The sequence below is a fragment of the Podarcis melisellensis genome (genome assembly GCF_964234715.1).
Source record: "Podarcis melisellensis genome assembly, chromosome: 7".
Taxonomy (NCBI): Eukaryota; Metazoa; Chordata; class Lepidosauria; order Squamata; family Lacertidae; genus Podarcis; species Podarcis melisellensis.
This window is the reverse complement of record NC_138539.1, coordinates 55,077,882-55,222,060: the sequence shown is the minus strand read 5'-3', so window position 1 is coordinate 55,222,060 and position 144,179 is coordinate 55,077,882. Positions and strand designations below refer to the sequence as shown.

At 41.7% G+C, this 144,179-nt stretch overlaps 1 protein-coding gene and 1 long non-coding RNA gene across 4 annotated transcripts; one reads left to right on the top strand and one right to left on the bottom strand.

Annotated features, from left to right (window-relative positions):
- Positions 1–42,723: 42,723 nt before the first annotated feature.
- MBP (myelin basic protein) lies at positions 42,724–141,197 on the top strand. Of its 3 annotated transcripts, XM_081919484.1 has the most exons (9): positions 42,752–42,795; positions 66,840–66,912; positions 82,858–82,951; positions 114,394–114,821; positions 128,810–128,917; positions 131,955–131,990; positions 133,832–133,861; positions 136,186–136,308; positions 139,438–141,197. In XM_081919484.1, exons 2-9 carry the CDS (start codon positions 66,865–66,867, stop codon positions 139,492–139,494), a joined length of 924 nt encoding a protein of 307 aa, XP_081775610.1. In that variant the 5' UTR covers positions 42,752–42,795; positions 66,840–66,864; the 3' UTR covers positions 139,495–141,197. The 3 variants fall into 3 exon arrangements, with proteins under 3 accessions (XP_081775609.1, XP_081775611.1, XP_081775610.1); XM_081919483.1 differs by lacking the exon at positions 66,840–66,912 and having other exon boundaries at positions 42,724–42,795; XM_081919485.1 differs by lacking the exons at positions 66,840–66,912; positions 133,832–133,861 and having other exon boundaries at positions 42,724–42,795.
- LOC309374528 lies at positions 61,546–64,564 on the bottom strand. The gene is made up of 2 exons (XR_014170616.1): positions 64,344–64,564; positions 61,546–61,698 (listed from the first exon to the last, which is right to left on the bottom strand). It is a non-coding gene; the product is annotated as an uncharacterized lncRNA (long non-coding RNA).
- Positions 141,198–144,179: the final 2,982 nt, after the last annotated feature.

The following is a 144,179-nucleotide window of genomic DNA, read 5'->3' as shown; positions in this document are numbered from 1 at the left end:
TGAGCTCCCGTTGCTCGGTCCCTGCTCCTGCCAACCTAGCAGTTCAAAAGCATCTAAGTGCAAGGAGATAAATAGGTACCACTGCAGCGGGAAGGTAAACGGTGTATCCGTGCGCTGCTCTGGTTCACCAGAAGCGGCTTAGTCATGCTGGCCACATGACCCAGAAGCTGTACGCCGGCTCCCTCGGCCAATAAAGCGAGATGAGCGCCGCAACCCCAGAGTCGTCCACAACTGGACCTAATGGTCAGGGGTCCCTTTACCTTTACTTACATCCTGTGTTTCTTCTTGTGAGTGTAAGATGGTCCCCCTTTCATGTTCACAACAGTCCTATGGGGCTGGTTAGGATGTGTTATTGTAACTGGCCACAGTCACCCCACTGAGCTTCTGTACTTTTAAGAGCTTTTGTTTCCCTCCAAGTATAATCCATCATACAACAAATAATTATTACATTTATACTCCTTCACTTCAAGGAGCTCTAGGCAACATACACATTCATCTTCCCATTTTAACTCTACAACTCTGTGAGGCAAGTTAGGCTAAGAGGTTCCGGCATCCCTCAGGTGTGTGCCATTGAGAGCCAGTGCTTTCCCCACCTGCTTCTTTCCTTTACGTACTTCTGAGAGGCCCAAAACAAACATTTCAAGTCAAAGAGGAAGCTGGCCAGCATGTGAGAATCTACACTTTTTTTTAGATCTATGACTCTACTTAGCTACAGTGCGGGGCCCACATTATATTTCCTTTTCTCCAGTCCATCTCCCATGTAACAGCGTGGCTTTAAGCTTTCCAACCAGGCTTCTACAATTGCATGTGTGTGCGTTTGCACAAGGGCTCATCAGAGCTGGCCTAGCCATCCATCTGGATCTAAGAGAACAAGTGAGAACACATTAATTTGAGCTGTGCCAGTACTAGGAGTGACCCCCCCCCAGCCAGCTAGGGAGACAGCTTACCATAGTTTTAGCACCTCCATGGGCGGTGAATGTGGCTGTTGTCAAACCGGCATCTGTTCAGGGCTGCCCCAGGTCACCCAGCAGCTTACTGTAACAACCTCATGGTGAGTTCCAGCACCTATTTTTCTTGGAAAAAAAGCACCAGGGGCAGCTGTTCCCTCTGTGTGTGTGTGTGTGTGTGTGTGTATCCCTAGAAAAGGAAACAAGAGAATGACATAATATGCCCTCATTTCCTCATTTCTCTGGGGCATTTGAAGATTCAGTGAATGGGCCACATCAGAAAAGAAAGACTACCAAAAGAAAGACTACCATTACCTGTCTTGCCTTGTGTTAAGAATCCCTCTCACATGAAAATTGGGTTGTGAAATTTGGTATAGTCATTTTGTATTTTCTATATATTCTCAGACCATTAAATCTATGATATATTCTTTTCTATTATGGCATTTTTAACACTTGCATGGAGAATTTTAATGATTGTTAGCTGCCTTGAGTATCTTTTGAGGAAGGAGCACTCTATTCAGATAGAATTTAATTCAGGAGGAGATCATGATGATTGATCAATAGAGGCAATTAACTGAACGGAAATTTATTCCTGTGCAAGATCTTGGTGGGAAACAAATTTGGAATAGCTGAATTGAGGAGGAAGTACTATTGATTTGGGGTACTTTAAATCAGGGCTGCTAACATATGAGTAAAGGGTACATATGCAGGGCTTTTTTCAAGGGGAACCCACAGGAACTCAGTTCCGGCACCTCTCAGGTGAGTTCCAGTGAATTCTGGCACCTCTTTTTCTAGAAAAATAGCACTGGATCAAGCCCAAAAAACACATAGCACATCTACAGCAGGATCTTAGCAGGCATGCACATTAAACAATTTCAATGACAAGGCTACTGAAACTATGAATGCAGCTTGTAATTATATATATTGCAAATATACATATCATGTATTATTTCATTTGCTGCATTTATCTTACCTTTTCTCCAAGCAGCTCGAGGGGCATACCTTCTTCCTGCCTCCCCATTTTATCCTCACAACATCTCTGTGAGATAGGTTAGGCTGGACAGGGATTTGAACCAAAACTCTAACCACTACGCAATACTGTCTTCTTTCCCTGGCCCACAAAGTCCCCCTGTTATGCAAAGCATCTGCACGTGGACATAATGTTTGAATTAGGTTAATAACATGAACAGGCTTGAACAGTGGAACTGAACATCCAGGTAAAATCTTGGAACTGATTGTACTGCCTTTGTTAATCTCCATGGTAGTTATATTATTTAGTTCAGAGTTTATATAGTACTTAATATGTTTTTTGAAAAAAATTCTTTAGTGTAGGGTCTATTTTTTTAAAATCATTAAAATGTTTAAACAAAAGCACAACCTAAAAGCAGTAAAACAGCAGCATAAAAACAAATATAACAAGCAGAGGATACAAATGCATAAACCAGGGCTCAATTTTATGGGTCAGGTAAAGCCCATACATGTGAAAGAAAGATATTGAAATGTTACTTCTATCAATAGAAGTGGCCTTGAAAACAGGACTGGCTTGTCAGATGAGGACTGGAGAAGCACTCTTGGTTCTTCACCACACAAATAGGGCATGGAACATAGTCTGAACAGAATTCATTTCTTATCATTGTTGTGTACAGTTGCCTTAAAGCAATGAAAGTCTTCAGGTTATCTTTGTGTGCTTTCTCTAGTATCACCATTAAGAGACTCGAAATTTAACAGGTAAACAATGAAAACAGGTCACGAAAGATACTGTATTTCCTGTTGCCTTCCCTTTAAACGAGCTTATTTCTCCTTTCTCCCTCATGTTGTCATGGTTGCCAGCAGAATTGAAAAGTTGCCCTAAGCAGCCTGCAGAGCAAAAAGGAAGCATTTACCAGAGTCCTCAACTGCTTGACAGTGATGATGATCAATAGTAACTTACCTGGATTGTGAAGAAAGGTTTTGGTTGAGGCTGATCTGCACCTCTAATCTATTCCTTCTGATGATTCTTTGATGAGCTGATGGGAAATGGACAAAAGTTACATTTTTGCCAGCTTATTTGAAAACAATATATACTTTGATCAGTTGAAATAATATATGCTACGTACTCTACAAAGAGTGAATTCCCTTTTAACTCAGTGGGGCTTACTTTTGAGTAGATACATAAGAACAGACAGAAAAAAACCAGTGCCTTGCATTACAATCTACCTCCTACCCTTCTAATCTGAAATGGAAAAGGTGCACAAGATTTATTTTATGAATGCATTGTTTTCCTCAAAGGAGTGTAAATCCCAAAGCTCTGCATTTTCTGACTGTTTAAATGTGTAAAAGTATATACAGGATGGGGGAAAACACAAAATTCCCACAACTGCTTTTTAAAACTATACGCTTCCGGTGATGCTTGCAGTTACCTAACCTTTTCCATCTATTCTCTATCTGTCCCTCCCTGCAGAATTCTCTTGCAGAATAAGCACTTTTAGTAAACAACATTGTTTTATTTTTTATGTTTGATGCTTCCTGCCCCAGGAATCTCTGGGAATTGTAGCTGGGAGTGGGAGAATAGGTCTAAGAATTTCTTTTGCAACAGTATTCTGCAAAGGAAAAAGTTGGCATAAAGCTGGTGTAACTCCACAAAATGAACGACCCCTCTCTTCCCAGCTTCCTATTAATTCAATGTCTAAATCAACTACATCATACTCCTCATTATGGATAGACTCTCCTAGCCTTTGTCATTCGCTCTTAGTTTATCTAGGCCAATAGCTCGTATTCTGAGTGCATCAGAAGAAGAGCAGGACAGAAATAATAAATAGCTGTTATACATGTGGCAAAATTCAAGCTTAAACTGAAGAAAGTAGGGAAAACCACTGGGCCAGTAAGATACAATCTAAATCAAATCCCTTATGAATACACAATGGAAGTGAGGAATAGGTTTAAGGGTTTATATTTGGTGGACAGAGTGCCTGAAGAACTATGGACGAAGGCTCGTAACATAAGATTGCCGGAAGAAATATCAACAACCGCAGATATGCAGATGACACAACTTTGATGGCAGAAAGTGAGGAGGAATTAAAGAACCTCTTAATGAGGGTGAAAGAGGAGAGTGCAATATATGGTCTGAAGCTCAACATAAAAAACAAACAAAAAAAAACCCTAAGATCATGGCCACTGGTCCATCACCTACTGGCAAATAGAAAGGGAAGAAATGGGAGGCAGTGAGAGATTTTACTTTCTTGGGTTCCATGATCACTGCAGATGGTGACAGCAGTCATGAAATTAAAAGACGCCTGCTTCTTGGGAGAAAGGCAATGACAAACCTAGACAGCATCTTAAAAAGCAGAGACATCACCTTGCCGACAAAGTTCCATATAGTTAAAGCCATGGTTTTCCCAGTAGTGATGTATGGAAGTGAGAGCTGGACCATAAAGAAGGCTGATCGCCGAAGAATTGATGCTTTTGAATTATGGTGCTGGAGGAGACTCCTGAGAGTCCCATGGACTGCAAGAAGATCAAACCTCTCCATTCTGAAGGAAATCAGCCCTGAGTGCTCATTGGAAGGACAGATCATGAAGCTGAGGCGCCAATAATTTGGCCACCTCATGAGAAGAGAAGACTCCCTGGAAAAGACTCTGATGTTGGGAAAGATTGAGGGCACAAGGAGAAGGGGATGACAGAGGACGAGATGGTTGGACAGTGTTCTCGAAGCTATGAACATGAGTTTGGCCAAACTGTGGGAGGCAGTGGAAGACAGGAGTGCCTGGAGTGCTCTGGTTCATGGGGTCACGAAGAGTCAGATACGACTAAATGTGGCAAGTGGGGAAATGTGATTAAAAACCCCCTGCTTATATGCTGAAAGAGAAGCACTTGGTTTCTTCATGCTGATGCACCCCAATTTGGTAATGGCCCAAAGCAGGTCTGCCCTATTCTTTTTTTCTCCCCTGCCCTGTTCTCATTATTCATTGAGCTTTCACATTACTACGGGCTAACACATTTTGGCTAGCTGACCAAAACATTATGGCTGTCATAACCAAGTTCCTAAGGAATATGGTATTATTGATCCTTAATCTTGCAGTATGCAAAATGCAGCAAGATTTCAAGGACAGCCTCATTTCCCCTTTCCAGCCCCAAGCCAGGGAGGAGCATGGCTAATACAATACAAAAACAAATACCCAGTAAACTCCACCTTGGCACTGACCAAGAGTTTGGCAAACAGACGGTAAATGGGAGCCTAGTTTGGCTGGAGTGCAAAGGGTAGAACCGAAACAAAGGTTTTCTTCCAACTTTGCATCATCAGGGTGTGAGCCACCAATCCAGATTTGGGAGGAAGCCTAGGACTCATACCTGGTGAAATTGCCAGAGCACTGCCCATGGGCAGTGTTGTGGATCCCACCCAAGACCTCCTCCTTCCTTTTCCACTCGCTCACTAGCCTTTTCCATCCATCTTCTACTGAAGTCCTGTGAAGAACACTCCGTTAGCAAGGATTTTTTGTTCTGTCCCTGTTTTCTAACAGCAAATCCCCAGGGCTAGGGAAGTACAATGAATCATTACAGCAAAATTAAATCCATTCTAGGCTACAAACTGTGACATGCAAAATTTGCAAGGCCTCCACAAATCAATCCAGGGAAAAGCAATTATGCAAAAGACTAATGTGATCTCTGATCTTTCTGTGCTACTGGCTTTTATTCACCTAGTGTACAATTTTCTTGTTTAAGGGAATCTTCAAGATAATGGATAGGCAGGAAAATCTCTGCTCCCTGTCGAACCATAATAACGATCACCTCTGTGTAGGTGGCAATGCTTAGAGGCCTCAGTAGGTATAGTTCATTCATTAGTGACTCTCAATTAGGCAAGCAACCTCTGGTTATTTCCTAGGCCTGTCCTAAAAGTGCAGGACTGATTGCAACTGATGGGTAAGGCAGGAAAACCGCCAATTACCAATCTCCCAAGGGATGCTCACACGTTATATTCAACGATTGTACAATCTGTGTAGCTATGTAGATAAGCAGATCAGCTGCACAGTTGTATTTATTCACATTCAATATTTGCTGAATATATAGTATGTGCATCTGTGTACACAAGAGTAGACTTGTACAACTCAACAACTGTGCACTCTTTTATACAAACACCCATGCATGTGTAGAGTAGTCTTGTACCTGTGTTCAGTGGAACATGTGAACAAACCTCCAGGGATTATTGGTTGGGAAGAACCAATATGATCACCCCATCCATTTTACTGTGAGGTGACACAGCTAGGAACACAAGAGAAAAGAGATCTCTTATAAGGAGTGATTGAGTGACCATTCCTGATTCCTTTCTAAGGGAGATTGCTTGAAAATGATCTAGGGTGGTTGGCTGAACTTTCTTCAGGGGGAGCTAATTGTTAGCAAGGTGATATCTTGATGCCTGCAGAACTTTCTTGAGTATTATCAACCAGAGATGGAAGATGATAATCTCCCTCTCACCGCCCCCAGCTACCCAAGGGGTGCTTGTATGAAGAAGTGACAGGTTGCCAGTTTGGGAAACAGAAACAAAACTAAGAATTGGCTCAACTTTACCCCCTTCCTGATTCCAGCAAAGAGCAACATTATAAAAGCCAGGAGGGCATTGCAGTGTCAGTGCCCCATCTCAAGCATCTCTTACTGGAGTTCTCATGTGAAGAAGCAGGTGGCCTGGTAGGAGTTCCCATGCTGTTTGACTCTGCTTGTATGTTTGTGAACAGAGCAAATATTACAGACATGCCATAAGTGCATTCTCCTGCAAATGAAACCAAGTTCAGATTGTGCTGCGATTTTTCACAGCTCAGGGGAAGTGGGAAGTTGCAACAAATACTTTTGCTATGAGTTATATTCATTGTTCCATTTTCCTCTGTGCTAGGCTCTGCCAATACACAGGATAAGATCGCAGTGACTATTTGCTGAAGAAATGGTCAGCTTGACTTGAATGCAGTCATACGATTTGTACATCCTACAGAATCTAAAGGAATTAAGACCTATGACCATTCTGAAAGTACATTTCACTTCTTTTCTTTGACTATCTATTCTGAGATACCATCAGGAATTATCTCTCTCCCCTCCCCCTCGAAGTTCAGAATGAAATGTGCTCATGAAAATCCAAGAAACAAAATGATAGAATGCAGTAAATTATAGGGAAACGCTAGTGTTGTACGTGGGTGTATTCTTTGTCTTTGGAATAGTAGCAATTTCTTCAGAGCTATGAGAACTAAAACCATTTGGGGGAATATCACTGATGGTTCACTCTGTGAATTTTGGGGTATTTATCATTGATTTAAATTGACATCGTTTTAGGTTTTCAAATGCCAGTAATGATTAAAGCATACCAGATAGGATGAGTGTGGTGCTCAATTAAAGGATGGGGTGGGGGTGGGACAGCACTTACGGAGAAGCAACTGGTGTTTCAATAACATACTGTATTTGTCAGTAAAAAAAAGGCTTTCTCCCTGCCCTGCCCTGCCTTTCCTTTTGATTTTGCATTTGATAAAGTCACTGGCTTGTTGTCTAGCTGTGTCTTTCTCAAGCACAGGGGTAAGCTTGAAAAGATCCATCACTGCAATTATCACTATCTTTTGTGCACAATGTTCTCCTCCCCTGCAGTGTGATTTGCTTTAAATCCATTTGGGGGGATGAGATGAATTGCCATTGCTATCTGTGACAAATAATGACCTTAAAAAAAGAAAAATCCAGCATGAGCCAATGTGCAGCACAAAGCTCTAAGATAGAAATTGAATATTTTTGTGTGTGTGAAGTTTTACTGCAAAACCTAATACTTTGGATTTGCTTATGCTGCAAAGGCTCAATGAATGGCTTGCACTGAATCACTGGAAAAGACGCGTGGCATTGTTCCTAATTAGGAAAGCACAGGTGTCTGAAAACCTCCACTCTCCTCTGTTACTATTCACTACTTCTAATGTGTATTTGTGTTTGCCTGCTGGTATTCAATAGGTCAGAAAGGCCTACAACATGCTGCTCAGTGGGCCAAGAGGCCACCTGTCTTCTCTCAGCAGACCTTAATTACAACAGGACTAAGGTGCTGTTGTGAACTGTGGTCCCAATGCTCCATCCTCAGCGGAAGAGATCCCAGAGACAACTTTTCAGACTAGGAAGGGAGCTTTGCTTCAGAATCAATCCTTGATGCACCTGCATCCTCTGAATCCCCTTCACCCGAAAGGACCCCGAAACCAGACCCTCTTCAGTCTGAGGATGTAGCACTATCATCAGTGAGCTTCAGCTAAGAAGCTGCCACCACACTCACACTTCTGTAGTGGTGGAAACCTCACGTAGGTGGCAGGTCAAAACTTAAGGCTTTGTTGGAGTTTGCTTGTTGGCGACACATTCAAGTTCTGCTTCTCTGGCTTCTAGCTCCAGTGCTACTTGGAGCTCTCCATGGTGCTAACCTTTTCTCAGTTTCTGATTTTCTGAGACCTGACCTCCACTTTGCCTGATCACATTTCTGGAACTTTCTGATACGCGCAGCCCAGACTGGTGGAGTAGACTCTTGTGTGTTCTTGTGGGGTCTTGTGTGTTTCAATCATTTGTACATGCAAGTCTCCATCCCCAGACATTTCGGAGTCTGGGTCCCTAAGTGAACTGTAAATAGATAGTTGATGATAGGTAGATAAGTAGAAGATAGCTAGATGGAGAGATAGCTAGATAGATATAAAATGAACAAACACCTGTCTTATATCAGTATGTTATAATAAATACTTTACAGAAGGTTCTGTCTTGATTGTTTAAGATTTGGGAGACCTCCAGAGGACCTGTTTTGTGAGCATTCATTCTGCTTTGCTTGCACAAAGATTATGTGGAGGTGAGATTATGTCCAGTCTTTATTGCACATTTGCTCTGATTTCTTTACAGTGGGGTTATATGACAAAGCACATTTATCCTGATTGCCTGGTCTGTTGTTTATATAGCTTCCCATTAATCATTCATTCATTCATTTATTCATCCCACACTTTTCAGTGCATTTTCTCATCACTTTTCTAACCACAAAAAGTCTGAGTTGAAGCAGGTTTGTTGTGACAGAGCACTTTAATCCACTTTAATTATGCAAACGTCAGTTTCCAGTTTGCACCTGTATCTCTCCTGCAAAATACTGACAGCACGGAGGCAACCTTTGAATGGCTCTGCAGTGCTAACTGCTTCTGAGAAACTTTCTGTTTAATGGATTTTGACAAACTGAGACGTTTCTCTGCAAACATTTTGCCTTTTTGTCTGAAAATAAATTGACATTTTGATTACATTTTAGAAGATGGGTGACTAAACTATTATTTAAAAGCCTTTGTCATCTGTGCTGATTGTTTAATCTTTCAAATGGAAAGCAAATTAATTATCCCACCTAGTCATTAGCATTAATGGAAACAAAATCTTAATTTTTTTCAAGACATTATATTCAAGTGGATTTGGCCAAGAGTTTATTGTGCATGTGTACATGAATACACACAGAGAGACACACACACACACACACATTCTGAAGACAAATGCATTTACCTTTTTATGGAGCCTAAGGCTGGCTAAGAAAAATATGTAAGATTGTCTCCAGAAATGGAAAGTAATGAAGCCATACAAGTAGATTAATCTTCTCTCCCGCCCAAACAGGATAATAAGCGCTGGAGGGGTCTTAACGTTGGACCACAGCAGTTGTAGAAGGTTTAAGCAACGTCTTCCGGCAGTGGCACTTCCCTGTGCAGATTAGCCAGCTTCCCATGACTGCTTTGAAGTAATGAAACAGAAATTAGGAGATCAATTTAGGATCATCTTATGCAAAATGCATTTATAGATGGTTGATTACTACAAACCTTTCCTCTACTACATACTATATACTTCTTTGACACATTGTACATATATGTTTGACAATCACCTATGCTAGATTGTTTGCTTGATTTTCTAAGGTTAGAAACTCCAGAGCATATTCTGGTACAACAAAAATGAGAAGCCCTGTAGCTTGAGGAAAACACATCTGTCTTTCTCATTATTAAAATTCAGGAGGGGGCGAAAAACATTCCTGTTCACCCAGGCATTTGATGGCTGAAAGAGCCCGTTCCTGGCAAGATTCAAATTATTAGCTGTGAGGATACATGACTGAGTGTTTGTAGATGTTCTTAATGTTCTGTTTGTTTTACTTTTTGAAATTGTGCTGCTTTGCGCAGTTTGCTGCTCTGGGCTCCTTGAGGGTAGAAAGTTAATAAATAAAAATCAAATAAATAATGAAGACTAACATGTCTTCAGGTGCCAGAAGGATAATCTTCTATTGGTAGGTTTATATAGAGACATAGATATAGAGCAGGCATAGGGAACATTTTTTTCTGTTGGGGGCCATATCCAAGCATTGGGCAAAGTCATAAGTGAGTAGGGACAGAGTCAAAAGGGGGTACGGCACACCCCCTCTCTCTTTGCTACCTCCTTCTCTCCCAAAACAGCAATTTAACCTCCTTGACACTGATATGAAATTAGACCAAGGGCCACATAGAATTGAGCTGAGGGTCAAAGGCTGGCCACCTATGGTCACTGGCAGAGGAAGGGGGGCGGTGGGGACGGTCCGCCCTGTGTGTCATCCATGAAGGGGGTGACAATGCCGCAGGTGGCACCCCCGGACGCTCACCACAGGTGGCACCCCCCTGGGACGCTCACCCCGCCCCCAAATGTACAGGATGTGTGTCGCTCCAGGTGCCGGAGCAGCTAGCTCCACCTCTGCCTGTGACGTAGAGGAAAGTGAGTCAAATGGCTATGAAACATATAAAGTACAGTTCAAGATAATTCAGCTGAAGAATGTAGGCAGAACATAGGGAAATAAAGGTATAGATTTGTGGTAAAAAATGAAAATTGGTTTGCAGGTTGGAGTTAAAGGAGGAACTGGCCTGAAATGGTTAAAGATTATTGCTCTAAATAACAATATCTGAAATGAGAGAAATCAATGTAATACAACTGAGAATGATTTCAGTATACCGAGCACATATACAGGTATGCAATTTCCTCCCCACACTAATTTTCACCACTGAGGCTCCAGTTTTATTAATCTGACTTGTGAGGAATTTCTGCAGCTGTATTTTTCCACTTCCTGAAGATCAGCCATATGAAAATAGAACAATCTCATCTTACAACTTCTTAAAACCTTCTTGTTTCCCTAAAGCACATCCCTCCACGAGTTTCTTGTGAAGATCATAACACACTCAACTCTGAAAGGTAATAAGCTTGGCCCTGAGGTACTGTTCGGTTTATTCTTCTGTGTGATTACATGAGAGGGCTGAAATGAGCATCATGAGTCTAAATTAGTACAAACCTTTCTTAGAGATCCAAATGTCTCCCAGGGTCTGTTCAGCCTCATTCAGTTCTCAGACACTGAACCACAGGTTCAAGGATCAAATGACCACTCAATCAGTCCACAAAAATCAGCAGTTAATGTCTCAATATTTGAATGTCACCGTTAGTTTTTATCTTCATCAGACTTCTCTTCAGTAATTCCTTGCCGCCAACCTGTTTGCCATCTGATGACTCCTTCATTGCTTTCTATTTAGCCTTTGACATCTGAGGTGTAACCCCTTTTGTGATTGAATTCCTTGTAATTTTTAATCGTTTTTAATGTTGTAATTTCAATTGCAAATAATAATACAATGCTTGTAAGGCTTATAGCTTAAGAAAATCCTTTTGCAGAAACTCAAGCATGTTGCAATGCCTACCAGCCCATAAATGAGTCTTCCTGCAGAGTTTTCTGCATGGAATCTTACCTGATCCCATTATGCTTTGAGTTATAGGCCAAAGGATCTCTTGTTTCACTGTCTGAAGAGAGGCAGCTGGAAAGCAGTTTAATAAGGTGTGAGGGGATGGACTGTTCACCATCGATGTTTCAAAGAAACATTGTAAGATCATTTGAGCTAGTCTCAACTTTACAGGGGAAAAAGAGGGACCCGAATTTGCAAAAAAGAAAAGAAGCTATCCCCACAGAGTTAAATGTGAGTGGAGGCATCTCTCCATTATAATGCACACTGTAATGTCTACACCTGACAGCTGAAAGGCATGTATCTTTTATTTTAGTCCTGTTGGGAAAGGAAGGACATGCTGAGAGAATCAAGCTTATTCCTGGACATGCTGTTGAGCAGATGCTGGAAAGCCAGAATAGTTCGTACAAAGGAATTAATCAAGGAGGAGCAATCAGACAAGGGAACAGTTATTGAAAGATAGCAGGAAGTCACAATTAACCTGTTGTGCAGACAGCAGCTGAAAGAGCCGCTTTTACGTGGTTGGTGGAGACCTGACTTCTAATCCTTGCTCAGCCATTATACAGACTGGATACAGAGACAGGCAGGTATCGCAACACTGGTATATAGGCATGTTTTGTAGTGTAACATGATGAAAAAGACAGGTCCCTGCCAAGTAAGCATATACATTTAGCTATGGTTTAGACAAAAAAAAATAGAAGGGGACAAGGGAAACAAGAGGGTAAGAAGGGATTAATACAAACACATTCTGACTTTATTTTCATTGGGGACTGATCAATGGAGGCTGTCCCATTAAACTGGGCACTGACTCACCAACTGCAGTGTTCCTCAGCCAGTCCACACTTGCTTACTTACATCCAATCCAGGGTGGGCTTCCTCCTCCTTAGCTTCAGTGTTGCCCTTTTAGGACTTAGAAGGGAAGAAGACGGGAACAAAACTAGAATTAGTTGGCTCTGCTGGTCACTGTTGGTCTCTTAGCCTTCCTGACTACTACAGTAATCCCAATGGTTAACTGCCATAATTAGGACAGGTGAGTACTAAGGGTTGAATCACTGAGGTAGGGAACACACTTTATCATGGCATAGCGTCAGTTGTTGTTTATCAGGGTGAGCTACGTCACAGAATTGTGAGGATAAAGTGGTATTACCCTGTGTGCTCTTCTAACTCATTCCCTTTGGAGATAGAATTAGCAATAAACTATTCAGTCATCCTAGGAAGTATTCAGGAGGAATTGGAAAAAGATCTAAACGAGGGTGAGGAGATATGGGACAATCCCAACTCAATACATTATGGTGCCCACAGGAGAGACCAAATGGTGCCCTCTCTACCGGGGGCAAACTAGATGTTGCTGGGCATCGTTTCTGACCCACATGCTGCTGCTTCACCCTGCTTCATTGGGGAAGGGGGGTCACCCTGGCCAGGGATGCAATAAACCTCTTCTCCTGGTGTGAGAAGTGATTGCAAAATGACTGCAAATCAGGTCCAGCAAATCCTAACTGTTCCTGAGTTACCTTTCTTTTGACCAGTACAACTCATATTATCGATTTTTAGGCATCCGGCTGTGAAACTTTGACAGCGTTCACTGCTCCTGCATTTGGCTCTGTCATCTACATGGATAGGAAGGGGTCAAGCACAGTATTGGGACTGTAGTGAACTGAATATAATGCATGAGCTCGTTCATTTTATGCATAATTAAAGTGATAATGAACTTCATGGTGGTGGTGGCAATTACTATCCAGTCTCTGAAAAAAATGCTAAGCAGATGTGTCCCGAGAGACAGAATCTAAGGTGACATTTCAAGCAATTTACTGAATTATGCTAGACATTACAGAATAGGCAATTACAGGAAACTTGTATAATGGAGAATAAGAGTTTGTTGCTTCTTCTCAGGAGCCTCCTCCTATCTGTGCTCACACACTTGTACCCTGAGGGCCAGTGTAAGAACATTTTACTTTCTTGCATTCTTCTGGTTCATGAAATGAAATGATGTTAGGAACAGTTTGAACCTCAGGAAATGGCTGGCCTTTGTGGCCCTTCTTCACAACACACGACGCTGCTAGGAATATGACAATTCCCTTTGTCTTTTCGGTTGGAAAATATTTCTGGCTATTAAAATGTGAACTGTTCAAGGGGCTTCTTTATGTCAGTAGAAATATTGGACTGAAGTTCTTTCTTTTCCTTTCCTTTTGACAAATTAAACGTGTACTCTTAAATAATTCCTCGTGTGATGCTCACAATTTGCAAAGCGAAGTGGACTACTTGATTTAAAGCACAACCATTTGGCAAGCCTTTGTCATAGCTATTTTCTATCATTTAAATAAACGTTTGAAGCCAGTATCAAACGATAATAGTTGGTAGCTATACATTTGATAGTTGATATTTATTTCCTTTAACACAGATCTGCAGAGGCCTTATAATGAAAGGACTTTGAACATTCTGGATATTTAGTACAAAAATCACTGGAAAAAAAATTCTGTAAATCTATCATTACCTGTCTTAGATCAGATGTTTTGTGAAGCATTACCCCTAAGCCAGTTAAAAGAAAATCTTTTTGTTGGCATCCATCTATCTCAAGAGACAATGGAAAAGCCTACCATCGGGAGGGCAAAGTCAAACTTTTCAAGAGTTACAGCGAAAAATGCAAACTGAAATATTACAACAGCAAATGCCATCAGCTGCCAAAAATCACACACCTGGGAGAAAAGACACATCTTGGCCTCATGTCAGAAACATTATAACACTGCAACCTGGCAGATTTATCTACAGAAAGTATTCAATAGATGGGAAGTCACTACTGTAGAGGTCCTCTCTCTTGTGTCTGCTTGCTTTACTTCTACTGGAGGGGAGGCGTCTGCTGATAAGCTTAAGGTTCAGGTAGGCTCATATCAGAAAAGGAATTCCATGTGTGTCTGAAACCATGTAAGACTTTATAATTCAAAAGCAGCAATTTGAATTTTGCCAGACTGGGCTCCTGTAGCTAGTATACTGATCTGTATTTACACATCACAAAATATTAAATCCAAAGAAAAGTGCAACTCCACCCCACTGTAAAATTCTACCATGAACGCCGATTCCCTTGGCATCTGATTCCCCTGGATTCTAGCTTCCAGTCATTGCTAGCAAAGCAATTTCAAAGCCTCCAGACAAGGAATGGAACAAAACAAGCAGTAGCTACCTGACCTGGCTGCATTATTAGCTTCTAAGTAAGTCTGAGATGTGGCTGCCTGCATAAGTATGGGACAGGTTTGCATCGTAGTGGTGGAATGTGCATAGATATAAATAGACAGAGATATAGATGCTATGTCTTCTGTCTTGAAATGTCAGTTAAATGTAGTTCAGGGCATTATGTTTTGTCTCGTGTTCATTCATAGGTATACATTGGCAACAGATTGCACTGTCATCTAATGACAAGTTGAAATTTATCTGATAAGTATGTTCCGCTCTGAAAATGAGGAATGGGTGAAAAAGGGGTGGAAGTGGCATTGGCAAGATGCTTAGAAAGTTTAGGTAATTTTGATCAGTTTTAGTATTTTAACTTCTGTATGTTTTAAAGTATGGTTGTGAATTTTAGTTCATTTTCCTGTTTTATCTTTTTGAAAACTACTTTGAGGGATTTTTTACAATCAAGGGTTGCATCAATTTTATGAAATAAATAAATGCTTTTATCCTTTTTCTCTCCTTTCAAAAATGTATTTCCATATTAAATATATTGCATGGTATAATCATATATACAGTACTAGGGATGTGCTTTGGCTCTGTGTGATCTGGGGGTCTTCTCCCTACACACACACACACACACACACACACACACACACAACCACCCACCCACCCACACACACACACACACCAAAGAGTGAAGTCAATAAACATGCAGAGAGGTCTCATATACAATGCTATAGATACAAAGACAATACCAAGGCATGCCATGTTAAAACAAAGGACAATAGTCCCAACTTCATGGAACACAGTACAGTGGTACCTCGGGTTAAGTACTCAATTTGTTCCAGAGGTCCGTACTTAACCTGAAACTGTTCTTAACCTGAAGCACCACTTTAGCTAACGGGGCCTCCTGCTGCTGCCACGCCGCCAGAGCACGATTTCTGTTCTCATCCTGAAGCAAAGTTCTTAACCCGAGGTAATATTTCTGGGTTAGCAGACCTGAAGTGTATGTAACCTGAAGCGTATGTAACCCGAGGTACTACTGTAACACAAACATCCTGTTTTTGTCACTTCCTATTCTGTGGAGTCGAAACACATACTGTCATGTGTTAGACAAAAATCCCATGACTGCAGTCATGGAACAGGAATTCTAACAGTTAATGCGGGGGGGGGGATCAGCTGTTTCATCCATACTCGTTGTTACTAGCATGAATTAACATCTCCAATTTACTCAGAAGCACACATTTAAAAGAATGGGAGATGTCTCCTTTGATCATAAGAACACAAGAGATTTTGCTGGATCAGACCAAAGGTCCATCTAGTCCAGCATCCCGTTCTCACAGTGGTCACCCATGGGAAGCCCCCAAACAGGACCCAAGCACAACAGCACTCTCCCTGCTTGTGATTTCCAGAAACTGGCTTTCAGAGCCATACTGCTTCGGACAGTGAAGGTAGATCATGTTTTTAAAATCTTGCTTGCGGATACCACTGTATCATTAAAGGATATTTCAAGGGAAATCGACTTGTGCATAGTATTGTTGAGAAGGTGTACTCAAGTAAGATCCTGGTGCCGCTGGGTAGGAACAGAATGTATAGTAACTGGCCTTGCTCTGTGACTAATACAGTGTTGTGTAATTAAATTGAGCAAATTTTAAGAAACAAAGGGCAAAGCAACTATTGTTCATTTATTAGCAGTAACAGAATAAAGAAAAACGATGAGCAAGCAACCATTTTTGCTTCAAGATCTTTTGTTAACTGAAGAATATGTCATTTTTAAATTGCCAACAATGCATTTAATTTTTTTGAAAAAAGAAAAACCTTTCCATTAGATAAGTATTCTAGAATATGAATTAGCATTCTTTGAAACTTATAATTGAATTTTGCGCTCGGCAACCTTTAGAAAATTGCCTTCTGGAAATTATTAATATGGACAGATCACGGACAAAGCTTGCATTTTGACTTTGGTGCTCAATTTTTTCTATGGATGAAATGGAAACCATGCCCCCTTTTGCTTAATATTTGCTTCATATTGCAGGGGACAAGCCTGCAAGAGTGCCAGTTGCACAAGTCACAGTAAGTGGACATCTGAATGACCTCATGGTCTCTAGCTGAGCATGCTTTAGGTTCCTGAATAGGAATACTTTCCTGAATGCAGTCTGATCCTCTTGCAAGAAATGGGTCGTATCAGTAAAAGGACAAATTTGCATGTAGAATTGCAGCATTAGGAATTATCACACAGACAGGCAGAAAATAGGATTGCTTTTGGAAATCAGAACTATTCTAGACAAGGCCCCCCCACCCAGCGGTGGAGGAAGTCTCTCAAGCACCTGGGGTGGTGTGCCCAAGGGAAGGGCAAACTGCCCATAGGGCCACAGTGCCCATAGGGGCAGGGCATGAGGCACACATAGGGTCGGGGCGCATGGCACCCATATGGACATGGTGCGCAGTGGGGCCTCAGCCACCCTAGAGCTGGGGGGGGGGGAGGCAGTGGGTGGACAGCACAGAGCCTGCAGGCACCAAGATGCTGCAGGTCCCGCAGTGATGAGTGCCGCCCACCATTTTGTCACCTCCCATCAGGGCGACACTCGGGGCGGACCACACACCCTGCACCCCCCTTCGTACACCCCTGCCCCCCAATGCACCTGCAACAGTCATTTACACTTTGCAAGAGCTAACAGAGTACAATCCTCTCTTGTGACTGACCCATGTTGGAAAGCACATGGGAATTTATTCCTGGAGTGTGCATCCTCACCATCATCTTCCTCCACATGCAAAGCTTAGCAGATGTCTAAATATTACACTTATCATATCAAGAGTGCATGAAGATAACTATTAGTAGCAGTAAGAGGAGCAGCAGCAGTAGTATACTGCCCTTCATCCATGGATCACAGAATAGTTCACAACATAAACATACAAAACGACATGACAAGAATACATAACAAAGCAAAAGCAAGAATAAAAACGAATCAAGAACACCTCTCCCACACATTTAAAAGGCCATAGTGTTAATCAGCCCAATGCCTTGTTGAAGAGCTCTGTTTTCACCTGACCCCTAAAGAAGAAGGCACCAGGTGAGTCTTTCTTGGGAGAGCATTCCACAAATGGGAAGCCACCACAGAAAAGAGCCATTCCTGTGTTGCCACCCTCCAGACCTCTCATGAAGCAGACAAGAAGTGCCTAAGATGATGGCTGCAGGATCCAGGTTGGTTCATATGGGGAGAGGTGGTCCTTGAGGCATTGCGATCCTGAGCCATTTAAGGCTTTATAGGTCAAAACCAGCACTTTGAATTAGGCCTGGAAACTAATTGGCAGCCAAGTGCACTTGGACCAGGATTGGTGTCATATGATCAAACCGACTTGCCCCAGTGAGCAACCTGGCTCCTGAATTCTGCACCAGCAGAATTTTTTTATCTGACAGGCTACTGATCCAAACCATGGCTGTATTATGGTTGGGCCAATTATGAGGGATCTTCTCGGTTCCTTGAGGAATTTCATACCGGTGCCTATTGCCATGGAGAAGGGGCAGGCAATGTTGGGGAGGCTGTTAGAGGCCATTGTGGTCAAAAGTGTTACAGTCATGGTCAAGATCGATAACCACAGGTGGCCAGGTTTTCCATCTCTGGCTGGTTTTTCTGATGCCAGGAAAACATTGAAATGTATTCCTCTCCCTCTAGGACACACACACATGCCTGACTGAGCTCAACTGTCATTTGACTCATCCTCTCCCTGAATGTGCTCTGCTTGGGGCTATTCTACCTGGCTGACCGAGACTGGGAGATTAAATAGCAAGGAGCAACTGCTATTGAACTCCTTTCCCAGCACTGCTTCCTTCAGCAGCTATTCCAGATGGTCATTATAATGACTATTTTACATTGTGTAAAAACAGGGACCCAGATTGTTGTGTATTTTCCTCTTCACCCCTCATCTCTTCTCTCTTGTATCATCTCTATGAGGGTGTGTGCCCAGTGCCAGCCCAAGACATTTTGCTGCCTGAGGCAAAGGAGAAGATGGCATCTCCCTCCAATTCCACATACCAACTCTAACCAGTCTGACAGCTGAATAGTATTTCAAAAACATCCTGTACTGTCCCTGAGGAATAGTGGACTAGCTCAGGAGGGGCACAGCAGCCTAGCTTAGGGTGCTTAGGCAGAATTGTGGGGAAAAAGCCTTACTCTGCCTAATGGTAGAGTTGGCCCTGTGTACACCATTCATTCAAATTGTAAACCACCTCAAGGGCATTGGCAGAAAGGTAGTTTGTTAAGTATAGTTGGTAAATTGATAAATATTCTGAAGCAGCACAAGCACATCCGAGTCTGTCCTCATAGGTACTCCATTCTGTACAATTTGCTCCGGTCTTAAATTACATTATTTGTACATGCTGTGGGATCTTGAAAAAATCATGTTGTAATTATGCACCATTGTGATTTATTAATCAAGAAATAGTATGGCCGCCTGCTATGGACTCACAAATTAGAGTCTCTAATACACTCTAATTTCTACATTAATCGCATGGACAAAGTTCAGAACATCTTGTTTTCATGACTGCTCACCCAGTTGGTAAGCCATCCTCTGGCATCATGTTGCAAACGCATTTTCTTCTCATTATTTTGAGACTATTCTATGTGTCAGGTCAGCCAAAAACAGCCAGTGAAGAAAAGGTTTCCAGAATAATGACCCTTCAGATCAGTGAAGAAAAAGCTTCCAGAATAATGACCCTTCAGGTTCCTGTTATAGCTTATATACTTTTGGAAAATTCAGACGCAGTACTGAACAAAGCAATTAAGCAAGGAAAGGGGAAGAAATAGCCTTAAGTCGCATAATAAATAGATTTATTATAGTCAAGGGAGAAAATAATAGATAAACTTGAGTGTGTAGACAAATTGTAGACGAAAATAAATCTGACCATTTATCATGGAGAACAAAGCTCAGTAATAAAGAGAAGGCTAAAGAAAGAATGGGCATGGCTGGTCCATTCTGAAAGGCATTGTAGCTAACATACGAACACAAGAAGAGGCTGCTGGATCAAGCCAATGGTCCATTTAGTCCAGCATCTTATTCTCACAACGGTCGACCAGATGCTCATGGGAAACCAAGGAGCAGAACATGAGAACAAGAGCATTCCAGCAACTGGCATTCAGAAGCACTGCTACCTCCAACTGTGAAGGAAAGCATAGCTACCATGGCTAGTAGCAACCGACGGCCCTCCATAGCTGCCAGCTCTAGGGGGTCCAGGGTGCCAGGGGCTCTGACACAACTTCCGGTAGAAACTGAGGTCTTGTGAGGCCTCAGACCTGACCTCTGAGACCCCGCGAGGTCTCAGAAGCAACATCTGAAGCCTCGTGAGACCTCTGACAAGACTTCCGGCTTCTAACAGAAGTTGCATTCAGAGGCCTGGCAGGCCCCTGAACGTGACTTCTGGTAGAAACTGGAAATGATGGTGGAGGTCTTGTGAGGCCTCAGACGTGACCTCCGAAACCCCGTGAGGTCTCAGAAGTGACGTCGGGGGCCCTGCCAGGCCTCCGAATGTGACTTCCATAAGCAGAAACTGGAAGTTGCATTGAAGGTCCCATGAGGCCTCAGAAGTGCTGTCATGTCACCTACACAACATGGCATCATGACGTCACATTACGTCATGGGTTTGGTGGCCATCACTGGAGAAGCGAGTTCCAAAGTCTATGTGTTGTGTAAAGAAGTACTTTCTCTTCTTGGTCCTTAAGCTTTGATTCCGAGGGACACAAAATCAGAGTCATTGCCATCTAAATAGCCCATTTATGAAGACATGTGAGTGTGCCACAGAAAGATATGTTTCCCTCGGTGTGTTGTCTCCCCATTCGTGTGATATTGAAAAAAAGTGATGTGGCACAATTGCATTAGCATTTCTGCCTCCCCACTCTCCTTCATTGCCTGCCTCTTGTGAGAGCAGAGAGAGGAGCCAATACAATGCCATCATGCCATATTCTTTTTTAACTATACATTACTGGAGGAGGAATGAGCTTGCAATGCTCATGCATTTTTCAAGCATGTGACCCCCGTGGGAACAGAGCTAATTGCAAAAGCTTTTTGTTTCCTCCTGGATAAGGCTAGCTCGTGACATTTTGCCGCCTGTGGCAAAGGACAAGTTAATGTTCCCTCCTTGTTCCATGTGGAGAAGCCAACTAGAAGGGCAGTTGAACCTTACTTTGGCACTGGGATGGCATCTCCACTGCACCTGAGGCAGCAAGTCAGATTAGCAAGAAGAGGACAAGTGCCAATGTAGGAGAATAGCTAGGAAGCACAAAAGAACCAACCAAGGGCTGTTATTGCTGCACCCCACCCCAGTATCTCCTGCCTGTGATAATGAGTTGAAACTGCTTCTGTAGCTGGTGCTGTCAGGTTTGATAGACATAGCCTGTGCCTTCTAATCAAGGAACTCTACAAATAACAGAATATGAGCTCAGTTCCCATACTGGCAGTGGGGTATTTTTTCATTCTCCTTTGGCAAGTCTATTAGGTGGATAGAGTAGCTGCAGTCACAATATTCCTGAATTAAAATTGAAGGCAGCCCAGTCGTTTGGTAAACAGCTCCCTTTTTCTTCTCTGTTGAATTATTGCAACATTGGCCTTTTAAATAATCATTACCAAACTAGATGTGATTGGAGCAGCTCCTGATTGTTGTTCATATTTCTGTTCCATCCATACTAATATAAACACACTTCCTGCCTCTTTCAAAAACATTTTTGCAAACATTTCTGTTGAACAGTCATTTTGTCACCAATCATCGTGGGCGGCTGCTTTTCCTCTCTCAACAGTTTGACAGAAATGTTTGCACAACCCCAGATTGTTTCATGCACCCACCTCTTCTTTCTTTGCTTGAGAAAAAAAGTGAGGACCCAAATGCTTTGCCTTTGCAAAGCAGGGGGTGCTAATAGGTAGCTGAAAGAGCTTGAGGGCAGACCTGGCCTCCTTTCGCAAAGTTTCTCATTTTTAGGAATGGCAGTAGCTCAGTAGCAGAGCATCTGACTTGAATGCATGGAGGCCAAGGTTCAGTTGGTGCTGCCTCCAGGTAGAGCTGTGGAAAGCTCCTGGCTGAAACCTGGAGAGTCAGAATAGAGAGCATTGAACTAGGTGGAGCAATCGTCTGTCTTGGTATAAGGCACCTACCTACACTCCACTGCATTCCACTTGCAAGGGGAAAAGAGGGAGAACTATTCAGTGGTGTAGCGTGGGGGTGCAGGGGGGCCGGCCGCACCGGGCGCAACATCTGGGGGTTAGGGTTAGGGGGTGCAAATCCACGGGTTAGGGGGCACAAATTACTTGCCTTGCCCCGGGTGCTGACAACCCACGCTACGCCACTGGAGCTATTGGCTGGGGAAGTGAGCCAGCTTCAATGAATCAGTGTCCAGCTCAAAAGGAGGTTCCACTTTTCCAAGTGGGGAGAGTTTGTATTTTTGACATCCCCACCACTGGATTTCGTTGACAACTCTTGTTCACGACCTTCGCCCAGTATACCTGAAGGAGTGTCTCCACCCTCATCATTTAGCCTGGACACTGAGGTCCACTTCTGAGGACCTTCTAGTGGTTCCCTCACTGCAAGAAGTGAAGTTACAGGAAGAAAGGCAGAGGGCCTTCTTGGTGGTGGTCCCCATCCTGTGGAGACCCTCCTATAAGATTCCAAGGAAATAAACAACTATCTGACTTTTAGAAGACATCTGAAGGCAACTGTATATTGGGAAATTTTTAATGTCTAATGTTTTACAATTTTTAATGTGCTGTAAGCCACCCAGAGCCAGATGGGCAGGGAACAACAACAACAACAACATATTTAATAAAATGTATGGTACTTCTTGGTTCTATTTTTTAAAACCTCAACAACCTCAAAGTGGGTTACAAAAAGAATAAAACAAATTATGAGAAACAAATAAAACTGCATGTTATGGATTTTTTCTTCATTGCTGTTTTTTTTTATTTTAATGGCTGTATATTTATTGTGTGAACTGCTTTGAGACTGGTAAGTTATAAATGAAAACTGCCATATACTTTGTAAATGAATGGATGTGTGTCTAATTTTTAAGTCAAAGGGGATGGGGGCATAATTCCCCTGTCCTTTCTCAACATGCCTTCTGGGCTTTGTCCCCTCAGGCGTTTTTCTCCCAATCTAGCTCTAATATTGGAAGTGAGAGGAAATTGGGGGGGGGGGTAACTGCCTGAAACAAAGGATAGGGGAAATAATGTGTGGATAAGGAGAGCTCATCTCTCCTTGCCCATCTCCCCCCCTCTCTCTCTCTCTCTCTCTCTCTCTCTCTCTCTCGCAATCAAACCCTTGCCTTCTTCCTTATGGGAACTTTCAGACTGCCGCTAGCTTTGGTTGGGAATCAGTTGCATAGTTGCAAATTCAGGTTGTGCAATTATAGTTGATGGACAGGTCTTCTGTGACAAACTTGCTTCGCCAAAAGATCTGTGTGTGATAAGGAAAGTAATGGAGAAACTCAATGGAAAATGTGGAGTAACACTTGCTTTGCTGCAACATCATTTAAGGGCTTTCCCACATTTTGCATTTGAGATGAGGACCCATTTTAGGCTTTTGCATAGACCATTAGAAAACAGTCCGTATGACTTGCCTTTGTCAAACGGCAGGCATCTTACACCACTCTGAAATCTTTCATTCTCTGAGGCATTTTTTAATTTATTATTTCCTGCCGATCGGAGGAGAGCACAGCTATCGATTTTGCTATTGTGGCTGTTTAAAAAAACAAAATATATAGAGGTAAATGGTTTAGCTTCTATTTAAATTCAACGCTGGCTAGTTTTATGAGAATCAGAATGACAGTGCCTTCAAACGCTGTGCAAAGCTTCACGCATACCGGAAATTAATTTGCTATCAGATTAATGGCCTTGGCCAAAAGGTTAAGCCTTTCTACAGCTTAGCAAAAGCAATTTTGAAGTGAGTTGTGGCAACTTCCAGATGAATTCCAGATGGACAAGACAACAAAACCTTAACAGTTTAGCAGTCAGCAACCCCTGTACAAAGCCTGAATACAGAAGCAAGAGAGAAGAAGAGGTGAGAATAAAGACAGGGCCCTATCGTGAGACAGAATGAAGTCACTCCCTGAAACAGCTGATTTGGGGGTGTCATGAAAGGACAGCATATTTCTCTGCTAGTCAATTGTTGCTGTCGTATTTTTGTCATCAGAGGGTGTAAGAGGCATGTAATATATGGTACCCAGTACTGTAGTTGTAAATGGGACGCAGGTGGCGCTGTGGGTTAAACCACAGAGCCTAAGACTTGCTGATCAGAAGGTCGGCGGTTTGAATCCCTGCGACAGAGTGAGCTCCCGTTGCTCGGTCCCAGCTCCTGCCAACCTAGCAGTTCAAAAGCATGTCAAAGTGCAAGTAGATGAATAGGTACTGCTCTGGCGGGAAAGTAAACGGCATTTCTGTGCGCTGCTCTGGTTCGCCAGAAGCTGCTTAGTCATGCTGGCCACATGACCTGGAATCTGTACGCCGGCTCCCTTGGCCAATAAAACGAGATGAGCACCGCAACCCCCGAGTCGGTCACGATTGGACCTAATGGTCAGGGGTCCCTTTACCTTTACCTTACTGTAGTTGTAAAGCAGGGGTTGTCAAGGTTTAACTCACCTCGGCCTGTTCACTTCCATGGCAATTACTCCATGGGCCAGATTGCGTGTGCGCAGACGCGATTTTTTCTGTCTGCATAGATGTGATTTTCGGCGTCTGTGCATGTGCAGATGTGGTCTCCGGCGCCACAGAAGCGAATCCTTCACTCCAGTTTAGCACAGTGCACGGGGACTCGCTGAGCAGGCAGCTCAGTTTGGGAGCGGCTCGTGGGCCATTTAAACAACCGCAGGTAGCCGACCCCTGTTGCAAAGTAAGTGCAGTTACAGTTAATGTCACTAGTTGGAGCTAGTGATAACAGAGCTACATATGGTGTACCAAACCAAGTCACTGGGCCTTTGACACCCAGAAATCTCCCAGTGTCCTCCCCCTTACACAGCACTCACAACACAGCATTACAAGGCACTTGTGGGGATTTTTTTTTGGCTCATAGTCAGAATAATTTGGCTGGTCATGGGTACTTTGTCAATTGATGGGGGAGGCACCCTTTGCTGCTCTGCCATGGATGAAGATATTGGGACAGCCGAGAGTTGTTTTATGTCTGGGCAAACCTACTCACATATTGGGGAAATAGTATTGCATGAGCAGGCCAGCTTTCATGTGGCTTAACCCCTTCATCTGAGGCATTTTCCCAATGAAATTTACCCCCACCCCACCCCCGCAAGCTGCTATTTTATCCTGCAAAAGAAAGTTTAGGAGCTTCACAGTGCCACACAGTCTCTCTCTCTCTCTCGCCAGTTTTTACAAACTTTAGAAATGCTTCTCTCCCTCATCTAATTTATTTGTTAGGGGCACTGCTGAGGATAATAATCGACCTTGCAAAACAGTTACTTCAGGGAGTAATGAGGAGGGGGGAAATGCCCAATGATTAATAAAAGCAATTTTTTAAAGTTCACATTAGAACATCCTTGTGATGTATTTCAACTTTTTTTAAAATGAAATCTGCACTAACGGTTCCCTATTCTATAATAATGCAGAGCTTCTTTAGTTGGAACAAGTACATTATCCCACAGAGTCACCAGAGGGCATCAATTATTTGTGCAAACTGCATTATTGAGTCAGAAGTGCTTATTGTGCCTGTGTTTATATACTAAAACAATCTTCTACTGGATGAAGTTCCAGTAAGTCAGAAAGTAATTTGAAAGTGCACCCAGCATAATTATAAATCACATTCATAATAATAGCATTTAATTAATTAATAAACAGGTACTTGAGAGTTAATTCCAAAGGCTTCTGAAGAACCTTCTTCACATATACATATACTGTAGTTTCAAAAAATACTTCACTGCATTGTTTTCTAAATCAGCTTGGAGCCACACAGAAGTTCTGGACAACAACTACCCTCACCCTCAACCAGCATGGGAAAAGGACCTAAAATTGTGAAAGTTGTAGTCTGATAATATCTGGAGATCACTAGGGTGATCTAATGTCACCCACATGTTGTGAGTAAATAGAAATAAGAGCGACCCAGTGACATTTCTTGACAACTCTTGATTTTACAGCTTGGAAGGGCAGCAAAGTGATGGATAGGCAAGTAACCCCTCATTACATCTCTTCTCAAAGACCAACTTCTCTGCCCCTGGAAAACAACAGCAACTATGTTGCCTTTAAGAAACGGCATCAGGGTTTTCTGTGTTTTCAGAGGATGTTCATTATTAGTAGACAAATCGTCAAGGATGATTGTACACGATTGCTAGTTTTCTAATTAAGAAACCAACCCATCCACCGCCCCAGTAAGTTTCTAATAAACCGTGTTTCCCTATAACTCAGTTTGAAATCCATTACACAGAGACCTTCTTGCCTTGTTGGATGCCTCTTGTTGTCTTGTTTATTTTATATGGGGCTAATTTTATTCACTGATTGCTTGGCCTGTTTGCTGCCAAAGAGATAATGCAGAACAGGGGGGAGGTTGGGGGTTATGTGCCGGCAATATTTTGCTCTTGAATTATTGAAGTGCCCTTAAATAATTTAATAAACCTCAGCAGGTTATTATTCTGTTGATTGACAGGGCTCACTTTGACTCTAAGGATCTCTGTAGCCCTGGAGGGCCAGAACCACTCAAGGCAAGGCTGAAGAGATGTAGCATGCAGGAGGAGAAAGGGATACATTGATATGGTGATCTCTGCTACAGAAATGCAGCCTGGTGGGAACTTTCTAGTTGCATGGCCATTTATAGGAAATAATAATAATACTTTGCCCATCTGGCCCCAGCCACTCTGGGCAGCTTCCAACACATATAAACACATAATAATCCCACAAGTTTACCCCTAAGATCTAAGTGGTGTGATTCTGAGTGTGCTTTTGGAAGATGCAAAGTAGAGGATCAGCCCTGCTGACCTCTTCCAGTTCCAGCCATGCTAAAAGTTTGGACACGCACAAAAACAATGGTGGAAACAGAGGCCTTGTAAGATTGGGATGGAGAGTTGAGCACCTGGGACTGGCCTTCTTACGTACTGCAGGGAACAGGTCACTAGTCAGCCAGGGGCTAAGGAGATACTTCAAAGGGAAAGTAATAGGTTGACCTGGACCTAAATGTCAACATCATCAAAATGTCAATATGGTTAAATCCTGCTGCCTGTGCTAATTCCCGAGGGAGCAGGATTTTACCCACTGTTCATCAGCTGATAAGTGCAGGGGGAGGGGATCCTGCTACTTTAGAGTTAGCAGATAAACAGTGTGCCTGTGTTAAATCCCTGTGGGGAACTGGCAGGCCCAGTCAACACAGAATTCAACCTTGCTTTCCACCCATCAGCTGACATCACCTGCCCATCTGAGTGATGCCAGCTGATTGACAGGTGGGCATGGTTTTGAGAAAATGGTCCTATGGCTCCAATGGACCCTTTGGCAGGCCAAGGGTGATTGAGGGACAGAGGTTCCCCACCCCTGCTTTAAAACATAGAAATTTTATTGATTGCAAGTATTAATAATCGATCCATGTGCAGGGCACTCAAGGTTCCTATATTATACTAATTTCTGCTTTCTGGCCAAATGAGGATTCACAAATAGGCAACATAAATTGTGAGATGGAATTTCAAACCAATAATCTGCACTGTCCTCTGAGAACTTTTCTTAAAATTGCATCTTGATGCAAATGCAACTGAAGAATATATACAAAAATTAATCATCCACCAGCTTTGAGGCATAAAAAACCACAATGTGCTAACTTTTGGATAGATAGCCTTATCATGCTGTCCTATAAATTTATTACAGAATAAACTGAAGATGGTATATTCATGATTAACTACACATCACCTCTGTATAGGCTCTTTGCAAAACATACCCATACAGATGATGAAATGCTAGCAGTAAAACTAAGATAGCTTATCAAGGATGTAGGGGTTCATCAGCTGAAGGCACCAGCAAAATATAAAATATGGTCTGTTGTTACCATAATCCTAAATAAAAACACATCTTTATTCATGCATTCATTCAGTTGCTATCTCACCTTTCATTGGCATAAAACCTATTCAACCCATTAAAATGAAACAGAAGTATTTTACAATGTAAAATAGAAACACAACTAAAATTCTTAAAAATAATAATATAGTTCTAACATTGTTTTATCCATTTGCTGTTGACCTCACAACAGCAGGGCTCTCTTCCCACCTACCCAGCTGCATTCTCAAAGGCCTGTGCACAGATGTGAGGCTTTAGATGGCGTTGGAAAGTAAGCAATGTAAGTAAGCAAAGTAAGCCAGGCATTCCTTGAAATGGGGAACCTCCTTGGCACAGTTTTGGTCCAATCCTGTTCAGCAACAGTAGCAGTAACAAGTAAATGCCTCTTCCCTACAGTGTGCAGGCTGCTCAGATGTACAGGGGTACCTCGGCTTACATACGTTTCAGGTTACATACGCTTCAGGTTACAGACTCCGCTAACCCAGAAATAGTACCTCGGGTTAAGAATTTTGCTTCAGGATGAGAACAGAAATCGTGCTCCGGTGGTGCGGCATCAGCAGGAAGCCCCATTAGCTAAAGTGGTGCTTCAGGTTAAGAACAGTTTCAGGTTAAGAATGGACCTCTGGAACGAATTGAGTACTTAACCCGAGGTACCACTGTACAGCCTTCATGCTGGAACATCAGAAGTGGTGGTCCTTATGTAGTACCATGCCCGGCCTCTTGGTGGCACCAATGTAATACCACAATACGAGAAACAAAACGGTCTCATATGACCAAAGCACTGTTTTATCAGAATTCTACACAGTAATATATTCATATTTGTTATACATATATGGGAGACCCAGTCTTTTACTATCTACTTATGTTTTTTAGTCAGGCATTTGGCCTGATCATTTTCAGGGAGGCTGGCACAAATCACATTGAAGATAAAAGTTTCGTGTGCATGAAATGCTATGTTTGTATGCATTGAAAACTTATGCAGAAGTTTGCATTAGAAAGGAGGTTTCTCTCTAGCTAATGCGGCAAGATGACGCACCCCAAAAACCCAAGCAAAGATTACTCTCGTGCAAGGAGAACTCAAGGTCTAAGTTAGTCTTTGGAGCCAGCAGCTGTAGAAGTTCAGCTCAGCAATCCTGAACAATCAAGATGCTCACATAGGATCTCATTCCCTGGGAACAGAGAGAGAGAAAATTATTCAGAGAATCCCAGAACTATAGATGCAGAAATATGCAGCTGCCCCATACAGGGATCAAACCTGCAACTCTGGCATTGTCAGCACCACACTCTAACCAACTGAGCTATCCAGGGTTACTGAACTGTATTAAATTCTAAAAGAAGATGGGACCACATTGCTTAATAAAGCTACATCCGTTGCTTGCTTTTTCCAAGAGCAATGTGTTACAATTAAACATTGCAAAATACAAAGTAACTGTTTTAAGACTGTTTCCAGTAAAGCTTTGAAACACTTTCTTGCAGTGTACTGCATTCATTTCTACTCTGCCTAAGGTCCAGATCAGGGATTCTGCTTGTAGCAACTCTCCCTCACTGCGAGAAGTGAGGTTACAGGGAACCAGGCAGAGGGCCTTGTCGGTAGCGGCACTCGCCCTGTGGAACGCCCTCCCACCACATGTCAAAGAGATAAATATCTGACTTTTAGAAAACATCTGAAGGCAGCCCTGTCCAGGGAAGTTTTTAATATTTTAATATTCTGTTGGGAACCGCCCAGAGTGGCTGGGGAAACCCAGCCAGATGGGTGGGATATCAAATTCTTCTTCTTCTTCTTCTTCTTCTTCTTCTTCTTCTTCTTCTTCTTCTTCTTCTTCTTCTTCTTCTTCTTCTTCTTCTTCTTCTTCTTCTTCTTCTTCCAGGTTGAGGGGAGATGGGACATGCCTATTGAATGCAGAGGACACACAACAAGCCCCTTATATACATTTAGCTCTTCTGTGAACAGGGTGAATGCCTGAATTGCGAATTCTGTGTTCTGTTGCCTGTATTTCTGAAATCTTAAGCATGTACAAATCTTTGGTGTACAAATTTGTCCAGTTTGTAATCTTCGGCTGCTGCATGATGAATTGAGCCACTTTTGCCAGGATGTCCAGCATTTAGCAGAGAAGACACCCAACCCCAGCTGATCTGCAGGCATCTATGCTGAAGATGTTTATCTGCTTACCCCTGACAAAACTCTCATTGATTCCTGTGGTGCTATGTGAAATATAAACTCAGCTGTTTTGTAGGTACAGAGGCTCTTTAACGCTAATAGCTCTTTTCTCTTGCTGTCGCTTTTCTTGACTGCTGTGTTATTTACACCATCACACCACCCTTCTGTCTAAGAAGTTTTTTTGCTATGCAGATCAAACAAAATCAGGGGCAGCCACACTTTCAAGGGCTCAGAGGAATTTTGAAAATGTGTTTTCAACACCGTCACAGAATATGCACAGCCACAAAATGCTTGCTGTGAGGGTGTGGTCAGTCACAATATGTGTTACTGCAACAAAACACTCATTTCCCTAAAGGGAAATGAATGTCATTACAAGTAACAAAGTTACACTAGAGACTGAGAACAAGGCTTCAATCCTAGGTAGGTTTGTGTGGGAGTGGGTTCCCACACCACCACCTTTCTTGGGCTCCATAATCACTGCAGATGGTGACAGCAGTCACGAAATTAAAAGACGCCTGCTCCTTGGGAGAAAGGCGATAGCAAACCTAGACAGCATCTTAAAAAGCAGAGACATCACCTTACCAACAAAGGTCCGTATAGTTAGAGCCATGGTTTTCCCAGTAGTGATGTATGGAAGTGAGAGCTGGACCATAAAGAAGGCTGATCGCCGAAGAATTGATGCTTTTGAATTATGGTCTGGAGGAGACTCTTGAGAGTCCCTTGGACTGCAAGAAGATCAAATGCATCCATTCTGAAGGAAATCAGCCCTGAGTGCTCACTGGAAGGACAGATCATGAAGCTGAGGCTCCAATACTTTGACCACCTCATGAGAAGAGAAGACTCCCTGGAAAAGACCCTGATGTTGGGAAAGATTGAGGGCACAAGAAGAAGGGGATGAAAGAGGATGAGATGGTTGGACAGTGTTCTCAAAGCTACAAACATGAGTCTGACCAAACTGTGGAAGGCAGTGGAAGACTGGAGTGCCTGGCGTGCTCTGGTCCATGGCGTCACGAAGAGGCGGACATGACTAAACAACAACAACAAAGTTCCACTGAACTCAGTGGGATTTACTTCTGAGTTTACTTCTGATTTACTTCATAGGCTTGCTCTGAATATCCTAACCAACTCTTCCCCCAGCCCCATGCACATATCCAGACTTCATATTTTAAAAAACCCACCTTGACCACCCTGGTTTCTCCATTTCTCATCTTCCCACCATTCCCTTCCTTCCCCCCACCCCCTGCCTGGTCACTTCTCTCTGCAGTGTAGGGAAATCCATTTTGGAAATTCTGAAATGGTTGCCCTCTGCCAAGGATGGAAATAAAGAACACAGAAACATCTACCTGAAGGAGTCTCAAAGCGGCTAACATTCTCCTTTCCCTTCCTCCCCAACAAACACTGTGAGGTGAGTGAGGCTGAGAGACTTCAGAGAAGTGTGACTAGCCCAAGGTCACCCAGCAGCTGCATGTGGAGGAGCGGGGAAGTGAACCCGGTTCACCAGATTACAAGTCCACCGCTCTTAACCACTACACCACACTAACCTGTCCCTTTTTGAGATCTCTTCTAGCTTGGAGCCTGGCCTGGGACTGCTCTGACTTTCCCCTAAGCCTTTGCAGTGGACTCTTAACTACAATCTGGCTCATGTTCTGGTTGCTACCCCATTGATGTTACTGCAGGCAACTCTCCTGTTTACTGAAGAGCCCAGTGAATACAGGACACTTAGCCATTGAACCCAGAACCTTCTGCATCCAAAGCAGATGTTCTACCACTGAGCTAAATCGCTTCCCCAAGGACAAAGAGAGTTTGTTTCTTTGTGTTTTTTTCTTGATACCATGCTTTGGAAACTTCTGTGTGATGGTTTATAGATCTGCAAAATAAACTAATGGGAGGTGTGAGAATGGAGAGGAACATGTAGTTCTCTTCTGAGTAGATGGAAGAAAGAGAAGATACACACCCCTGCAAAAAGGACATATTTCTCAATGTTTTTATATGAAAGGTGCATTTGATAACTGTTTTATGTGCTTAAAGTCTCCTGGAGCCAAGCAATTGTAATTTCCTTTCCTGCAAAGCTGCTACCATCCTGTGATTTTATTTGAAAGGAGAAAAAAAATTGAAGAGCAGAAGAAGGTGATTGGGAATACTCCTATCAAGCCCAGAAGGCAGAAGCTGTCCAGTGATGGGGGCATATTATGGTATATTAGCTATAACAGCTTTCTGTGTGGCCTCCATTGAGACAGAGCTCTCTCTCTCTCTGGGCAATCAGGTCACATCACCCATCACCTTTCTTGTCCCTTCTGCAAATGGCCAGAATGTAATACTGGCTATTGTATTTCCAATAAAAAAATAATTCTAAAGAGAAATCATCTCAAAAGTTGAGGATAATGAACCTTCTTTAAAAAGGGGGGGAAATCACAATGTGTGCAATGATGAAGCAAGAAATGGCCTGAATTTTGAACCACATTAGCCTTTCTATGGTTTTTAATGCAAACATGTGCTCACTGTAGAATATTAAATGTTAGAAAGACATTATAGTTTCTCTAGGCTTCCATTTTAAAGTTCCATCCCTGCTGCAAATACATTTATAAAGAAAAATCAGTTTTAAAATCATTGCTTCCTGGTGGTTAGTTGTTTGTATGGAGTCTGGAGTGCAGTCTATTCACAGTGTTTAAGATTTCTTTTTTCTTATTTTTTTACTATTGCTATTTAATTATTAAGACTCTGTAGATGTTTCTTGTAAAATTGACACCAAGATGGATGAATATAAACAAAGCCAGCCACATTTTTATTTGGCATGGCTCCTTTGCCTTTAGCACTAAGGATTGAGAAATGCAAAATTCAGCAGACAAAAGGCAGCATTGAATTTATTTTACCTGTCAAGCAGCAGCTGCATAAAATAACTTATTTCCCATCTAGAATATAAAAGTCACCTTTCAAGAGTTGTTGACAGTGACATATAAAATGTTATATGTTTCCCAATTTAAAGCTAACATATGTATTTTTATATCTCTTGTGCAAAAACTAAAAATTCTGCATACTGGGGGATAAAATTAAAATATTAATTTATTTGTGGTAGAGTTACAAAAAGAAAGGGATACAAATAAACTGCTAGAGAGAGAACAAAAAATGGAATATAAGAGATAAAAGGCTGGGGGTAAATTCATTGGCAGAAAATCTATTAAAAATTGAGCAGCAGCCTGAAGCAATAAAAACTCAGAAAGCACAAGAAAAAGAAAGCCAAATCACAGGAGCAACATATTCTAATTAAAGAACTGAAAACTAAGAATGGAAAAATCAAGGCTGATGTGGAGAAAAGCAAAGACACTCTGCAGAAATTAGGAAATTGATTGAAAAAGCTGACCCTTAATCACAGATGGCCTAGGTTCAAACAAATAACAAACCGTGATTAAGTAAAAATGGAAGCAAAAGCTGCACTGGAGCAGCAGCCCATGAGCTCTTTCCATGAGATTCTAAACCATAGCTTAATGCCACATCTCAAGAGAGCCATGGAGGGGTTTATGCAGGGGAAGGCATAAAAGGAAGCATCAATATGCCAAGGAAAAAAACTGCACCATACATCAAAAAAGCATATATTTAAGGCACCACATCAGTCTACCATGCAAATTGTTGTAATATAAGTGTACTAGCCACTGAGTCAGAATGGCTCCCCCCCCCTCCATTTTCCAGCTTTGAGACATTCAGACTAACTTTAGCTATATATTGTATTTCACAGTGTTTTGAGCCACTGTGTTTTGAAGTGACATACAATAATAGATGCACACAACAGCACAATAATTCCAGGTGATTTGTGCTGCTGAATGACTGGCTGTCATTCGCCTCCTTCCCTGTCTCTTCTATCTTTTCCCCACGTCAGTAGAGGATAACTATTCTACACATTCTTTACTGGCGCAGAAAGGCAGGTGTGCTCAAGTAGTTGAGAGAGTTATCAAATCTAATACCTTTATTGGCATCACAGTATAAAACATGTCAGGTCACTGGGATAATTAATAGGACAAGGGTGAAGCTGTTGAGGGTTGTAAGGTCACACTGTGATCATGTGCACTTAGATATTCTGCCTCACCCTGTCTGTTCCCCCAAGAGGATGGTTCGTTGGGAACCCTTTTGGGTAAAATTGTGGCTAAAAAGTAAGCTACTAAAGCAGTGATATCTTTGTCCTGATCTGCCAGGAGAAACCTCATTATAGGCCGGAGGTCCAACATTGTGCTCAGCATCAGTTGGTGAGGTCTACTGTGTAGAGAGCAATCTAAGAGAATGTGGTCCATTGAATTAGGTACTCCTTGGTTGCAGGCACACAAACGGGCTTGATATAGAGTATGTGAGCATCTACCCTTGGTCACTGTAGAGGGGAAGGCATTTAATCTCGCGAGCATAAAGATGGGAAGGGAGTAGTAGATCCTTTAGATATTTGGTACAGGTTCTGTAGGGTGTTGTAATACCTAAGGCCTCCGAAGAACAGGATCTCGGAGTATGAGGTAACAAGCGCTGTCTTTCGTGGTCATAGAGCTGCTGCTTGATTATTTGGAATATGTAACTTTTGTCACACGCTTCAAGGCTCTCGAAAGCAATGCCCAAACTACGGATTTTATCTTGAATTGCTTTAAGAGCGTTAAATTGGAAAGACTCGGGTTCAAGTTACCTGTTCTGTAATGAGGTTCACCAGTGACTTTGTACCAGTTTCTGTCAGTCTGGCCTACCTCCAAAGGCTGTTATGAGGAGAAAAGCCAGGGGTGGGGAACCCACAGGTCACAAGCTAGATCTGGCTCACAGGCAGATTTCTGAGTCTCTTCCCACCCATTCACTGGTTCTCCTCTGAGTACAAAGTTGTCTCCTTGTGAAACAATAAAAAACAACCATCAGTTCCTGCTTGCACTAGTTTCTCTTAGAAGATGTTTCTCTCATCCCTCACAACAGAATGTTACTGTCTAGATATTATATCTGTCTCTCTTTCACCACTATTCACAGTGATGTTGCATTCCTTCCCTGCTACCCTTACCACATGTAGAAGGGAATGTCTGAACCAGAAGACCCCACATTTATGTGAATGCAGGTGATGCCTTTACCCTGGATAATGAATGGCATCAACTACCCTGACCTGAACCATTTGGAACCAGTTCTGGGAAAAATCTGGCAACTTCACAAAACTACTAATAACTGAATAAACTTGTAGCACCACACAAAGTCTGATTGGGTGGTATAGCTACATGGGTAGACCAAGTGATACTAAGCCAACCTATAAAAGGAACAGAGAAGAAAAACAAGACAAATTTAATTAAAAATTGGTTCTCAGGAGGATGGAGTCACATAGAAAATGTTTAACAAGTTCAAGAGGATGACTTCAGAATTGAAAGAACCCTTGCTGAACCTTGGGTTAGATGAGTAACAATTTCCAGTGTGTGTGTGTTGTTATAGTAGGGTTTGAGAGTAAATTATCAACCCACATATAATGACTTGAAGCTATTTTATTTTGCCTTTTGTTTTTCTTACACTGTTTTCTCATAGGATGAAAGCAAATCGCACACTGTTCATACCTAGCTTTTACTTAAATGATATCTTATTTTAAGGAACTTGATGAGCAGGTACTAACTTTCTATGGTTTCCTCAAGTGTTTTGGTGTCTGTCAGGGCTGAACCCTGTGATCAGTGGCAGTGCCATGAATCGTTGCAGATATTCATCCTGAAGGTCAAAGCAGGGTGTTAGCAGCCCGAGATAAGCAGTTGTGCTTTAGTCTCTGCCTCTGTTTTCTAGAACTGTATTTAGACTGTATTGTGCTTTAACGGGTAAGCACAAGCTCAGACACAGTGACCCGGATCTGCAATTTTAGTGGATCCGGGAGCATTTGTGCATTGCAGTGCAGGTGTGGAAAGAGGTAGACTGAGTGAGGTGCAGGCACACTGGCCAAAACACAACTAGGGCAATCAGCTTTGGCAGTGCCAACCACTTAACATGAGTGGAATCAGAATCCTAGTCCCCTTCCCATCTTGGGATTCCTGGTCTGCTTCTCTCTACCATGGCTACATGACCCAGAAAGCTGTCTGTGGGCAAACACCGGCTCCCTCGGCTTGAAAGTGAGATGAGCACTGCAACCCCATAGTCATCTTTGACTATCCAGGTGTCCTTTACCTTCTCTCTACCAGTACAAACAAATCCATCTAGCAGTAACCTTATCCAGCCCACGTTATCAGTTTCTCCTCAAGAATATAATGGGGTACTTTGTCAAATGTCTTGCTGACACCAATATGCACTATATCCACAGCATTCCCCCTACAGGAATTTACTTAAAGGATAGCACAGTCAATGACAACTTTCGAGAATTGTGAGCACTCAGGGAGGCTGTAGAGTGCAGACCACTGGAGAGATATGAAGAATGAAAGAAAGGACATTCACAACCCTCTACATTGAAAGTAAGGTAAGCACAACAAAAACCTGTGTGAATTTCACTGGCATTTCCCCTCTACTTTGCTAATTTTTGAATCCAATTTCTTTTTCTTGTTAGTTGATGGAGAATGGTTGGAGAGGAATTGCAGGAGAAATTTTCATCACAGCATTTCCACAGGGAGCAGTAATTGCCAGATCCACTTGAGTAATGCAATTGTCTGTTTCAAATAGCTTACATCACATTCCACCTAAACATTATTTCTGAATTGTTATGTAAGTGTAATAACAGCAAGCAATTTATCTGCCATATCACAATCCTCACTGACCCAGTCCCTTTCCACTCCTTTCTTCCTGTTGAATGCTGGGAGAGATTGCTAAGGCTGTATATTGTTCTGATTATAAGTACTGCATGACATACCCTGATGCAAGAAATGAATGGACTAATAATGAAATTAGAATGGAAATGAGCAGGAGAGAGAAAAGGTGGTTGGTACTAATGATGGAGATTGCCAACAGGATATGACAGTGATCAGGTTCCATATTGTCAAAGATGTGTAAACAGTTCTCAGAACAAAGATAAACTATGTTAGGACTTTCCCCCACATATGGGGAAAAGACAGTATCTGCCATCTTGTTGATTTATAAAGTACAATTTACATATTGATTACCTCCCAGCTGCTTTCTCTCCCTGAACCAACAGCTCCACCTGGCAAACCAACCTCTCTTTTTTCAATTCTAATGAGGGGTTGCTGTTTGCTGAAGGAACTAAATTCATGCTTATTTTTATTTGTTTATTCAAAAGAGAAGAATAATCTGTGTTAGATTTTACACAGGTTTTATTTGAAGCATGTATAACTGGGCTTTCCTATATAGTTCAAGGTGGCTTACAAGAATATTAGAAACAGCCGAGTACAACAAAGACATAAGCCAATGGGTCTTACTCCTGCATAAACACATGTAGGATTGCTCTGTTAAGCCCCTATGGGGCACCCATCAGCTGCACAGATGTGACTTGGTGTAAGGCAGTTTTCTGTCATCCTATGTTCCCATCAGACCCAGCAATCCTGGCCAATGGGAGTTATAGTTCAGCAGCTCCCCACCCTGCTGTATACCTTTGATCCCTTATAGGGGCAAGAGTGTGGTTTTGGCTGGGGGGGGGGGAATATCAGACTACAGTATACAGAGCATAGGGCTGATATCAGAGTACTTTGGTATTTTGCTGTAAATAACAGGACCGTGAAATGTAGTTAAACTAAGGAGGCTGTTTTTCTGGCTTTCTTTACATGAACTTCAAATGACATTACATAAAAACATATGGAAAGCCCAGCTGAATCAGTGCAATGGTCCATCAGGTCCATCAGTCCATTCTCACAGTACCCAATCAGATGTCCAGGAGTAGCCTGCAAGCAGAAATATGGCTCTCAGGCTGAAAAAGTTCTCTCACCTTTGACTTAGACTAATCGGCTTGTAGTGCAAAAATTAAGCTTTTTCCATTCAGAATCGTTCATGTTCACCCTCAACATACCACTTTCAATCAGATTGATTCCGTATCCTGCAACCCACAGGCATATCATGACTTGATGTGCATTTGGAAACCCTCCCCCTGGTTAGCTTATTCATGCCTTTTTTGCCCTACACACAATCCAGGTACCATAAATGGAGGAGGATGTGTTGATTGTGATTATGGTATATGCCCACCATCCATCATTCGGCAGGTGTGGATTCATGCAATTGCCTACATGTATTTTCAAGTGGGCACACTGCATGGTAATGCCGGATCAATCTGCAGGGAGCTTTTGTTTTTGGAATGAAATAATATTCTCAAGAAATGCTTTTCAGGGGCAATAGATCTAAATTGTGTGTGGACTATGTGTGTGGAATATGCACTCTCTGTTGTTTCTAGAATAAAATTTGTGTACACAGCCTGTCGGATATCACCCTTAGCCTTTAAGGATTTTTTCTTATTTTAACAGTAACACATACACATCACATTTTTTGCTTGCGGTGAGCAATGTAGTGAATATCACAGGATCCAGGAATGAGGGCTTCAAACTCAAAGGCAGAGCTTACATCTATGTTTTAGATTTCAGTACTCAGTAGGAAAGCAGCAAGGAGCAAAAGGCTTTCTGAAGTGTGGGATGCTTTCATCTTCCAAATCTCAATACCTTCTTTCAAGAGTGGAAGCTTTTGGGGATTTTTTTTGCTCCTCTCCTATTTCCTGGAAATAATCAATAGGAGCATAAAAGGAATTCTGTGATCACAAACCAATCACATTCCAGTGTTTTCACCTCGGTTTACTTCCACATAATAATGTTTGTGATCCAAGTGCAATTACTACAAGTCTCTCAGGAAAAAGTGCAATACTATTTTTTTTACTCCAAGTTCTTGGTCTGAACAAATGCAATACTTCTGTCCATATATTTTGCCATTGCTGATGCAGTTACCATTCCTGGAAAACTCTTTAGCTGAGAGGTTATTCTAACAGAGAATATGCTCCAATAAATTACCATTGGAGAGATTATATTGTTCAACCTGAGCAAACACCTCTGCATTAAGAAGGAGTTGGCACTCTGGAAATAAATTGAGCCAGCAGCATTCTGAAAAGAATTCACAACCCCATCAAAAACCTACAATTCCTTGGAGAAGCCATTCAGTTAACTGTTGCTGCAATATACTAATGGAAAGCTGAACTGAAAGGAGAGTGATGAATTATGATACTTTTCTGAGTTTTCCCCCACAACAAACAAAACTTCTGTTTCTGTAGACTCTTTCTAAGCTCAGGTAATAAAATCCTTCTTTTTATTATAGCGTTGAAAGGTCCTCCCTCCAATTTTAATTATTTTTCCCTAAAGGGATAAAAAAATCCAAGATATATTAGGTACCTTAGGGTACCCCAGTTTGTAGTCATTTCTAATACTGGGTATATTTGTAGGGATCATTTGTTTGAAGGCAATTCATTGTTTGAATGAAACTAAGACTGCATTTGGATGTTGCTCTCTCCATGAGCAGGTGCTCCTGTGCTTTCTTCCGGGTTTCACTCCTGCACTGACATGCACACCTGGCTCCAACTCCAGCTTGGATTTTTGCCCCGGCCTTGTGCTTCAAGCAGCCTTAAACCCTTTAATCAGATGCTGGGATATTTGCTCATTAATCCATTTGTTCAGTGTGAGTCGTGGTGAGCCTGAAGCCTTGGTCTAGGATGGTGAAGGAAGGGATTGCTACAAGGGTTAGCCAATAAGCATTCTGCACAGACAGGCGAGGAAGGTGGGAGAGAGGTGGCTTCCTGATTATTACAATGACTCTCCAACTTTGCACAACCGGTCCAACCCCCCCCCCCCACTCCTCCCCATTGCTCAAGCCTAAGTCCTTGCACTGATTGGACAGTTACTTAGCATGCCATTGGATGCAAGCCAATATACAAAAATACAGCAGAGACTACCAGCCCTAACCCCCAGATGCAAAAGCATGCATTTACAGCTAGCAGTAGCACTCTTACTTCTGCTGCTATTGATTGATTAAGGTGGAGAGGAAGCAAACAATCTGTGCATCCCAAAGTCAAGCCGCATCACTCAACCTAGGATCATATGAACTACTAGCTGGTCATAGAGTTGGTCCCTTCCAACTCTATGATTTCTATGATCCTCGCCTGCCTAGTAGGGGCATCATCCCAACCAATGATTCATTGCCAGTTCACCCATGAACTATCATCAACTCCCTGGTTTATTCAACCTCATCCACCCCACCATTGATTTTAGACAATCATTCATGGAAATCTCCATCCCCGGATCTAGCTAAAACAAGGAATAAAGCCTGATGTCATCACCATTCACCCTCTCAAAATAGACAATATGCAGACATGAGTGGTTTATCTCCACTGTAGGTTTATTAACACCTTTAATATGCCGTTTTGCTTTGTTTTGAAAGTGCAAAAGCAAAAGGGGAAGGAAAAATATTCCTGTGTGTTCAGTCCTTTGGGTCAAGATATAGACTAGTGAAGAACAGGGCACAGATGGCATTTTTGAGTCATTAAAATAGCAACATGCAGTTTTGCAAGCAACAGGAAGGATGCAGAGGAAATGACACTGGTGTGTGTGCCAGATGCATTGAGCAGAGATAGCTTCCGAGCGCACGGGTGCCTCCTTCTTTGAAGAATTGCTAACACCAGCACAACAGACATTCTGCAATACACAGTGTTTGAGTTTTAGGAAGAAATTCTGCATTCTGTATGTGCATGGATGAAATGGGGGGAAGAAAGTGTGGGACGAGTGCCGGAATAGGGAGCTTGGGGATACTGTAGAATCCATGGGTTGTGGTCAATAAAATTATACTCTTGAGTAGACCCAATGAAATTAATAGATGTAAGTTAGTCATGCCCATCAATCTCAATAGGTCTACTTTGATTAGAATTTAGTTCGCTACAACCTAATGTGTCTTTTGGAGTAGGACTGGCCACACGTTTGGTTGGAGTCTTTTAAGTCAGGGGTGTGGAACCTGTGGCCATCCTGATGTTGGAAGACTACAGCCTCCTCCACTCCTGCCTGCTGACTGGGGCTGATGTGAACTGGATTCCATCAACCTCTGGAGGACCACAAGTTGCCCATCCATGATTTAGGCGGACTCAGACCAGGAAGGAAGCCCAAGGAGACCATGGATGGTTTGTCAGGGTCATTTTGAGTCCTGTAGACAAGGCAAAGGGAAGGCAAAATGGGTCGGCAGTAGTAGTTCTGACTCCAGTTCTGCTGTACTTCCTGGATACAACAATTTTCTGTCTGAAGATACACGTTTGTTCCTCTGGTATTTTGCCTTCCTTTTTTTGCAGACCTTAACTGAAGTGATTCACAAACTACAGGCTCAAACCCACGAGCCTGAGATTAAGAGTCTCACACTCTACCCACTGAGCAGGTCTTAGGTGAGGGCAGGTGAGCAGAGGCAACTTTCTCAGTCCTTGCTACAGAGAGAAGAGATACCCATTGCCTCCTCCATGTGGCACTATGGGAAGGGTTGGATTCCTTGGCTGAAATCTCTACCAAAATGCAATCCAGGAGAAGCAGTTCAGCAGCAGAGATGTGCTTTGCATGCTAGTCTGATCCCCAATGTCTCCAGGTAAGGCTGGGAGAAACCCTTGCCCCAAATCCTGGAGAGCCACTGTAGACAATAGGGAGAGGGAGAGGGGCCGCTCCTTCCATGACCACCCTTCTCACCTTGCAGAGAGAGAGGTGAGAGAGTGGAGAGACAGCTGCTCACAACATAGAACTATAGAATTGTTGAGTTGGAAGGTACCCCGAGGGTCATCTAGTCCGACCCCATGCAATCGCCCAAGGGTTCAATCCTCTATACCACGGTGCCCAGAAAGTAACTTGAAGAGGACCAGGCACTCCCTTGCTTCGCTCGCCAACTTTTCCGCTCCAAACCCCGGAAGCGGCAGAACTCTGAGGAGAAGGCACCATGGGGTGGGGTTGCAGGGACTTCCGGGGGGGGAGTTCTCCACCCCCACCCCCAATCCTGTCCAGCCCCTGCTGCAGCGCAGGGGGAGGATTCAGCTTTGTTCCTTCTGTTCACCCGCTGCTTTCCCTTCCAAATAAACGTGTCAGTGTAACGTGTAGCTCGACTCCAAAGGGGGCGGGGGGAGTGCCCAACCTTTCCTCTGCCCCCGGGAAGGTCCGATCCAGCGCAGAGGGTGCCTTCTCCTCCTCCTCCTCCTCCCTCCCCCGCGCCCCTCCCCGCCGTGTTGACATTCGCGCGCCTCACTCCGTCCTTCCTGGTTCGGGAGGCGGGCGCGCGAGCCCCACCCCTCGGCGCTCGCCAGCTCCGCGCGCGTCCTTGCCTGGGCGAAGGTGCTTCTTGGACGGGAGGCTGCGGCGATCAAAGACCCCGGCGGCTGCCAAGAGGAGGTGGAGAAGGAGTGGGAGGCTGACCCCGAACTCGTGGGAGGAGGCGAGAGAGAGAAGGCGCTTGGGCAGCCACCCCAAGCCGGCGCACGCGGGCGCCCCTTTGGAGCTGCCCACCTGAGCGCACGGGACAGGAGCGGCGATTTGATTCGCGCCAGGCCACGCTTGCTGCGGAGGGAGGAGGAGAGCAGCGCCTTCCAGCCTCGTCTCGCTTCGTGACAGCGCCGACCGAGCCTGGGAGGGAGCAGATCCGAGGGGGATCTCCCCCACCTACCCACCCCCTCGCCACCCGCCCTCCTCCTGTCGTGACAGCTGAGTGACGAGCCGACTCGCCCTGACCTGTGGGGTCCCCCACGCCGCCTTCGCTCTTCCCCGCCGCCACTCCAAGTCGCCTTCCTCGCGTGGGTAGAGGAAGGGGGTCTCCTCCGTGTCTCCGCGCCCGCCCGATCCCCCTCTCCGGGGGGTGGATGCTGCAGACCCCCGGGAGCCTGCGAGGCCAGAGCGCTCGACAGAGGACACCTGGGGTGCGTTATTGGGGCGCGAGCTGCGCCTTCTTTTGTACTCTTTTGTGCATTTGTGTATGTCACTGTGTGTGCGCGCGTTTGTGTGTGTGTGAGAGAGAAAAAGGGTGGCGCGGCTGCCGCTTGACGATAGCCACAATCTGTCTCACGTCTGTCTGGCGGCGCGGCGCCCAAGACGCGGCGCGGATCAGCCCGATCGTGGAGTATGTGTGTGTTTGTGTGCCTCTGTGTTGTGATCGCCAGGGGCTGTAGTGGAATTGCTGGCTGGATCGCAGGCAGGGGAGAAGGCGGACTTGTTGTCCCTATCGATGTTGTGGCCTGAGGCTGATAAATAAATTCAGGCTACCACCAGCCTTAAGGGGCGCAAGCTGGTGGCACACGCCCAGCCCTTCCCTAATCTTTCTCTCCACTAAGGTAGTCGACTAAAGCTTCCCCAGCGGTAGCTGCCAGAGTCGCGGGGGGGGGGCATTGTGCGCGCCCTTTGTGCCACATCTGGCGTTATGGCATGCATTTCCCGCTCACCTGAGAAGGAGTTACGAGGCCTCCCGCAACGGGCCTGGACTGTGGCTGATGAAATGGGAGAGTAAACCTGCATGTATTGCTCCACGCTGCCTCGCGATGTTGCATAAGTGGGCGGGTTGTAAATATTTTTATGAATAAAAATTAATAAATAGTGTAACATGCCAGGGCATGAGCTGGAGAGGAAGTGTTGCAGGAAGGCAGCAACCGGTTTGCAGCACAGAAGTGTAGTTTTTCGCATTCCGGAATCCTCAACTTGCTGCTTTCAAGCTAGATCCGTTCTAGACTTGATACACATTTGAAATCCCTCCCCTGGATTATGTTCCCTGCGCCTACACATGCTCCATGTGAATCAAGGAGGAAGTGGTGACTGTGATCTTGTGATGATCCTACCCATGATGTGGTTGGGCAGGTGTGGATACACCACCATGTTTTCAAATGACACACTGAGGGGTACTGCAGAATCAAACTGCAATGAGCTTTTATTTTTGGAAGGAAACCAGCTTATCAGAAAGCGCTTTGGGGGGGCATTTCTCCACTGTAGATCTAGATTGTTTGCAGACTACATAGAAAAAGGCAAGGACTCTGCCTTCATTGATCCTAGAACAAAATGTTGTGTGTACACAGCCTAGTATTGCAGAAGGGATATATACAAATGGTTGCAAGAGAAAGTGGGGTGAGCTGGGAGGCCCTGATCTCTTGTTGTTGCTGGTTATGCTGCTGCTGCTTTGTGAGTTTTGTATACTTAAGTGAGATGAAAATTGTCTAGCCAGCCTATGTGATACTCTTCCTGATACAATATAACAATTGTGGGAGAATAACAATTAGAAGAGACTGTGTTGCTTCAGGGACTACTCATAGGATAATGAACATGAAACTCTTGCCCTGAGGAAGTTCAGAGGAACTTAGAGTGCGCATACTCCTCAGTCAAGCTAAGTTGGTCCAATAGGAGAAGATAATCAACTGTGACATATAATCAAATGACAGAGGAGGGAGTTCACCTCATTTGGCAGTGGACCTTCTGGTTTATAAACTCGTTTGGAGTTTGTCCTGGTCACTGACTGAATGGGAGACCATCTGGGAATCCTGTTGTAGGCTGCCTGGAATTCCAGGGTGGAAGACGTCAAGCAGAGGCCTGCTGGATCAGACTAGAGGCCTGCCTACACCAGCATTGTGTTTCCCACAGTCACCTGCACAGGTGGGAAGCCCATAAGCAGGAGATAAACAATAGACATCTCCTGCTGCTGCTCCAGGACAATTTGTGGTATTCAGAGGTATGTTGCCTTAGATCCTTAAGGTAAAGGGACCCCTCACCATTAGGTCCAGTCATGGATGACTCTGGGGTTGCAGCACTCATCTCGCTTTATTGGCTGAGGGAGCCGGCATATAGCTTCCGGGTCATGTGGCCAGCATGACTAAGCCGCTTCTGGCAAACCAGAGCAGCGCACGGAAATGCCGTTTACTTTCCCGCCAGAGCAGTACCTATTTATCTACTTGCACTTTGATGTGCTTTCAAACTGCTAGGTTGGCAGGAGCAGGGACCGAGCAACAGGAGCTCACCCTGTCGCAGGGATTTGAACTGCCAACTTTCTGATCAGCAAGTCTTAGGCTCTGTGGTTTAACCCACAGCGCCACCCGCGTCCCTCTATCCTTAAGGTACTATACAGTAAATAGCCATCACGACTGGAAGCCACGGGTAGGCTAAGCCCTGCATGATTTTGTCTAATCCCTTTTAAAAACAGCCCTAATTTGTGGCCTATACCACTTCTTGAGGTACCAAACTCCATGGTTCATTTATGTGCTGTGTAATTCCCTTTTTCTGGCCTGAATCTTCTATAGCAAAGTACTTTTATCTGTCTTGAATCTTCCACACCCAAGCTTCATTGGATGACATTGAGTTCAGGTAATATGAGAGTTATTCCACTGCTCCTGATCATTTCTACAACTTTTCCAGCTATACAGTATCTTTCTTGAGATGTGGTGACCAAAACTGTACAACATATTCAGAGTGTAGTTTCATACTGATACGAAAGCTTTCTGATATTGGTAGTTTTTTTCCTGATTACTTTTCTAATGATACCTAACATAGGTAGGTGGACATTACAGTATTTCACAGTTGCCACACACTAGATCAATGTTTTAATTGAGCTTTCCACTGTGATCCTGATATCTTTTTCCTGGTTCAGACCTAATCAGTGTGCATGTAAGCTTGGAATTGTAGACCCCCCCAAGTGAATTACTTTACACTTGCTTATATTAAACCACATTTGCCATTTTAATTCCCCTTCAACCAGTCTGGAGAGATTCCTTTGGAGATCATTGCAATCAGTTTTTTGTTTTTTGGTTTCTCCCCACCCTGAATAATTAGGTGGCATCAGCTTTGCTAGCTCACAATTCACTCATAACTCTGGGTCTCATAAATACTCCAGATCTTATCAATGTAGTAAATCAACATCTGACTTCAAATCTGAAACCTTCCACCTCCAAAACACACATGCCCACTTTTAAGATAGTTGCAGTTGGAGTCCCCTGAAGGACTTGCCGTATCTTGGATACTTGTGTCATATGGTGTTGAAATATCATTGCAGGTTATTCATTTGAACTTTTCAGGATATTCTTATCTCACACTTGAACTTGGTAACAATGGTATGATTGTTGCATGTCCTTGTTGATCGTAGTTGTTAGAGAATACATCAGCCATGCAAGCTTATTTTTGACTCCGTGCTCCATACAGACTAGCTCTTGTCTATGCAAAACATTTTATAACTTATTTGCTTGGCCTTTCCCCCCCTGACAACTGTGTACTTGGAGGATATTCTTTAAAAGATCCACGAACTGTCATTTTATACTAAACATAGTACTGCAATCTATCTGATATGGTAATTATAAGTTAAGCTGAAAAGAATGAGGCAACATTAAATAAACAGTTGTTAGCCTACTCATGATTTGAAAGACTTCTACATCATTTTTACCCCTCTTGCACATACATATATAGAGAGATAATGTTAGCAATTGAAAATGACTTTATTCCAAGGCTGGAAACAGCTCCACTTTAAAACAAGTGCATTTCAGTTGTTTAATACTATGGTACCCCGGGTTACATACGCTTCAGGTTACAGACTCCGCTAACCCAGAAATAGTACCTCGGGTTAAGAACTTTGCTTCAGGATGAGAACGGAAATCGTGCTCCGGTGGCGCGACAGCAGCAGGAGGTCCCATTAGCTAAAGTGGTGCTTCAGGTTAAGAACAGTTTCAGGTTAAGAACGGACCTCCGGAACGAATTAAGTACTTAACCCGAGGTACCACTGTAGTTTCGGGAGGTGGGGGGGTGCGATTGCTTTTTATCAGCTGCTTCAAGCACAGGGAGTGGCAGGATTTTGAGAGCATCTCATATTGGTCAGTTGTTGCTACCAGTGGCGAAGCACTACTGGGAGCGGAAAGTGACGCACACCCCGGAGGGCATGGCATGCATCCCGGGGGTGTGGTACGCCATCTGTGAGGGCATGGTGCGCATTCTGGGGGCATGGCATGCTGCCTGTGGGGGCGTGGTGCCCGGCACACTGGGGAGTGCATAGCATGTGTCAGGGGGCGCCGCTATGGCACCCTACCAGAATAGTAGTGCCGGGGGCGGTCCGCTCCCTCCACCCTCCTGTTCCTCTGCCAGTGGTTGCAACAATGTAGTTTGAAAGTGTTTCAAAAACCAAAACACATATTTAAAAACATGTAAGTGCTCCAGTCACTTTGGTGTATGCTAAAGGTATGTGGTGGTGGTGTTATTGTTTGTTTTAAAAATACCATAATATGCTACCTGGAAAACACAATACAGTCCTACCTCGGGTTAAGTACTTAATTCATTCCGGAGGTCTGTTCTTAACCTGAAACTGTTCTTAACCTGAAGCACCACTTTAGCTAATAGGGCCTCCCATGCCACCGCGCCACCGCAGCACGATTTCTGTTCTTATCCTGAAGCAAAGTTCTTAACCTGAAGCACTGTCTGGGTTAGCAGAGTCTGTAACCTGAAGTGTATGTAACCCGAGGTACTACTGTACCCTTATATTTCTGAAACTGAAATGTTGGTTGAAATTGCTGGCTGGGATCAAACTGAAAATATTGCTTGCTATTTTACAACAAGATCCTTTAAAGCACCTTTACCTCTGTATGATAGATTAAAGAAGACCTCACAGACAATTATAGGTCAGACCTCAGCATACGTTTGAAATTCATTATGGCCAGGCTGTTAATTCCAGGTTATAAATAACTCTCGTTTCACCAAGGACGCCATTCAGAAGAGAAAACTTGATTGCTTTTCAAAATCATAATGTAAGCAGACCAAAAGATGTGACAGCCTTACCTAATTTGATGCCACCCAGCTGTTTTAGATTACAGCTTCCATCATCTCTGAGCATTGTCCTGGGAGGGCCAGTCTGGAAGTTGAGGAAGGCTGGGGGGTTGAATAATCACATAGCTGAATAATCTGTACAGAGAATGCTAACACTGAATAATTGTAGCCTTGAAGGGTTGAGATATGCTTTGTATGTAGAAGTTCCAACTTCAGTCCCTAGCATCTCCAGGTAAGGGTGGAAAACATCTCTCTGCCTGAAACCTTGGACATTTGCTGCCAGTCCGTTTAAACCATATGAAGGTAACCAGCATTGGAAACTCAGATATATAAGCTAATTACCAAATGCCACCTTAAACCAAGGTTACAATCACCACAATGGAATGTCTAGATGTCCTTTTCTTTGCAATGGGTTTATTATTATTATTGATATTCATTTCCATACCACTTTATATTTTAAAGAAAAACCCCTCAAAGTGGTTTGCAGCACATTAAAACATCAAATAAAACAATCCAAGATAAAACAAATGCAAGCTTAAAGGAAAATATTTCAGATCCTTCTCTACATGACATTTTGCTTTCCCCATATTTATTTACCTCCTTAATTTATATAGCTGTTCCATAGCAGAAATACTCTAAGAAGCCATTGTCGGACTAGGACCTGGGAGATCAGGGTTCAAATCCCCACTCAGTCATGAAACTCACTGGGTGGCCCTGGGCCAGTCACACCTTCTTAACCTACGTCACAGGGTTGTTGTAGGGATTAATTGAGGAGGAGGGTGAACCATGTGCTCCTTGGAGAAAAGGGTGGGATATAAATATGCTCTTCTGCTTACCTGCTTAAGAAAGCTGGAGAAGCCAGCCAGATGGCGATGTCGGTTGCCAGCCTGGCATCCAGAGATCTCAATGTCTTCGCAATTGGACCCATGACAGTGACAAAACGCTCCTGGCACCTGGCTAATTTCAAACGCTGTAGGCACCTGTGACCTATGGGCTGCAAGCGGCTCTTGTGGGGCTTCCCTGTGATCCCCTGCCAATTTATTCCACTGCCGTCCAGGCTGCTGGATTTTGCTGTACAGTTGTGATGGGCGCCATCCTGCCCACGTAATCATGTTCCTCCTCCAGCACACCACACAGCTGTTTGGTGCACTGGGGGATTGCGGTTGTAAAGGGGAGAATAGCACACAGGGAGGCAAAACCTCTAGCTGCTGCATGTGGCCTTCAGGGACCAAAAGGTAACTTCTCCCTGGATTGTAGATATAATACTCAGATACGGTCTGGCTCTATATAATGCGTCTTCCTTCCTGGTTTAAACATGCAGCATAACTCTTGGGCTAAAGCATTCTTTTGTGTGGTTTGTGGTGATGTGGCTTGACACTCGGAGCAGATTTCATGAGGATTCAATTTCAAGCACTCTCCATGCTATTTGGTGTTCATTTAAAGCAGGTCTCAGGAATAACATCCTCTAAAGTACTTCAGGCTGAAGTCTCTGGGGCCCAGCTGCACACTTTGTTCCTGCTCTCAGCTAGAGTGCAGGGAACTTTTGCTGAAATTACAATTTTGGCTGAGGTGAAGCCCATATTCTCCCCTTTGCTTCGCAATTTAAAACTCCAGATGGCGTATCTAGCAGTGGAAGAGAAATCCTTAAGTGGCTACAGGGAATAAGCTAGAAGAATAGTATGACCTGCATTCCCCCTTACAAAGTCGGAGGGGGTTCATAAGTGTGTATCATTGGCCCGCTTGATACTGTATCTGGCAGGAAGCCTTGGAGAAGTGCTGTGACTCACAGAACATAATGGACTCATAAAGCATACTTGCCTCGGCTGTAGGATGCCATACCCTCCAACATTCCTCATGAAAATAGTGACATTCCATTCTAAAAGCATGGTGACTGTCATTGCAGGGGTCACTTAGAAGGTGACTGCTCAAGTCCGAATAGAAGGCTAAAATGGCTTCAGGGTGGTGAATCATGATGACTGGCAGCAGTGCATGGTTTTGTTACTGGAGTCATAGCTTCTATGTTCTCAGTTTTAAAAAGAACATTTCTGCTGGCTGTCTCTAAAAGCACTTGGACGACACTTAGCTAAGTGGTGGAGACATCCCAGAAGAAAATGAGCCAGGTATAAGCTGCTTAATCACGGCTCTCTGTACTACTCTCCTTGAGGACTCCCTTTCCTCGCACATTACCAATGTGATATGGCTGCTCCCTTACACCCCAAATTCATGGATACTTCTTTGCACATGATTTGGAATTATTCTAAGCGTTCCAGAAAAATTCGTTTGAAAACTAGGAGCTATCTTGGCATTCTGAGAATCAGCCTGAACCAGGTCTAGAGAAGAGATGTTAAGAAACACTAAAAAGAAACACCACCCCACAAAAAGCCAAATCCCATATCATGAACCCTGTCCAAGTATAATCCCTTATCTAAAATACTTCAAGATGTTATGGGACCAAGCAGCCCCATTCTCCCCATTTCCTGTTGTTTTTCATCTGGCACTTTCAACATTCCATAGATCCTAAAAGTCACTTGTGTGCCTTTTAAACATTCTGTTTCCTTTTTGTTTACAAACCAATATACTTTAGCTATACCTAGGGAATCTCACAGATCTGAAGAAACCACTACCTTGTTTTTGGAGGTTCCATTCCCTTCCAAACTGATATACACCAGACCATCCAAATTCAACATTCGAGGAGATTATGGTGATTAGACCATGAATGGGCAAGGTATTTTACAGAGTAGCACAACCCAAAGCCACACTTCTGACCCAAATAGCATTCTGCCTATATTTAGACCAGATGTGTGGGGTAAGGGTGGAAACGGCACAGGTGGAGATGAAAAGGAGAATGGATGAGAGAAAGATGGATAAGGAGGAATAATTGTGAGCAAATGCTGTTGTACCATGGTGTGCATGTATGAGTATGGATGCTTTGTTCAGAAGAAGGGGCATGTTTGGTCAACTCAAGGATTATGACAGCAGTTAAATTTTAGACATCTTTGCAAAAAGAAAGATGTGGGTAGCATGATGTGAATGCTTGGCAAGAAAAGGCAACTTATTAATACTTTTACAGCTGTTGTTTTTCTTATGATGACTTAACTGAACTCATTGTGGCTCAGTTACCAGGAGTCAAGTCAGCTTCCCACATTTCTATCCCTTTGCTTGCTCTCTCAGGCTGGAGCTGACACCAAAATGTAGATGCGAGCAGTTGATCAGTGCCTTTCTGGGGGGGGGGAGACTGCCTTAGCAACACTGGCACATACAGCCATACCTTGGATCCCAAATGCCTTGCGACTCGAATGTTGCAATGCCTTTGGCTCCTGAACGCCTTAGGCTTCTGAACACCGCAAACCTGGAAGTGGGTGTTTTGGTTTGCAAACATTATTTGGAACCCAAACATCTTCCGCTTGAGTGCAGGAAGCTCCTGCAGCCAATCAGAAGCCGTGCCTTGGTTGTAGAACGTTTTCAGAAGTCGAACAGACTTCCGGATGGGATTCTGTGTGACAGCCAAGGTACGACTGTATTTGTTTAATAAAATGATAAGGTGACAAAAGGTAATTCCAGAGATGTGGGGACAAGATGTCCTTGAAAGGATTTAAGTGCTGGGGATAAGTGAAACCCAAAGAAATTGGGAGAGGGCTTTCGGGATGTCACATCACCTTGGTTCCTTGGTTCCAATATTGTCACCTGGCTCATTTTTCAGTTACACAGTTCTGATTGTTTCATTTAAAGTTGCAGGGACCACATTTGTGTCCCTCCCCTTGTTCTCAGTGCTGCTGAGGGTGACTGACAGCACTGCTACTTTGTCTGGTTTGGCAGTTTAAAGAGTGTCACACTTTGCTCTGGACGTGCGCATTCATATGATAACTGTATTTACAATGGAAAGGCCCTGAGATTATATTTTAAAAAGAAATATTGTTTATTTATTTCCAAACATACAAACGGTGTGTGTGTGTGTGTGTGTGGCACATGAACCTTTCAGGTTAAAAGATAAGGATGTGCCCTGCCCAACTGTTTATGCTCATAATTTGATCACCCCATTAATCATGTGGGCGCAGAATACTTGAATGCCTGAGTACACGTACATGCATATGTCACAGCTTGCAATCTAATTGCCTGGAGGGATGTTCCTGCATGCTTTATTCCTGTGATCACTTGTTGACTTGCATTGGTTCCCTGTCTTGCTTGGGACAGGGGTGAAATAGTTCACTGTGCATATAGTCATAATTTTTTGAGAAACATTTCTGACAAAGCCTGGCAAAATATATTGTTTCATATCCTGTGATATTATGGTGAACAGAGTGTGCTTTTAAGCATACCATTCCAGCACTATGCTGCCTTAATTTGTTTTCAGTCTTGTAATAAGTACAATGTTATAGATTAAGGTTTTTACAAAAATCAGTAAGGTTAAAGCTTTGGTAAAATGCTTGTGTTTGGGCATGTCCTTTCTTTGTGCTTGTTTTTATTAATTTGTTTAGAATTGAGGAGGAGTGATGAATGAGGAAATGGTATTTGGTGCACTAAAATGGTATATTTGGGGTTTGAATCCAGATGATGGTGATTGTAGGGGTTTTCAAATTATGCCCTCCATGCATACATTGGATTGCACCACTAGTCCAGAACAAGTTTGGGGGGGGGTGAGGGAGGAGGAGTGGGAAAGCGGCATATGCCACTTAGCAGTATGGTAAATTCTGCCCACTATTCCCCACAGAATATTTTCTTTCAGAGAAAATGTACCTTGACATTTATTTTGCTTTGGTTTCTTTGCTTTAGTATGCAAATGAATTTGCGAACCCTTAAGCTGCAGGGTTTCGTCAAGCCTTGCACATGAAATGGTGAAAGGGAATAAATTCTGCTATACAGGTGTTGGCTATTGAGGTGCTAATCTTCAAGTTCTTCTCAGTGGTAAGCTTCTTTCTTTGTGGGATAATATCCCGGGCCTTATTGCTTCAGAAGAAATGCCTCAAGAGGAATTTAGAACCGGCTGGAGATGGTTAGTGAATGAGATGTTACATCTTAGTTCTTAATTTTTCTTTCTTTCTGTACAAAGTAGTTGCTATTAGCTTGTCAAGAAGCCTGTTAATCCACCTTTGGGAATCCTGGCTAAGTGAATGGAGATAATGTCATGCTTTTATCCCATATTGATTTTTTGACATGAGAATGCGGTCAGGAAAATATCCTTGTGTCAGTCAGGACACGAGCCAACCTGTAACCTTGATTTCATGGTACAAAACACTTTTCTTGTGTTGTGGAAGCAATAGTTTTTCAAACTCCTGGTTGAGTTAGAATTTTAGCGTATGCCTTATATTAATAGGAACTTTTTATTTATTAAATTTCTATACCATCCTTCAGCCGAAGATCACAGGGCAATTTATAATATAAAAACACAAAAATAACAGTTTTAAAAGTCCGTAGATGGGCAGCTATGCAAACAGAATTGCCCCTTGTGTAAAATACCAGGTCGCATCACTTTGTAGGCAGTCTGTGGTGCACAGCAAGAAGGGAAAGCATTCAAGGGTTAGAAGGAATAACTAGAAAGATGCATCTGAAGATCCCAGGGTGGTTAGCAGTATAAAAATACAAAACATGTCCTTTAACTTTACAGCATACATCCACCCATCCTCTAAATCCCTTTCTAGGATACTTATTCTGAACAGCCAAATTCCCTCCCTCCTCCATTTTGTCCCTTTCAACCAACACTGCCTGTGAGCTCACGGGTGCTTGTTTGAGTTTTTAATCTATAAAAGTTTACACTCGCTTTAACCTCTAATTTTGGGGATACCCAGGAAGACATCTGATTATGTGGAAAACACGCCTTTCTTTTGTGTGGCCTTCTTTTGATTCCTGACTGGTGGACATGCCAACGTCCAAGTTTACTGTGAGAGGGAAGGATGTAGAAATGTCTTACTGTGCTTTTCTAAGAGACGCAGAGTGGCAGATTATTGCAACTTTTATTTATCCATCTAGTGGTGAGATTCACGGGGAACCATGGCAGGGGTGCTCTGAAGCTCACAGATCTTCCTCTGGGCAACGTGTGTATGTCACACATTTAAGCAGAAGTTGCAAAAGAAGACATGGAAGTCATTCACATCTTCCCCTTTTCCTTGATGATACTCCGTCTCTTGTGGATAATGCATTCTGAGGGAAATTCTGCACCATTTCAAATGCTCAAAGAGGGTTTCTTTCATCCTGTTGTGGAAAAGGTCTTTCGCTGATTGTACTTCAAGTGACAACTTCAAGATTCAAGTGACAACATAATTGACTATTCCTAGCAATATGTTTCCATGACAAATCAGTCAGTAGCTTCAAGTGACAGCAAACAAAACAAGCGTATAGAACAAAGGCAGATAAAAAAGGAAGACAGGGCATCTCCCATCCTAGAAGAAGAAAACTACTTAGGCCAACTGCTTTAGAAGATGTATTGACTGTCAGGCCTCAAACAGCTTTCTAGTTCTAAAAGGGAGAAATGACTATTGGGATAACGTTGAGGTTTATAAAAGTTTAATCTGTTACCTCTCTCTGCTTGTGCTTCCAAAGAAACGCAGTTAAAAACAAATAAGGAGCCGAGAGTTCAAAGCTGTATTTTAGTATCATAATGCAAAAGTGTAATATTACTTGTTGCAAATTGTCTTCAAGCCTTTTGTCACTTCACAGATTGTGGTGACTTATGATTATTGCAAATTTGCTCTAGAAGCACTGTATACGATGCCTAGCAACTTCCACTGTGTGTGTGTGTTTTATAACAAGGTAGAAAAGGATGTGATGCCCCAGTTTCTCAGTAAGTAGTCTGTTCTGCAGGCAATATAAATTGTGACCAAGACAAAAAAAAAAAGCAGCTGAAATGCTGCTCTTTCCTGACATTCATTACAGTTATTATTTGGGTCAGGTTCCCCCCTTCTTCGATCTCTTTGTTCTGCAGAGATGGGTTTCAGTGAAAAGGTCAGGCTATATTTAATAAAGATGACATGAAACAGTAGCAGGCGTAGTACAGATGTGAGGCTATTGGCAGAATGTGCAATAGGCTCCAGTAGTTTTGCGATGTGTTATGCTCAACATAAGGATTGTATCTACTAGCTCTGTCTTTCCACAGCACCCTGTTCTTTTTTTCTTTGTCATTTTACATTGATCCATTTTCTAAGATGCCTTGTGCTGCACCATGCATAATATTTGCAGAGCTATGAGGTTTTCCACAGCAGTAGCATCTTTCTTTCTTTCTTTCTTTCTTTCTTTCTTTCTTTCTTTCTTTCTTTCTTTCTTAGCCAACTTCTGCATTCAGGATATATTATGCTAATGCCGCAGGGTAACATGCATTTCTTTATTTCTACAATTCTGCCGTGTTGGGGTTTCAAAGGATTTGCAATGTTCCGAAAAGGCCTGGTTTGTCTTGAGCAGGGGCAGCAGCATAGCTAGCTGCTTGGGCACCCGGGGCAGCGCAAATGCCCTGCACCCGGGAGCAGGGCAAGCTGAGGCAGAGCACACTGTGCAGAACTTCCATAGTCTGCAAGCCCCATGTTGCCGTTTCGGGCAGCATGGAGCCTGCAGGCATCACTTCTCAGGCGAGACATGTGGATAAGGCACGCTTGCAGGCCAGGCCCCGCGGTCACCACCCTCAGTGATGACACCCAGGGCGGCCCGCACCCACCATACCCCCCTTCCTATGCCACGGGTCAGGGGCCACATTGCATCGAGAGCAACCTTTGGGGGCGCCGTATGTCAGGGATGGGCAGCACCAGCGGCAAAAGTACTGGAGCAGTGGTTGTGACTCCTACTTTTCTATAGTAAGCTACATTCCAGACATGCATAAGTCAAAGCTATCCACACACACATCTATCCGCTACCCAGACAAACAATGGGTGTTATCCTAGTTTGAGGACAGATCCCAGCCAAGCAAAGGCACTCAAAGCTATAGAGCAGGTCTTCCATGCATGTTGGCAGTGTGATGTAAGACGCCCCAAATCAGGTGAAAGGCTGTGGCCCCTCCCAACATCAACTCTTGGAAAACTGGAGAAATAGTGATGTGGGGAAAAGTCATAATTTGGTTCTTCCAGGATGGTTCAAGTTTCTTATGTTTCATAGCAACATGGGCAGGAAAAACTTTGCTGTGGCTCCATGGAGGATGAGACTTTCAGTGGCTGCTTTCATGATATCTCTGCTTACCTTCACTGTTGGAGGCAATATGCCTCTGAATAGCAGTTACTGGGATTTACAAGTGGGTAGATTGGCGCTGAACTTGCATAAAGATCTGGTTGGGAACAGGATGCTTGACCAGCTGGGCCCTTGGCTTGACCCAGCAGGATTGTCTTATGTTCTTGTGATCTGGTAGGGTTCTTCTTATGTTCTCATCAGCAGAAGAATGTAAGGATCTAGCCTAAGGGAATGCCATTAGAAGCAAGAATTTCAGTGAAAATTCACTGTTTGTTTCTGTCATTTGATACGGAGTCCCATTTGGATTGTTGGTGTTTGTTCTCTACTGTCTGACACAATACTTTCTAGGATGCATTTGACTTTTGCAAACGTATGTTCGTTTAGATCTCTGTCCCTCCTTCCCTTCTCAGGCTGGGAATTTTTACCATTTTGCAGCACAATCCTATATATGTATATCCATTCGATCATAAATCCAGTTCAACAGGGCTTATGCCCAGGTGAGTGGGAACAGAATTGCTGTATTTGTTGATATACTTGGGCTCAGAGCATGGGGTGAAGGCACATGGTGCAGTGGAACTTACTAAATCTAAGCTGGCCTCAATGTGGTCAGTGTCTTGAGGGAAGACGTGGAAATTCCACATATGCTACCTTGTGCCTAGAGAAGGGTAGGCAAGAAATGAAATAAATTCATGAGACTAATTTCAGTTTGTGATTGTGGTGTACTAGAGCTCCCTCCTCATAAGACTGAGTTATAGTGTAGGTGTTTAATTTTTTTTTTTTTGTAGGTGTTTAATTTAGTCTTTCCATTATAGGCTGGGTTTTGAAATCCATGAATGTGGTGAATGCAGTTTTATCATCCTATCAACACTGCGAAGAAAACATGATCTGAATCATGAGGTTTTATTTTCTCAAATATGGCACCAGTGCAAAATTCCTCTCTGAGACAGGATAAGCTGTTTGTAAATGTCTGTTGTGTTACTACAAATTGTATTCTCTCTCAGTGTGTGTGTGTGTTTTTAGAGATATATTTTTTAGTGATGAAGCTGGGAGTATTTTGTTATGTTCTTTGGCTTTGATACACACATACACAAGAATAGGGAACCTGTGGCCTTTCAGATATTGTTATATTCCTTCTGCCATCAGTTCCAACCAGCATGTCCAATAATTAGGGGAAATGGGACTTGTAGTCCAACAATATCTGAGGTGGCCAAAGTTTCCCCATCTCAGATTTATGAAATGTTAAACATGTGAGTAGATAAAGGCCATATCAAGGTACAAAGTCTGAGCAGCATTTATCTTTTAATTTGAAAACAGAGCAGAGCACGGGTGTATTTAATATACCTGCACAGTCTGAGAGGTGTTAATATAGTGACTTGTCTAAATTCCAAGCTGATAATTATGTTCTGCCTACTTAAAATGCTTCCTAAAAGAATCAGACAAATATAATGTATTCATTTCCTGCTCAAGATGAGTAGTGAATCCCAGCAGATTCAAAGGGGCTGTATGATATTAATTGCTAAAAATATCTCTCTAATTGTTCGGGATCTTCAAGTAGGTATGCACAAATTTGGAGCAGAAAATTTGTAAGGCTTTGTTTCTTAGTATCCTGACCCTGATCCGTGGCCTGGGCAGGCTACCATTCTGTGCTCACTCCCCTGAGTTCAAATCCCACAGGCTTCAGAATGTAAGATCCACAAACTGCTGGATCTGTCCAAAAACCCATCTATTCCAATATTCTTTTCCCACATAGCCAACCAGATGCCTATGGGATTTGCTTCTGTCCTGAGTAAACAAGCTGAGGACTGCCATGATGGTCAACAAAACTGAGAAAATGGTATAGTACAGTCTCTGTCCTTGAATAATGCCTTCATCGTTTAAAGTGATGGGATTGTATTGGAGGGACTTCATATCCCCCAAATGCTTGAGGCCCAGTCCTGGGATGTGCTGAATACAGACTCCTTCATGGAACAAAGAACTGGCAACTCAGGCCCTCTGACAATCCACTTTACCAGTGCCTGAGCCCTCACCTTAAGCTAGGCCGTCCCCCTGAAGAGATGACAGAAAGTTGAAGAAGCACTGGGCTTCAGGGCAAACCGCCACACCTTTAAGAAATCCTCTCCTTATCGAGGACAGCAGTCTTCAGAGTTTTTGTCCTGCTATGTCACACTCAGTATTGCCCAGGAGATCACTGGAAGATGTTTGTTTCTTAGGAGCTGTCCACAGTTCTGCAGGCCCTTTGTGTTTTTATTCCCTGTCTTTGTGATCTTTCTTTCTTTCTTTCTTTCTTTCTTTCTTTCTTTCTTTCTTTCTTTCTTTCTTTCTTTCTTTCTTTCTTTCTGAAAAGCCGCTGCTAGCTAAGGACTCTCTTGGGCTAGATAACTTTGTTCTTTAGAGGCCCCATCTGTATGATACATTTAAAGTAGTATCATACCGTTCCATACAGTCATGGCTTCCTTCTCCAAACTACTATTCCCAGAGTTCACTGGGATGAGGGATTGACTGTTAAAACACTCTGAGCAGTTCTGGGCAGGGAAATGGGAGTCTTCTAATAACTCTCATCACCATTAACGAACTACAGCTCCCAGGATTTGTTGGGGGAAGCAACAACTGTTTAAAGTGGTATGATACTGCTTTAAATGTATAGTGAAGATGGGGCCTGAGTTTCTGTGTGGCTTCAGCTGATTCTTGAAGGAATTGTCTATTTCCCCCATGGGAATTATACAGACCAAACTACACGCTGCACCATTTTATCTTGGGACAGAGACATGTAGAAATATAAGCATCTCATGCTTCAAAATAAATTACGCCCAGATCAAATTATCTGCAAACAATGGGATTTTATTTTGTTTTATTTTTTGCCTGCAACAAACTGGGCTTGGCTCACTTGCTTGAGCCATCTGCAGCTCTTTGCTCAGAAAACTCGTTTTGTGGTGTATTTGTGGCGCATTGTTGTGAGCTTTGTGTAGGATGATTGAGCAAGCGTGATAGGATTGCCTCTTGCTCATGTTTCTCTCTTACGATTCTAGGGCTTAGATTTCAGTAAGGAAAAAAGAAGATGTTTCTAGAAAAGAAGAAAGTACTTCTTCACACAGTTCACAGGTCAACTATGGAAGCTGTTCCCACAAGAGCTAGTGCTGTTGCACTCATATCCTGCTTCCATGCTTCCCACAGACACCTGGTTGGCCACTGTCAAAACAGGATGCTGGACAGATGCTCCAGCAGGCCTTGTAATTGGTCAATTGATTGCAATGTGCTTACACCTCTTTTTTCAGGATCTTATGGGCGTTCCTTTTATCCTCTCAACAGCCCTGTGAGGTGGGTTATGCTGAGGCAAAAGTGACTGAGAAACCTGTTTTTAATTAAAAAACCGTATTCACAAAACCAAGCCCAACTCACCCTGAAAAGATAAACAAATCTGCTTCTGAGCCCTTAATCCCACTCACTGTTCCTGAAATAGTCAGGAGGAAAGCTGCACCAGCCTTCGTAAATTACAGAAAGTGGCAAATGGACAGCAGGAGAGGCTGTGGCAGGAAATTGCAGGATCCAGATGGGGAACAATGTGGACTAGTTGTGCCAGCTGGCATACACGGAGTGATCCTCAAGAGCTCTGGCTTAACGTCAGCCTTGACATGTTGTGCTTAAAAAAAACAAAACCAGAATGCATAATCTTCACATGGCTGCTTTTTGTATTCTAGTTACAGATTGCATAAGGTCACACACTCCGCTGAGCACATGTTTTTGTGTCAACACATGCCGTTTGGGTCAGGTGCAGATCTGCTGTCCTCGGGTACAGCAGTATTAGGCATCTTAAAGGCATGTTCCTCAGATTCATGGGGATAATAATGACCTATTTTCTTCAGCTCAATTGCTTGCTTAATTTGTTTTACTCATTTGCAGACTCCCTGCTGCTGAGAATCAAATATTTATCATTTGGTGCCCAGGAGCTGTTTTTAAGAAAACAAGCTTGGACATAGGCCAATGGACTGTTTTGAAATCTTTTTTTTTTTAATGTCATTTTAATGTTACTTTTTCTCTCTGCTGTCGTTGGTTCAGAGTAATATCCTGGTCCTAAATGTTTATGATGCCCTATCTGCCTTTATTGTTTGAACATAAACCCTTGCAATTGGTACCACATTTTGCAATATTTCCCAGTGTAAATTAGTAAATTTGTTGGAATAAATTAATATTTCCATCCCCTCAAGTAAATTTGAAATTAAATAACAGAATTACAGTAGTCATGCTGAGAAAGGACTTCAGCTCTCTCAGAATCCCAGTAATCTTAACTATTCCCATGCATGCTTTCTTGAGAGTCAGGGTGAAACTTCATATTATTCTAAACGCAACCCCCAAAATAGTTCCCCTTCCATATTGGAAAACCCTGTTTCCTGATGCCACAGCACAGAACTATTCTGTGAAGGCAAACTGATTTTCAAAGGAAAAGCTCAAATGGAAAATGAGCCCTAATGCATGTCTGAAGGAGCTGTCTAGACTCCAACCAGCTATTTTTTAAAGCAAAAATATAAGCTTGCAAAGAAGATTGTGCAAAAGAAACATTACAACGACAATTTCTGTCTACAGCTATCGCTGATATCTGGATCCCTGCTGTTCTTGTGAAAGTATTTAATAGAGATAACGTCTTAAAATTATGTACTCTTTCCAAATTATGTGCCCTTTCTCACTTTTCTAAAAATAACTGTGTACAGAACAGTTTACCGAGCAGTTTTGTTCAAAATGGGGAAGTGGCAATAGTTTTGTGGAATGTTTCCCATTCCTGTTTCAAAATCAGTATGCATACAAATGTGCACTTGGAAGAAATGCATCCATTTTATTGTTCATTATATTCCCTGTCACTACAAACCTAACAAGAAATCAAGATCACACACACACAGAAAGGAAAGGATCTGAAGGCTATTTAATTGATTTTGGTTTCCCAGTCTTATAGCTGCTCCCTGAATCTGGAGATTCATTGATGCTTTATAACAGCAGTAACAGCAGCTGGAAAAGTGATCTTGCATAGGCCAGTTCTAGATTAAAAAATGATTCAATCTCTTACTCTTTATGTGTCCTTGCATTACAGTTCCTTGCAGGTGTAAAAGCTCTGCTGTCTACATGGATCTTCTCTGCTACGGAGAAGAGCTTTTAAAATTATGGAGGTGTAAGCTTGACTGAAGTGAATGAGGACGCTCACTTAAGAGACAGCTCCAACCATATGTGCCTAAGCTGCTGCTTCACCATAAACTTCAATATACTTAGCCCATCATCTGCATGCTTAAAGCACATATGGAGCTCTACACTGGGGCTGTAATGGTTCCTTAATAATTTGAAGACTGCATCCTTCCATGCTTCTATCAGTTCAGATGCAACCTGTGTGCCAAGCCCTGACACTTGTTCCCACTGACTGTCCTTCAAAATAGAACTCTTCCCCATTCTCCCATGTCTTTTATCAGGGATGTTATAGCAGCAGATTTCCTGCAATGGATTGGGATTCAGCTCGATAACTATTGAAGCCCCTTTCAGCTGTAGCCTTCTGTCTTTCAGCAGCATTTAAGGTCTCTTTATTTGGGCAGGCTCTCCAGAGCCAAAACTAAATCCATTAAGTGTCAGCGGGCTTTATATATTAGACACCTATTTTATCTTTGTCATTTGATCATTATAAGACTTCAGTCCTTTTGACAGCACTGGCTAAAAATTCGCAGCTACATAACAACCAAATATGTTTTCAGCTTCGCTTAATTAATACAGGAGACTCTTCACACTTTTCCTCAGAGGCTTTATATATTCGCAGGTTAAATGCACATTTGAGAAAGATCTACATTTTGTATTTCAAAGGCTTCCATCAAAACATCTTGTTCCACATGATTTTAGCATCAGGCAGATGGAATGAAGTGGTTTGTCTGAATCACACTCTGTAAAAGGAAGTGCACCAAGGAGGTGTGACTTTGCATAGACACCAGGCAATTAAATGTTTTCATGCAATGCGGCAAACAGGAACTCGTGTGGTTAGTTCTACTGACACTTCTTCTTCTTTTTTTGTAAAAGCCAATTAAAAAATACCATTCTGTGTAATTATTATTCCATGAGAAATATCATACGCTGCCATGTAATAGCAGTATGAGAAAATAACTTTAAAAAAAAACATTTTAATTGCCTACCAGCTCAGAGATGAGTAACTAGCAAAGATAGACTTGGCTAATTGATGAATGGACAGTGTTTATAACAAGTAATTAAAGACTGGATATTTTCCAAGGCAAGAATGAAAAAAATTCAATAATGAAAACGCATCTTTGCATCCCCAAATATGGGGATGGTTCTAGGCCAAATATGGTTCTAGGCTGGAATTGCATTGTACCGGGCTAATCCTATACAGTGATACCTCAGGATAAATACGCTTCAGGTTATGCCGCCTGTAGGGGTGTGGCACCCAGCCCGGGCAGGGGACAGTCATGATGGCACCCTGCTGGGATCGCACTGCCGGGGGCAGTGCACTCCCCCCCCACTCTTTCTCTGCCAGTCTTCCCAGGTAAGCAGAGTACATTACAGTCATACCTCATGTTGTGTCCACTTCAGGTTACGTGTTTTCGTGTTGTGTCCCGCAGCAACCTGGTAGTACTGGAATGGGTTACTTCTGAGTTTCGCAGCTTGTGCATGCTCAGAAGCGCTAAATTGCACCATGCGCAGACGCGGTACTTTGGCTTGCATCAGTTCCGTGTTATGGACAGGCCTCCAGAATGGATCCTGTCCGCAACATGAGGTTCCACTGTACAGTGGTACCTCGGGTTAAGTAATTAATTCATTTCGGAGGTCCATATTTAACCTGAAACTGTTCTTAACCTGAAGCACCACTTTAACTAATGGGGCCTCCTGCTGTCACCGTGCCGCCGGAGCCTGATTTCTGTTCTCATCCTGAACCAAAGTTCTTAACCTGAAGCACTATTTCTGGGTTTAGCGGAGTTTGTAACCTGAAGCGTATGTAACCTGAAGCATATGTAACCTGAGGTACCACTGTATTGGCTTCATAACAACCCTGGGTGCAGCCATCACTTTTTAACAAGCAAGTAGGGTAGCTTAGACTGAAGGACGGTGACTTTCCAGTTAGCACATGCTAAAGGAAAGAATGGTCATGCTGTAATAGGAATATATAACTTTCTCAGTTTTGCTCTGTAATTTGTTCTGTAGATATTTTCAAAACTGTCTGGGAAACATGAGAGATGCTTCTCTAAAAGTATCGTGCAATCATATGAATTATTTGTGGTTTGGAAAGTGTTAGTAAAGACATCCATTTGAAATGACAGCTGGAACATCTGCAAAGTGTGTGGAGAACAACCTGATTATATTTGTTGGATTAACAACAACAAAAAACCTTAAATGCTAATGATATATGTTTGCTAATTTAGTGCTGCATGCTCATGCTGCAATAAAACAGTAAGTACATTTCATTTTCTCGTAATGGATTTCAGCATGGGCCTGCTTTGAAGGACACACTGGAATAATTTGATTTTTAGCGCTTCATAAAACTCATTTTTGTGGTTGACAGATGTATGTTTATCACATGGTGGCTACAACACCAAGTGGTGCCTTGCATGTCCATGTGTGAGTGGGCATTCAGGATCAAAAACCATCAATCAAACTTTCATATCGACTCATGTCACCTCAAATGCAGTCCTTTTCAATGGAGTCATCTCAGTCACCGATGAGGCCTCAAAAGTGGCAAATTCATCTGATGTGAGGAGCATGCAGATGTTTGAACCAACCTTTAGAGTTGTTGTCATCTGCAACAGAGTAACTCAGCTACTCCTTAGGAATATGAAATATATTGCATACTTAAGCTAATGTTGCTTGTTATTATCTATGTGGTGGGTGCATTGTTTTTTCTCTCTCATAAATGTTATGTTAGATGACATATTGATGTATTATTTGACACATACTCCTATCCCCCTTCCCTTATGGTATTATGTACAGTGGTACTTTGGTTCTCAAACTTAATCCGTTCCAGAAGTCCTTTCCAAAACCAAAGCTTTCCAAAACCAAGGTGTGCTTTTCCATAGAAAGTAATGCAAAGCGGATTAATCCGTTCCAGGATTAAAACAACCCCTAAAACAGCAATTTAACATGAATTTCACTGTCTAACGAGACCATTGAAAATGAAAATGAAAGCAATAAACAATGTACTGCAGTCATACAGTCAATCAATCAGTAGCTGAACTGGGTTCCACACAGTCACAAAAAACAAAACAAAAAGAGCTGCAAAAACAAAAACGCAAAATAAATAGCAAAAACAGACCGAACTCAGTGTAACACTCAAAATCGATGTGTGGCACTCAAATCAGAAGCATAAGACTCAAAATGGAGCACGTTTGGCTTCCAATAAAAGTTCGCAAACCGGAACACTTACTTCCGGGTTTACAGTGTTTGGGTTCCAAGTTGTTTGAGTACCAAGGCATTTGAGAACCAAGGTACTACTATATATCACACACACACACAAACACGCAACCACATACACATATGGTGACATATTGTCAGGTGACAGGTGATTAATAAGTTTAATAAATACTTTTTGGGAAAGATGTTTCTTTCATGCTAGCTTCATGGTAGGGTCTGCCACCATTCCTGTGGCTACGGCTGTCTTGTGCAATGAACTGAGCATGTCCAGGCTGGTCAAACTGGTTTCAAACAAGCCAAGCGGGAAATTACTTCAGAAATATCTTTCTCCTCTCTTCTGTTTATACCTGTGTACAGCAACACTCATTCTTCTTCTGTAAACTGTCAGGAAAAACAGGCATATGTTGTTGTTGTTTAGTCGATTAGTCGTGTCCAACTCTTTGTGACCCCATGGACCAGAGCATGCCAGCATATGTACAGCATATGTACATATGTACAGCATGTGTACAGCAGGGCAAATGAGTGACACCACTAAAAAAATTAATTCCTTTGGCGTCGCATCTGGCCCCCTCAATTATTTGGAGAAGTGAGCAGCTCTGCAGTTAATGTCATAAAGTGGAATACAGTGGTACCTCGGGTTCCATACGCTTCAGGTTACAGACTCCGCTAACCCAGAAATATTACCTTGGGTTAAGAACTTTGCTTCAGGATGAGAACAGAAATCATGCTCTGGTGGTGCGGCGGCAGCAGGAGGCCCCATTAGCTAAAGTGGTGCTTCAGGTTAAGAACAGTTTCAGGTTAAGAACGGACCTCCAGAACGAATTAAGTACTTAACCCGAGGTACCACTGTACATTTATTAGGAATAGCCAGCCACAATGGCCAACCAATGTTCAGAAATGATGAGTGTTTGCAGTCCTACAGAATCTAAAGTGCACTGTCAGCTACCTCTGATTTACATGATCTCAGTAACCATTAATCCAGAGGCAGTATTAAGGAAGGCCAATATAATTATTCTCATATAAATTGATGTGGGTTTATATTATTTTTAATTGCATTTACATCCTACTTTTTTCTCCAAGGAGCCCAAGGTGGTGTAAACTCAAGGATCTCTCCCCTTCCTCATTTAATCCCTACAAGCAACCCTATGAGGTGGGTTAGGCTGAGAGGCAATGACTGGCCCATGGTCACCCAGTAAGATTCATGACTGAGGCGGGAATTGGACCCTGGTCTCCCAGGTCCTGGTATGACACTCTAACCACTACACTACACTGGTTCAGGTAGTTTAGCTTGTTGAAGGCCAACTGGTTACCTGAGATGTGAACCAGAATCTTCTGGGCTCACACAGTTGACTACTAAGCTGTAGCAAAACCTAAATGTTGTTGCTCAAATTGCACAAATTGGTGGTGGTGGGAATCTCTTCTAGACGTTGGCAGACAATATGAAATAAGGATCAATAAAGAGCAGTTAACTCCCACTCTTATAGCATGCAGAAGTGCTATTAAAATATTACTAATCTGAAAGAAGTTGGCAGTACAAGAATCATGGCAATTTTTCTCATGTGATTTCAATGGATTCTCCCACTGAAAGAACAAACATTGGGTTCTCCTTGCCTTGTTTTTGCAGCCTGCTTTGTTCTCCCTGTCTTTCCAAGTGGCATACCTTTCTATCCCTGCTTCCCTCTCACCCACTCGGAAAGACGTGCCAACTGACTTTTTTCTCTGGATTCTCTCTGGTTTCTGTTCCACTTCAGAGAATCAGCATTCTTTTTTGGTCACTGTGGGGAGCAGAGCCTTTAAAAATCTTCCTGGAAGTAGTTAAATGTCAGCAGAGCCTGCACGATTCATCGTGCACAGCCAACTTGCTTTCAAGGTATTGATGTTTTAATAGTGTTTCTGTATACTATAAAGAATGGGAGTTAACTGCCGTTGATTGATCTTTATTTCTTCTTGTCTGCCAACTCCCAGAAGTGGTTTGTGGCTTATTACTGGGTAAATTATATTAATCAACCACACCAGCATTTAGCAGGCAGATTCTGAGGATGACTTGAATTTGGAGAATTCACTAATGCTTCCGGGTAATTTGTAGCTTGATAGCATGCGCAGACTTAATATTTGATGTACAACAATTCACTCCTCCAGCTGTTTAGGATCAGGCTGCCTAGTGAGTCAGTGTGACAACAGCTTAAAACAATCAAGAACTTTCTATGCATTGGGCTAAGCCTGCCACACAGTGAACCCTGTAGTCCGGATATTGCCCCTACCATGCCTGATCATTTGATCATGCTGGCTGAGGCTGATGGGAGTATGATTCCAACAGCATTCTGCAGAAACACAGGTTGCATCACCAAAAAAAGGAGGACATGGATAACCACAAAACTGGCATAAACAAATTGTGAGCCCCACACAGGATTAGATACAGGGTTGCAGCCCCTCTGGTCAGTAGTGCAGAAGTAGTCAATGTGGTGCTCTGCATATGTTGTTGGACTACAACTCCCATCATCCCTGACATTTGGCCATGCTGGTTCAGACTAATGGGAATTGGAGTTCAGCAGCATCTGGAGGGCACCACATTGGGTACCCCTTCCTTAGCGTACGTAGAGTTAAAGAGACTATAGTTGACTGGCTGATTTTGGAATAACGTAACTTTTTTTACTGTTTTTGTCTGTAGTTCTGGAAGAAATTTGAGGAGCACCATGGGGAACCATGTTGGAAAACGGGAACAGAGTACCGAGAAGGCAAAGGTAAGAGAGAGTCTGATTTCAAGCATAGTGCTAACTGGATAACAAATGGAAATAATTTAGAGATAATTTCTTACATTTCCCGGAAGTTTTTATTGCTACTGAAGTTCATGGTTAGTGAAAATTTTGGTAGGTACAATTTTGTCCCCATCATTTCAGGGCTGTAACAGGATTTGGCTGTGTCTCATATAACAGCTATAAACTCAGAGTGTTCTTTGGATCAGCGTTTAGGAACATTGCTAAATATAAAGTATGTTTTTGTTTTTTTAATTTGACCTCTAAGCTGCATGATTTTATGTCTCATATATAAGAAGATCTCCCCACATGGTTCAGCCACTGAGGATTCAAAACTGAGTTTTTTTATTTTTGTTGTCTTTGCTCTTTTCCCAATAGAAGCCAACATAGACACACACACACACACCCTCAAAGCACATATATTCTTTTGGGAAACTTGGAAGAGTCTCCTATTTATCCCTGCTAAGGAAAACAGCAAAAGGCGTGGAGGGAGGAATTAATGGCATATTTGATTTGGAGCTTTACAAAAGTCCTTGGATAATTTTGCTGCTGAAGAAGGGGAGGTTCTGTGTGGTGATTAGATGCTGCTGACTGTACTATTGATATTTAGGTTTGCAAATAAAGTGATTCAGATGTGCTGGTTTCATTTTAACTGTTTCATTTCTCTCTTGCCATTTCCCTTGAAATATGAGCCAGTGACTGGTTTTGCTAGTGTTTCAACACATCCTAAAACACATCTTAAGCAGCATGTATTGGTTTTTGTGTTTTTCCAGAGTCAATTTTCAGAACCAGGTAATACTTTATTGGGATATTGGGAAGGAAATACCCAGAGTAGAGTGCTGAACATGTAGATGAGGCACAGAATTAATTCCTTCTAACATATAACGTGATTTCATTCAATTAATGTTACCGTTCTGTGAACCTTTTCCTGGCATACCTACTATGCTTTTTTACTATGTTTTCATATGTACAGTACCGTAAGCTGCCCAGAGTGGTTGGGGAAACCCAGCCAGATAGGTGGGGTGGTAATAATAATAATAACAATAATAATAATAATACTTTGACATAGGATTTCTCCTTCTTTTTAGCTGCATGTAGCAGTCAGGACAACTTTCCAGTGAGATTTTACAAACAACCCCACCTACCTTAGCTGCAGCTGCAGAAACCTGTCTGTCTGTCTGTCTGTCTGTCTGTCTTTCGCTCTGTGTTTTTAGTTACTATCTGTTGTCTTTGGTGCAATCACATTGTCACTTCACTCGAAAGGGTTCTGGCAGGTTCTTATAATAAGTGCTGAGCATCCACCTTCAGCCACCCTATGTGAGAAAGAAGTAAAATCATCCTGACCTGCAAAGCGGGGGGAGGGGGGGTTGGTTATGAAATTGTTGCAGCTGTATGATTTGAAATACTCATATTATTACTTGGAGAGGTGGTTTAGTGAAGTTAAGGTGCATTGAGGTGTCCTCAGTCCAAAGACCCTTAAAGTAACTGTGTATGGCCTGCAGCATTTTCCAGCTCTGTGGGCCCACTCCTGCTCTATGGACCACCCCTCTGGGAATTGCTTCTTGCATTTTGTGTGTGTAAGAGAGAGGGAGGGGAGGGATGGAGTGGCACAGAAAGAGAAAGAGCTATGCAATTTCACAACCATGCAGCAACTGTCAGTTGTGCACCCTCCCCTTCGACTTTACCTGTGGGTGAACAGCTCTTTGCAGGAAAATAATTCCCTTGTACTATACAGTATAGGCATTATGTAGCCAGTGTGGATGTTTTGAATAAAACCTGTGCGCTGAACACCTTCCCTTAATTAGCCAGCTCTGCCAACAAAAGAAGCAATGGACAAACTGAACTGTAGCTTCCTTTAAAATAACCCAGCTGCATTTATGATTCCCTTCTTGTGCCATCAACCTGCTTCTTTTCAGCCTTTCTTTACATGAACACTTGAAACAGGCTTAGAAAGTCTATTAAAAACATGGGTACAAGCAGGGGTACAATTACCTTAAAGAGGGGGAATATTGACAAATAAATTTTGCCCCCTTTCTCTTTGCTTTTTGCAAAGCGCTCTTCAAATTGTCTTGTTTCTGAAGTACAAATGTTTAAGATAAAGTGTGTTTTGTTGTTGGTGACTTCCCATCAGGCAGCATTCGATCACTGTACTTAAAATAATTAAGGCAGGAGCTGAAAGAGATGTTTTCGCAAGACAGGAAGTGGCAGTGTTCTTGTGGCTTTGGTCTTCAGGCTGGAAGAGGTAATGGGGAGAGCGGAAGCTTTGTTTTCCCACATTCAGCAGACTTCAGTTTGTATCCAGGCTGATTATACTGTAAATTTTAAAAATGGCATGAACTGCCCTGCAGAAACCAAAGCATGGCTTATTGATAAACTTCTTTTTCTTCAAATTATATTCCTCCCCCCCCCCCCCCGCCATTTCTGTCTGAAGGTAATTACCCCCACTATGTGCTTTTAAGCTTGTGCATAAAAGATCGAGAGTTAGGGGCGGGCCAGGAGGTGAGCAATTTTTCTGGTGATACTGAGTTGTTCAGGATCATTAAAACAAAAACAAAAAATGTGAAAATAATAATAATAATAATAATGGTGATGATGTGTACGTTTCTGGTTATCCCACATAAAAAGGGGGATATTATGGAGTTGGAAAAGGTTCAAAAAAGGCCAACCAAACTGATCGAGGGGATGGAGCAACTCCCTTCTGAGGAAAAGTTGTGTTATTTGGCACTTTTTATATTAGAGAAACAACAACAGCAACTACAACAACAACAACAATAATAATTTATTTATACCCCGCCTATCTGGCTGGGTTTTCCCAGCCACTCTGGGCTTCTTCCAACAAAATATTAAAATACAATAGTCCGTCAAACATTAAAAGCTTCCCTAAACAGTAAGAAAAGTAAGAAGTGACATTATAGAAGTTTATAAAATGATGCCTAGCATGGAGAAAGTGGATAGAGAAAAGTTTCTCTCCCCCTCTCTTAAGACTAGAACTTATGGACTTTCAATGAAGCTGAATGCTGGAGGATCTGAAAGGACTTCTTCATGCAGCACCTAGCTAAACGATGGAATGCGCTCACAAATGAGACAGTGGTGGCCGCCAACCTGGATGGCTTCAAAGGAAGATTAGACAAATTCGTAGATATAAAGGCTACCAGTGGCTACTAGCCATGATGCCTATGTTCCACTGTCAGAGGCAGTATGCCTCTGAATGCTAGTGGCTTGGAAAGGCAGCTGGTCAGGGTGCTGTTTCTCTTAGGTCCTGGCTTGAGGGGTTCCCACAGGCATCTGGTTTGCCACTGTGAGAACAGGATGTTGGAGAAGATGGGTCATTGGTGTGATCCAGCAGGATCTTCCTATGCCACCATGTTTGTAAAGAAATAAAAAATAAAATAAAATCCCCATTGATACTGTTGCTGTGCCATAGCAGGGAAGATTATGATTGGTTTATGAGCTCACATATGAAGTTATGGTTCACATATGATTCTCTTGAAGAATGAGAATTTCAGTTATGAACATATTCATGCCCTCCCCAGAGAAACAGCCACATGTTTAAGACCAAGGAAGTCTAGAAGAAGAGTTGGCATCACCAGAAGGAGAAATTTAATTGTCGTCCCCTCCCTCTACCAAGATTATCAAGCCTGAATAGGAGAGGGAGGAAAGAAGCAACATCACTGATGAAAATAGGAGAAAAGTGAGACGCAAGGGTTGCGGGAAGGGAGTGAAGATGTGTTCACTGAAGTGGCATCAGTTATGGCTTTTCACCCTTTTAAGTCTGTGGTGTATGGCCTTTTAGGCTGAAGAACTGTTGGCCATTCAGCTGGGCCTCGGTGGGTCTGCAATTTCGTATGACCCATTTCTAATGGCAATATTTCTTAGACCAGGAGAATCTGTGTCTGCTTCTAATGCAGAGACATCAGTTCAATACAAGTCAAATAGCATTTCTGCTTCTTTTATAGCAGCAAGTCATTAATCAAGGGAAGATTAAAGTACCTCTTGGGAGGAACATATCTGGAATAACCACTTCCCTGGAGAGCCTTTGTTACATGGAGGTACTCCCCGCATTATTTTGATGATAAATAGACCTGACAAAAGATCTCTTAAGAATCTGCTCACAGATTTCTGGGTTGATATAACAATTTCAACTGGAAGAAGAATTCAGCTCATTAGTTATTAAGACTGACATGCTGTGATCGTATTCCAGTAACACATGCAAAATCAGAATCTAGAAAGAACTGGAGAGAAGATCAAAGAGAAGAGCAATAGAAGCTAATGGAGTCTAAAGCAAGGAGGGGGAGTCTGGGGCCTTCCAGGTGCTGTTGAATTTCAGCAGCCTGAGCCAGCATGAACAATGGTCAGAGATGATGGGATATGATAGGGGGGCACTAGGGCTATTCCTACTTTGTAGAGTCCCCAGTATTTCCACCTGGCCTGGAGGAGAAAACAGGCCTAGCTGTGAGGTATAATTGGAAAATATTCTACTTTTAAGTTTGCTTAATTCCTGTGAAACAGATTTTCTAGAAGTTCTTCTCATTCTTATTGTGTAATAGACAAGACGCTGAGTATTAAACAGATCAGTGACACTTCTATGTGTTTTATTTGCCGTCCCATTGCCCAGAAGATCTAATGAACCAAATCTGATGGATGATATTTGAGGAGGTAGAAAAGAAGTATGTTGGGAAACTGCAAACCAGGATTCCTAAGTAATGAGGCATAATACGGCTGAGTTTTCCACTGGCTTTGAAAGAATGATCAAACTGAAACATAGACTATGTTTTATAAATGAAACCATTGATTGAAGCAAAAGGTCTTTTTTGCAGGTGGGCAAATTCCCTGTTCTGCTCTCCTCTTCCCATACGTGCACACCTATGTATATATTTTTATTTTTATTGTGGGCATGCTATACAGATAGCTTTCTCTGCTGCATCTACTTTTTTTGTTGAGCTGGAGTGACCAGAACTCCTCTGAGTCTTCCTGATCAGAAACAGAGTATGCTCATGAGCTTCCCAGATACTTTTGGGCTGTCCATAGCTGAAAGCAGAGTCACATCTTGAAAGTGAATCTTAGGCGCCTCATGGAATAGAAGGGCATAGGTAGGTGAATTAGCCGAAGACAATTGCTATTTTGATAAGCCATGTCCACATTCTCTCATTTGATAAACATTGTCTCTCACCAGTGGCAGAGATGTGATACAGATCCACTCTATCTGAAAATAAAATCATCAGGATAACTTTTAACTGGAGAGAGAACTCATAGTTCATAGCAAATTCATTAAGATAAGTCTGAAGTCTGTGTGTGTGTGTGTGTGAGAGAGAGAGAGAGAGAGAGAGAGAGAGAATCACTTTTCATATATTTTCTTTTTCATATTTTTTGTGTTTCTGCCCAACAATAAATTGTGTAGGATATCCTCAGTTATAATGTTCCAGATATTATTGCAAATTTACAACAATCCAAAAATAACACCCCTTCATTTTCAGCAAATTTCTTCCTGCATTTTCCAGTTACTTAAATCAGAGCCTTTGTTAATTGTAGCAATTTATCAATCTCTCTTCTTTTTTCCCTCTTTTTTAAAAAACAGCAACTGATGATCAAAATGCAATTTTTTGCTAGCTAATCCCAAGGAGGTTATATGCCTAGCCAGATACATTTCCACAGTTTCGAAGTTATTTCCTTTGCTCAGTTAGAGATGGTATCCTTATTTCCATAATTCGTTCCACTGTTAGGGTTTCACCTCTTTAGATTTCCCTCTTTGCCTGCCTTGCTAGAAGGAGAACTTAATCTTGATGGAGCAGTTGTGTTTACTGTGCTGCCATCCGCTATTTTACTTCAAGACAGCTTACTCCATAGGTTCTGTCACCAAATAATGCTCAGCTGAAAAAAGATTGAAATGTTTCTTATCCGTAGGGTACGTTCTGTAAATGAACTTGGGCTTCTTTCTGCTATTGCTGTTCTCGTGTCAGTACATGTACTTGTTACTGCTGTCTGGAATTCGTTGTTTTCAAATATAATTTGAGTTTACTAGAAATAGCACATTAATATCCTGGAATGCTATAACGGCCTTAAAAACGTGGCCCCCGTGATTGATGGACCATTGGTATGTCTATTACATTATGAGAGAAAGGGTAACTAGAACGACAGGCTGTTTTTGGCATGCAGTTAAAATTGATACCTTCCTTTAACCACAAGATGTCATTAAACATCCCCTTTCATTTCCCAGGATAGTTTCTGGAGTTGCATTTGACCAAATGAGACGTGTGAGATATGTTTCTTTTAAGTTTCAAACCTGTAGTCTAGCTTTACAAGAGCACTTTTTTGAAAACAACATCAACTGTATAGATATGACACACCATGTTTGGGTGAAAAATAATGGATTGTTTCTAGCAGAACAGGACTTTCTATTTGTAGATGAGTCAGCTGTCACCTGGGAGTGAAAGGCAACAAGCCGCTCCCTGCTATGGTATTTGGGTGAATCATTTCCTTGCAATTTCCACATCTTCGCTAGAAATGATAGATATTTATCTGAAGCTGCTAAGGAAATTTCATGTGATGTGAAGCTCTCTTCTTGCTCGACTTTCTGAGGTCAGCCAAATATTGTGCAAATGCCACTGTTGTTGTAAATAAACAAAACAAAACACTAAAATGCAACAGTTAATGTTTCTGATTTAGTATTTAGCTAGCCACATCTACCTGGTTTTAGTTTCTTCTTAAATGTAAGGGAAATCCTTATAAATAATTAGCATTGTTGCATATCTCTATGATTTGCACGTCATGGCTTGTATCTAAGGAAATGCTGAGTCAACATCCTGTCAGTGCAAGAATTCCTGCTTGTGCAACCCAGCTTCCTCTCTCTCCTCGCCCCGTGTCCCCCTTGGTCTGTTCTGGGGCTTCCCCCCTACCCTCCAGAGCAGATTTGTGGCAAACTTGTAGGGGCACTCACAGGAATCTTTCCAATGATGCAACACTTACTTAGTGCAGTATTGGATACAAGCCCATAAGCTTCTGTAATGTAACACACTTGCTGATCAGTTACTTTTATTTGATTATAGGATTTTAAGGAAGATATTTACATAGTAAAGCAAGAAGGAAGGAAGTGTAGCCATTCAGATGGTGCTGGATTCTCATCAGTCCTGGCCACCATGACCAATAACCAGGAATTATGCTATTTAATATCTGTTGGAAGCCATTGGGAGTAATCATTTGGAGATTTGGGGTGTGGTGTCACCCGTATGCTGATAAAATGTGGCTTTAATTCTCCGTTACACCAGCAGAGGCGCTGCCTGTACTCAACTGGGGCCTGGATGCAACGGGGGTCTGGAGAAAGGCCATTAAACTTAAATTGAATAAGACAGACTGAGCGAAAGGTGGTTCCCGGAACTTGCCTGTTCTGCATGGATTTACATTCCCTGTAAATTCCCTGAACAGGTGTATAGTTCAGAGGTGTTACTAGAGTCATCATTGTCTCTAGAGACTCAGGTAACCACTGTTGTGAGGAGCACCTGTTACAAACTCCAATTGGTACACCAACTATGCTTTTTCCTGGCCTGGAATAACTTGGCTACTGTGACTGACACATAGGTAATCTCAATTTCGGATTTCTCTTGAGATTGAGCCAGAAACCAGTGGCCGGGAAGGGGGGAGCTGGTTCTGCATATCTGGCACCTGTGTGGAGGTTCCTGCACTGGTTGAGCTGGTAGCTTCTGGCCCCGTTCAAGGTCTTGTTGTTAACATATAAAGAACTTTCCAGACCTGCTGCTAAGGTCACCAGGAAACATGCTATTAGTGGCATTACAACCTACAGATTATTGTATAGCGGTGACCTGGAAAGGGGCATTTTTGACTGCTGTGTCTATTCTTTGGGGTATCTGATAGGAGGTGGTATGGTGGGGTAGAGGCAGGTGAATTGCTGCTGCTTACTGGGAGGGAGGGGGAAAGGTGGTGGTGAGGTCAGCAAGGTGCAAACACACCAAGCAGAGCCAATCTGTTCCCCTGCTACAGCTTCTGTTTTTTTTTATAAAGATTTTTATTAAAATTTCAAAAATTATATAAAAACAAAAGAAAACAATAATACAAACAGACAAAAATAAAAACAAGTATAATTTCAATTCCTTATTTTCTTATAACTTACTTCCCCGACTTCCTCATACCTCCCCTTTCTGTATTCCAATTTCTAATTTATTAATTCAGCAAATCCTTTCCCTTAATTTTCATTTAATTTTTGGCCTTTCTTTTCTTTTTACTTATCCATTACAGCTGGAAACCACGTAATTTCTAAACCAACGTCATTCGAACATTCATTAATTTTACAATGTTTCTTAAGATAGTCCTTAAATTTCTTCCAATCTTCTTCCGCTGTCTCTCTCCCCTGGTCTCGGATTCTGCCAGTCATTTCTGCCAGTCCCATGTAGTCTATCACCTTCATCTGCCATTCTTCCAGGGTGGGTAGATCTTGTGTCTTCCAATACTTTGCGATGAGTATTCTTGCTGCTATTGTAGCATACATAAAAAATGTTCTATCCTTCTTTGGCACCAATTGGCCAACAATACCCAAGAGAAAGGCCTCTGGTTTCTTCAGAAAGGTATATTTAAATACCTTTTTCAGTTCATTATATATCATTTCCTAGAACGCCTTAATCTTTGGGCACGTCCACTAAAGGTGGAAGAAAGTACCTTCATTTTCTTTACATTTCCAACATTTATTATCAGGCAAGTGGTAAATTTTTGCAAGCTTGACTGGGGTCATGTACCACCTATAAATCATTTTCATAATATTCTCTCTTAGGGCATTACATGCCGTAAATTTCATTCCGGTGGTCCACAACTTTTCCCCTGCTAAAGCTTCTGCACTGTGCTGCCTTCCCTGCCACCTCACCTCTCTAAACCTTGGTAAGTAACAGCAACTCACCTGCTGGGAGGTCAGGAAAGCGCCTCCGCCCCACCTTGCCCACCGCTACTGCCCCCTGCTGTACAGGAAGCACCATCTGTTTACACATCATCTAAAGACTTCTATTTTTGCTTGGGCCTTCCCTGGTTATTTGTGTTGAAGCTTTGTATTTTCTGAAGCTGCTTTTAATGTTACGGGTTTTATATTGGTGGTTTTAGATTGTATATTTAATAACAATGTTATGCACTGCTTGGAGATTGTTTAAATGATCAGTGGTTTTGAAATAATGTTAAATAAGATAATGGGTAGTGTCGTTCAGCAACAGCTGGTGAGCCACAGGTTCCCCGTCCCTGCTGCAATGAGAAAAGGATAGCATCAGGAAATTATGTTCATGTTGAGCAAACATTTCACTTCAGGGTGCATGCTGCTGGTGCAATAGAAAAATCATTTTTTTAATGCTAGGAAATCTTTCATCCATTATATAGTAATTGCTGTAATTTTGAAAAAAATAAATTAGAAATTTAATTGACATGCTAACGTCTTCATACTTGGAATAAGAAAGGTAGAGAACCAATCGCTTTTTTCTTTGTTAGCATGGCAAACATGGAAGCCTTGATGCTTCCTTTTTTCCCTCTGAGATGACTGTGGAAAATAATGAGCTTATGACAGGGATGGAAGTGACCTGCAGATAAAAGTTTAGTTCAGAATTGAGGTAAAGGGTGTGCTTAAGAATTCCACCAGGCATGTGGTGGCAAGGGAGAAGGATGATGAATTGCAGCATATAAATGAGTTAACGAATTATATAGTGGTTTTAAGAAATAAATGTCCCCAGCATTGTGAAATAATTTCCTTTAGGATATAATTGTAGTTTAATTTGACAGAATTATCCCCTTTCTACCTGCCGGGTCACTCAAGGCGTGGCAATTACTAACATCCAGGCCTCAGATCTGACACTCCCTTAGGAGAGTGCCTTGAAGTTGACCCTTGTGCCAGTGAAGCACCATAGCTCACCTGCAGCAGGTGAGATAGAGCAGGTGAGCAGTCCAGTGAAGAAAGGCAAACACCTTCCTACTATGGAAGTTTTTCATCGAACCAGGAGCCATCCCCTAGAATTAGTCCAGCTTTGTCTCACACTACATTCACTGAAGACCTTTGCTGGTTCCCTCAGTCCCCCCTCCCCCTTAAAGAAACTTAGCAGTCCATATGGTATTTGTAGTTCTGTTAGTGCTGGTTGCTGAACGTTCCTCTTCAAGCAGGCTTTGGGCTGATTAACACTCAATGCCCCTTTAAATCTATTATGGGGGGGGTATTGGTTTGTTGTTAATTTTACTATGGATTTTGTGGTTTGTATATTGCACCGGTAATTTTATGTTGTGAACCTCCCTGAGATCTGCAGAGTTTGTATAATTTAATAAATAGTAGTAATAATAATAATTTCCTCTGGACAATCAAAAGCGCTTTACACCATTAGCCAACTGCTGAAAAACACGTGTGTGTGTGTGTGTGCCTCTCAGTGTCTCCAGTTGCCAGCCAACCTTCCCTGCTTCCTAATTACTATTATTATTATTTGTGTTTGTATGGTACAAATACCTCATCAGCGCTCCATTGCATTAACTGTAGTGTACTTGTAATAGATGGCTTTAGGAGATCACATTATAAATCTATCCAGCTTCTATTCCCCCCTCCCCCCAGGTACTTTTAACACAGAGTTTTTGCAGTGTCCATTGAACATCACTTTCAGGTTGTTTATATTCTGTAGGCTTTTATGAGGCTGCCTGCATTGTCCTTCAGCGAGTTCTAAAAGAACATTGTGATTGCAATATTCATATTTGTGGCCTAGACTCCTATGAGAGCCCAACAAAGACATACTCAGCCTAGTGTCAGTTGTCAGTGTCATGTTAATAGTGCATTCAGCACATTTCCAGAAAGTTTAGCTTGGCTGAAAGACTGGAGTATGGACTGAAGAAGACACCTCCTCAGCAATCTCAGTCATTTTCAGATATTTCACTGCCATACATGGCTGTGGTTAAGTGAAGGAGGGGACCTCAAGGCATCTCCACAGCCTGCCTCTCTGCCTGTTAGTCAAGTTGATGAACAGACGACTTCTAAATATTACTGGGTACATTTAAGCATCCTTTCCTGTAGTGATTTATAACAAGGGGAAATTTTTGAGACAATGCTGTGTCTTGTCAGAGAGCGTCAAAATTTTAAGTTTGTTCCTACTTTTATTCATTCTGATTTTATATCGTTTTGTTCCAATTTGTTTAATCCCATTTTATTTTAACATCTGTTAAATATACAGACACATTCCTAAAGGAGAATGTTGTGATTTCCCTGCAAAATTCAGATTTTCAGGTTTATGCAGTTGCACATAATTTAATTTTGGTCTGAGTTAATTTCTACTGATGTTACCTGGTTCTGATTTCATATGGATACAAACTTTCCATCGTTAACTTCTTGTGATTGCCAGATTACCAGATGCAAACAAATCTCAATCTACTGTATCACAATAATACAATATCTGCAATCTCACCTGAATACAGAATTTATCAGTAAAGCTAAACAAATTGAAGAAGATGGGAATGTTACATGCAGTGTCCCATTGTTCCAGGCACATTTTGCGACACAGAATTTATTAGGGCGAGCAGTTTCTGAGCTCTGGGTGCAGTACTGCACCTAAGATTTCATATTAAAATTGCAGAGTGGAAGGAAAGGAGGAGGTTTTTCTGCCTCCCCAATTCCAGCTACTCTTTGAAGACTGGTGAAGAGAATTTTAGGAATATTAAGAATATTAAGAATATTAGGGGGAGTTGGGCAGCGGAAGGACTGGACCATGTGAAAAATGAACATAATGTTTTAGCTGCAGTTATTCATTTTCAAAATGTATTCTCTTTAATAAAAAGTGTGCCTAGACATTCCCTTGTTGCACCCATAACCTAGGCTTAAGGTGCCATTTAGCCCCTGGCTTTCATATCTCAGTTTCTAACACTGGTTTACATGGCTGGTTCATTTATTAGCATTGTTTAATTTCAAAACATGTCATCCCAGAAACACTCTTCAATACCATCTGTGAACACAACACAGAGGAGGGTTGTTGTTGTTTTTTCATTTTCTGCTGCTAACTTCTTAAGATTATAGGTTTTATTGCTCTGCAATCTGCAATAAACTCAGAACAGATGTTTAGATCTTGCAGCATTTCAAACATTCTTGCTTCTGGAATGTACAGGTTTATAGCTTCAGGGCTATGATAGATAAAGGTTAGGATTAGGCATAAAAATCAGTGCTGAAATAAATTAGTCTTTCATTCAGGAAAGTGGCTTTTATTTATGACATTCCTGTATTATACATCCGCATCTTGGGATTCTCGGCTATCTCTGCCTAATTGCTTAATGGCTGTACTAATGTCAAGTCAGAAGTGTGTAAGCAGTGTAATGAATTAATTTGTCTCTTTCACTTCTCTTGGAAGCATCAGAGCAGCATACTTGTTCTTAGTCTCTCACCTAAATCATGGCCTTGACCTACTAAGTCTCAGACACCTTGCGCCTTCAACTTGCCTGAATATAATAATATTCGATCCAGACTTACTCATGCCAAAGCCTATGAGCTATGTATGACAGGCAGAATGATTGAAACATTCAATCCACTGCCAGGTGGTAGCATCCCTCCACTCAGCCCTGCTTGGATCCAGCTGGCACAGCAAAGAGGCTTTTCTTCACCACCTGCCCCAGTCAGTGTGAATGGCAGGGCTGTGTATGTGGCAGTGGCTAAGATGTCCTATTAACTCTGGAGAGTGTAGGTAATCCTGGCCTTGAGGGTCTGACTCTGTAGAAGGCAGCTTCCTGTAACCTGCTGGTGGCCAGGGGCTTCAATTGCCTCCTGAGTTTGGATCCAACCCTCAATTCTATGCTAAAGCCCGGGAGGTTGGCCGCACTGCTCTTACAGCCATTTCCTATGTTTGGGAAATGAGGTAGACCAGTTGAAAATCCTCGTGAACTCTTGTGCTACAAAATTCAGAGATAACCATGAGAAAAAGTGGGAGCCAATGTGGTGTAGTGGTTAAGAGCGGTAGTCTCGTAATCTGGCGAACCGGGTTCACGTCTCCGCTCCTCCGCATGCAGCTGCTGGGTGACCTTGGGCCAGTCACACTTCTCTGAAGTCTCTCAGCCCCACTCACCTCACAGAGTGTTTGTTGTGGACAGTGGCGTAGCGTGGGGGGTGCAGGGGGGCCGGCCGCACCGGGCACAACATCTGGGGGTTAGAGTTAGGGGGCGCAAATCCACGGGTTAGGGGGCACAAATTACTTGCCTTGCCCCAGGTGCTGACAACCCACTCTACGCCATTGGTTGTGGAAGAGGAAGGCAAAGGAGAATGTTAGCCACTTTGAGAATCCTTTGGGTAGTGATAAAGTGGGATATCAAATCCAAACTCCTCCTCCTCTTCTTCTTCTCCTTCTTCTTCGATGACTTACTTAGAGCTATATAAATGGCAAGCAAGCACATGGAGAAAGCACAGAGACTGTGATGTGGTTCTGTTTTGACAGGAGAATCATTGAATTGTAGAGTTAGAAGGAACCCCAAGGATCACGTAGTCCAACCTCCTACAATGCAGGAATATGCAACCATCCCATACAGGGATTGAACCTGCAACCTTGGCGTTATCAACACCATGCTCCAACCAGCTGAACTGTAGAAGAACAATTGAAATCTGGGCAACCCTCCCCACTGATCTTATTCACTTTCTGTAGTTTGAGGCTCCATGTTGTCTTGCAAATCCCCTTTGCCACCTTAAATTTGCATTGATCTCTCCCCTCTTCACTATTTTCCTCATTTAATTTCTTATTCATCTCTTGGCATCTTTTTGTACATTTTGTACATTTCCCTTCTCTTTGAAATAGTTATTTATTGTATATTCCCTTCCTTCTCCTCTACGCTCACATACCTTGCACTCCCCCAATTCTGCTCTGGGAGGTTTGGTGGGGTGCACAGTGTGAGGAGAGGGAATGGAGGTTCTGCTTTGTGAGCAGAAGGTGTTCTGCGCACAAAATGGCTTCCTTGAATACAACGCCTTGTAAGTGATAAGACAAATCTAGCCTTCTCAGAAGGTGTTATTATGTAATATTAGAAAGCTTTTTTATATAAAGAGAGAGGAAGAGCAATAATTTATTTATTTTTGGCATTCAAAATTAATCTCCCCCATTAATTCTGCTTTGATAACAAATCATTCAAAATGCTCCACTTCACAGGCATCTTTGTCTATTATTATTATTATTATTATTATTATTATTATTATTATTATTAAATTTGTATATCGCCCAATACCTGTAGATCTCAGGGCAGTTCACAACATAGAATGATAATATAAAAAAAAAACATAAATACATATGAAAAAATAAAAAAGACAACCCAGTAACCCCCCACCCCCACCAAACATTTAAAAGGGCATCGGATGTAAATTAGCCCAAGGCCTGAATTTAAAAAGATCAAGATCCTGCAGATCCTGAAGCAAGCACAAGGGAGCACTGGAACATTTGAGAAGCACTGTGGAAGGCGACAAGTTCTTGTCAGAGATTTCCCATAGCACAAGAATGCACAAAGCACCACTGAGACAGAAATAACTCAAGGAAGCTTTGGTTCATTTGGAGAACAATGGCTTATATTCTGGGTATATCTGGAAGAGACGACACGCCAACGTAAGTAAGGCTGCTGCAAAACAGCCACTTCCAGTAATTTTTTAAAAGTCTTTTAAAGCAAATGCGTGCCATACACAACCTAATTCCATAAAACAGACTATGTTCACACAAACGCCATCTTTAACAAATCCATAACACTTTATAACATGTGTATTGTTGTTACTGACCCACCCACAGTGACCCTTCCCCAGGGAGCAAGGCCTTACCCAAGAAAGATGACCAAACTGGACAAGGCAGCGTTCTGGGATTTAAAAAATTGGCCACAACTTTCTTTGGCCAACTGCGGTCCTGAGGTCAGGTGCAGCTGGCTTTTGTCAGCCGAGGTGGACCAGACTTTGGCCTGTTCCATTCCACCTGTTCTCTGCCTTTGAAGTAAGCAAAACCTGCTTAGTCCATGCAGCAACAAAGCAGAGATATAAGCACTGATGCTGCAATCCAATGCACATTAACCTGGGTGTAAGTTCTGTTCAACTCAATGAGCTTACTTCTGAGAAGACATTGACAGGACTACACTTTGCATCATAGTTGGTAGCCTTCAAAAAGTAGTTGATTTAAGAGAGTGTAGATATATATATGGATAGGCTCCCATTTTCATTTGTATTAGAATAAAAGCAATTAATATAAACCTCACACATATAATATTTGGGTAATTAAAACACACCCAAACAGGTCATGAATCTCTCCAGCAAGCTGAGAGACTAGAAGATGTGCTCTCTATTCTTTTCATTAAATTGTAAGCAATGGACTGCAAGACATCTTAAGACACTGGGAAAGAAAAAATAGACAGTTGGATTAGAGTTAGGTTTTTACATCCTAATCTGTAGTAGAAAATTCTCACAACATCTGGTACCCTCTAGCAAATGAGCCAACTTCAACGTTCTGGTTTTGAGGTATAAAGCCCTACAATGCTTAGGACCTAAACACTTCATGGCTCTCCTTTTCCTGTCTATACTTGCTCAGACATTATTATCTGGAAGGGGCACCCTCTGAACTGTGCTTCACCTGCCAGGCCGCTTGCCTTCGTATGGTTTGTGAAGATTCTGTATGCTGAATAAGAGCATCCAAACCTAGAGGGGGAATCGCTGTGTGGCTATGTCCCATTAATTCTGTTCATTCTGTATCCAGTACATCTAACCAGCCTAGCAGGGCCACATTCAGCTTAGTGAAGAATTGATATAAACAGGGTCTATGCACATGTACAGAGTCTATTTTGTCCCTTCTAGGATTAGAGGTCAGATTTCAAAGCAGCAGGAGCCTGGCTCCTGGTGTATTTCTCTGTAGAAATTAAGAACTGCCTATTTGCTGATGAATAATAATTTCTTGCAGCTGCTCCTTTGCTGACTCTTGTAATTTACATTTTTTTCAGAACACTGAAGGAAAAGTAGAGGAAGCTGAAAACAAAGCGAGCCCCAAAGCAGACCGGCTCACCCAGCAACCCTCTGAGGACAACGAAGTTTTTGGTATGTGACCTAAGTATTAGGGGCGTTGGTTCCCGAACCCTTTCCCCCACTTAAAACTTGCTGAGAGTTTTGGTGTACCACTTAAGGCCCCATCCTCCTCTTTTACCAACTGTAGTGTGTTGCACTAGATTGCTTCTTTTATTTATGATATTTCGTATTGTAGAAGGTAGCACTAGATGCCATTTTAAAAGAAGCAAAGTTTCTATGAAGTTGGCAGGTGTATGTATGTCATCATTTGATCACCAGCACACTGGCTAGGGATGAGGCAAGCGATGTCTTTGCAAAGGAAGAAAATAAAGGGACAGAAGGGGGAGGTAAAGGGTAAAGGGACCCCTGACCATTAGGTCCAGTCGTGGCCGACTCTGGGGTTGCGGCGCTCATCTCGCTTTATTGGCCAAGGGAGCCGGCATACAGCTTCCGGGTCATGTGGCCAGCATGACTAAGCCACTTCTGGCAAACCAAAGCAGCGCACAGAAACGCTGTTTACCTTCCTGCTGGAGCGGTACCTATTTATCTACTTGCACTTTGACGTGCTTTCGAACTGCTAGGTTGGCAGGAGCTGGGACCGAGCAAAGGGAGCTCACCCCGTCGCAGGGATTCGAACCGCCGACCTTCTGATTGGCAAGTCCTAGGCTCTGTGGTTTAACCCACAGCGCCACCTGTGTCCCTTAAGGGAGAGACATAGTTCTAAATGTTCAACATGATAATTGTGACTTACAATCCATTCTTATGCATGCTTCCACTCAGGTGGACTACAACATCCATCGCCCCAATTGTTAGCCCTACTGGAGCCTAACAGTATCTGGAAGGTCACAGCTTTCCCATCCCAGACTGAAAGGCTTGATTTTGAGTATTTACATCTTCCTAATATCTTATGTTGTGGCAGAAGAAGTTTGCGTAGATGACAAGAGCAATTAAATTAGAAGAGGTGGAGATAGCATTTGGAGCAAGGGATGTGCATTTGTTCTGGCCATGTTAGGAGCAGCGTTAGGAAACGGAACTTCAAAATAATTATCCAGTGGTATATAATAATGTTAGGGACACGGGTGGCGCTGTGGGTTAAAGCCTCAGCGCCTAGGGCTTGCTGATCGAAAGGTCGGGGGTTCGAATCCCCACGGCGGGGTGCGCTCCCGCTGCTCGGTCCCAGCGCCTGCCAACCTAGCAGTTCGAAAGCACCCTCGGGTGCAAGTAGATAAATAGGGACCGCTTTCTAGCGGGAAGGTAAACGGCGTTTCCGTGTGCAGCTCTGGCTCGCCAGAGCAGCGATGTCGCGCTGGCCACGTGACCCGGAAGTGTCTTCGGACAGCGCTGGCCCCTGGCCTCTTGAGTGAGATGGGCGCACAACCCCAGAGTCTGGCAAGACTGGCCCGTACGGGCAGGGGTACCTTTACCTTTACCTTTATATAATAATGTACAGTGAAATACAACTTCAGGACCGTTGCATAAGCACTGGAGAGAAGTGGAGGGAACAATTGCAACACATGGGAGTTATGCTCAGTGGTAAAGAAAGCTGGGAATAGGAAGTTATGATGCACTTTAACAGCATATTCTTGTATTACAACAGTGGCTACTGTTAAACATAATTCATCAGTTTAAAAGCTCTGTGGATATGTCATTAAAAAAATATGTTAGCACAATAATAAGGAAAAACAAAAGTTATACGAAACAAGTGCAATAACTACTTGGGGGGGAGAGAAAGAGATTGAGTATGTAGGAGGAGAGAGCGAAAAACTGGAATCGTTAATAGCGCTTGATAACTTACTGCGCCTTATATTTTGCTTCTTAAGAGGTAGGTTTTTGCAGGAAACAGTGGGTTGCATTGAACTAACCTTTATTCAGAGTAAAGCAATCAGAGTTAATGGCCGTGACTAACTTAGATCCATTTATTTCAGTGGGTCAGCTGAGTAAAGGTTAGTTGAATGTTAAAGTAACGACTCAGAATAAAATAAAATAAAATGCAGTAGATATGGCAATGGCAATTACAGCTTATATCTGGGCTGCTTTTTGATGCGGTTCATTTATGTAACACATTCACTGCCATTCTCCAGCAGCGGTAAACAAGATAAGGAAAGCAAGCACGAATGGAAGCAAATGGACACACAGCAACTTACCTGATTAATTCTTTCATTGGCCGACGCTGTTTAGCTGCCATGCAGTGGATGAAGGCTGTGAGGTTATTGCAGTTCACAGTGATCTGCTGGGCAGCTCCATCCATCAGCTGTAAGCACAATTGTTCCTTGAGAACAAGTCTTCGCATTAATGCCAAATGGTGACAAACCAACACAAAGCTCATTCTGGTTAAGAGAGTGCCGAGAGGTTGTTGCAAGGTGGTGTCATGATGACAGCACAATCCTCCCCTGTTTTTGTTCATTTTAAGGTGAGGATTTTACTAGTGCTGTTATGGACTGGCCAAATCCCAATGCTTAGTGACTATCATACAGAATCTAAGCAACGCTAATTTGTTGTTTAGTCGTTTAGTCGTGTCCGACTCTTCATGACCCCATGGACCAGAGCACGCCAGGCACTCATGTCTTCCACTGCCTCCCGCAGTTTGGTCAAACTCATGCTGGTAGCTTCAAGAATACTATCCAACCATCTCATCCTCTGTTGTGCCCTTCTCCTTGTGCCCTCAATCTTTCCCAACATCAGGGTCTTTTCCAGGGAGTCTTCTCTTCTCATGAGGTGGCCAAAGTATTGGAGTCTCAGCTTCAGAATCTGTCCTTCCAGTGAGCAAGCAACGCTAATTAACAGGCTCTAATTCTATAAAGAAATATTAATTTCTATAGCATTTGTACAAAATGACATTTAAGTAATTCTGCCAATCAAATGCAAGTGTGATCAAAAGTAGCATCTGTTTAGTGAACTTAATGGATTACTGTCAAATACATAAAAAGAGCATTTTTTTTCTGACCACATTGTAAGTGTTCTGAAAAGGAAGTGGAAATAATTTCTTCCAGTAGCACCTTAAAGACCAACTAAGTTAGTTCTTGCTATGAGCTTTCGTGTGAATGCACACTTCTTCAGATACACTGAAGAAGTGTATCTGAAGAAGTGTGAGTGTATCTGAAGAAGTGTGCATGCACACGAAAGCTCATACCAAGAACTAACTTAGTTGGTCTTTAAGGTGCTACTGGAAGGAATTTTTTTTGTTTTGACTATGGCAGACCAACACGGCTACTTATCTGTAACTGGAAATAATTTCTGACAGTAATGTGCTATGTAGGGAGAGAGAGATGATTGAAGTCTAATCATTTGTTAAAGGCAGCTGGGGGGACTATTATTATTATTATTATTATTATTATTATTATTATTATTCATTTCCTTTCTATACCACTTTGTATTTTTAAGATAAAAATCTCGAAGTGGTTTATAACATACATTAAAATGTCACATGAAGCAACCCAGAGTGAAACATTACAGAAGAAAGCCAAATATACATTCAAAGCAATGTAATTAACTAAATTATTAACTAAAATATTTAGTTTATATTTAGTATAAACTAAATATTATCTTAAAGACTTCAAAATAAAATCCTACTAAGGTGATCATGTACAGAATGCACATTTAACACAGCAAAGTTAATTAAAAAAAGATCTAAACATTTCTAAAGGAAGTCAAATATAAAATGCACATTTAAAGCAGCACAATTAGCAAGAAAGTAAAATACACCCAAGCCACACAATCAAGAATTTTTAATATATAATTTATGAATATTTTTCAAATAAAATACTGACCCTTTTAAGTGTTCTGAAAGGGGGGAAATGATCTTAAAAACCTGGAAAAATCAAGATGGGATGGGGAAAATGGTGCAAACTGATGAGGTTTTGGAGGCTGCATAAAATGAGATTGGGATCAGAATGCAAGTTATCCCCTTATGCTCTAAAATATGTAACAAAAACAATAGACAACCTCAGTTTTACAGGAGCCCCAACCTATCTGACCTTAAACTCCTTCCATCCTTCCTTCTCTCCACCTCTCTTGCACATGCACAACATGTCATCTTTTTTGTAAAGTTCCTTCCAAGTTTGGCCAACTCCGCCCAAGCTGTATTTTGATCAAATTAATTCCAACTTGTAAGCATCCGTTCAAGGCATTATTTCTTAACGTAAAGGCTATGAACTGTATGTACCAGCCATCACTTTATTCTTGTTAGCTGCAAGCACAAACATGATACTTCGCATAGATTCAGAGCAATGGCATCTCTCACGTCAGGCCAGAATTTAACCATCCCAGTTGGGCCTCTATTATTATTATTACTACTACTATTACTATTATTGCTGCAATATTACCTGCCCTTCAGCCTAAGGTCCCAGGGCAGGTTACAGCTATTAAAACACAACATTAATATAAAAAACCAATATTACACAATATCAAAAACAGTTGAAAGCAATATTACAAAAATAAGATGGGTTCTTAAAACACACATCCCAAGTGTCAAAAGGCAGGGTAAGGAGGTGAAGCTATGTTAGCACCACCACTTCTGTGTTTTTGAAAGCAGGTTTATAGTATTCCTTTTTTTGATCTGATGATTTAGTTCTTAAAAAATGCAAATAAAAATAATGAGTTTCTAATAAAGGAGTAGATTTGGGGTGCATGCATTCTCTCCCTCCTCCCCCCCCCAAGGTGCAGACTATACTTTTGTTTTACTTCAATGCATTATACAAGGGGCTACCTTCAAAGGCAATTTGGAAACTGTAGCTAGTGCAGAATTCAGCAGCCGGATTGTTAACTGGAAGTAGGAAATCTGAGCATATAACCCCAATGGCAGACTACATTGATTGCTGATTAGTTTCCTGGCTCGATTCAAAATGCTGGTCTTGGCCTATAAAGCCTTCTGTGACTCAGGACCCCAATACCTCAGGGAAGGGACTCCCTCTCCCCACATGAACCTACCTACACCCTGCATCAATCATCAGGGGCCCTTATTTGTGTGCCCCCTCCAAGGGAGCTTCTGTGAGTGGCAACACTAAAATGGGCTGTTTAAGTGGTGGCTCCCAATTGCGGAATGATCTCTTTGGAAATGTGTGCCTGGTTACATCTTTATCAACTTTAAGGTGCTAACCCTGTTCATCCAGGCATTTGGCTTTTAATTGGAGTCATGTGACACGATGATACCGTAGCTTGCATTGGTGTTCATCTTTTAGCAGGATGAGGCAGGATTTATCCTTTTTTCTATTGGTGCAAGAGGGGCACATTTAGTCATTCAAGTTCTTTTATCGTTCTGTTGTATTTTACATTTCTCTATTATGTATGTTTTTATCATTGTAAGCCACTTTCAGACATTTTTGTAGTAAGCAATGAATGAAAGCTATAAAAATAGTAGAAATAATAGTCAGTGCTTTTGTGTGTGTGCTGGTACTCACTGCTACAGAGCAGTATCACCTTTTTTTCTGCCCATGGCACCCATTGTGTGCTTACACCCACTTTATTAGTAACAGCTTAGGTCCTGGGTAAGACAGAGAACACTTATATCCCGCTGAAATCATCTGCCGGAGCGTCATTGGTCATTCCCTGAGTTGGTGAGGCTAATTTGACGACGACAAGAAAATGAGCCTTTGGTGTCATCAGCCCAGTTTTATGGTATAATATTCTGCTAAGAGAGACTGGGCACCTTCTGTGAGAATTTTTATGTTAGTTGCTTTCCTCACAAATGTGACACCGAATGACTTACAGAAATGTAAGTATATCTACTAAAACTGATTATAACAAACACAACCAATGAAAGCCTAAAAACACATCCTATGCAGATAGGGAAAAAACAGGCGATATCGGTCCTACCCCACTAAAAGAGGCCGTTAATGTAAAGCTTATTAAGGCTTTTTTTTAATCTAGTATAAGAGAAGCTGCTTTTGTTTTGTTTTATAGGCACGTGGAGTGTCTCTTTAAGGACTGACAAGGAGGTCCACAGCAGAAATTAGTGTCTGGCATTTGGGGGTGGTTTTTTTTTAAAAAATTGAAATTGAAAGAGGGAAAAGAGAAGTGAAAAGAACTAGTATTTTCCATCTCCATACAGTGACACTCGTGCAGAAACATCCTGGTGGTGACAAGACGGCAGTTCCTTGTGGGTATCGCAGCGGATCCTTGATAATGCTCTCCTTTATTTCAGCAGCATTCAGAGGACGATCGCACTCTAGTGCCTTCCCTATGCTCCTCTCATCGCTTTTTATGGCTCCAGTGAAACGCCTGATTTATCAGGGTATTCTGAATGCACAGCTCAGCAGGGACTTTATAAAGACCCTCTATTGTAGCAGCGCTTAAGAACCGGTCCCCTCCCAAACTGGTTCAGTCTCTGCTATTAGCACGCCGAGCCACTTGGTGCTTTTCTGTGGGCTTGAGCCTCATTCTTCCACTGCACATTACAGCAATGGCAGCCTGTGCATAAAGAAGCCATTTGAAGCACAGCTTACTTTTTAAGATTACAAATCAAGGAAAGGGCAACTCGTTCGCCAGCAAGTGTGAATTAAGAAATGTAGCATGACTTGCAGTCCCTCGTCTGCTTCGTGAATCAGGGCGATTCACGGGGTAAAATCGCAACATAAAAACACGACATACGAAATAAAAATAAAAATAACCCAATCAATCTCCCCAAGCACATTTTAAAAGGGCATCAGGTGTGAATCAGCCAAAGGCCTGGTTAAAGAGGAACATTTTTGCCTGGTTTAAAGGTGTATAATGAAGGCAGCAGGTGAACCTCCCTGGGGAGAGCATTCCACAAATGGGGAGCCACTGCAGAAAAGGCCCTTTCTTGTATAATAACTGATCTCATTTCTGAATAAGATTCAGAAATCGCTTAGAATGGGGGTGGCTTACTGAACACAGGAGGATGCAAAAGCAATGCTTGCTCCATCAGTTGAATAATTAGTCTTTATAATTAGTTCTGGAGGTTACTAATTATTAATTATAATTATTAGAATAATTATAATTAATAATTAGTAACCTCCAGAACCCTGTGACATTGTCCTTCCATGGGCAAAACATTTAGGAGAAGAGGAGCTGTAGCTTAGTGCTAGAGCAAATACTTGGCATGCAATAGTTCCCCATTATGGTCCCTGCTTTCTTTTGGCAGACCTGGGAAAGACTTCTGCTTGAAACCTTGGAAAGCCACTTCAAGTCATTGTCAGCAGTAGGTGGACCAATGGTTTGACTTGGTCTAAGGCAGCTTCCTGTGTTCCTGCACAAATGTAGAAGCTCTTGTGTGGGGAGCTGGATCTCTGCCAGCACAGGAAGCATGCCATGCCATGTAAGACTGGCCATAGTCAGTCAGGCTTACCAGTAAGGATGCACAAATCCATCTCCTTTGACTTCCCTCTCCTTTTTCTAGTCTTAAGAAGTAGCAGGTTGTGATTAAGAAAAAAAGTTTTCATGAAAATTCACCAGGCACATTTCGCCTGGTATACAAATTTCTGCATGCAGTTTTGTCTCGCACCTCCATTTTTCACAAGCAATCCCTAACATAAAGAATTGTATGTACCTTTCACATTTAGCATTCCCTTTCCTCTATGATATTTTTTTTGGGAGAACAGCATTGCAAACTTCAAAGAAGTGCAAAGTTCAAAGGGTTCTCATTTTCTGGAACAAATATGAGAGCCAAAAATCATGTGATTCATCCAGGACTCTCCCCCCCCCACCCCCCGGAATCAGCTGCATGATTTAGGCCTATGGGATGTTACAAGCAAAAATCATCTCCATGTACATGCTGAGGTAGGCTCTGGACTACCCCTGTGAACAATATCTTAACCAGCTATAAAAGTAAACTAAATACTGCTGTGTCCTAAGCTGCTAAAAGAGGCAGCTCAATAAATGGCCAGTATGGTAAAATTACACGAGACTCTCTTATTAGCAATTATAGCAATGAAAATAATTACTATTAAAAAACCATGCTGTTTCTGTACAAATGTTCCTTAAGCAATCGAAGGCCAAAGCCTAGCAGTTTTCTCTCTGTGTGTCTTTAAATCCCTTTCTGAGTAAAGGCTTTTGATTGACAGGCTCATATCCAAGCGCTCCGGGCAGTTTGAGATTCATAATATTTTTGCATTGCTTGGATGATTTTAAAGCAATTAATTTTTTATGAGAGGGCAATAGGTGGCTTGAAGTTGGAACAACAAAATAGTCTGCCTTTAGGGTAAAAGCATACTTATGAGATACTAGGGCAAAGCTAGACATGATGGGAGAATACCCATGGTTTTGTCCAGAGCTTGTAATTCCAGACCACGGCTGGAAGCATCCACTCCCTCATTGAAACGAAACCATAATTTGTCATTGGAGTTTCGCTTTTGTTCCTTCCCGCTTTCCCCTCTGTGCTGGATAACTGGTTGGTGACTGCATGTGCATAGAGTTGAATGAGGGTCATTTTTCTTCTGTTATTAATGCAGTTATATTTCTGATACTTTTTCACATGCACAATCTGCTCATGAAATTCAGAACTTTGAGAAGTGCTGGTGACCACCAGCTTAAACAGTGTTAATAGGGAGGGGGAGACATTCATGGTGGACAGGTCGGTTAATGTCCATTTGTCATGATTGCTAAATGGGTGTGCCATTTACAGAAGCTTGCCCTGGATCTTTTGGTATCCCTAGAGCAGTGTGGAAGGGTTAGTGATTCCTACACTGCGCAGTGTGAACTCTCAGTGTGCTCCATGCGCTCCCACAGTGCAGGAAGTAATGGCAGAGAGTCCCAGCAGTTACACAGAGTTCCCTTTGTATTTTGGGTGATGTGGCTGGAGAGGCGCTGCTATTGATTTGCGACAAAATCCTTTTTTCCACTTTCTTTGCCTTCTAGGCAAGCCCCATTCAATGAAGTAACCCAGCACTATCTTAATTAATTCAATTTGTATGCTGCATGGATTCTGCCATTCCTCTGGATCTGATTCAGTACCAGGCAGTCATATTTGCATGAAAAATGCTTTATTGCAAACATGACATTGGAGGCAGCGCATGATGTTAATCAAACCAACACTCCTTTCTGACAAGAAAAAAAGAAACTCTTTATTCATTTTTGGCTATATAGTTTTTGTGCCTTGTCTTGCTGCCATGCATAAAAAATGGGAGGGGGGAAACACCCTCTTAGCATAATAATAGTATATGCATTATGGGATGTGATAAGCAGCATTTTCCAATATAGGTGTCCTTTGCTTCCAAAGAATATGAGAAGTGAGGTGTTCCCAATCTTTCAGTACATTTGAAGATTATGAAATTAAATTACATTATATACAGTGATAAAATGAACAGTTCCTTTTGCCCTAGAACCCAAGCGCATATAAGAGGCATCCATAATCATTTGCCTGTATAGTGTATGTGGTCCTTTTAAATACGCATTGGCGGCAATAATGCAGAATGTGAAATTTCTCCACAGCCTTCAGCTTGTAATTTCAAATGGAGAAAGAGATCTGAAACAAACCGATCTCTCATGTCAGTTAGCTGTCTTAAGTCTTGGTCCAAATAATGAATTCTGTTTCTTGGCTTCTAGCAGATAGCTTCAAAGACCCTCACTGTTTCAGAATCCTCCACAGCAATAGCCAAAACCTTTTGCCAAGTATGCAAAAAGCCAACCATAGTGTGAGGTGCTGACACTTCAGTGCATACAACAAAATAAGTGCATTGGAAAAAGCAGGCCAGTTGCACCTTTGCAGCTCATTATAAGCTCTGCACTGTGTCATAGTCCTAATGACACAGAATATCCCTTTGACCCAGCTAACACTCTAGCAGCGAACTCAGCCCTATTTAGAAATGGGCAGCAGATCCATATTCCCAAGGGGAAACTCAATTGTCAGCTTTCTGCCAAAGAGCGGCTCACTCCTATGTGAACAACCCTTGATTGAATTCTCACTACTTAATGACTTCACAGCTGAAAATGTGCTTTGGCTCCATTGAATAGCATTATGTTTGAAGCCACGTGAAAGATCAGCTTGCAATATTTCATCTATAATTACTCATACATGCAAGTCGCCCTTCTCGCCCTTCTTTAAAGCTTCAGAAATTCAGTATCTATGTAATGTACTTTTCCGTGTATAAGATTAGGGTTTTTCATTAAAAATAATGCTTAAAAGTGGGGTCGTCTTATACATGAGTAGTGCATAGGGTGGACGTTTGATTGGTTGCTGCCGTGGCTGTCAGCGGCTATTGTGCATCAGTGGGAGTTGTTGATTGGCTGACGCTGTGGCAGTTAGGTGGACGGTTTGCAGCTTCTGCCATCGAGGGGACAGCGAGAGGCTGATTTTGTGGCGCATGCTCAACAACTCTGGGCAATCCTCCCCCCAAAAAGCTCTACAACTTTGTGCCATCTTCCCCCACTTTCTTAAATTTGAGTCCCCCAAAATAGGGGGCATCTTATACATGGGGGCGTGTCATACATAGAAAAGTACGGTATGTTCTTCGGTAACTTTCTGCTGCCAGAATCTCAGGAATATGGGATAAATCATGAGTCAGCACACTCTAAATTTACCAATCCATATACACTCATTGGGGCAAGGCATTTGTGCGTGTACCTTGCACTAAGTAGTATAGACAACCGTATATCTGATTTCTACCATCTCCCCCACTCCTTTTTTGCATGGAGAATTATTGCACAGATGGAGAGAGAGTGTGTAGAGATTAACTAATTTGTTGCAGTGTGAGCTTTAATCAACAAGAGTTCCCTTCATCTGATGCATGAAGTGTTGTCCTCAACTAACAACAAAGATACTTGTAGCACTTTGAAGATGAAAAAATATGTTGCACATAAGCTTCCATGAACTTGAGTCCATCAGATGTATTAAGTGGAACTGAGAATAACACTTCATACATCTGGAGAAGTGGGTTCCAGTCAATGAATGTTTATGCCGTGATAAATGTGTTAGTCTTTGACTAAGGTGCTACAAGGTTCTTACGACTGGACCAAGGAATTAAGAGGAGAGACCCGAGTGGTCTTATGGTGAACAGGGAGACCTTCATGCCCCATCTCCTTTCTGGGCCCCACAACTCCTGTCAAGCTAGTCTAAATAACATTCAAAACCCAGGCTAAGGCTCTCACAGCCCAGAGCAACTGCCCTTCAGAAATGTCCACGCTGTTGGGGACAAACTCCGGGCTGGGCAATCTGCTTGAAGATGATGTTTCATTTTGTTTGAAGAAAAGTGTGGTTCTTCCTTTGGGCAGCCCATTACATTGTTGTTAATAGCTCGCAGCAGTGTGCTTTGGTATCATGAGTCCAGATTAGTAATTAGATAGGAAATGGTAAATTACCCTGCTTTCCTGCTCGGTATTATATTCTCACTTCCTATATATTGGCAGCTGTGATGGCAGACAGCTCCATTTCAGGCTGGATTTGCCCAAAGGGTTGGCATAGGTTGATAGGCTTAATATAAATGCCTGATAACGGCTTGGATTGACAGTAAAACCATTAATTTCCTATTAATTCTTCCTAGCTTCTTCTAGTTAGGGCAATGCTTAGAAGCTATCATTTCTCTGTTGGAAATAAATCAGTGTCCTCTTAAGAATACGAATGATAAATCAGTGTCATGAATGCAGAATTGTTGTTATTTTTTACTATTGGCACTTCTTTGTTTTTTTAAAAAAGGAAGTGCCAATACTGATAAATGTGCCGTGGGCGCCAGCACACAATGGCTGCCATGGGCACCAAAAAAAAGAGGTTCCAGTACTTTGTATCAGTGAGTACTGTAAAAAAACAAACCATTATTATTATTATTATTATTATTATTATTATTATTATTATTATTATTTGTTGTTGTTGTTGTTGTTGTCCTCAGGTTACTGTAGTATCTGACTGTCCTTTATTTGAATGTGTGAATTATATGTGCAAAGGCAGGCTTTGGCAGGTAGAGTGGATGAGACCAATAGTGGGTGCAGTGCTCAATAATGTAGTTTCTTTAGAGGGGAGAGAAGGGCAGATGGGGCTCATCAACCTGGCAAGGGAGAAGCAGAACTCTGATCCGAAACCTCTGCTGCCCTGTGGGATATCTTAGGGAGAAGAAAAGGCTAAGGAGGAAACCCAACAGAAATATGGAGTGGAGTCCTTAAGGCAGTTGGATGGCACCTTCTGCACCTCCTCCTGGCAATTCCCGCAGCCAAGCTGTTGCCAAACATATTGCTGTGCTTTCCTTTGAACCACATCAGGAAAGCCGAGAGCTGGATCTTGCCATCTGGGGATCGCAGGACTTTCCATACACCCTGCCCAGGCTTGTGCCCTGGTGTGGTCATTTCAATGCTGCTAACGCAGCAGTTTGACATCGCCCCCAGAGGGACTTCATTGTATCTCAAGACGGATGAATGCCAACAACAGATAGCAAGGAGGAGGAACCTGCCATTGGCTTCCATCATCCTTGGCCATTGTTTCATGCCAGCAGGGGCTGATGGGAGTTGGAGTGAAAAGAACATACCTGGAGGGCTATAGGATCCCCATCTCTGTCCTATACAGAAGTACCTCAGCTGTGTGCAAACCAAGCAGTCAGTGTGGTTGGCTTTGAAAATGTTGGCCACTAATGGAAACAAGGGAATGGGCTCGTGCAATCATCAATCCCCTTTTTCTTCTATTACAAAAAAAAGACATTTGTGAAATATCTGGAAGGTTATGCAGTATTTTCGTTGTGTGGAAAGTCATTTGAGCAATTTCCTGCATTTTGTGTGGTATTCAGGGGGCAGAGCTGGTTTGAGCAACTTCTGTTTCATGCCTTTTCTGCCCTCATTGGCCTCCTTTGACAGGAGGCCATCCAGAGCTCAGACCAAAAGAGTCAGTAAGCACCTGCTGTCCAATCTCCTAATCTCCCTCGCAAACAAACTTTCAGAATGCCAGGTGTTAATGATCACCAGTACCACCCCCTAAAAGGGCTGTAAATACTCAGAACTCCAACATTTTATGGCTAGAGGACGCAGTACTACAGTCACAGAACATTGTTTTGGTGTAGATGGGGAAAAGTATAATCACTGTCGAAAAGAACAGTGACATTTGACTGGTGCTGTGGGAAATCTGCTACAATCTTACTTTTTTTAAAAAAACTAAGGAACAAACTGAAACTATAGCACTGTAAAATGTATATCTGGAAGGACTCTAAGACAACAGAAATGGTAGCTAGATAATACAGGAAATGGTTTTGATCGACTTTTTGTTGAGTACTTTGTTATGCCAGGAAATGTTGACGTTGATAACGATTTGTTAGATTTTTACCCCACATCTTCTTCCAAGGGAGTCAAAGGTGGAGATGGGAAGCCCTGGATGGTAGATATTAATTATGTATCTGTAATTGAGTTTGGAGGGTATGGAAGAGACTTTGTTGATACGTAATTCATTAAACGTTTGATGCTCCATACAGAATTAATGTCAGCTCACATCTTCGGCATTCTGTGATATATATGTTACAGCAGGGGTAGGCAACCTAAGGTCTGTGGGCCAGATGCGGCCCAATTGCCTTCTCAATCTGGCCCACGGACCGTCCGGGAATCAACGTGCTTTTACATGAGTAGAATGTGTCCTTTTATTTAAAATGCATTCTCTGGGTTATTTGTGGGGCCTGCCTGGTGTTTTTACATGAGTAGAATGTGTGTTTTTATTTAAAATGCATCTCTGGTTATTTGTTGAGCATAGGAATTCATTCATCCCCCCCCAAATATATATATATATATATATATATATATATATGTTTTCGTAGATTTTCACGGGTACAGGAATGCAGGTTTTGGTGTCCTCGGGTGTCTTCCCGTGTAAAAGTTGGGGTGTCTAGGCGAAACGTCGCCTAGACACCCCAACTTTTACACGGGAAGACACCCGAGGACACCAAAACCTGCATATATATATATATATATATATATATATATATATATATATATGCTTTCGTAGATTTTCACGGGTACAGGAATGCAGGTTTTGGTGTCCTCGGGTGTCTTCCCGTGTAAAAGTTGGGGTGTCTAGGCGACGTTTCGACGAGGTCTCACTCGTCATCTTCAGGCTGGTGCTTTCGGCTTCTTGTTACTGGAACAGAGCAGGATCTCAGTGTTTGAGTTCCTATAAATACTGTTGAGGGGGTGTGGTGTATAGCCTCCAATGTTCTGGGCAGAGAGGAAGTTCCCAGGCTAGTGTGCCTTTTCTTCTTTTGTTCCTTGATTACTTGAGGGATATCTTGAGTGATTTCTTGAGTGATATCCTGAGTACCACTTAGGAGTACCACTTGTTCCATGTACAGGTTTGCGATGACCGGTGAGAGGGGTGATCCCATAGGTGCTCCTTCTATCTGTTTGTATCTTTGTCCATTGTGGATGAAGTACGTGTTGGTTAGGCAGTGGTTGGTCATCGCAAACCTGTACATGGAACACTTTGAAACCAATGCTTTAGACAAGTCAGAACACAAACCCAAACTTTGGCTCAGATATGTTGACGACACCTTTGTAATTTGGCCACACGGGAAGGAAAAACTGGATAGCTTCCTCACACATCTCAACAGCCTACACCCCAAAATACAATTCACTATGGAAATAGAAGCCAACAACCAACTTCCCTTCCTTGACGTCCTAATCTACAAAAAACCTGATGGCTCCCTAGGACACACTATCTACCGGAAAAAAACACACACCAACCGCTACTTACATGCACAATCACACCACCACCCTGCACAAATAAACTCCGTAGCCAAGACTCTCATCTCCAGAACCAAACGCCTGGCTGACAAAGACCACTTGACAACTGAGTTACAGAATCTCTCAAATGTGTTAATTGCCAATGGATACCAGCAAAACAGGGTTACGAAGCTAATCCAAAAAGAAACACCCCCCAAAAACCAAGACACAGAAGAAAACAATGGCATGGCCCTCCTTCCTTATATCAAGGGCACTACAGATAAAATTAGCAAAATCCTCCATAAACACAATATCAAAACAGCCTTTTGCACCAACCAAAAAATAGCCAATATCCTCAGAAACCCCAAGGATAAAATCCAGTTGGAAAACCAAGGGGTCTATGAAATACCCTGCAAAGTCTGCCCAGCCACGTACATTGGACAAACAAACAGACGAATAAATGCACGTATCGCAGAACACAAGAATGCCGTCAAAAAAGAAGAAAAAACTTCCTCTCTTTTCCAACACATGAAAGAAACAGGACACGAAATTAATTTTGCAGATTCCAAATTGCTCTTTAACATGGAACATCACCACAAGAGAATAATCATGGAAGCCATCGAGATAGAGAAACACCCTCACAACATGAACAAGCGTGACGACACATCCCGCTTGCCAGACATCTGGAAATTAGCCCTCCCCACAAAAACTGACACCAGATCCAGAGGCACACAGAACGCCATCACCAATCAACCACACCAGACCCAAACCCAGACCCTCTCCACAGATAAATTACAGACACCATCCAGTAGCCAAACCATGGTGGCACCTCCGGATGCTGCACCCCCCTGCAATCCCTACACAGATCTGGCTGACACAGGCCACAAAACCACAGCTCGCCCCTATACACGAAGCCAAGCCAGAGCACAACTAAGTGCAGTACAGCCATCTTCTCAGAAAAACTCTTCACAAAGTTCAAGAGGTCAAGACACAAAGACTTTAGCAACTAATCCACACCTAATGACCCACCTAAGTGGTACTCAGGATATCACTCAAGAAATCACTCAAGATATCCCTCAAGTAATCAAGGAACAAAAGAAGAAAAGGCACACTAGCCTGGGAACTTCCTCTCTGCCCAGAACATTGGAGGCTATACACCACACCCCCTCAACAGTATTTATAGGAACTCAAACACTGAGATCCTGCTCTGTTCCAGTAACAAGAAGCCGAAAGCACCAGCCTGAAGATGACGAGTGAGACCTCGTCGAAACGTCGCCTAGACACCCCAACTTTTACACGGGAAGACACCCGAGGACACCAAAACCTGCATATATATATATATATATATATATATATATATATATATATATATCTTTTCATGTGGTGGGTCGGACTATATATATAGTCCGACCCACCACATGGATGGCGGACCAGCCCATGGCTGGAAAAGGTTGCTGACCCCTGTGTTATAGTACATGTCGGTAAAGAGGATGGAAATTGTTTTATAAATGAAGCTAACATTGTTTTTAACCAATGATGCAGAAGTTTACATTAGCCATTTCAAACCCATTTGCTACTAAAATTGAAAGTATATGCTACCACATCAAAAATGGTTGAGTCTGATGACACTTAACACCAGCAAATAATAAAGCTAATATTTTGTAACTTGCCTTTCTTCCAGGTGCCATAAGATTAGTTTCACAGCACTTTTCTATAGTTGAAATGTTGTCTTGAGTGGGGAGTGTGTTCTTTTCCAAAATTACAGGTCTATGTGAGTTTATCACCTTTAGCTAGCATACCTTTTATTATTACAAATTATGTAATATTGCCACAAGCAATATTCCAGAGACTTGCAGATCCCATAAATTAAAGTCTATGGTCCACAGACATAATGCATTGTTTTTCTTGGCTACTTTCTTTGATTTTAATTCAAAGTAGCTTTCATTTAACACAGTGAGATTTTTTAAAAAATTAAACATTTGTTTTATTGCTGTGGTAATTTATTTCATAACCGCAGGAACTCAACACCAAGCAAAACAGTGCAAAACAAACACCATTAAGGAAATCAAGGACACTGCATTAGTTGCTCCCAAAGGCCTTTCTGGAAAGCCAGGTTTTAGCCTAGCGTCTGAAGACCAAAACTGGTGAGATTTTGACAGCCTTCATAGAGAGGGCATGTCATGATGCTGGTGCCTCAGGTGAGAAGACTGTGCCAAACTTCAGATGAGCCTCAGGTATTGAGTGGAGCACGTGGGTAATTAAACAGTCATTTCGCAGGCCCATGATGGTTTAAAGAGCCTGGAAATGAATAGGCCACTAGTATAGATTATAAAAGAGTCATATGAACCAATTAGCCAGTTCTAGATGATACCCATGCCATACATCTGAAGCCCCATGATACTTCTTTAAACAGTCATGGTTCCCCCAAAAGAATTCTGGGAGCTGTAGTTCATTTAAGGGTGCTAAGAGGTGTGAGGAGACTCCCAGAGCTACCATTGCCAAAGTGGTTTAACAATCCATCTCTTTTCATGGGGAACTCTGAGAATTGTAGCAAAATGGACACCCTGTCCTCCTTTATACCTGAAGAGGACAAACCATATAACTCCCATTGCCCCATATACCTTGGCCTGGAATCTTGACCACTTGAGATATCTTACCTGGCAACTCCTGGGACTGAACCTGGAGTTTCCTGCAGGCAAAGCACACACTTGACCACTGAGCTTACAGCCCTGCAGGGTGACTGTTACAGGGGATAGAGAGGGCAACCATAGCAGTTCTCTTGGTATCTTGTATTCTTCATCATCCCTCAGAAGAACCATCAGCTACTTACCATTGCCAAGTGGTCCAGGTTGGTTCTGAGTCACTTGGAATTATATGAGTGGAAGAAAAACTCACCAGGACTCAGTAGAGTTCAGAAAGAGTTTTCTGAGCCCTGGAACATTGGGAGCTGCCTATTTATTACCATTCCTATAGCTTTGTTCTTGAAAAACCCACATATTTCTTTCTGTGTGCTTTTTTGTATGATGCTATACTGAAGAATACTATACATATTTGAAAAGCTAACTGCTTTTTTTCTTTTTTGCAAAAAGGTTTTGTGTTTTTTTTAATAGCAGTAACTCCCACTAACTGGTACAAAGCTTGGTACTGTGCAAGCAGTTTCTCACTCCAGAATGCTCTGACTGAAAAGCTGATATTGTGTTAAGCTCCATCGATCACTGCTGCTTTTCTATACCGTGAGCCACCATTGTTCTTGGTGCTGCATTGAGTCACATCTAGGGCAAAGAATGCACTTGCAGGGGGAGGGGTTGGAGAGAAAAGAAATGGAGGGGAAATAACTTTCAAACTAAAGATAATTCTATTAGTAGTACAGTGGTACCTCAGGTTAAGTACTTAATTCGTTTCGGAGGTCCATATTTAACCTGAAACTGTTCTTAACCTGAAGCACCACTTTAGCTAACGGGGCCTCCTGCTGCTGCCGCGCCGCCAGGGCACAATTTCTGTTCTCATCCTGAAGCAAAGTTCTTAACCTGAAGCACTATTTCTGGGTTAGCGGAGTCTGTAACCTGAAGCATATGTAACCTGAAGCATATGTAACCTGAGGTACCACTGTAGTAGTAGTAGCAGCAGCAGCAGTAGTATACTGCCCTTCATCCATAGATCTCAGGGCAGTTCACAGCATACAATTGCAATATACAAAACACAAAGTGCTTAATAAAAATAAGAACAAAAACAAACCAGAAATCCCACAACACATTTAAAAGGGCATCAGATGTCAATCAGCCAAAGGCCTGGTTGAAGACGAACCTTTTCACCTGACACCTAAAGGTGTATAATGAAGGTGCCAAGCAAACCACCCCACAAGTAGAGAGCCACTGCAGAAAAGGCCCGTTCTTGTGTTGCCGCCCTCCAGACCTCTCATGGAAGTGGCACATGAAGAAGGGCCTCAGAGGATGATCTCAGGGTCCAGGTAGGTTCATACCCTCCAACGTTTCTCCAATGAAAATAGGGACGTCCCATTCCATAATGATAATTTTACTCTTTATACCCCACACATCTCACCGGGTTGCCCCAGCCACTCTGGGCAGCTTCCAACATATATAGAAACATAATAAAACATTAAACATTTTTTAAAAAACCACTTCCCTATACAGGATTGCCTTCAGACAACTTGGGGGTCAGATAACTCCATACCCTCCAACATTTCTCCAGTGAAAATAAGAACATCCAATGGAAAAGCTGGACATTCTGGGATCAAATCTGAAACTGGGACAGCTTCTCTAAATCTGGGACGTCCCTGAAAAATAGGGACACTTGGAGGGTCTGTGGGCTCATGTGAAGAGAGGTGGTCATTGAGGTGTTGCAGACCTGAGTCATTTAAGACTTTATAGGCCCTTTGAATTGGGCCTGGAAGCTAATTGGCAGCCAGTGCAGTTGGGCCAGGATCAGTGTAATATACTCAATCCATCTTGCTTTGGAGAGCAACCTGACCACCAGATTCTACACCAGCTGAAGTTTCCAAATTGTCTTCAGAAGCAGCCCTACATAAAGCATGTTGCAGTAATCTAATCTAGAGGTTACCAGAGCATAGACAGCAGTAGTTAGGCTGTCCCTGTCCAGATATGGTTGCAGCTCGGCCACAAGCCAAAGCTGATGGAAGGCACTCTGCACCACTGAAGTCACCTAAGCCTCAAGTGGCAGGCAGCAAAGGATTCAGGAGTATCCTCAAGCTGCATATTGGAAAATCCTATACCAGCTAAGGTTCAACAAGCTTAAATGGTATTGTTTCTAGAGAGAACTTGAAAGACACTTTCTGATGGTGAAATCAATTGATTTCTGATGGTGAAATCAATGTGAACTAAGTTGCCCCAATTGAGTCTGACTCCAACCCACTGTGTTTGGAGCCTGGAGACCTAAGTTCACATTCCGGCTCAGTTGCTATGCTCCACAGTTGGTCATGAACCATGAACCATGAACCTAAAACCATGGGGATGTCAAATTCATAGCCTGGCCCTAAGCAATTGTCCATGAAGATAACTCTCAGAGGGAGCTTAGTGCTTATTATCAGATACACGGGAAATACAAAGAGAGATTTTGGTTAACTGAGCTTCGATTCAGCAGATGAGATTAGGTTTTTGCAAAGCACATTCGCAAAACACACAAAAAAAGCTTTTTGACTTGGGGGAGTTAATCAGTACACAATATGAGCAAAATATAGGTCAAGTGGCAGTGTGGGTGAGCCAGGATCACTGTAGCTCTGTGACAGAGAACATACAGATTCAACCCCTGGCATTTCCAGTTAAGAAAGACCCCTGTCCCAAACCTGGGACAGCTATTGTCAGTCAGTTAGTAGACAATACTGAAAAAGATGTATCAGCCATTTGGCTCTGTTTGATGTATTACAGTATTTTAATATTTTTTTTGGAAGCCGCCCAGAGTGGCTGGGGAGGCCCAGCCAGATGGGCAGGGTATAAATAATAAATTATTATTATTATTACTATCAGTTAACTTTCTATGTTCATTGGATCGGGTGCTCTGATGTTCAGAAAGGGCATGGAAAAGAAGAAACAGGTGGCTTAGGAAATGAATAGTCTTGGTCCTTACAACGTCACAAGCAAAAGAAAGCAGAGGGGCCAATGACAGAAGTGTTGGATGAGGGAGTGCTCCAGATGAACTAAGATCAGAAAAGGCCAAAGGGTGGTTTCTGTGAATGGAAGGAAAACTTGGAAAGGGGGTGAGTAGAGAGGAGAGGCTCATGCAGCCATTAGCCATCTAGATAAGGGAAGCTGAAGATCACAATACTTGACTGAAAGTTTAAATTGTGGGAAGGTTTATCATCATTGGGATCGTTGCATTTTCTAAATGGAGAGGACTGTTAGTAGTTTGATCCCTTTTTAAATGTTAACTTTTCTGGCAAAAGCAAACTGTGCCCCTCCTCCCCCTGCCTGTGTGGGCCTACTTGATTATGCAGTGTGCAAACAAAGGCATTTTGAAAAGCTCGCAGAAGCTCAGTGCAAATCTTCTTGCTCTTCCCCCTACACAATAGTCAATAGGACCCAGAAGGAACTATGCGCTCTGGTGCTGTGCTCCTTGCAGTCCTCCCTAAAGGGGTATTTGGGGACATGCTGGAGTGCATAATAGGATCTCTGCAAGGGCCTTCCAGAGCAGATTTCATCCCAGTCAGTTTGACCCTTAGCACAAACTAATTTTACTCAGGCTAGAAGACACAGTTAAGGAAATTTGCCATAAAAAGCTTGCTGTTATAAACAAAAACAAAAAAATCCCTTTCTTATGATGTGACTTAATGCAGAACACATATTTGCATGCCCTTGTTGAAGAGGAACATTTTCCTTTGAACTCTAGTTTTCTAAATTTCCCCACCACTATCAATCCTCCAGCTATAGATACTATTGGGTGTGCTTTGGAGTAAATGATGTGCTTGTGGGTTTGGCCCAACACGCTTGACCAGTTTCCCATATGAACTGAGCATGTGCCCAGAAATATACTCCAGAATATTCTTTGTTTCATAGGGGTTCCATGGAAGATTTTCAGGGTGCATTAAGCAGCCAAATGTTCCTTGAAAGCACAAAGTCTGAAAACCACTAATCTATAGAAACCGCTGGCCATAAGAAAATCACCTCTCCTTCTACTCTAGTCATCACAATAATATAGAAGATGAGGTGAAATGTGTTCCTTCAGTGTTCATGTAAAAATGTAAAATGCCTTTAAAATGAAGTTTTACAAAACTGCATTTTGAATCATGGATGATCTATGATTGGTACCTTTGATAATGTAATTTGGTTTCTAGCTTATCCTTTCCTAATAATTTGGGGCATATACAATAAGACTAGAATCATTCCACCACTGTGAAATCCTGGTTGCATGACAGGCTGAATATTTTTTAAATGCACACTTTTCCAGAAACTGTTCATTCTCAACATTGATGAACGTCTGGGGAAAGAGTGTTCCACAGTTGTGGGCAATCACTAAAAAAGCCAGCCTCTCTCTCTGTTTTGCAGAGTTCCATAAATTATGCATAATCTGCAAAAGTTCCCTTTTCCATATTTTTGGGGACCACAGAACTCAAAGCAATGGAAATGATTAACACTGTGTGGTTTACTGAATTGTGAGGTGTTTTGTTAAATGCTCCCCCATATTTAGCCTAATGGAGGCAGTCCCTCATTTGACTTTGCTGTTGCCAGTAGCTTTCATAAAAGGTATGGTCACACCCCACCCAATCTCTGAGCAGTGCAAGATTCTAGGGATACCAGCACCTGTGTTTCTTTTTGGGCACAGTGGAGTCTGTGGTGTCTTTATGATATATGGTTTATCTTCACATATATGCAACCTGAACCTAATGATGAAGGGGTTCACAGCATTACTCCCCAAGAGGTTTCTGTTCCTTTCTGGACTACGGCCCTGCAGCCTAACAGCAAAAAGCCATTTCACTCTGACCCATAACTTCCTCCTGTCAGCTTTCATCACATTGTTTCTCCCAAGTTTTCATGGACTCTGCTTTTTCTAACACCAGCCAAAGCCCCACTCCTTTGATGTACTCATGGATCATTATCCCCAGGCCATTACTTCAAAGGAAAACAGTCAGACTCCATTACTTTTTACACTTGTCTTATACTTGTTGATTCCCCAGGATTAGGGATGTGTGGCACACAGCTTAGCACACAGAGTCTGACTTAATGAGCCGTCTCACATGGTAATTTCAGAGAACTAACAGCTTCTAACACACATCTTAAGACAAATAGGTCTGATATCCCATTTTAACATACTAGTTCTAATTAAATCCCAACATATACCAAACACAGGCATTTAGCACCCTTTTAGAGTATGTTAAAGTGAATGGCTTTTAAACTTTTCATTTGTATTCCTTTAGAACCTATTTTCTGAAACACAGTGGCACAGTTCAGATGTCAAATTCTTGAGCTGATAAGTCATGGTTCATTGACCCACAGATGAACCATGTTCCTGCATCTCTACCTTTTCACTCAATTCTTTATATTTTCCCTTAACACACTTCGATTCAGTGCTTCTGTAGGGATGCAGGTGGCACTGTGATCTAAACCACTAAGCCTCTTGGGCTTGCCAATCAGAAGGTCAGCAGTTCGAATCCCCACGACTGGGTGAACTTCCATTGCTCTGTTCCAGCTCCTGCCAACCTAGCAGTTTGAAAGCACGCCAGTGAAAGTAGATTAATAGGTATCACTGCGGTGGGAAGGTAAACGGCGTTTCCGTGCACTCTGGTTTCTATCACAGTGTCCCATTGCACCAGAAGCGGTTTAGTCATGCTGGCCACATGACCCGGAAAACTCTTAGGACAAACGCCAGCTCCCTTGGCCTGAAAGTGAGATGAGCGCCACAACCCCATAGTTGCCTTTGACTGGACTTAAGTGTCCAGGGATCCTTTACCTTGACTTTACCTTTTCAGTGCTTCTGTCCAGGGTCAGATCCTGGTTTCATAACCTAGTTTGCCAGCAGTAATTAAACTGCAGTTTTCTGGTCAGGATGTCATAGGAAACGATGATTTAATCTGCTGGGACAGCAGTATCAAAGGTAGGCATATTTCCAAATCAGCCCCACTCTAAAATGTTGGATCTGTCAGTCTTTGCTCCTGCTATACTTCTGGATCAGAGGATAGTATCACTTGCTATTTCCTCACATATTTGAAGCATAGAAAGAGAGTGGGAAGAGGAACCTAACAATGTAATGGCCAAAACTTTAATGGCTGCTTTGATCTTGTTCGTAACAACTCCCGGAGTATGAAGACAAATGAATATACAGGTAAGGTTAAGAAAGAAAGAAATGTGACACTTTTGATGACAGGAATGGATTTTCTACAGGGAAATGTTTTTACATTTCAAAATTAATTAACTGCACCAAACAACTCTCTTCTCCACAACTTTTTTTGCACACAGTGGCTGTTTCAATCTAATATTGAAGAATTGGGGTTTCTTTTAGAGAGCAACAAAACACTTTGAAATAGAATGGAATCAAACAGCCCTTAATCTCGAAAACTCCATTTCCATCACCGATATGATCATGACGGCGATTGTTATTACAATTTTGCCCTTTCTGGAAACCATTCAAAGACAATACTTTTGACAATATATAATTACGTTATATAAAATGCTAAAGTTGCCACAATAAAACATCCTTGAAAGCTGCAGTCATAAAAAGTCCTAAGAAAAGGAGGTAATTAAATGTTTCAAGATCCCAGCCAATCTACAGAGAGAAAGTACTTTTGAAGGCAGTGCCAAAAAGTTCCTATCTCTTTTTTACTACAAATGCCTTGGTACTTGAATCAGAGAAAAGATGCATGAAACAATGTGTTAGCCAGGAGTAAGCATGGACCAATGGTACCAAATAGTATGGGAAACAGCCCTACTAGAAAAATTAACCAACTGAAACTGACACGGGGAGAAATAGAAGAAGACACCTTCACTCCGGTATGGCTCCCCTTTATCGCATACACAGCCCAACAAGACATTGACAAAAATCCACCAACAGCATACAAATCAATATGGCTAACCTGATCCAAAACACCCACCCACCCCACTCGCACATAAAAACAAAGATCACCACAGCCAACCACAAATGAACAATCACATCCTAGGCCAAACCCAACCTCTCTCACCACCAAAGGAACACAAGTGAACAGCAAAGAACCTGCACAAGCAATGCTGACACCAAACCCTATATATAGTAAGTAAAATAGAAACATCGCCACCCGACCCCACTCATCTTTCCGCCCTCTCCACCTCTTTCCCCCCTTTCTTCCTAATATCTCAACAAATGAAACTGATTTGTAAAAATGTTACATGGGAAAAAAATATATGAGACACACCCTTTTGTAAATCAAGAAAATCTTTAATAAAAAAACCACTCCATAGCTATGGGTTTCACAGATAAAAAACATAAAACCCATCAAATAAAGTGAATAAAGGTTTGTTTACTTACATCTAAATAATGTATTTAGGTTAGGTATCAACAACTGATCTATTGAATCACAGCTGGAATGTGCCTGCAGTAGTAAAACAGCACAGATGCTCTTGTCTATGTTGGACAAGGTGCTCAGTATTTGAATTGGTGGTGGCCAAACAAGAGGAAATAAAAGAAGTAAATCCATTGTTGTCCTCCTATAGACCAGGAATGGGGAACCTGTGTCCCACCTGATGTTTTTGGACTACAGCTCCCGTCATCCCTGATCATTGGTCAGGTTGGCTGGAAGTGATGAGAGATACATATGGGAGAACAGCATACGAAAAAATAAAGGTTAGGCCACTTAGAGCCCTGGAAGCCATGATCCTCACTTGAGATCAGCAAATGGGAAAATATTATTTTTATTTTTATTTATTATTATTATTATTATTATTATTATTATTATTATTATTATTATGCCCATCTGACTGGGTTGCCCAAACCACTCTGGGTAGCTCCCAAGAAAATATTAAAAACACAATAAAACATAAATCATTAAAAACTTCCCTGAACATGTCTTCTAAAAGCGGATCACTTTATGACTCTGACAGCTTAGCCAAACTTAAGAACCATCAATAAGTGCCAGAACTAAGACGCATATCCCCCAAAATCTGAGGGATTTGAACTGCGGTTGACATAGAGGGAGCTTATTGTGTATAGTGTTTACTTAATTGAAGTAAAATTGGTTTTATATGGGTGTTTTAACTTGGAACTGTTTAAATTGTATTGTTTATGGATAAATTTTGATGTATTGTTTTAGATATGGGCCAATGGCCGTAATAAATCAAACTAACATGTCTTCTAAAAGTCAAATAAACTTGCCACTTGCCATCACTTCAATTAGCACTGAAAATAGCATGACATTTGAGATCTGTGCTAAAATAAGTCTTTCTTTTCTTTTCTTTTTTTCTTTAAGCTTATTGCAGGGAAATAGCATGCCCACTGCATTTCTCCAGCACATAATTTCTCTATAAACTTGCATAAAGCATAAGCAGCAAGTTCATTATTATACTGTGGACATCCATCTTAAAGAGGTTGATTTCCTCTCTGCAAGCCACTTTTGTTCCACATAAGGTTGCCAACCCAAAGTCATAGGTGTTCATTAATAGATTTATGACATGGAGGACAGCTAAGTATTCCTTTCCTGAAGCAACTCTTAACAGTCTGTAGAATGAATGCTTATATATCTTCATTTGAACAATTCACTTTCAGTAAAATAGGAGGCAAACTTTCACAGGGGAAAAAAAAGAACCCAGGGGAGGGGGAATATTACATTTTCATCATGCCACACTTTGTACTCTCTGTTGTGTGAGATGCTTATAGCTAAACAAAAACTATGTTCTAAACACACAAAGGATGGTTTCTGCTTGAAACGTGTGGGTGCCTTGACAGAATTTATTTGTTGAGAATGCTTTGGGGTTTTATTTTATTTCTTGGGTCTCTGCGGGGTTGTCTGGATGTGTGCCACATGCTTTTCATAGATTCCAAATTTCTGCCATAGCAAATCCCACTGGCTGCAACCACAGGCTTTTGTTTCCTGCACCTTCTCCCCCATGACCCTCAGTAATCTGAATCTATGCCAGACGTACTTAGAAAACAAGGAGGATGTGCTGCAAACTAGGCCCACACTACCAAATTCCACTTGAGATCCATTGTTCTACTTCATCTTGACAAATCAGCTTGTGCCCCAGTATGTGAAAATACATAATAAAAATTGAAGTAACTTTTAGACCATTATCAACTAATCAAAAGATACATATAATATTTTAAATGTAAAAAAAAACAGGTGTTAAGTTCACAGACTACATTCCAGAAAAAGTGTGTATCATTTAATAACATTTTTATGTTTATTTGGTAAAGATGCTTATGTATTCAAGGAAGTCACAAAGCATGTCAAAACTTGCTTATGCTGTATCAACATGAAGGTGATTTTATTTATTTTATTTTTCGGTTTATAGCCCACCCTTCCTCACAAAGAAGCCCAGGGTGGCAAATCTGGACTCTCATTTTTTCCAAACTAGTGATGGAGCAAATTCCTTCATTTGGGTTCCAACTTTGGAAAATCAGCTGGTTTACCAAGCACAATTCCATTTCAAGCCACATCTGACCCTACCTCATCTCTAACTACGAGACCTCATCTTTCCCCCAGAACTTTCCCCCATGAGCCTATGAATCCTCACTCAACCAACTACTCCCTGCCTCCCTCCAGACCCCTTCTTCACCACTCATCCACTTACCTGCTCTATGTGGGATGGGGAAAGGAGGTGGGGGTTATCTCTGGCCTGCCCCTTCCTGGGACCAAGCACAGATGCTCTGGGAAATAGGAGCTTCCAAGTGCTCCTGGCATCTAGCTTTAGCCATAGCAGCATGCCATGAGTCAGAGGAAAAGTGGGACCTTTCTCTATCCCACTGCCGGAGAACCAAGAAAGGCAATTAAGTGGGTGGGTGGGCATTTGGAAGCTGGTTGGGTGAAAAGTAGGGAGTGACTGACTTCTCCATCTCAGATGAAAAATTGAGATTGAGGAAATTGGTGGTGGTGTTTGAGGTAAGCTTCATGAGCCACCAATTCCTGAGCTAAGAGTTTTGGCAACTTCATCAATATTGTGTTCCGTATAGCTAATGCAAACAGACACTGACCACTTACTTCACAGCTGTACAAAGGTTGGGTACAGATTCAACCTTGCATTTGTCCATCTACTGCATCTTCAACCTGTCTTCATGGGAATGTTTAGGTTTGATTGTCATGGACAGCAGCTCTTACAAGACATTTTCCCCCCACTTGGGTTACTGGCAAGGCTTTGGGGTCAATTTTGGGGTCAATCTGCACCATTTGGTTCTACATGACTTTTAGAACACTCTGGCAAGAGACACTTCACAGGATATTTCAGCACATCTTCAGGTTTCATGAAGTAAAAATTTGTTCTGCATAACCAAAGATACTTTGCATTGTACATAGAAGCCCCTGAAATTCTATGACATTCCACAAGTATTCTCAATGACTTTGAAGTGTTTTGTTTTTTTGGCTTTTAGTACCCGTTTAATAGAATCATACTTCATCTTTGAGTCACAGAGAACAAAGTGTACTGATCTAAAATTCCAACACTGCATATCCCACAGGTTTCACAGATAAAATTGCATTAACCATTTCTTCAGAGGAATTCATTCAAAGCATGATAAAATTATGTTGAACTTTTGCACTGAAGTGTATTTAACTCAGGAGATTGGAAGAGCCTTAATAACAAAAGGAAAGTAAGGTATAACAGTTAAGAGCAGGTACTCACGGTGTCCCTATGAATCAAACCGTGTGTAATTAACTTGAACAGGGTATATGAACGGAATGGTTTTCTTATTCTGAGTCAGACAAAGCTCATCCAGATGCAGTGATCAAGGCTACTTCAAAGAGCAATAATTGGAGACAAAAGCAGTGGCTCATTGCATTTTAATATCTGACAATTTTAATACATATGGTTTCAGTTCTGAAATTATTCTAGCAATGTTGGATTGAACAGAAAAAAAAACTTAAACTACATTTAGAAAATGGTGCATCAATCGTATTTGTGAGGGTTTTTTAAATTATCAAGCATGGCATTAGGCTGTCCCAAAATTATGCCCCGTGCCCCTTCCAATAGAAGAATAGGCACATTAATAAATTTATGGTATATAATGTATGGACAAAGAGCAGAAATTACTCATATATATTTGCATGGGTTAGTACACACAAACACACATACAACCTTGCCCAGTCATATAGCCAGGAATAATTGTTAAATAATTCTAGTATTCTGCATACCAGCAACCTATGGCCTAAACAGAAGCTCTGTAAAGGGACTGCACTTTTATTAAGACATTTGCTTTTAAACATGATGCTGACATAGTAAATGTTTTTTGGGGTGCCCAGAATCTTACCTAGACTGGAACTAAGTTTGTGCCCATGCTGCTACATTATTGTGGTGGCCATTGAGTGGAAATGTATTGGCAGGCCTGAGGCCTTGTGTTGCCAACCTCTCATCAATCAGGCCATTCAAAATCTATTCCTTTTTGGTTGATCATTTTATCTCTGCTACTCTGCAAGTGCAGGTAAGTACACCTATAGTTGTGCTGTACCTTTTAAAGCGGTGACACTCCACTGTAGGGAGGAGAATAAAAGCTCTCCATATATATTTTCCTTACTAAAGAAAGGCATAAGATGTCCTAGCTAGTATTGGGAGAAGCTCCTTTTGTGGCACAAATGCTTTCCTTTGTTGGCCAGAAATAAATGCATTCACTGACACAAAGCACAACTGTTGTAAAAATATTAGCATGCAGATGCTCTGGTGTTTTGTTAATGCATTTAATTAAAAAGAATAGCTTCATTGTTCTGTCCGTTCCCCCCACCACCCTGGAATGAATGTGTATTATGGCATAGAATCTTGCCAGTGTTGATGAATAAAATTCCTTATATTGTGTTGGTTGCTCACAGGGTCTTTATGCAGGAATTAATATCTGATTTAATTCCAATCTCAAAAAGTCTTGGGACAGCAACATTTTCACAGAATTGCAAGGGATCGACATCTTTACATCTCCACAGTCAGCGACAAAGTTGCTAAAGTCCAGACAAGCAACAGAAATGTTGCTCCTAAACACAGCCCTTTTCCGTTTTTAATTACATTCATTGTTTTTTTTGGAAACTGTTATCCCTGTCACTGAGGCCAAGCAGGTTTGACAGAGCTCAGACCCTGCTGACGGTCCAAGCAAGGGGTGGGGGAGGACATGCATTCGAATGCAAAAGTACTCAAATTCCCCCCTCCCTTAAATAAAAGAAAAAGTTGGTTGCAAATTTTTAAAAAGCTGCAGCTTCAGGAAAAGGAATAGTGCGTGCATATGTGTCAATAGCGACAAAATATGAACGCAAGGGTTGCGACAGGGATTACCAGAAGTGATGAGATGCTGTTGGAATCTCTGGCAGACTGCTAGCAGCAAGGCATAATCCCCAACAGAAAACGTGACAGAGAGATCAGAAAGCTGTTCTGTTTGCTTCATCCAGCCCAGCTTTCCTCTCAGTTCCTCCACCTTCTGCCTGTTCCTTCTGCATCAGTTTTAAAACACTGTCTGCCACAGTGGCTCTCTATCTCTGCTCTAGTTCCTCCAGAGCACATGGCCCAGCCGTGGAACATTCTTCCTGGCACGGAGCACCTGTCACCAACAGTAGCAATATTCTGAGACTGGCAGAGGACCTTTAAATTCTCTACACTTTGGGCTCATAAGAACCACCTGGCAGGATCCAGACAAAGGCCTGTCTAGTGCGGCATTCAACCAGATGCCATGGGGAAGCTTTCAAGTAGGACATGAGTGCAACAGCCCTCTCCCACTGCTGTCCTCTGATCTAGGATCCTCTGGTTGTATTAGGGATCGATCGGCTTAGAGCATCCCCTTTCAAAACAGTCCAAGATGGTGGCCATCTCTGCATCTTACGGGAGCATAAACCATGCATGGCAGGAAGGAGTGTAGTGTACCATTTGTCATGAATCACCCACCCTTCATTTTCATTGGATGACTCTGGGTTCGAGTATTGTGGAATTCCCCTTTTTCCCCTAAACAAAAAGCCCCAAACTTTTTAAGTTGCTCCAACTTCCTCATTGTTACGCTTGCTCTTTTCTGCACCAGTGGTGATGTGATTGCTTGTGCAAAACACGTGTCAATTCCAGATAGGTCATATGAGGACTGAGTACCACTTTTTTGTACATGTGTGAACAGTCGTTTCCCCCCGCAAAATCTGTGGTTCTCCTGAGACTGCTGATAACACCTCTCCTATGTGTGAATAACGTTGTGTTGTCTACATAGGTCTGGCACTTGGAAAATTGAGGATCATTGTTAGCATTTACAATGATGGTGGTGAATCTCTTTTTCCTCTGAGTAAACTGTTATGCCAGAGCAGATTTGCTAATAAGACTCACACCCAAATGAAATCTGTCCATGTAATTATTTGTCATCATTGCACCTGGCATCAGCAGAAACAGTAAGTTAGGCTGGATAGTGAGATACATATTTGCTTATTTAAAATGTTACTTAATGTCTATCATCAGAAGACTCTAGGGTCTGTACAAATGTTTGAATAACCAGATATAAATACATTTTTAAAGCAACAGGTAAGTATAATATATGACAAAAAGCAAAAATAAAAATAAAAATCACCTCACCTGGAAAAAAAACCTGCAACCTAAAATGCCAGCGCAAATAGCAGACTTGCAGTGCCAGTACTAGTGAGGTTATTCCAAAGTCAGGGTGCCACAACAGAAAAGGCCCTGTGTGAACACTTAGTATATCTCTACTAAAGAGGGTGTATGAAGCAGGATCTCTCCAGAGGATCTTAATACCTGGGTAGCCTGGTATGCAAAGAGGGGGTCCTTCAGGTATTTGGGTCCTAAGCCATTTGGGACTTTAAAGCACCAGCGCCATAAATAGGACCCAGAAATGACTAGTCAGCCAGTGTAGATTTTCCCAGATATTTTTGCAGGATTATCATGGTCCAGAACCTAACAGAGCTGTTTAAAGGATACATTTACACTTACGCTTGTGTAGCCTAAACATTAGGTTATCAGTCATTACCAATTTGTTCTGATACTCTCCTGCAAAAACAGGCAAAGCAAAAGGGTGCCCTATCTTGTTAACAACTAAAGACCTTTGCCTTTCTTCCAAATACAGGTTTCAGTAAATAAAGTAGGCATGCACCAGCCTGACAACTCTTCTTCCCTGCTATATTCTGATAAAAATTAATATATCTGTACTGGAGCTGGTAGAAGGCAGTTCTGTTGCAACTGCACATAATCTATGGACTTTGTGTGAAACAGCAAACCCAAGGCAAGGGGAAGAAAGCTGCATTGTTCCAGCTCTCTGTTTTTCAGAGGCCTGCATTCATATCTCATCCTTGTTGTTTGCAGGAGAGGCAGATGTGAACCAGAACAATGGGACCTCCTCTAAGAGCACAGCGGTGACAGACTCCAAGGGCGCAGCAGACCCAAAGAATGCCTGGAAGGAGGCCAACCCAGCTGACACGACTGGTCGTCCCCATTTGGTCCGCCTCTTTTCCCGAGATGCCCCAGGGAGAGAAGACAACACCTTCAAAGACCGGCCCTCTGAATCAGATGAGCTACAGACCATTCAGGAAGACAGTGCAGCAGCTTCTGAGAACTCGGATTTGATGGCTTCACAGAAACGCTCCTCTTTCCGGCATGGATCCAAACTTGCAACTGCAAGTACAATAGACCATGCTAGACATGGATCCCCCAGAAGATACAGGGAACCGGGTCTACTTGACTCACTGGGCAGATTCTTTGGAGGTGACAAACATTATCCCCGGAGGGGCAAGGTGAGCTCAGAGGAAAGGAGAACAGAATAGCTGCAATGAAGTCAAGAATTGTAAAAGGATGGGTGGGAGGAAACTCAAGAGAACGCAATAACCTCCGTAGAGCAACAGTTGACTTAGCCTTCAGAATTGTGTTTATCCATTTCTAATGTGATAATTGGCTGTTTTGACAATTTTAGAAATAATGCATTAGAGAATGTTACTACAGACAGTCCCCTTTTAAATTGACCTGAACTTCTAATTACCCCTAATCCTCTTCTAACCTAATACTGGGATTATTTTACATCAGGATGTGATGCTCTGAGGCTCCCTTGGGGAGATTTGTTGTTAACTGGTTGTATGCAGTACTTATGGTGGGAAAAGGCTTGGTGTTCTTTTGAAATTTTTCCTCCCCATCAGTGATATTTTCCTTGCAATGTTTCTCAAAATCTGACTGGAAAGGAGTCACAGAAAGACAATTGTTTACAGCAACTCTGTGATAGCTTTATAGACACTGACTTTAGTTTAACGTCTGTTGGCTTCATGTCTGTTTATGACTCTTGATGGCATTTGTAACCCCAGGCTGTGTCGTGAGACTAACACGAAGCTTTGTGAAACCAGGGGACAGCTCGCCAACCCTAATGCCTTTTGTTTCTTTTCTGATGAGAGAAACAAAACAGAACGCGGGAATTGTGACAAGCTCGGACCACATCTGTATTAACTTGTGCTTTTTCATAGATGAATGTTTGAAGGTTCGCAGTGCAAATCTGTGCATGTCTAGGCAAATGTGTATAGAAGTGCTGCCTTAATAAAGGAAAATACTTTTCAGCTAGTTTGGGGGGTGCCAGTAGCAAAAGCACTGCCAATGCACACATATAATTGTGTACTGTTCAACTGATGAGAAGTGGAATGAAGCAGGAGAATGGTACACACATTTGAAGCGGGGAACCAGTTCCTTCACTGCTGTTAATGTATCATTGCAGTGTTTGCTAAACCATTTGGCTACTGGCTGTTATATTTTGTATTTTTATAGCTAACATTTTTGATCTGGCAAATACTTTTGAAGAGTTAAAAACTTATCTGGGTGTAAGGGACAGAGGGTCAGTGGTAGAGCTTTGCATTTAGAAGATCTCTGGTTCAATCCTCAGCATCTCCAAGGTATGGCTAGGAAAGACCTCTGCAGAGCTGGTGCCAACCACCTTATGTAGACATTATTGAGCCAGAGAGACCATTGACCTGACTGGGTGTAAGGAAGCTTCAGTTGCTGCTGCAAGAGAAGTCATTGTTATTAAGTGCTGATGTCCTTTCTCTCTTTCATCCACCCTGAGGCAAAGGTTCTTTTTACATTCTCAAGCACTTGCCCACTGACTCTAGTTTTTTTCCCCCCTTTCGTTTCAGAATCTTTTAATAAAACTTTTTTTAAAAACCCATTGCAGTGCACCTAGTTCTTAAATGCTTTAGCAGTGATCAGAGACCATGAGGCAGATCAAAAAAAGTCATCAGCTTCTTGGTTGGTAGTAGTCACTGATACTGGTAGTTGGGCAAGTAGTTGGTCCAAAAGGTGAGACATTCCACACTCTCTTTTTAAATTAAAGTATTGATTTGCTTCACTCTCCAGTCCTGGGCAAGTCACTTAGCAGAAAGTTGGCAGCAATTGTAAAAATAGCCAAGCAAGTATAGTTGGCTTCAGTTCAGTTTAGATCAATTTCTAAGGGAGTTTGCATCATGACAGTATTGCCCTTGATGACCAACTAGCTCAAATCTGGCTCAAATTGAAATTGAAATGTTGTGATGTCACAAAACTGACAGGTATAGCACGAAGACACTATTTCTCATAGATTAGGAGATCACTAAGGGATGAACCCACACCTACAATAAGCAGTCACTACATGTTCTGAAATGTAAGTGATTCAAAAGTATTCATTTCAAGCATTTGGTGATAAGTGATTTACATCTGGTTCAGACTGTGGATATTTCTGTATTTAGCTATAATTGTGAAATCTATTTGTCTGTTAGGAGTGGAGTTGCATATAGATAGACACTCTCATGTGAAAAAACATCTTTTGTATTGTTGATCCTAGCACACTGCTGTAGATTTTCACTGCCACAATTGGTACATTTATACCTGCATAACTCATAGTCCAGTGCCTACGGAACAAAAATAAAAGGTTATGAATTATTCCAAATACTATTTAGCTGCAAGAGAACAACTGCTTTTTAAATGTTGACTTGCATATATCCTGGCCAGTCAGTGAAGAACTGGCTGTGCCATTGTGTGACAACATTGTGCTCTCAGAAATAATAATGCTGGTAATGAACAATATCTCCTGGGAATTCATTCCAGGAGACTTTCAATGCTGGAAGTTAACTCAGCAAGTGCCACAAATATTTGTTAATACTAGCTGTGCATGTGTGTTTTTAAGGAAAGCATAAAGTTATTAGTGTCATTCAATCGTCTTGAATAGTATGGGTTTCAGATAAGAATTGTTACTTCATTATTATGTCAAAGTTGCTGGAATTGTAAGTATATGTTGTTCCTCCCTGTATTTAAAAACATGATGATTGCTAATAATTGTGTGTAATAGTAAAACAAACACTGATGCACTTTGAAAGTGTCCAGAAAAAGGTTTTCTTTAAAAAAAAAAAAAAAGCTGAGGCAGACACAGAAACTAAACCCTGCAAATATACTTCATCACACACTCAAAGAGTATCTTTGCCAGAGACAGGAATTATCACCAACTGAATGTAGCTGCTGATAACCCTGCCTTTGAGTGTGCACCAAGCCAACATAGTAAACATGCGACAAGCAGAACTTAGTTACCGGTAAATGGAAAGGCATATAAAGATGCAGGGTAATGAGATAATGGAAGAGGTCTTTTTCCAGATTTAGAGGATATGCTCCCTAGGGTCCATTGGTAAGGATTCCCAAAGCTCCAACTAATTATGTAACAGGAGCTGGAGTAATGGTCAGGGCGTTGTTCCAGCCTCCTTTCCTCGTCCTGCAGTGCTGGTTCGTATATCTGATCTGCCCACACTCCTGTCGGAATGCAGCAAACACAAACATCTTTTTGTCCAGAAAAAGCACTGACATTCAGGCAGAGAGCATGGTGAATTCCTTGTGGAGGCATATTCTTTTCTTATTAACATCCATGGGTGAAGAATACATGCGTGAATAACGCTCCCCTTTGTTTAAAGAGAGGAGGAGGAAGGGAAAAATAGAAGAATGCCTATCTTGTTTTCGCCTCCCCTGCCTACCCTCTCAAAAGACAGGTTCTCCATTGCTCTGGTATTTGTGATACATCAGGAAAGGGTGGGAGAAAAATAAAATGTACCAATATGAATGTATGGATATATTGTCTCTCCTTTGTGGCAGAAAACATGCCACCTGTGTTGCCATGGTTAGTACCCATGCGCCATCTATCTATCTGTATGTGCAAGCTGGTGGGTTCATGTGCAATGCACACATACGTATACAGGAATGAATTGTGAACAGATCTTTATAAAATTATTCTCATTTAAAATTAGGCAAAACTTGACACTTGACTTAACTTCAAGTGAGTCTCTCTGGTGGTACTTCTCTTGGTACAAGACAAGTAGTTGCAGCATTAAAAACAAACTCGCAGTCACAGCCCTGTTGTATAACCCAATTAGTACAGCCTTTGATGAGGTAGCAAATAACTACTGGACAAATTGTGGACTTTTTAAGGGATTTTTCCAGCACAGTTATATGTCAGCTAATTAAAAGCCTGTCTATTTTCAAACATAACAATCTGTACTCTGAAATATTACAATTTTCAGAATTGCAAAACCCAATATATATTAGGAAAAAATCCATTAGATCTAATGCCAAAGTAAATTTACCAGCCAGTTAAGTATTTTCCAGGTTTAGGGTCACAATTAATACACTTTGTGGTAGAACATGCTTAAATACCTACTCAACAGATGCATCAGGCAGTTATGCCTAAATTGTATCTAGTTTGTTCCAATTCCCTCATCAGACTGAGAATGTTTTTTAATTTGTAATTACATCTTCAAGCTATTGCATATTATTTCCAGCTATAGCACCTATTCTTCCCTTCACGGTTCCTACTTTCTGATGTTTCCTTACCAAGTACTAACTACCCATAAATAATTCTTTGATCAGTTTTAACCCTTGATCTAACACAGGGGATGGTCCTAAACATTTCCACTGGTCTAGCCGAGGTAGAGATTGCCTGTGTGATGCTTCTGCGACACTGAATCCAGGGAGCCTGATTTGGGGTTGTTGCATTGGCACAGCTGTCCGTCTGGCTGTCAATACAGCCTTCTGAAGGGCATATTATAAGCTACTGCATAAAACCTTTCAATCAAGCTGTAGATAACATTCACCACACTATAAAGCAATGACTTGAGCATACACTTCCTTGGAATGAATCTCCACTCAAGTTTAAGGCAACCCCCAATGATGGAGAGAGATAAGGCATCAGACACAAGAAAAATGGGGCAATAATAAGGTCTACAGAACTGGGAGTGATTCGATTAAAAAACCACAACAAACCACAACACAAGCACTGGTCTGGAGAAACCCTGCTCAAGATGCAGATTCATGCAGATGCATCAATTTTCTGAAAGGAGTACCTTCAGCACCTTTTATGGACATAGCACCATCTAGGTCAGGATTTTTATAACCCAGGAAGGACTTTTTGTTTGTTTTGCTTTGCTTTGCTTCTAATGCTGTATCCCAGCATATAAAACCAAGAGATGGGTCTGGAACTTCTGAGACCAGTTGAAATAGTTGATCATTAAATGGTGAAATAGTGTAAAGTGTCTGCGTGGTATAAAATTGAGCAGGAATCAAAACAGCAAAAATGTATGTTTATTTAAAGAATAATAAGTTTCTCCTAATTTGAATGAAAACGTGTCTGAATGTTACAGGCATTAATGGATTTCATCTTTCTAAGCTGAAATATGCAGGTGCCTTATGTTCAAGAACAGGGCCCCACTATAGCAAGCCACTATTAAACTAGGAAGTCTCTAATAAACCATAGTTCACCATTTCATCAGAACTGGAAAACTATGGTTACCAATTTTGGAACAATCTTAAATCATGGTTTAATTAAGAGATTTCCTGGCTTTATCATGACTTGCATGGTGATGCAAAGGGGTTCTGTGTGAGAGTAAAAGGCTCAAGTTCATGCATATCTCAACTGGATAAACTGAGATGTGATGGTCAGAACCAGACCATGTTCTTAATATGTATGAAATGTTTTGCATATGAAACCTATGGGGGAAATTAGCCACATCAATAATAACTTGTATTTTTCACACTTAATTAAGAGTATTTCAATGTGTCTATCTAGTAGTCTGAAGGAAATTATGTATTGTGATTTTTTTTCCTTTTTACAAGTCTTTGTTGTGTCTAGGAAAATCATGTCATACCTGCTGTTTTGTACAACTGTTGTATAAATTGTAGCATTGTAAAATATATAATTGATGGTACTAGCTTCCTAGAGTCTGTAACACAACATGATTTTGTTTCAATATTTGACCTCTGTCTACGCTTGAACATTGGTAATGCATTTATTAAATAGCTTTCACACTGTTAAGTGGTGCACTAATTATTTAAGCTTAAACATTAACATCTGAACCTAACCATCTTTACAGACTGTATTGTGACTTGAATTGTTTATCAAAGTGCTTGAAGGATACAGAGATTTAAAGCTGAAGTGAATAAAATATGGGGGGCAGGTAAGCCCTGCCCTGCATAATTGATCAGAAGACAGCACATGCACACCATTTGAATGGCAATGCCTATCAACTTGGGCGGGGGGGGGGGGCTCAAATATTTTGTTGGGGAGGCCAAAGGGACCTCAGCCACTGGGAGTTGGCTCCTGCGCTCTCTAGCAAGAACAATCAGCCCATCCCTTGGAAGAGGTAGAAAGCAAGAAATGATATCAGAAGGAGAGAGAGAAAAAGAGAGAAGGGGGAGACAGAAAAGAGAGTAAAGGAGAGGTCCCACTCACTTTTGTCTCTGGTCTTACTCACTGCTAGCTTATACCCAGGACATACCCAAGGGAATGCCCTTGATGGAAAAAATGCACACCCCTGCTCTACGCTAAAGTGAACTCTAACCAAATTTTAGCGTCTTTAATTTCATTGGGAGAGTTAAGGATGCATGCAGTTTTCCCACTGAGTGGACCATGGATCAGCACATAAGAAGTGTAGGCAAGAGGATTAACTCGTTAGTCTGCAGGTGCCAAAATGTTCTCTGAGAAGCTTTTCTTTGTCTTTACGCAAGAGAAATAATAAGCTCCCAATAAGCAAGGAGTATTTTTCACAAAGATTCCCTTTTTGAATTGCCATTTGGGCATTCAAATATTAAATAGCATTCAAATTGATGAAGGAAGAAAATGTAGAACTCACCCCAGGGAAATATTAAGCATATGCGCCAAATGGACAGACTAGGCAGAGCAGAGCAGGATTTTTTTACCGCTAGATGATACAATTCTGCCTACTCTCTAATAAGGAAAGTAGTTGCTCTGTTGGTAAAAAAAGGAAGAAGACAAAGATTCATAAGGTCATGTTTTCATTAAGCCATGCTGTTAATTAAGCTATGATGTAAATCAGGCTTCGCTTTGTTGTATGCAAACACATTTTCAATCAGCTCTCTCAGTTTCTTTGATTTTTATATACCTATAAACAACCATTGCAACATGCTAAATAAGCGACTAATCAATGTACAATACTGCAGACATTTCTCCAGCCCAAAGTGGGATGAAGAAAAACACTGAAAGAAATGTTTTTACTTCCACATTTGGATCACAGTAACAGAGGCTGTGTCGATAGATCTGCTAGTTAGAGGGAACATTTTGGCTTAGAAAGTAGCACTAATGGTATGGCTGCTGTTAATTATTAAACTCTAGGATGGCGTGATTTTCTTCTGCTCTGCCCTGAATGCTAATTCCCGATACCTAAACTGAAGCTGTGTTTTAAAAGATTCTAAGGTCAACATCTGAGTAAATTTACTTGGAAGATGGTCAGAATTAAGCTTTGCTGTCTAAAACACAGGTTGCTTTTTCAGGTGCATAGGGCCTTGTTCCAGCAATGCATATAATATTTGTTTGTGCAAACAGAGCCGCTTAGAAGGATGAATTTTAAAACTGAGTTTGGCTCTGCACTGACAGCTCATAAGCAAATGAGCTGGAAAGCAAGCCTTCTTTTTAACCACACATTTTAGACAGAACTTGAAAATAAGTAGAAACCATCAATGCATGTTTTTAAATGTTTTCTGTTGCTGAAAGAGGCGGCAACAGTCAATGACCTGCCATACCTGTGACTTGGCTCCATGCCACACTGGTAACATTTAGATAAAACATTCATATGGGAAGGACATATTATGTGGCTTCCAAATCCTGCTTGGCTGACCACTCAAAAGCCCTGTAAATTGGTCCCCGGGGAGATGTGCTACTAATGTATCTGTTTCCCACATTGTGAACCCCTTCCACATGCATGGCATCATGGCTAGAGTGTTGGACTAGGGACCTAGGAGAGCAGGGTTCAAATCCCCACTCAGCCATGAAGCTCATTGGGTGACCTTGGGCCAGTCACCATCTCTTAGCCTAAGCTGCCTCACGAGTAGCTGTGAGAATGACATAGGGGAGCTGAGAACCATGGACACCATCTTGAGATCCTTGGAAGATAAAGGTGGTATATAAATTTAATAAATAAATAAAATTCCTTACTGAACTGGACTCATAAAAAACTTAGCATGATAGGTTGTTTGTTGTTGGGTTTTCAGAACCTTTCACTTAGTATACTGTATTTTCTTCATGCTGTGTAATCCCAATTCCTATTGTCCTCCTTATTTCCCCTCCCCTGAGCTTACTGCATTTATGTATGTTAATCACAACTGAACACTGTTAATAATAGATATAATAGGAGTCCACATATGCACATTTGTCATTCAACTACTCATGGGTGTTGCTGTCTGCCTGAATATGTAGTGTGTGTGTTGCCTACCTGACACCACATCTAAATAACTACTGTGAAGCCCATACCAAACTTTTTCTCACAGTGCTCAAACAAGTGTGGAAGTACAATTTTCCTGTTTTGCAAGAAATCAAAAACTTCCCTCTTACCTAGATTATTCTAAGTTAAATTTATTAGTTTTTTTAACTTAGAATAATCTAGGTAAGAGGGAAGTTTTTGATTTCTTGCAAAACAGGAAAATTGTACTTCCATGATATGATATGAATCTAACCTTGTGATTAGAGTCCCATCAAGGAACCCCTAGGCAAAAAAGAGATCCTGTCCAATTAATATTGCAATTATTGTTGCAACTACTGAATCTAAAGACTTTTCCAGTATGTATGCATATCCAGTTCATGCCATCCACCTGCAGATTGCCACACAAGATGTCTGTATGTTTATGTATGTCAGTCTCAATTGAACACTGTTAATAATAGGTATGGAAATCACCTGCAAAAAGGTATTGAAATTTCCCTTTCTGTTAGATGTACATTTATTGTAACTAGGAAACGCCATCTGCTGGTTCAAAATCCCTCAACAATGCCTTTAAATGAAAGAAGAAAATGCAAATTGTTTCTGTTTCCCATGTTAATTGCCTTTCAGATGCCTATATTAAGTTAAGGGCAGAGGAATATTTTACATATGTAGGGTCTGATGCCCACATAAATGTATAGTATAGAATTGCTATATGATGTTTATATAGCAATTGTCACTGACCAACAGACAAAAAAGTTATAACCCATAACTGATTTCATGAAGTCAAAATTATTGTTCTAGACCAGTGATTTGAAAATATAAAGCAGCAATGAAACAATATACTCATATTGTTTTTGATTTGTTGGTTTTTTTACACAGAGCTATTTTTTGCAAGCTTCCTGAAATTGTAGCTTCTCCTGTCAGGATGTTACTGATTTTCCTCATTTTTACTGACTATCAGTAGACTTTACTATTATTACTAACAATTATAACAACAAACAACGACTCTGAACTGTGGAGATAACAGTAGCAAAGAAAGTAAGGTATGAGACAGGACACTTTTAGAAGGAAAAGGCAGGGTATGAAAAGCTGTACCCACTGAAATCCCATCCTCTATACAACCATTACAAGGCTTCCCCATGATCTGTAGGCCTTCCATGTGATGAAAAACATAGTGTTAGATTGTAGCTCCTTCTGAGTTGTAGCCAGAGTGGTATATGTTGGTATGTATGTGCCAGGGAACAGAATCAAGCCATTGAAATGAAGGCGAGCCATGTTGTGCCTTGAAATATAGTCCACGTACATTTGTAACATTTCTACCTGACAGAGAAGTTCTGTTTCACATTGGCAATGGAGGAAATACTACAGGTTTCTGATGTCAGGAGCCACTCCACAGGACAGCAGCAACCTGTTGCTGCATTTCGAGTTCATGTATCAGTTCCCAGAAGAAATTGACAGGTAGGCCTCTGGCACTGCCAGACGGATGGGATGAAAGTAAAAAAAGGAAAGGATAAAACAATGTGCTATGACACTTACTTTCTTCCCCGGTCTGATAGTTCCTTCACTGACATTTAATAAGAGCTCTTGAGTGTGGAGTCAGCCCACCACTCAATTCCTCTTAAATATTAGCTTTCATTCACCTGTGCCTGCCTGGTTGCCTTGGTAATTCTTGTTGCTTAGTAACAAGAACCAGGGCAGGGGATTGCCCTATTGTCTCTCATATATTTCTAAAGAAATAGTTTTCCACTGGATTTTTTTAAAAAAAACATATATTCTTTTTTGTATCATTAAAAATACGGGGTGATATTCAATGCTAGACTTACTCAGAGGAGACTCATTGAAGTTAATAAACATGCCTGACTTAGGCTCATTACCTTCAACATGTCTGCTCTGAGGTCTTAGTTCACTACAACTGCAGGTACACATTCCACTTGTCATTGGCTTGTGATATTGTAAACATCCTCGACTTGTGAGCAGCCTGTAACCACTGTGTGAAAGGATCCTCGAGTCGATGACCCTTCAGTCTGATTGCGAGGCTCTTCTTCCATTCCTAAGCATGCAGCTAGTTGCCTACTGGGTTTGTTTTGATGTCTGAACCTGATCATAAAACACATTCTGTTGAAAACTTTATGCTAAAAGCTATGATGATAGTAAGGGTGATTCAGATTCGGTGTGGTGGCTTAGGAAAAACAACTTCCATACTTAACAGGTCCTTTAGTCTTGCAGTCCACAAGATGAGTGCCATTGAGAACAGAGTGTGACTGGCAGGAAATTTCTGTGCTTAATGTGGCTCAGGCAGGAGAGGTGGGTGAAGAGTGGCTGGATGGCATCTTCAGTTAACTAAAAGACAGGATTGAAACAAATCCGTAATTTTCAGATAACACAGCCACATGCGTATAGTCCGTGCAAAATAAAAAGTGTTGGTATAAAAATAACCAGTAGTTACATTTCAGTCTTTTGTGTTTGTGTTAATTCTGTAAAAGTGTGACTTTGAAACTGAATGTAGCAAACCGGAAGAATAAAAATGCAAGTGCCAACTGGGGAAAGCGAAGCTGGGGAATGGGCAGAATTCACACGACAGCCAATGACTCTCTTATTCTACTATATAAATGCATGCATACAACATGGAATTAGAGCAAACCTAATAGAGCAAGCTGAAAAAAGGGCGTACAGTATGAGCGGTGGCCATGTGGTTAGTCTATAGAGGGTAGTCCTCTATTGGAATGGATGTCCAGTCCAAGTTGAGTTTAAAGATAAAGAACACAAAGAAGAAAAAGAAAGTGCCTTGAAGATTCCCTCAACAGTTAGCCCCTGGTCAGCAGAGGGAGCAGGCAGACCAGCCACCTTATCAGGTTCTTCCTCTCTGTGGTGAGAAATACTGTATTTCTATTTAAATTATAGCCATTAGCTCAAAATTTGCAGCTATACATATAAATTAGCATATACGAATGAGATGCAATTGTGTTCTCATTTCTTCTTCTTCTTCTTCTTCTTCTTCTTCTTCTTCTTCTTCTTCTTCTTCTTCTTCTTCGGTGCACAAGTGATCACCCTAACAGCATGGCATTTGCAAAAAAATTGTGTGTTTCTGTGTCAGTATAATCCTTAGGATATTCATTTATTTGGCAAGTCCTTTATTAACATACAAGCTGCAGGTTTTTCTGCACATAGCTCAAAAGGCAAGCAGCACAGGAGCATGCATGCATGCTTTTTGGCATCTTGGGAATTTTTTTAAAGCTATCTAGGTGTCTCAGCTGCAGAAATATAAAGGAATTGCCATGACAACGTTAAAAAAGCAAAAGAAGCCCAGATTTACCGATTTCCAGTTCCCAGATTAATGCACACAATGGGTTTTTCAAAGGCCAACTCATCTCAAAAGAATTTGAAGTTAACCCTTTCAGATTATGCTGATACATCCAGCAGCTGCCTTTTGGCACATACCAGGTTGAATACACACTGTATATGAATGAATCTGGCATATACTTCTGGGACTTCAGGCTAAGACAGGAAAAGATGTGGAAATTTAACTGATTTCAATGAAATATTAAGTTGTGCTCCTTTTGGCTTTGTGACCCATCCCAAAGCTCCACAGAGAGCAAATTACCAAGCTAAGCAGATACAGAAAAATACAAATGGCATGTGGGATCTCAGACTACTTTGTGAACAGTCTTTTAGTGTGCATCCTTGTGAAATATATGTCCTCCTCCTGACTTGCAACTGAGATGCATGCAGTGGTACCTCGGGTTAAGAACTTAATTTGTTCTGGAGGTCCGTTCTTAACCTGAAACTGTTCTTAACCTGAGGTACCACTTTAGCTAATGGGGTCTCCCGCTGCCGCCACGCCACTGCCGCGTGATTTCTGTTCTAATCTTGAAGCAAAGTTCTTAACCCAAGGTACTATTTCTGGGTTAGCGGAGTCTGTAACCTTAAGCGTCTGTAACACAAGGTACCACTGTAATGCCAAGGAATTTGTTAGAAATGATTAGCAACAGAAGTGAGAATGAAATATTCAGATACTATACACACCATCTGATTTAGACTACCATGCTACTGTAAAAAGGTAAGTGCATGCACATTTTGCTATTAGCAGACATAGTGCATAACGTTGATATTCCAGAATGTATATATTTTCATATATAAAATGTAGTGCTTATTGAACCTTATTTTACCTAGTATCTCAGGGCTGCGTCTCACGGTACTTTTGAAAGACATGACAGCACTATCAGGACTTCCGTGAGTGTAGGACGATGGGAGCTTTCAAGTTACACAGAATTCACCATGAGGAGGAATGGAAAGGTAGCTAATTCTAAGATATTTAGAGGGCAAAATTGGTTACAAATGCAAGGAATGCAATCCAAAAAGCGCTAAGATCACTTTGACACATTTAACTACCCCTAACTCAACAGCACTAGTTGCTCTTTTTGCATTACAAGGTCTTAATGACACCTGAGATTTGTGGCTCTAGAAAGCTGCATCTGTTTTCTTGCTGAACATTTTTCATGCATCTTGCTTTTTTAAAAAAAAATGCTTCCTTGATAAGCCCCTTCAACAAGATTTGTAACCCATTTTCTGTTTATATAAATATATATTTATGTTTATATAAAATTATAATTAAGATTTTTTTTTCCAAAAAATCATTCGGCATGACTTGGTTAACATCACCTTTAATTTCAGATTTTATTTGCTTTGGTTTTTTTAATAAGAACATTAATACCTAAAGAAGATTTCTGTGTAAGTTGAAAGCTTGCATCCAGATCTGTAGCACTGGCTGATCCAATAAAGTATAATAGTTTGCTCTGTTTTTTCTTCTGTTGCTCCAACACTGCTACTAATGGCTGCAATCTTAAATGCACTGATTAGTACACATCATCAAATTTAATGGTACTTGCTTCTAATAGTTAGGAATGTGCTGTAAGACTCTTGGTGGATGCAGTTGACCATTTACCACACACTGGCAACTTGTCAGTAAAGTATGCAGGAAGCTTCTATTATATAGCATCTGGTCATACTGGAAGGTGAGTTTTTAAAACTGGACTTAGCACATGCACAGCTGAATACTGCTGACCTGTTAGTCATATGGAGGAATGCACCCTGCATTAAGTTTATGTGAGTCACCACATGCTAAGTTGTTTTCTGAATCTGTGCTTAGTTCAGAGAGAGAGAACAGCCTAATGAACACACACAAACATTTCCGTTTCAAAAGCACATGAATTACTGACCAGCTAGGAATTGCAATAGCCAAGAGCCTCTGTGCAACATCTCCTTTTTATTCAAACACTTGTCAAGAGCCCAGCACCATAAATTCATTACAGGCCACATGATGTGTGTATGCAGAAAGTTCCAGTTCTCCATGTGTACATGCAGAAGCGCCACTACTAGGATGTTCACCCCAAGGGATCTTATGTAGTAAGTTCTGGAGATCACCTGCCCCAAACCCTGAAAGGCACTGCTGGTCAGAGCAATGTAGACAGACCTGCACTAGATGGAAAAGCTCTGTGACTTAGCTTCGCATGTTGATTTGAATTCATAGCCATTACTTCCCACGCATGTCTTTTAAAGGGCTGGGAAGTCAAAGCAGGAGTGAAAATGATAGGATAAATGCTCTTCCACAAGGGATTCACTGGTCTCTGTAAATGTATTGTGTTTCATTAGGCACCATCCTGAAGTGTTCCACTGCTGTGGAATTAAAGAGTAACAACAACCACATGGTATTTTCTTACCTTGGAAAAGAGAATAGATAAACTCACGGAGGGTAAGGCCTGGATAACTAAATGGATATTCAAGCACAATTGCTGGGGAACAATTAGAGAGTTCCTGCTTCCACATCCTTCTTCAGGGTTACTGAAGTATTCTGCTGGACCCTGTCAGTAGAGTGCTTTTCTCACATACTTCTGTACCTAATGTGTGTTTCCATCTCCATCATCTCTCCTCTGAGTTTTAAGAATCTTAATGTTTGATCATTCCCCAATGGGCGCTCGAATTCCTTTCAGATTGCTTGCTGGTCTACAAGCATAACCTGTCCTTTGTTTCAGGATTATCATCACGCTGCCAGAATTGGCCATGTAAGTTCCCTGCCTCATCCAAGATCTCATGGCCGATATGTGGATGAGAACCCAGTAGTCCACTTCTTCAGGAACATTGTAAGTTTCCATTTCACCTTGGTAATTCTTTCACCAAACAAATGTACTTACTTTACTTTTTAAAACATACACACCAGCCAGCTAGTGCCCCAAAGATAATTTCTCTGCTAAAAAGGAGTGCAGGCAAAATTATATCTAGTGTGCCAGGTAAGGGGTTGGACACTGGAAGTCATTCTCCTGATCCACAGCTCTGTATGCATTTCTATGGGCTCACAGATTTCCTTCACCTGGAGCCTGTCAGTATTTTGCTGCCTGAGGCACAGGACAAGCTGGTGGCCCCCCCTCCCAATTCTACAAACAGAAGTCAGTCAGACTGGCAACTGAATCAACACCGGCAACAGGACAACATCACTGTAGCATCAGGTGGCAGCAGGCTAGCTTGAAGGTCACAGGGCAAGCCATGTGACAGCTCTCCTCCTATGGTACTTTGCCACCACACCCAAGCATATGTCACTTGAGGCAACTGCCTCAGCCTGCCTAATGGTACAGCCAGCCTTGCCTGCCAAGGGAATGTGCCTAGACTCAAGGGAATGTGTGGCAGTAGCACCTTCCCCTGAACTGAAGATGAACAGCTGGTCCTTTTTGAAGGGGAGAGACCATTTATGAGAATTGGCTGTTCCTGCAGCAAATCACTATGTTGGAGCAAGTCACATGCCCAAACAAACTAACTGTGTGCAGATCCAACTTATTACCAGTTTGAGGGCTATTAAAAGGCAAAAGACAGTCTTCCAAGGCAGAAGAGGGTTTTCCTCAGTTTTGAAATTGGAACTTTTCCATTCTAACATGGAAATCTTTGGAAAAATCCAATACTGTAATCCGGACTTGCTCCCGTCTTTCAAATAGAAATGAAAATGGATAGAAATATTCTGTGTCAGTGCTAATACCAATGAGACAAATGTTACTGACATGAATATTTATAGAAATTACCTCAATCTTGAGTTGTGGCTCACTTCCTGTGGAGCCTTCAGAGCCATGGATCTGGGACACAACTCCTGCATAAACCACTGAGCTATAACAAATATATGGATTTTTACCAGAGACTAATAAGCACTGAGGAGCAGGAAGTCCCTTGCTTCTCAGGTGGTATTTAATATATGGTGGTTTTGTTATGAAGAGGTTTCCCCCACCTTTTCCCTTCGTGTCTAGAACATTTTCATCTTGTAGAAATTTGCAAATCCCTCAGACTCACTCTTATAAGCCTAGCCCAGCAGCTACATAAGCAGAGGGCTTATCTGAAAGTTTTCTTTTAATAATAAGCTAATTCCCACCCTGAGCCTCTGAAAAAAGGGGATAGAAATTCAAATCAAGGAAGAGGTTGTAGGAGCAAACATACATTGCATATTTGATTAAGGCTTCAATCCTAATCCCACTTACCTGGGAGCAAGCCACATTGAATTCAATAGGACTTACTTCTGAGTAGGATGGCAGGATCTGTCAGTTTTGGTTCTTTCTCATTTTTCAGATCTTAAATTCAGTTCTCTGTGTTTCTGTAGCAATATTCAAACTAAAATCATCATGAAACTTCACCAATATTTTAGTACCAATTTCTCCTAATAAACACAGTTTTTGAGTGCAATTTTGACTAATATACACATTTTTGCAAGAAATTTTCCCTAACTCAATGCATTATAAATGCATGTGTATATACACTTTCCCATAATATATGCATCTTTGTAAATATTGGTTGGTTAGAGAACTACATTGCAAAGTTCTGGTAAGTGCAAACTTCATAGGATGGCTATGTTTGTTGTATTGTTTTGTAAAATGTTAATTTGATGGATTTGCCTTTAAATGCAAACTGTACAGTCTGTGTGCACAATAGTTGAGCAGCACAACTAACAAGTGTACACAGAAACTTGTCCAATGTAACATGTGAACAAACCTCTTCTTTTTAACAACCACATGTTGAGCATACAGGAAGCCCAACATGGGAGCTCCTCCTCACATGTAGGGACCCCATGCCATCTCAACACCAACACAACCAACTCTCTCTATCCCATTGAGCACATACACAGGCTTCCACATCGGTGACTCTATGCAGACAGCAATGCTCAACATGTGATTCCTTTTTTAAAAAGAAAAGAAAAGAGAGAGACCTTGCTTCAGAGCAGAGCTGAAGGTGTCGCACTACTCAAGATTGTGCTCATAGCTGTCAACTTTTCCCTTTTCTTGAGAGGAATCCTATTTGGAATAAATAAGGGAATTTCTCTTTAAAAAAGGGAAACATTGACAGCTATGATGATGCCACACAGAAGTAACAAATTCATAAAAGTGTATTGAAAGTGTCTCATGTGGCTTGTTACACTTCACATTACTGAGAGACAGAAAGAGACTTGCTTTCTGCAGTAGCTACACAGCTCCCAAAATATCCAGTTCCTTCTAATTAATCTGGGTGCAAAGCTGAGGTCCACCATGAATTCATTGGTTGGACCAGAATAAGAATAACAGCAACTGGCTTTGCAATGTTGCTGGAATTAAGAAGGAGGCTTGTAATTAAAGTGGCAGATCAAGAGTGTTGTCTAATGAAGGTCATGCAACTGGTCCTCTTTTGCATTGCTCATTTACATTCTGAGGAATCTTAACAGGGTTTGTGGGTTTGAAGGACAAGAGTCAATTCTTATCGAACAGCACAGGAGTCTTTCTCAAATATCTTCATATAACAAGCAGCCAAAAAGCATTTTTAGCACAGCATCAAGCAGACAAGGTGCTAAGAGTGAACTCAACCCTTTTGCTGGCGAAAACAGCAAAACCCATGCACAAGAAGGCATCAGCAGGCTTGAGGAGTCGCACTATTTTTTAAAAATAATAATTTAGGAATTTTAAAAAATGAGGCAGGAACAGCCGAATGAAGAGTGAGCATGCTCAGAGGTCCCAGAATGCTTGCTGACTATTGGTGGTGGGGCAGGGGGAAGAGAGAATGGAAAGCCCAGTAGGAGGGGACCTGAAGTGGCATATCTGGAAGCAGACCTGAAAACTCAATTGTATAGCATTTTGTTGCAGATCCTACTTTTCCTCTTACTTTTGTGTTGTTTTTCAGGTGTCTCCCAGGTCAACTCCTCCACTGTATGGAAAGGTACGTGTGAAAATGTGGCATTGATTCACATTATGGACCATCAGCTTGCGGCAAGCCAAAGACTAAGAGTCATGTCTCCTGACAGAGTATGACTTACTGTATTTTTCTGTGTATAAGACAATGCTCTTTGCTTAAAAAAAAAAGGCAAAAAATGGGTGTCATCTTATTCATGGATAGTGAATGCAGAGGGGGGACGTGCGATTAACAGCAGCAGCAAGCAGGAGATTAGCAGTGGCAATTGGGCGGGTGATTAGTGGCTGTGGGAATGTCTGCTGCTGATTGGCTGCGGCAAGTGGGCAGATGATTGGCAGCTGCGGCAAGTGGGCGGGTGGGCTGTTGGTGGCGAGCGGGCACACGATTGGTGGCTGCAGTGAGGTGTGCAATTGGCAGTGGAGGGCAGGTGGGTGCGCAATTGGCGGAAGTGACCTCCCCCACCCCAAAAAGCTAAACAACTTAATTTCTTAATTTGGGGTTAAAAAAAAGGGGGTCGTCTTATACATGGGGGCGTCTTATACAGGGGAAAATACGGTATATAGAATGATTTCTCCCAGAATACTGCTATGTAATGTAAACAGCACATAATGCATGTATGTTGCTGTCTTAAAGAAGCCATGCATCTGACATTGATTTGCCTTACACTGAGTCAGACTATTGTGCACCTGCATTTGCTGCACTAACTGGCTTGCCAGCATTTCAGTCATGGTCTCTCCCTCACCCAGCTGGAGATGCTGGGATGGAGCTAGGGACTATCTGCATGCTGAGCAGATGCTTTATCCCTGAGCTCTGACCCTTCCCTTTCCATGCTGGTTCAGTGGACCCTCACTTCCCCACTGGCTTACTCTGGCCTCAGACAAAAGCATGAAACTGCTTATAACACAGATATGGTTGTTTTTCTTCATTCAAGGCTGGAACAAGGATTGCAGGCCCCACTCTTCTCAAGGTCATCTTTCAGAGGCCACAGTTGTTCCAATGCCACCTCCTCTTAGGATAGTCTCTCCATCAACACTCATACCCTTTAGTGGGTCTCCCATCTTCCTTTGTGGCCCCAGGCTGGTGTTGTATCTCCAAAGCCACTTTCCTTTCTTCTAAGTATCTACCCTTCTCTTAAGGTTGACCTCACGGTACATCTAAGCACACCCTAATCTGAACTGCCAGAAGACCTTGGTGCTTCTTCCCAACCCTTTACTTCCCCACTTGCCATCGTAGCTTATTGCCCAGCCTTAGAAGGAATGCTGAGCACATTTGAACACATGTGCCCCTTGCAAAAGGATCGCTGGAAATGTAGGACAAGGGTTCTAACTAGGTTACGTTACACACACTGGGGACAAAGACATATCCTCCAGATTGTTCCCAGCACCTGATAAGGCAATATGAATGGGCAGTTGTCAGTTATGCCTTATTTTAAGGGACATTGCTAAATCTGAAATGATCTGAACATCCTAATCAATCCCTCTTATTCCAGCACATTATGCCAGATGACTGGTGCATCTAGAGCAGCACTGTTAGATCTTGACTGGAAAGCTGATATCGAAGCAGCTCTCAGCCAAAGGCCTTTCCAAATGCTGGCACCAGAACTTGTAGGAGCATGGATGAATAGCATGTACTTTACAATGGAGGGTCACTTGAGTCTAATATGTTCCACACGACCACTTGGGTTTTAAACTCCTTTAAACATTCGATTGCAAACTACAACCTAAGTATATCTTGATCCTCATTCATTTTGATCCTCGTTAATAGACAAACCCTCCTTCACTGTTCATACTTCTCTTGTATAGTGTCTTCAGTGTCTTTTTGCCCCATGGTGGTCACCATGTCACTGTTTCTGTTTCTTGTATGCGCAGGGGAGATCATCCTTTTCCAGATTTAGCTGGGTAGGTGATGAACATGCTTTCATGTGCAGCCATTTTGCTTCGCCCCAAAAGTGCAAATAGCATCTGTTTTGTTTGTTTTTTTGTTTTGCCTTCCTAGCTCCTGCAGACTCTTCACATTCATGTTTTTGACTGTGGCTTGTTTCCTTTGCTCCTCCTGGCTCCCAATCAGTTCCTTTATGCCCATGGTTTTGTTGCTTGCTTTTATCCAGAAGCCTGTCAAGCTTGCAATACAATTTAAATTATTTTTGCCCGAGCACGGAGCCAAACTGCACTGCATGGCAAACCTCTTCCCTTTAAGGCAATTTAAAGGTTCTACTGATCTCTGTGTGTCTGTGGAGCGCCAGCGGGGAGGCAAAAAGAAAAGATAGCTTGAAATAATGAATTGGACGCAACTCCATTTTTGTTTGGGATCATGAATATAGTCAAGAACAGATGCAGGGTATACATTTTGCATCCCATTATTTGATGGGAGTTACAACATCATTTATTGACACTTGTAGAATCAAAGAGTTGGAAGGGACCCAAGGGTCATCTAGTCCAACCCCCTGCAATGCAGGAATCTCAGCTAAAACATCCATGACAGATGGCCATCCAACTTTTGTTTAAAAATCTCCAAGGAAGGAGAGTCCACCACCTCTCGTGGGAGTCTGTTCCAGTTCCCCAGCAGTTATATTTTCAAAAAGAAAACGATGAGGAAGACATGATACGTTCTTCACTATAGGCAAAATTATATTCATTACCACTATGCAGAACACCACTAGAATAGATTAACTATTAGACTGAGGAGTGGGAAAGGTGCCATTTTCATTCCCATCCTGGAGAGGGTTAGCTGAACAGGAGGGGGAAGGGGGCACTGTGTGTGTGTGTGTGTGTGTGTGTGAGAGAGAGAGAGAGAGAGAGAGAGAGAGAGAGAGAGAGAGAGGGAGAGGGAGAGAGAGAGAGAGATTATGTGTCCTTAAATGCTTTGTATGTTAAGAGTGTGTAGTGTTTGTGTGTTAAGTTAAACCTCCAAGAGTTTTCCAACAAAGGTTATGCCGTCAAATACCAAAGAGCTTATTCTACTAAAAAGTCTGTTGTCCTGAAAAGCTAATGTTCTTTAGCAGGAAGACCTCTTCATATAGTTCTCTCCCCCACCCATCTGCTGTAAACTCATTTTGTTCCTTTAGACCCCTGATTTCAGAACAAAAGGTTTTCCTCTTAGAATTAATTAGAAGCCACAATTATCAAACACTACTAGAACTAGTTACGTTTTTGCTTTAAAATTACAAAATTATGTTATGCCAGGTTGCTTAGAAATGTTTCCATCATCCACTGGGCATTTTGCTAGGCCAAAAAAGGTCATTACCAGCTGCTATAAAGTTTTAGTGTAATGTTTGAATGGCCTAAGCTCTTACTAGGAGGCGGCAGGAAAGGTCTGGCAACCTCAGGAAGTGGCCAAGCGTGTGGAGGCACTGTGTTAGTATTTTATCCTTTAAACTGGTTGCTGTGTACAAGACTGATTAGAACAGTTTACCATTTTCAAAAAAGACGTGGCAGACTTGACTTGCATTGCAGTGTGTTTGCTGAGTTGTTTGCCCGACTTTGGATGTTGCATACCAATCCTGGCAGGGAAAAGCTTTTAAATTAAAGTACTGCTTTGGGGTTGCTGAGCAGAATGCTAGTTGAAAATTCCTCCTTGAACTACCAGTTTTCATCAGACAGTTGTGCAATTACTTTAACAACCTTTCCTCATTTTTAACAATGCTTTTCAAAAAAAAAGGGACATCGGTAATGTGTAAGTACTTCCTTCACAATATACCTTCACCCTACCCCCACTCCATTAATATTCAGAGGGGGGGGGATTTTTAAAGGGGCTAAATGCATGAAAGATGAAACTCATTTATTTTCATGGTACCTTCTTCCACATTTACTTGATGGCAGCTGTTATCACTTGACAGCCTGGCTGTGTTAAGCAGTTTACATCAGTTACCACATTATTAGTCATTAGGGATTATTATCACCTCAGGCAATTCCCAAACAATGTGCTCCAAAGAATGCAGTAAGATTCATTTAAATGCTAGCCAACAAGTAAAAGATATTGGATTTGCCTTTAGCTTTCCTGTATATACATTTTACTCCCTTCTAAATATCTATTTCATTGCCAGCAATTGAGGTATTTTCTTTCATCACCGGTTATTTCGGGGAGAGCCCTATCCTACCTGTCTCTTATCCTTTCATGAGCTTAGCTAATGTAATAGCCTTCTGCTCCCAGTCTTCCTAAGCTATTGTAATATATGTCAATGACAAAACAAAGTACTGTATTTGCAATTTCCTTTTCTTTGCAGGGTGGTGAAACTCACAGGCCTGGATATGGAAGTGGAAGATTCTATGAGCATAAATATGCTCACAAGGGACACAAGGGATACCACTATGATGGCCAGGGCACACTGTCTAGACTCTTTAGACTGGTAAAGTAAAATATAATATATATACGTATTTTTAAAAGAGTAGGTGCAAAATGTGAGAGGAAGGAAAAAACTAGGAACAGCTGATTATTGCATTCATTGGATATATAGTTTTACCATAGATTTATCATAGCAACTGTCCTGGAAATCAGCAACACTGCTTGTGAAAAAGAAGAATGGTAGGTTTGGAAGACCATCCAGTGTGGACTTCTGATAATAAATTCCAGCATTCTCTTTGCTGAGGCAAAGTTCTCAACTGTAACTTATACACATCATTTATAACCCAGATGATGAGGCCTCCCAAGCCTAGAGCCAAATGAGCAATAGAAACACCTGGTTAAGCTTTATGTTTCAGCTGAGGAGCCGTACGGAAGGATGCCACGTTATATTTGCCTTTCTTCAGCAAGAAATAGGGCATTGAGCATGTCTGCACCTAGGTTGTGCAATGTCTTGCTTGTAAATATTAAGTAACCACCATCAGTACTTTGTTTCAAATGCTTCCATAAGAAGTCTCTCCTGTTACAGTTTACACAGTTTACAGAGTAGTTTACCAATCAATACTTCTTCCCAGGGAATTCTGTGAGGGGGATAGTGGTCTCCTGACAACTCTCAACATCCGCGATAAACTACAGTTCCCAGGATTCTTTGGGAGAAGCCATGACAGTTTAAAGCTATAGTGCAGATGGGACCTAAATTAGCTGAAATCAATGGGCCTTCGATTACATTATGGCTAACTTGTTCCATTGGTTTCACTGAAAACCAATTCAGCCACGTTCCCCTAACTTATAATAGATCCCACCCAATGGAACTGCTAGTCATATAAATTTGATTGGCATCAATAGTCATAAAGATGAAGCACTCTGGCTAAACTGGATAAACTTCAGAGTTATTCAGATGAAAGAAAAAGTATATGATTCAATATGTGTGAGGTTAACTGCTCCGTTATGCTAACAGTTTGCATCAAAATAGGCCCACAGAACTATTTGTGGAAGAGTCTTACCTCTAGTCTAGACTTTCCTAGTTGTGTACTGCTAGGCTTGGTACCTCTATAACTGGTACAACTGGAGAGAGTAGTAGTCCCTGACACTGTAGTCTGGTGTGTCTTGATCCAGTTTATCTAGTGTGAGGCTTCAAGCTGCATTGTTGCACTGCGAAAGCTTTTCAAGGTTCATTAGCACACAAGACAGTTGGATTTTCACCTGAAACATTTTCCTTATCAGGACAGAACAGGTTGCTTACCTGTAAATGTAGTTCTCTGGCTCTGTATGACAACAGAGACCCTGTGGAGAATTTATATTGCATGATAATGAAGCAAATAGACAAAAAGAGGAAGGAAGAACATAATGTTTTATACCTCTGAATGTAAACAGAAATTATTCTAAGGTTACAAGAAATAAGGGGGGGAATGTGTTTGTTGCAAGGAAAGTCATTTAATATGCATTGTTAAAGTGAAGAAGCAGTTATAGTAAGAAGTTAATGGCTTTTTTCCCAATTGACCAACACATCTTGCTATTTTGTGTGTTGGTAGAACTGCCCATCCCTATTCCTATTTATTACCATCCACTGTCTTATGTCCTTTTCTCTGTTTCCAGAATTAGCTATTATTGGTTAAATTTTCTTTTCATGCAACTTCTGTGTTCTGTGCAGATATATACAGTATTTATAAATGCCAAGTTTTAATTTGTAAGCCATTGGACTTGACAATAAAGTTTATAAGCCATTAGAGTTAACCATTAGATTAGACCTTCATTCTCTCCTAGTAGATGTAATTTCACCCCATGTTTCCATAAGCAGGAATTTATCCTCATTTTAACCATCTGCAAAAATGGAAGTTTGTTATCCAATATGTAATAATTTACTATAAAATGGTCCTCATTATTTATATGTTATCCAATATTTCTTTAAAGTGTGGCTTCTTAAAATAGATCTAATTAAAGGCAGGTTTCTGTGGGAAGTAATGAATTTAAAATGTCTGCAATAAAACAGAAATAAGTGCTTAATAGGGCATAATTAATTGTCAATTAAATATAATTACAATGCTCCAACTATTTTGATTGATGAAGCTAAGCAATGATGTGGCTCAGTAGCAGTTGCAATTACAAACGATCAGGGAAATATTGCTGGCTTTATCATCAAAAAGTAATAATAGAACCACCATTAGAAAGCACTAAAAACGATCTATTGAAATCCTATGAGGAATGACAAACATGTGTTGGGAAAACGGTGAGAGGAGGTCTAACAGTAGACCTGGGGTACTCTGAAGAAAGCATCATTATTACTAGAAATTCTGAAGTCCAACGACCTGGTGCCTGGAGGATCCTAAAGAGGTTCATGGAGGTTATAACTATCTCACTATAACTCCCTGGTCTTCTGCCTTGTGTTTGCTGATTTAGTAGAACCTTCAGAAAAAAGAATGTGGCGTTCTTTGGATCTGCTAACCTTAAATATCCCAGATCAAAACAAAATGAATGGCAGAGTCAAATTTGTTTTGCAGGCTTCCTTGGCAATGTAGTTGTGCAGCTCATTGGTGCTGCTCCCAAGTGCCTGGTATGGGGGGGCAGCTTTTTTTTCTGGCACAAAAATGATGACAAGGATGGAGCCATGTGGTTCTCTCTAGGGAGAGCATGCCATAAGGTGGAAGGGCAGAGCTCAATGAGACTGCCAGCCCAATGAAGCTTTGTTTAGTTTCAGTGGCCTTGGTTTCTCTGACCTATCCAGCAACACTGATAGCAACCAATTCTTTAGAAATAATTAATATTTAGTGACTAGAGCCCATTGATCGAGGAATTTGTTACAGAAGATAGTATCAAGTTTTGTTACCTGAAATTTAATTAGAATGAACTCATCATACTTTAAAATTTGATTGTAAAAATAGAATTCCCCAAAGGCAAACTATATTTGAAATTGCAACACTTTTAAAGATCAAAGTAGTAAAGAAACCTTGAACAAAATCAAATAAGCATATGTACCCTCCATTTCAGCAGCTATGCATGAGAGATTTCCCTGGTGGAACCAATCTGTACTAATTTGTGCCAGAGTCTGGATGGAATTGAATATAGCACTCTTATACTGTAGATCTGAGCAGTAGGTTCATTTTAATCCAATTCTTTGTTGTTGTTTTTCTTTCCAAAGGGAGGATCTGGTTCCCGACCTGGCTCCCGGTCTGGCTCTCCCATTGCTAGGCGCTGAAGCTCTCAGATGTTACCAAAGGGCTACACTCTCTGCTTTATAACATAGATGCCTTGAAGGTTTAATAACAAACTGCAGAATTCCCTAGATAGAAACACAATCTATTTGTTAATGTCACTGAGTTGTGCATGCAGTAGAAGTACACAAAAATTTATTGGCAAATGCTGACCAAGAACAAATGCAAAACAAAACAAACTCCCAAATTTTCAAAGTAGCTTTTACTTGCTGTCAACAGCATTATTTTAGGGAAAGTAACAGTCCCCCCATATTATTCATTCATCTTCAAGGTGTTTCCAAAGAATATAGGGCTTTAATTTTTTAAGCACATACAACATTAAGTCCCTTTCAGATTTCTTTTTCACTAAACTTTAAGTAACAACATACTACACAATTGTCTACATTAACCTTGCCATTAACAGACTTTTGAGATCTCTGCTGTAAACAAAGAAAATAATAATAATAAAAATGTGCAGAAGTTGTAAGGACTGTTTATCCAATTTTTTTTTTTAATTATTTGGTTTTGATTTATTATGATTTCATTTTTTCAGTACCCCTTTCTCTCACAGTTTGTATTTGATTTTTTCTAACTGGATTAGGCAGTCACAGAAAGGTATCTTCAACTGGGAGTTCAAGGTATGTTGCAATGTGGGAGAAGGCAGTTGTTACTGTTTCAATGAGATTGAGCTATGGCCATAAGGAATGATGCACCTTCTAGTGCATGACCAATTGCTCATCACACCCAACACATTAGAAATTAAGAGTGGCTGGGAGAGAGAATAGAGGATCTCAAACTTGAATTAGACTAGTTACAACAGAAAATGAGGGGTCATTCCAACAAAGGAAAACATAGAGTTGGACATATGAATGTCCCTGTAGCTCTACACAGGCACTTGCTGCAACTAAGTTCATTTGCAGCTACAATAAAAAAAGTCTAATTTCTAAATAACAGAAAGCCCTTTGGTGAGGAAGTTTCAGATAGTATCTGCACATCTAAAGTTAGCGTTCCTAGCTGTTGTGTTAGTGCAGCAGAGTTAAACATGCAGTGCACCAGAGCAAACTACACTGTTAGATTGTAGGTATTAAAACTAATGAGCTAGAAATAGGTGCTAATTGTTGACACATATACTAAGGAATAAACATGTGGAAATGGGTCTACCCATCTACGTGAAGAAAAATGCTCTTCTGAATTGCACTGTTATATAATATTCAACTTATTCTGTCTCTAAATGACCTTCCTGTACTCATGCAATGTTTTATTTGAGCTTATATGTTGTAGACACTATATTAAAGACTAAGTTGGCACCTGCCTTCAGCTAATGAACATCAGGAGTTACCGACGTTAATGCCAACTGACATATAGTGGATGTTGTTGTTGTTCTTGTTGTTAGCGATAGGTCACTCTAATCTACCATAGGTTTCAAGCAACATTCTTAATATGCAGCAATGAAAGATGAGAGGGTAGAAACACACAGAAACAAACAAAACAGAATACCGAAATTGTTAAGCACATGCAAACACATTACATCTTCTTTCAAAATGTTGTTGGCTATGTGTATTTTTCTATGTGTAGCCTCATCCAGTTGTGTATTCCACAACATAATAGTGAGTTTCACTTAAGTGTATTGTTCTTAAATGTGTATGAATACAACTCCTGAAAAAAACAACCACCAATATTGAAATAAAATACTCAACTTTTAATGAAATTTGGAGGATTTAATTTTTTTAAGCGTTTAGGACTTTAAAGTCAATCACACAAGCCAATAAACTAGACAGACGAACTGCTTCAAAGCTACACACAAGCATACACTATGTCTGATTGTGATGCTTAATCTTTTAGAACATTCTGCCAAGTGTTTGAAGGGAAATGAAAGATCCACATTTCACCAAATGATTTTCTTCCTGTCTTTGCTTCCTGTGGATTTATTATTTTTTTAATATATTTTTGCATCTCTTCAAAAGAAAATTTTCAATCCTGCACACAGTTCTTTCAAAGCAAAGGTATTTTAAATGCAAAGCATGTAGAGTCAAGTAATATGTTTAGGACTGGATTGTACATTCCGTGCATTCTGTTAAGTCGAAGCCATCAAATGAAACATGGTAAACTACGTTTGTCGGTATATGTCAGTATAAGCCACTTGTATTGTCATTTCCTTCCAGAGTCTGGGGCTTTATACAAAGTGCTCAAACTCAGGCAAAAAGAAAAAAAGAAAGAAAGTTCTGCCTCCCTCTGAAAAGTCCAGGACTACAATTCAAAAAAGTGTCAAGAGGAAAGCACTAATCAGTTCTTGCCTTCTATTCACAATGGACCTCCTATAGCTCCTGAAGCCCACTTGGCCTGCAACATGGCCTAGTTCTCACTTAAGTGATAAAACCAGTGTGAATTACCGGTATAACACTGCAGACTGCAGGTGGATGCTTACATAACTGAATGCTATTCCACACAAAAAAACACAATTCACGTGGGGAAAAAGAAGTTAGGGAGAATTGCTCTTTTCTTGCCTTCTCCCTGACATGCTCATTTTTTCATGTGGAAGGGAGGTTGTTGTTGTTTTTGTATACACTATTCAGTTAAACGAGCCCCACAGCTACCAAGAGACTTTTTTCTTTATTTATATCCCACATTTTCCCCAAGGAGTTCAAGGTGGTTACAAGGTTCTCCTCAACCTATTTTTCATCACAACCATCCACTGAGGTAGAATAGGCTGAGTGACTGGCTCAGTGAACACTTCATGACTGAGTGGGGATTTGAACACTGGTCTCCAGCATTCTTACCAATACGCCACACAACACTCATAAAATGTATGCCTGAGTGAAAACTAGGTGACCAACACATTGGTTTTCACTTGCTTACTTGGCCTCTGATTGGTTTAATATGATTTTTCTCTTCACAAGTTAATTGTGTACACTCTTGGTCATCTCAACACTTCCTGCTTCCCACAAACTTTCTGTCACACGTTCCCTCAATGAAATTGAGCACAGGGCTAGGGCATGAACCTAGGCCCCTTAACCATACTTAGAGAGTCTACCTGTGCAGAAACTAATACAATGCGAGATGCTTAATGCCTCTCAGAATGTCCTCTCATTGGGCAACAACTTTGAGCCCTATCAAGCAGGAATCTATTTGGACCAAGTGGTATAGGTGCTGTAATCTAAGGAACTTGACACATATAATTCCCATATTATTCTTCATGTCTGCTCACAGTAGTTCATTATACTGTTTGTAGACACTCACTGTTTTTCTTAAAGGGCATTGAATTCTACAAGCACACATCTTTCCTACGGACTATAAGTGTCATCCTTCTCATGGTGTGAATTCAATTAAAAGGCATTCAAGTGTGGAAACATGATAACAGTGCACAAAGAAATCAAGATAACATCCTTTCTTTCACTGAAATGGTACAAAATGAGATAAATAGTGGCTAAGATCTTTGGGAGAGGAATTGGGCATGTTGGAGTGAGTGTATAGCCACCAAAAACAGACCTTTAATGGGGGTAAAAGATATCAACCAGACATCACTATGTGGTACTGCGCTCTGGAAGTTGGCAGAGTTAACTCCAGAGATGAATAAGGGTTTACTGTGAAATGTGTCAAATTCTGCAGCAAAAGAATATAAGAGACCTGTGGGACCAGGGCCAAGCCCATCTAGTCCATCATCTTGTTCTCACAGATAGATTCTTCTTCAAAATTAACCAAAAAACCACACATTTTTTAGGGGGGGTGTTTCCAATATTATTTAAAGTCCCAGAGGCCTGGAAAGTAACTAAAATAAAACTTACAGAGTTCACTTGAGCATTAAATTTGTTTCCGAGGTGTTCAAAACTACGAGAAGTGTAAATCTATGCTGTATACTGAAGAATGCTTAGGAAATAGCCCCACTATTTTATTCTGAGGTGGAAGAAAACATTGGCAGCCCAAACTCAAAGAATTAAACACCAATAAAGCAAAATAATGTATTAAAACAAAACCTGAAACAAAACCAGGATCTGGCATTGTCCTGAACTCAGGTCCCAATCTGTGTCACTGAGCATCATACACCAGTCCTTCTAACCCCACTGAAAATTATCTATGAGTACTATACCTTTTCTCAAGTGAATGGAAAAATTCTACATTCACAAAATAAGTTATTTCTGTTGTTACATCTCACACTTACTCCTACAAGGGTGGCTGGCTGGCTAACATTAATAATAATAATAATAATAATAATAATAATAATAATAATAATAGAATTAAAATCTTTTTTTAAAAATCTTGTAACAATTGAAACACGGTGGCAAATTAAAAAAGTTCAATTGTTAAATGCCGATGCAATCATGTATCCAATGCCTGACAAAATAAAGGCATTCTTCATTTATGCCGTAATGTTATGTACATGGCGAACAACCAGATTTCTCTAAGGAGGGAGGTTCTACATATGGGGGGGGGGGCTGCCACCAAGAAGGCCCAGCTCTGTGCCTCATCTCCACATGCCACGTTCTTCGACTGCACCAAAAAAGCTTTCTAGTTGTCAAGAAACCTTCCCAAATGGTGCAAGATGTGGCACAGGATATTGCAAACTGAGGCTGCCCTTTGCATGAGTGGAAGGTACTTCCTCTCATGCAAGAAGCCTTTTATATTCCAGGCATCACTGTCCAAATCCAGATCAGAAAAGGGAAAAGATTTCGTGACCTCCCATTTTTTTGAAGAG

Bases quoted from the DNA above. Each gene is read 5' to 3' on its own strand.
- MBP (XM_081919483.1), top strand. From the start codon at position 42,739: ATGCTGCAGACCCCCGGGAGCCTGCGAGGCCAGAGCGCTCGACAGAGG. The intron at 131,991-133,831 runs GTACGTGTGAAA...TTGTATGCGCAG, and splicing joins CTCCTCCACTGTATGGAAAG to GGGAGATCATCCTTTTCCAG. The intron at 133,862-136,185 runs GTAGGTGATGAA...TTTTCTTTGCAG, and splicing joins CCTTTTCCAGATTTAGCTGG to GGTGGTGAAACTCACAGGCC.